Source organism: Lampetra fluviatilis, chromosome 47 (genome assembly GCF_964198595.1).
Source record: "Lampetra fluviatilis chromosome 47, kcLamFluv1.1, whole genome shotgun sequence".
NCBI lineage: Eukaryota > Metazoa > Chordata > Hyperoartia > Petromyzontiformes > Petromyzontidae > Lampetra > Lampetra fluviatilis.
Genome location: NC_136321.1, coordinates 5,385,522 through 5,529,700, shown reverse-complemented (window position 1 = coordinate 5,529,700; position 144,179 = coordinate 5,385,522). Strand labels below are relative to the sequence as shown.

The following is a 144,179-nucleotide window of genomic DNA, read 5'->3' as shown; positions in this document are numbered from 1 at the left end:
GATTTGCCCGTTGCGGTAATTTACTATGAAACAACTCAACATCGTTTCTGTGTAACTCCTGGGCAGTTCCACAACATCAGGAAACTTCACAGTAAGATATAAAAACAACTTCCTAATAATGCGTATTGAAGTCAGTTTAAAGTTAATATAACAATTATAACGATAATTACAGTCCTTTGTTGATCTACTGCTGGATGAAGGGCTCCCAAAGTTGCGTCATTCGTGGGGGCTGCTTCGACCATACTTCACCTTGCTGGTCAGTGCGTGGTGGGGAAATGGGTGTTGCAAATGTGTGAGCGGCTCAGCCGTGGCTTGGCTCAGGCTCAGCTCCACGGAAACCCCGAGCGTGGCTGGAACCGTGGTCAGAGGCGGCTCAGGTTAAGCGTGGCTTTGAGTCGGCCCGCTTGAGCCAGAGACAAAGGGCCGAGCCAAGCCGTGAGTGAGAATAACGGGTCCTTAAACTCACGTGTGTGTGCGCGCAGCGTGTGTGTGCGGGGAAAGTGCTCACAGCACTTGCCCCAATACCGGGGGATCTTTGTCTCTGTTTTTTTTGTTGGGGGGGTGGCGGAGTGGGCAGCGGGGTGGGTTCGGGATTGAATAAACTTGCAATAAAACGGCCTTGGTCCTCAGTACCTGCAGTCCCACCTGGCCCCCTTAGACGTATCGTCGTAGACATACCCCAGAGGTCGCAAACGGGTTTTGATTCCCTACCCGTACCCGTACCCGGCCGCACCAGGGTCGCAAATGGGTACCCGTACCCGGCCGGGTACGGGAAGCCGTTCCCTTTCCGTACCCGTACCCTACCCGAAATGAGTGACAAACGGCTACTCACCAGTGACTCACGGCCTACCCGTACCCGTACCTGGCCGCACCAAGGTCGCAAACGGCTACCCGTACCCGGCCGGGTACGGGTAGCCGGGTATCGGGTAGGGTACGGGTATCGGGTACCCGGTTGCGACCTCTAACATACCCTGCTCTCTCCAGGCCAGGCAGGCCCTGCTGCTAACACAAACCGAGACTTTGTGGTTCTACGCTGGGCCGGTAGTCGTAGGCCTTCTCGAGTGTGGCGCGTAAGGTGTGGAACTCTCTTCCGCTGGCCCTCAGGTTGGCTCCGAGCACCGAAGAGTTGAAGAAACTCCGCAAGACGAATGTTTTTCATTGAATATGTCCTCATCGGTGTAATTTAGTTTTATATGGGTCTTGATTTTATAGGTAGAACTACCCTTCGTTTAATTTATACCGTAAATTATTGCAATGCCCTCTTTAATGGGAGGCGAATTTTTACTCAAAAAGTGCCTTGAGTGGAATGAATGAACTGGCACGCCGGGTGGTGGAATCGAGACCAGGCTCCCCTCTGAGTTCAAGTCCCGGTTGCAGCGCATCACCACTCACTCAACAGCGCTGTGGTGGAAGCTATCCATCCCTCCCTCCCTCCCTGCCTCCCCTCCCTCCCTCCCCTCCCCTCCTTCCCTCCCTGCCCTCCCTCCCTGCCTCCCTCCCTGCCTCCCCTCCCCTCCCTCCCCTCCCTCCCTCACTTCCTCCCTACCTACCTGCCTGCCTGCCCTCCCTCCTTCCCTCCCTGCCCTTCTTCCCTCCCTCCCCTCCCTCCCTGCCTCCCCTCCCTTCCCCTTCCTCCCTCCCTGCCTCCCCCCTCCCTGCCCCTCCCTCCATCCCTCCCTGCCCTCCATCCCCCCCTGCCCCACCTTGTTAGAAACAACGAAAACAATCTGAGTAAATCCCAACACGTCCCGGACAACGCTCATTGCAGCTCTCTCGCCGCGAAAAAATAAAATAAATAAATAACGCCCCACTTACGGCGAGACGGAGCAGCACGGGGGGAGGGGGGAGGGGGCGCTGGCGAGTCTCGGTGCCGTTGCCGTCACTGCGGTGGTTGTCCGCCACTTTGGCGATAAAGTGGTGCGGGGGAAATCACTTCCGTTGATTCGCTTTCATCGCCCGCGTCGTCCTGGAGCGGGCGTTCTCCCGCGGAAGGGCGGCGCCCAGTGTGCAGCGAGAACTCCTCTCCGTGTCCCCGGGGTTAAATCTTCCGCGCCCACGGTGCTACAATTGGGGGGGGGGTTGCTGGACCATTTGGGGCTCAATTTAAACTTTTTATTGGTGACCCACTTTACCCCCCCCCCCCTCACCCCGACGTTTCAATTGCTAAGACCCTCGTTGGGATGAGAGAAGAGGCAGGCAAGATTTCGAGGTGAGATCAGAGTAACGGAGACTAACATGGTAGAACGGAGCGGGTGGGTGACGCGTGACTTCGCGGCCACCGCCATATCCAGAGGTATACAGGATGTGGTGTGCCGGTTAGGGAACTGTTTTCTGACCCGGCTGAAATGTAACCCAGCCCTGGCGCAAGGCGTTGACATGGGGCCACCTCGAACCGATTCCCTTCCTCCTCTTCATAGCCCCCAACCCCTGTGGCTCTCTGCAGCGCATGGGTCCTGGCGGTGCAGTTGCACACTCGATAGCTACCCCACTGCTTCAATCTGGAGCCTTGCTCACTATCCGATATCTACTGTGATGATGATTATTATGATGATGGACCGGTGTGCAGTCCCACCTATGAACGGGGTGACGTTGCAAACGGGTGACCCTTACTTGACCCTTGTCAGACATTCACCACTCCCTTGACCCCACCACGCACCGTATATGCACCGTAGTGGTGAGTGTGATCACACACACACACACAGCTATACCTATACATGAGAGATCAAAGACAAAGATCCCCTGTATAGATTTTACAGAATGTTGGGGCAAGTTCTATTTTTAAGTAGCACGTATGCAGGTCGGCATGGGACACGAGGAGGTGGGTGGCCAATAATACACCCGTCCGCCTTTGTCTCCCCATTGGCGTACTCATTTGAAGCTGAGTCGACCTAGTGGTTGGCCCAGGACCGGTTCAGATAATCGTCACTGGTGGTGGCCGTGAGCGGGAATCGAACTCAGGTTCGCCGGGGTTATTATGCGCAGCGCGCTAACCGCCGCACCACCGCTCTCACACATAGGGAGGATGCTCGCTTAATCACGTGCACTGTATCTCTCCTGGTTCACTGGTCACACTGAACATCTCACAAGCAGAAGGTTGCTGAGTTCAAACCTCGGGTGGCGCTCGCCTCAACCCAATCATCGCCCTTTACAGCGTTCGTAAAAACGAGTGCCGCTTTACAGACAAGGCGACAGCGATCGTCCTGCAGATGGACTCAGCCCCGCCGTAGCAATGTGGAATTTCCACTCCTGTCTCGGGGCCGTAAACTGGAGATGAGTGAGAAAGCATTTTGTCTTGACGTCCACGATACAAGGATACGGCGTTCGGACTGGAACGAGCTACGCTCTGCTTTACGTGAATATTCTATATTTGAAGCTTTCGTGACTGCAAGGATTCATATTCTTAGGTTTTTTCGGTAAAGTCACGTAGGTAAAACATTAAAATTAATAAAAGTAAAATCAAATAAAAATCACGACGTTTCGGAGGCAACACAAGCTTCCGTCTTCAGCTGTGACGGTTCCACCTGAAGACGGAAGCTTGTGTTGCCTCCGAAACGTCGTGATTTTTATTTTATTTTACTTTTATTAATTTTAATGTTTTACCTACGTGACTTTACCGAATTTACGTGAATATATTTCCCCTCTCTCTCACCACTAATCTGACGACTGTGACCTTGCGGATCTCCTTATCTAGAATTCCGAAGACATCAGCCATCCAACAGGGCCCCTTCTCTGTGAATTATTACGCTCAGTCGTGCCTGCTTTGATCTATTGCTTGCGCAGCGAGTGACGTGGGATGCTGATCGCTTCACTCGAAAACTCCCGCGAGCACGTGGCCCGTGAACGATGTCAGTCTGGGGTTTAGGAAGTTGTTTCAAGATTTGAAGCTTTCGTGACTGCAAGGATTCATACTTCTTAGTTTATTCGGTAAAGTCACGTAGGTAAAAAATGAAATGAAAATATTTTTTTATTTTAATTTTCTTTTTTACCTACGTGACTTTACCGAATAAACTAAGAGTATAGTAAGTTGTTGTTGTTGTTGTTGTTTGTTTTCTGGGCTTCTTTGGCCAAGTGTCCGGTCCACCTTCTGGTGCATCGTCTTCTAACGACGCACGCGGCTAATTCAATAAACGTCCTGAGCGGAGGAGACTGCGTAGCGATGGCCCCTTTCGCGTATATTACGCGCTCCATTAAACACCGCCGGTGCGTTTTAGGCACGCGCGGATACAGCCTCCCCTTTTATTGAAGTCGATACGCCGAAGTGGCAAGGCAAGTACATACGCGCGCACACACGCACACACACGCACACACACGTGCGCACGCGCACACACGCACACACACGTGCGCACGCGCGCGCCCCATGTACCTGAGAGCGTGATTCATTTTTGAGTTTCCGCGTGAGTGGCTCTGAGATGGCTTAAGGCTGTGCGGAGGCATCGTTGCTCGTTGCAAAGGGCCGCTTCTGGTGGGAGCCAAGGTGGACGTGGAATATGCTGAGCACAAGGGCGACCCGCCGAGACACGGGCGAGTTCCCGGGGTCGAATCCAAGCAAGCCGCTTGTGATTAAACCCGGGTGCTCCAGCATCGCGAGTTGGTTGGTGTCAGCGCGCGTGACTTGCATAGAAGACGCGCCGGCTCACACAGAGACACATGGGATTCACAGTGGGACCCCGTGGACTGATGAAAAGACGGATAAGCTTGCGTAGAGGTTTAACACGTAGGAGGCTTTCGCGGCCAATATCATCGATAATAGAAGTGTTTGTGTTTTTTAGGGTTAGATCGCGTAAATATATAAATGTGTCGTTAAACCCGCCACCACCCGACACAGCCTAACGAGTAAGGGTTGTCATGTAAACAGAACATGCCAATTCGTCACTAGTACAGCACATCGGTGTGGTGGTGGAGAGCCAAGCCACAACATTTACAATCTGAGTACGAAGGACAAGGTCAAAGGGCTCACATAATGCGCATGCAATGATGTACGTTCACTCATTAACCCACCCCCCACCCCCACTTTGCGCAAGAGCGCAGAAGGGTGATCACACATCTACGCCTCTATATAAGGAACGAAACAGGTGGACTTCTCCACAAATCTGGCTGTCGCCTGATGAAGCTAGTTGTAATTACTGGCGAAACATCGCACTCAGATTGTAAATATTGTGGCTTGGCTCTCCGACACACCGGTGTGCTGTACTAGTGACGAATTGGCCACGTTCTGTTTACGTGACAACCCTTACTAGTTGGCTGTGTCGGGTGGTGGCGGGTTTAACGACACATTTATATATTTACGCGATCTAACCCCACAAAAAAAACCTCTATTGTGTAGAGGTCTACAGACTCGCGCAGAGACGTGTGTAGATTTACGCAGATTGATCCGTGATTAAACCGGGGTTACTCAAGCGTAGTGAGTTTTATATTCTCAGCCAGGTCGCGAATCACTCCCACAGAGAGCCATAAATTCGCGCAGAGAACCACAGACTCGCATAGACTGAGTTGTGATTAACACCGGGGTTCTCAAGTGCAGTGAGTTGATGGTCTGAGTCCGGTAACCAATTTCTATCCGCGAATAATTCGGAAAAAAAATTCACCTCCAAATTAAATCGCCATGCGACGATCTTCACTGTCAGTGGCAGAGCAGGTGGGAAAGTGCCCGTAGCGAGAGTTCACGTGAAGGGATCTCAAGCGGTTACCTCTGCGATATCCGCTGCTGTGGACCCCGTTTTCTCACGCGATTTGTGGTCCTCTAAACGGACACTCCGTCTCGTGGCGTGGCAATCGATCGCACAATCGGACGAAAATTGCGTGGGGGAAATCACATAATCACGCGCTGGGGACCTGCCCATCGACTATTATAAACGCTCACCCCATCGTTTGAGCTGCCTCTGGGTTTGCAAGTTCGGTGCCCTTAGCATTGCACCTACCGGGCGCATCCCGTGGGCGAACGTGCCCGTGACATTGCGTTCGGCGACGATGCATGAGCCGGAACTTGCTTTATTTGTTCGCGGATGATGTCAGAAGACATCGTCGGCCCGTCCGTCTGCTCGCACTCATCGAATCGTGGAACCTCCTCCCCCCCCCCCGCCTTCACCCGCTCTCCGTGAATCCCATCAGGACCGGCGCTGCGGTTAGCTGAGAAACGGACACAACATTGCCCCTGTGCATGCAGAGCAGTGGGGCAGATTTTTGGGGTGCTTTTCATCTCGCGGTAAGGGGCCGACCATAAATGACGTCACGCAGCTAGGAGAGAGGGGGGGGGAGGTCAGACATTTGTGACGATGTGTGACAAGGGGGGGGGGTTGAGAAATGTGACGTCACATATGTGTTGTTCATATTTATTCAAAGTTGCGCATTTTGATAATATTTTATTATTATTCAAGAACCAATAATATGAATCCCTGCAGTCACGAAAGCTTTCAATCGAAATATAGAAAACACGTTCTACTTAATTAAATAGACTTTTTGATCAATATTTATTTCCTATAACATCAGAGTGCAGCGCACATTAAATGCGCACTACAATGACAATAGTTTTAAGCGATTTGGGGGGGGGGGCAAAGCTTTGTAACGTCATATTTGAGGGGGAGTATGACTTTTTGTGACGCCGTGTAACGAGGGGGGGGGGGTCAAAAATCGTCCAAAATCGCGTGACGTCATTAATGGACGGCCCCTAATCTTCATCGGTCAGACTGGAGGGGGAGGGAGGGGGGGAGTCTAGGATGAGACGTCTGGGATTTACAATCCAACCTCAAACCCAAGTTGCTGACGAAATGTGCAGCCGCGCGTTGCAGACCAAGAGCACGCACGGCTACGAGGATTTTGAAGGCAAAAGGCTCAGCCCGCGCAAGTACAAACCAGCCAAGAGTGAGCCCCCCTTGATGCGGCGTGGAGGCAGAAATATCACGGAAGCACTGCCCCCGTGTCCGCTGCGGTGGCTATGAGAAGTTAACTACATCGCCTGGTATGCAGGAGGAGCGTGGGTTCGATCCCGACTCTGACGCCTGCTGTGTATTTGGGGTTTGCGTGTCTCTGTGTGATGAGTATGTGGGTCTCTGTGTGATGAGTACTCCGTGTGAGTCTGTTAGTCTCTGTGTGAAGAGTCTGTGGGTCTCTGTGTGAATTTGTGGGTCTCTGTGTGAGGCTGTGGATCTCTGTGTAAGTGTGGGTTTCTGTGTGAGTCTGTGAGTCTTAGTGTGAGTCTGTGGGTCTTTTTGTAATGAGTCTTTGGGTCTCTGTGTGGGTATGTGGGTCTCTGTGTGATGAGTATGTGGGTCTCTGTGTGATGAGTACTCCGTGTGAGTATGTTGGTCTCTGTGTGATGAGTATGTGGGTCTCTGTGTGAGGCTGTGGATCTCTGTGTAAGTGTGGGTTTCTGTGTGAGTCTGTGAGTCTTAGTGTGAGTCTGTGGGTCTTTTTGTAATGAGTCTTTGGGTCTCTGTGTGGGTATGTGGGTCTCTGTGTGATGAGTATGTGGGTCTCTGTGTGATGAGTACTCCGTGTGAGTCTGTTGGTCTCTGTGTGATGAGTATGTGGGTCTCTGTGTGAGGCTGTGGATCTCTGTGTGAGTGTGGGTTTCTGTGTGAGTCTGTGGGTCTTTTTGTAATGAATCTTTGGGTCTCTGTGTGGGTATGTGGGTCTCTGTGTGATGAGTATGTGGGTCTCTGTGTGATGAGTACTCCGTGTGAGTCTGTTGGTCTCTGTGTGATGAGTCTGTGGGTCTCTGTGTGAGTCTGTGGGACTCTGTGTGATGAGTCTGTGGGCCTCTGTGTGAGTCTGTGGGTCTCTGTGTGATGAGTATGTGGGTCTCTGTGTGATGAGTACTCCGTGTGAGTCTGTTGGTCTCTGTGTGATGAGTATGTGGGTCTCTGTGTGAATTTGTGGGTCTCTGTGTGAGGCTGTGGATCTCTGTGTGAGTGTGGGTTTCTGTGTGATTCTGTGGGTCTTTGTGTGAGTCTGTGGGTCTTTTTGTAATGAGTCTGTGGGTCTCTGTGTGAGTCTGTGGGTCTCTGTGTCAGTCTGTGAGTATCTGTGTGAGTCTGTGGGCTTCTGCGTAAGTCTGTGGGTCTCTGTGCGAGTCTAAGCGCAGATGGTGGGAGATTGTCCGGGTGAATTTTGGAGGGCTGCGTTCGACTGTGCAGCAGCTGCTGGGATTTGGCAGACACTAAGGGGCATGGAGAGTGCTGCCCCTGTGTTGTGTGTGCACCAAAGGCCACTGTGACCCTAAGCGATCTCAGCGGTAGCTCTATGTTATCCGCTTCCGTGTGCCGTTCTCTGTAACACGAAGGCCGCCCCCCCCACCCCCAGCACTGCTCTGCGACAATTCCGATACGATGCTTCGTCACGACTCCGATAACTAAAACTAATTTTTTTCCCCCAACAAATCGGCGGTAAATGTTGTCTTGCAGTAAGTTCTTCGCCACAGCGGGCAGCACAAACAGCGCGCAGTGAGCCGTTCCAATGACCAGGCGATACGAACCGGTAACCAACTTAAGCGATATCGCAGACGCAGCGGTGGCAGCGGGCCCCTGAGGCTGCTCCTGCGACTGCGACGTTGAAATTTCTGCTGTGCCGCGAGGATTCGAACGAATCAATAAAAAAAATCGTCACGCGTCGCGCGCCTTCTTCACCGGCACGGGGACGTGGGGGGGGGTAAGAAGCAAGACCCCCCCCCCCTACCACGCCTTATCGCGCTCCCAGCGCACAGACGTCCGTCCACTGACCCCCCTCCCCCCCCGGTTCGTTCGTCTGTCGGGCGCGATCGCGACACCAGCTACAACACGCCCCCATGGAAGCGGTTCTGACACTCGCCCACGGTGGCAGCATCCCCCTCCTCTCCCTCCCCTCCCTCCCTCCCTCCCCTCCCTACCTCCCTCCCCCCATCCCTACCTCCCTCCCCCCATCCCTACCTCCCTCCCCTCCCTGCCTCCATCCCCTCCCTGCCTCCCCTCCCTCCCCTCCCTCCCTCCCATTCCCTCCCTCCCCGTCGCTCCGTTGAGACTCCCGTACCACTCCGCGACAATGCACCAAGAAACCTCCACTCGGTCGGATATAAATACACGCGGAGATCGAGAGGGGAGGTGTAAGGTGTGAAAGGGGGGGGTGTAAGGGTGGGGGGGGTACCGTGAGGTCAGCAGCGGAACAACCCTGACCCTCGCTGCTCTGCTGAACTCCGAGCGCGGGGTCAAACGACGAGAGAACTGCGCACGACGATGAGCTTAACGAGGATTGTGGAGGTGGGGGTGGTGGAGGAGGAGGAGGGGGGGGGCAGCTGTAGCGGAATATTTTCGTGTTTTTTTTCCACCTCCCCACCCCCCTCCAACTTCCACCACCTCTCAACCTCCACCCCCCGGTTTCCTTTTCAACTTCGGCTGCAGCAGCAGCAGCTGGTGGTGCGCTCTGAAGCAGCAAGCGAGATGGGCACCGTGTGGAGGCGGGGAGCGATTCTATTTGTCCGCCCGGAGAAGCGATTGATTCCAGCGCACTGCGTGAACGAAACGGCCGGTGGGGCTGGGGGGGAGGGGGGCTCCCTTGGGGTCGGCTCCGTGCGTGACCATCACAGCGGTTCTCGAAATACGGAGAAATACCCCCACTCCCCTCCTGTGCCTAACTCCTACAGCCAAACTCCCCCCCCCCATTCCCTCCCCTCTCCCGTGTCTATATAAAGCCGCAACAGCAGGTCATTTTTTCTCACCTGAAGACGGACGCTTGTGTTGCGACCGAAACGTCGTGTTTTATTTATTTTTTTATTTTTTACCGAAAGAACCGGGGAGTATGGATGTCCGTAGGAAAAAACACACAATTATTTAATTTTTTTAGATTTTTTTTATTTTTTTTACCAATGGCCGAGACAACATACCGCTTACACTGATCTGAGTCTTCTTCTTATTCTCTTTCCAAACTCGTGGGAGGTTCCCCACCGCACATTTGGCGCCCTGTTAGCTCCAATTACGCCCCGTCGCGGTACAGGTCGTGTTCATTCCGAGCGAAGGCTCCGGTGGAATTGGATGGAGCGGACAATGCTTGGGTGCGCGTGTAACGGGGAGACAGAGAAAATCCCTCCAATAAGACCACGGACGTCTTTGCCTTCTCTGCGCCCTGGTTCACCAGCTCCGTAGAATTCTTCATTGTCGCCGGTTACAGCGCTCCGATTTTAATGAAGTGCTACGATGGGTATTCATTTGCTCGTGGCGTGATTAGATTGTGGGTTTTTAAGAATAAAGTAATTCCCTAAAATAGAATTTCATTGCGAAACTGGCACGAAAGACGGATGTACAGGGGAAACAAGAAAATGTTTTGTGAACCCATGCGGGAATGATGCAGAGGATGAAACGTGTTGGGTTTTTTTGTTCCATTTTTCCCACAGCCATTTCAAATTGAGCCGTACTTTTCTACTCTCCTTCCACGGTCAGGCAAATCATGAGCAAAAACAAAGCCTCTGCCAAAGTGCTGCAGGCGGCTTTCATAATGGGTCCAAAAAAAATTAATAGCATGTGCAGCAGCATTGCTGTTTTTTTTGTTTGTTTGTTATTTTTGTTCCATCCCCAAGTCGTAATTACTTGCGGATTGATTAAACACAGTGGAAATAACAATTACCATCGCAGGAGCCGTAGTAATAATAATAATCTAGTTTGTGTATGTATGCGACAACAATGGCTGTTGATCCATCATCTGGAGCAGTGAGCTGCTTGCCTGGGGTGCAGGCAACCTCTGGGGGAGTGCGAGACACGGACAGATTATTTTAGAAGGTAAATCATCGAACACACAAATGAAGCACAAACAACGTGAGTTGCATCAAACCGATGCATTTATTAACATTGTAAAACATTTCGATGTAAAGCTTTCGTGACTGCAGGGATTCATCTTCTTGGTTCTTTCGGTAAAGTCACGTAGAAGGGAAATAATAAAATAATAATTAAACACTGTCTTTCCGACAGACCTGTTCTTCACCTGAGGACGGCTGCTTGCGTTGTGGCCGAAACGTCGTGAGAATTATTTTATTATGTTTTATTTTTATTATTTTATTATTTTCCTTCTACGTGACTTTACCGAAGGAACCAAGAAGATTGTAAAACATTTTGACGATTCAGAACCAAAGTGGCGCAGGGCTGCAGTAAAGGTTAAGAGCCACTGATCTATAGCCATGTAGACTCTCGTGGTGAGGGCTGTTAGCGAGCACCTATTTTTTAAACATCATTATTTTTGACAGCACGGCCGCGGGCACGAAAGGGGAGTTTGGCCAACATCATCTCCCGGATGCCCTTTGGCACTGTTGTTTGTTTGTATGTTTATACACTGCACCAGGTACTCGTTTAAGGCTGAGTCGACCTAGGGGAAGCCCGAGACAGACTCGGACATCGCTCACTACTGATGTGAGCCCTGGCCGGGAATTAAATTGCAGTGCAACGCGCAAGACATTGCACCCCTCTTCGCCAGACATCAACAACAATACAACAACAACAACAACAAACGCCTTTCGCCACTCAGTGGCTGTGACGTCACCACAGCGCTTGTGCCAGCCTAGGTGCACTTCGAGGTCACGTGAAGTGTTGAAGGCTCTGATTGATAGACGACTGAACAACAGTACATCCAGACTTATACTGTCAGTCATACAAAGACAAAGATAAAGATCCCCCGTAGAGCCTTAACAGACTGTAGGAGCAAGTGCTGTTAGCGAGCACCTATGAAGGCCGGCACGGCACACGAGGGGGTGGGTGGCCAACACCACGCCCGGCCGCCTTTGTCTCTACAGTGGCGATGTTTACACATCGCACCAGGTACTCATTTGAGGCTGAGTCGACCTAGCGGAGGTCGAGGACCGGTTCAGATAATCGTCACCGATGTTGGCCGTGAGCGGGAATAGAACCCGGGTCGCCAGGTTTGTAGCGCAACGCGCTAACCGCTACACTACCGCTCCCCATTCATACACACACACGCACGCAGACAGAGTATTCAACATGTTTTGAGCCTTTTGTAATTTTTTCCCAATTTTATTCGGAAGAGCAGCGCAAACCGTTCACGTTGGCGAACGACGAAACGGCGCCAACATCGGAGCTGTAGCCGTGTGATACCGGCGCAGTAGAGGACACACACATTGAGAGAGTAATGTTCATCTCATGAATGTCAAACCAATATTTAATTCGCAGCTGAAATTGGTCCACATGAAGCGCAGAACCACATTTAATGTGATGGGTTTGTTTTGTCCATAATATATATTTTTTGGGTTAGATCGCCTACATATAAATGCGTCGTTAAACCAGCCACCATCCGACACAGGCAATTAGTAAAGTTTGTCACTTAAACAGAAAATGCCAAATCGTTACTTGGAGAGCAAATCCACAACATTTACAATCTGAGTACGACGTTTCGCGATCTATCCCAAAGAAACCTATATTATGGATGTTTTATTTCGATGTAAAGCTTTCGTGACTACAGGGATTCATCTTCTTGGTTCTTTCGGTAAAGTCACGTAGAAGGGAAATAATAAAATAATAAAAATAAAACATAAGATACAATTCTCACGACGTTTCGGCCACAACGCCAGCAGCCGTCCTCAGGTGAAGAACAGCTCTGTAGGAAAGACAACTCATAAATATCTCAAATCGAATGCCTTAACTACTCGGCCACCATGACACCCTGATGCATGCGTTCCTCAAACGAATATCTAAGTTTATTAGTCCGGTCCAATAACCTCAAATTACTTATAAACATTGAAAAAAGAAAGTGAGAAAACTTTGAAACGTCATGGACAGGATTTTAATGTGTGTGGCCATACCCCATTGGAAATCAGGCGTAACGCCTTAACTGCTTGGCTGCCATGCCACCTTGATCCATGTGTTCCTCTAACGAATATCTAAGTTTATTAGTCCGGTCCATTAACCTCAAATTACTTATAAACATTGACAAAATAAGTGAGAAAACATCAAACCGTCATGGACAGAATTTGAACCTGTCCAGGGAGACCCCATTAGATTTCGAATTTCCAACGCCTTAACCACTCGGCCACCATGACACTGAAACCTATGTTCCTCTAACATATATCTGAGTTTCTTAGTCACGTGCAGGAGGGCAGCGTAGAAGGGTGGTTTGGAAGACGCGTCCCGGCGTTCGGCGTCGGCGGAGCTCGTTGGGAGGGCTCTCATCAGGACGACGACGACGCGGCCTGATGCACCCCCCTTCGGCGTAGTGAGGCAGAAACGTCGCATTGGTTTGAGAATGCGCAGCGTGAGGCTGTGAAGGGAGCCAGGCACACGCGCACGGAGGAGCCGTAACGAGCGAGCGCGTGCAGGAAGGGGCTACGGACCGACCTGGCGCGGCTTGCAGTCGGAGTGAGAGCGCCTGAGTTCAATTCCCGGTCACGGATCAAGTCAACACCTTTGTCCCTCCAACGTCGCGGCTTTTGCTTGACATCGGCAGTGTCCGTGCTTTGGATGTAACCCGTTCTCATCGACATCATCATCAGGCCGTGCCACATCCACTGCTGGATGATGGCGTCCCCAAGCCATTGGCATATCTCACGGTTCCTGCGATGTTGAATGTTCCACATACCCTGGAGCGCCTGCACGCGAGATGAATGTTCGATCCACGCGGGCGGTAAGCGTCGTCTGCCGTGTGCTCTCCCCGCCTTGACTGCCAGTCCGTATTTGGGGCCGTCCATAAATGACGTCACGCACCTGGGGGGGGGGGGGGGGCAGACATTTGTGACGATGTGTGACGAGGGGGGGACATCGTCTAGCCAGGCGCTCTGCCCCAAGCCCACTCGCTCACCTTGACGGGCAGTGCGACGCGTGCGCACGGTTATCCATGATAGCGGTTTTGGGGTGAGTTCGCGTGAACATAAAATGTGTCGTTAAACCCGCCACCACCCGACACAGCCTGTTAGTAAGGTTCGTCACGTAAACAGAACGTGCCAATTCGTGACCAGTTCAGCACACCGGCGTGTTGGAGCATAAACCCGCAACATTTACCACTCGACTGCCGTGACGTTTCGCCGGTGATTTCAACAACCAGCATCATCAGGCGACAGCCGGATTTGTGGAGAAATCCTCCTCCTGTGTCGGTCTCAAACAATGCACGGCTGGCTGCGTACACCGCGAGCGCATTTCAACATCGCAGTGCAGACATCCCTGCCTCGTCCTGCCACTCATCCCTGCCCCTCAGTGGAGATAGACGCACGCTGCCATGTGAATGTGGACTTTGCCACGACCACCACCACCACTGGCTTAATTCGAGTTTAACGCACGAGACGAACGCCCCTTCCGTCACGCGATGCTCGATTGGCTTTGGGACAACAACGACAAACGGAAAGCTATACAGGTCACGCGATATCGACGGAGGGCTGGCATTGAGTTTGAAAAGCGATCTTTGTGGGTGGGTGGGTGAGTGGGTGAGTGGAGGGTGGGTAGATGGGTGAGTAGCTGGGTGGGTGAGTGGGTGGGTGGATGGGTGAGTGGGTAGGTGAGTGGGTGGGTGGATGAGTGGGTGGGTGGGTGGGTCGGTGGGTGGGTGGGTGAGTGGAGGGTGGGTAGATGGGTGAGTAGCTGGGTGGGTGAGTGGGTGGGTGGATGGGTGAGTGGGTAGGTGAGTGGGTGGGTGGGTGAGTGGGTGGGTGGATGGGTGAGTGGGTAGGTGAGTGGATGGGTGGATGAGTGGGTGGGTGGGTGGGTCGGTGGGTGGGTGGGTGAGTGGGTGGGTGGGTGGGTGTGAGACGCGCGACGCGAGCGAGCCATGAGTCCCTCTGTTCGCCCCCTCTGCTGATGGGGAAATGATGCGGCCGCTGGAACGGGGTAATTTGTGACCGCGCCCACCTTCCCGATGGGAGCTGTCGGCGTGGGGGAGGATCCGTAGTGGGTCGTGGTGAGCGCACGCGGCACAACACCAGTGACGATATTATTCGAACCAGTCGTGGGCCTCCCCTAAGTCGACTCAGCCTCAAATGAGCACCTGGTGCGGTTGTGTAAACATCGCCACGGGGGGGGAGACAAAGGCGGCCGGGCGTCGTGTTGGCCAACCGCCCCATCTTGTGCCGTTCCGGTCTTCATAGGTGCTCGCTAACAGCACTTGCCCCAACAGTCTGTTACAGGCTAAACGGGGGATCTTTGTCTTTGGTGTGGAGGGGGGGGGGTCGCACACTGAGGGAGGTGGCTCTTGGGAGCATGGGGCAGCCTCACCCTCCCCACCTCCTTCATTGTTTTGAAATTAATCAATTGGACCCTCGCCAAATTCTCTATTCAGCCACGGGTTTGTTCGGGGGGGTAGAGGCGGTGGGGGTTAAACAAAATAATGCTAAATCTTATTGGTGTTTTATTTTTTTTAAAGGAGAAAATGTACAAGGGGCAATTGCTCTTCCACGCCACTGCTCGCGGTAGCTCCTCGCCACTCGAGGCCGTCTTGGCCTCCTGTCGCACGCTGGCTCACGACGTCTCCGTAGAGGTTTCAAGTTTAAAGTTTTATTTATTAGGTATAGCCCTGTGAGCCATTCGGTTCTTGAATCGGGTGCAACCGCAAACAAACAAAAAACAAAAACATGAACAAGAAAACATCTTAAAGTGACTATGTACAAAAGAAAATCCAAGAAAAGACAGCAAAATATTGCAGAAAAAGCACCGTACACCAACACTGTGTGCAAAAATCCCAGTGGGATGCAAGTCAAACAACAACAACCACAAGACAACTTAGATTAAGGCCATCAGTCTTACTCCGTACTACAACAAACAAACATGGCCAAACCAAAAAACTTTTCGAAAATCACCAAAATAAAGCCATAACAGCAATGAAACAGTGATCATAGGAACTGTGACCGAATTTTCACAATAAACGACGTAAACAACATGTACTACCAAACTCTGCAGCCATAGCTGGCTGCATGAGTCACTCCACAACAGCAGGAGCATCAGTCGGAGTATCAACATTTTTCAATGCACCTTTAAGATCAGCACACTAAATCAAAACACAGAGGTGCAAGTGCCCACGCTTGACGCACGCGACCTCCCGTGCAAAACTGCGACGCTCCCGTTTACACCGTTGGGTGGACAGGTAGGTTGGCGGGGGGGTGGATGGAGATTTAAGGAACCTGCATCATTGTTCAAACTGCCGCGCCTGGAGATCGAATCGAACCGGCGGCCCCGTTGGGTCCGCGGGCTTCCGGTGTGCTCATCACTGTTGCACGGCCGTGGCAAGCGACGTCCCATTGCTGCTTCTGCTGCTGCTGTGATTGTCGTTTAAGCGGCGAATCACCGCAGATTGTGGATTTGCATGCACAAGGCAGGGCAGCGTGACGCACTGCCTCACCACTCCTCACTTCACACAAAGCTCCCCCCCCCCCAACCTCTCACGCCCCCCCCACTCACCGGTCTCCTCCGCCCCTGGCTTTGTTTTTCTTGGAGCTGTTGGTTCATGTCGAGCGGCCAGCTGTGCTCCATCTGCTATGTAAATGGTCCTTCCTCCGATGACCCCCTCACACCGTGCCCCCCCCAATCCCCCCCCCTTCCTTCCTCACCCCCAGCCGTGGCTTCGGCCTGGAGTAGCTCTCCTCTGCCAATCGTCGACGTCGTGGCGATGTCGTCATGGGACTGCGACGCCGAGGTGGGGGTCGCAGTCGTGGAACTCTGCCGTGGTTGTGAGGGGAGAGGGGCCCTCTGAGACGTTTGGTCGTATTGGCGGTGCACCGGTGCAGCATAACACGCCGGGCCTCATTGCAAAAAATTATTAAACATGAGAATAGGTTGTGCCCTTTTTTCTGGCAACAAAACAGGTGTTGAGATGTTATAACACCAAACTGAAACCTTTTACCGTTGTTTTTGTTTGCATTCTGACCACAAGCGTTGTGGTTAATGCAGACATGATTCCTTGTAAAATGTTTCAGTTTGGTGTTTTAGCATCTTAACACCTTATATTCTTGGTTCTTTCGGTAAAGTCACGTAGAAGGGAAACAATAAAATTATAAAAATATAAAACAATAAAATTATTTCATGTTTCCCTTCGACGTGACTTTACTGAAAGAACCAATAATATGAATCCCTGCAGTCACGAAAGCTTTAAATCAAAACATCTTAACACCTGTTTTGTTGCCAGAAAAAGGGGAAACTCTATTCTCATATTTTGGTACTGGCAAAGGAGATCCCAAAAAAAAACTGTTAAAAAATTACAATTTAAATCGGCAAATATGTGTATTGGTCTTTGATTGACCCAGTCACCAAGTTTGACGCAAATCTAAGGTTTGTTTAGTCTGCTATTGAGACTTGTTGAAAAAAAAATCGATATTGCCCGTTGATTTGGGGTCCCATTGGATCTAGGAACCGTCCGACCAACTCTGGCGCACGGGGAGTGAAACCTCTGCCTTAGGAAGACGGAGCCAAGCCAGTCGTCTCCAGGGCTGCGTTGCAGCTACACCGCAACAGACTGCGGAGACTTCGTGTCCAGAACCGCTCGTATAAACATTCCGTCTTCCCACCGCTTCGGCATCACGAGGAACTGATTTTGACTCGCGCCGCCGCCCCGCAAGATCTTTCCTGACCGGGGCGTGCGAATCGTAGCGATGTATTTATTTGTTACGCACCGCGCAACCACCGATGCAGCACCGCCAATACGTTCACTTTGTCTATTCTGAGCTCAAGAAGAGGCCGCTCCCGTCGGCTGATGAACAACGAACTCAAAAACCCACACGCGGCCTTCTGCGTCGTAAATGAAAACGAATGAACGGCTTGTTACGGTAGAAGCTCCCTCGTCCCAACTACCGTGGTTGGTTCCACGAAACCGGTTGATTAGCGATTTGGTCGTTAAGCGAGTGAAGGAGATACACGTTTAAGGCTTAATTCCTTACAGTAGCATCGAAAGTAACCCTTTTTCACCCCTCAAAAAACGTACTTTTCTAATATTTCAACAATGGATGTTAACACGTAAAGATACTAACAACATTATAAAGACATAATAGTAAAAGTAACGTGGTTAATCAATGCATTAATTTATATTTACCGTACCTACAACAGTCCGTTGTTAACAGGGGAATGATCTGTAAGCGGACACATTGGGCTCTATGGAGGCACTACACTACTATACACTACACTATACACTACACTACTATACACTACACTACTATACACTACTTTAGACTACACTATACACTACACTATACACTACACTATAGAGTACACTATACACTACTATATACACTACACTATATATTACTATACACTACACTATACACTACTATATACTACACTATACACTGCACTATACACTACTATATACACTACTATATACACTACATTATACACTACTATACACTCCACTACTATACACTACACTATACACTACTATACACTACACTATAGACTACAATACATTACACTATATATTACTATATATTATACTATACATTACTATACACGACACTATACACCACATTACACTATACTATATAGATGTTTTATTTTACCAGGTAAGGCCCACTGAGCTATATAGCTCTTTTAGTCAGAAGCAACCTTGCCATCACCGATGATAACGTCTTTTAAAGCTGTTATAAGTGTTATTGTCGAGCACCTGTAAAAATCTAGCACGGTGCACGAGGGGGGTGATGTGGCCAAAATCCATGCCCAGGCCGCCTTTATCTCCCATCGCTGATATTTAACACTGGCACTCATTTAAGGCTGAGTCGACCTAGGGGAGCGCCCAGGAATCGAACTTCGGGGTCACAGGGTTTGCAGTGCAGTGCGCTAGCCACACACGCCACCGCTTGCCGAGAGAGGCATCACACAAGCACCCAGCCGAGCCTTCCCGTAAATCTCCTCTCTCACTTCTGTAACGTTTCATTACCATAATGCCGGGCATTGAACAGGTCAGATGGATATGAGGCTGGCTGTATGGGGTAGCGATGGAGGGGGGGAGGAGAGGGGGTTGAGGGGCGGGGGGTGGTGGTGATGGAGGGGAACCCGGTGCGGTGCGGTGGAGCAAGCGACAGCGGGGCATTGTGGGAATGGCCCTGCACGTTTCGGGCAGCCCGAGCGATTGATTTGTGAGCGACACGAGGCGAGGCGCTGTGGCTACTATCAGAGATGCGTGATGTTAACTACCTCGCCTGGTATACAGGAGGTCGTGGTTTCGATCCCAACCCTGAAGCCTGCTGTGTATTTGGAGTTTGCGTGTTCTCCCCATGGTCGCTTGGATTTTTCTCAGGATCCTCGTGTTTTTCCCTCCGCATTCATAATGAAAACTCGTTTGGAGTATTTGACTGCTATACATTTCTACGTAATGACACGCCGCTGCGTTGAGCTGTCATTTTGTGTCCAGGTCGCTTCCGAAAAAGAGCTACGTAGCTCAGTTGGGGCTTACCTGGTCAAATAAAACCAATCTGCCTGGGCCCCCTCTCACCACGAGTACCGCTAAACTTGTGTTGCGATGTGGAGAGCAGGGGGGGTCGGGGGGGGGAGAAGAACAAGAAGGAATAAGAAAAAGGAAGAAGAAGGAAAACGAGGAAGAATGAATAATAAGAAGGAATAATAAGAAGGGAAATGAAGGAATAAGAACGAATAAGAAGAAGGAATAATAAGAAGGGATAATAAGAAGGAAGATGAAGGAATAAGAACGATATATAAGAAGAAGAAATAATAATAAGAAGGGATAATAAGAAGGAAAATGAAGGAATAAGAACGAATAAGAAGAAGGAATAATAAGAAGAAGGAATAATAAGAAGGAAAATGAAGGAATAAGAACGAATAAGAAGAAGGAATAAGAAGAAGAAGGGATAATAGAGTATATTTGAATGGAGCTCAACGTGTGGCCATCCTTTATTTAGATGAAATTGACGGAGAAGAGGGCAGTAAATTCGCGAGAAATACTGCCAGCGCCACCACGCACTGCGACTCCAAGGGCATCTCGCAGCAGACGAGAAAACCGCCGCGATGCCATGCGTGGGTTTTGTTTTTGTTGTTGTTGTTAACATTCATCATCTTAGCCAACCGCTTTCGAACGCTTTCCAATCGACTAAGATTAACTGGAAAAATAAAAAATCGATCGAAAACCTCGAAACGTGCTCCAGGAGCGTGGGGGGGGGGGGAGATATGCATATTTGGGACCTTTTTTGCCAGTATCCAAAATGATAAAAAAAAATCAGAAATAGAGTTTACCCCTTTCTGATGCCGTTGCAAAAGGCACCTATTTTGTGTTTGAACATCCGAACACAGCAAACACCCGTTTAATCGCCAGAGAGATGCACGCGTTTGTGGAATTATCCAGCAGTGGATGAATCATGACTGATGACGCCGATGATGAACTAAGCATGAAATAATTTGTGCATTGCTTCTGTCCGTCTGTAACATGGTGCCATGACAACTCTCATTAAGATGCCGCGAAACGAATGAAGCCTCGGTATGAAGTGGTGTTGCTATTAACGGCATTGCAATATCGGAAACCAGGCCAAATTGATCAAAGGGTTGCCCAAAATCTGGACACAAAAAGCACAGCAAGAGAAAGAACAGGTTGCGGGAAAAAAAAACGCATTTCATCCAGACAGTTATCATTCGGCTTCCATCCTGACAATTAAATATTTTTGTCCCCCCGTCGAAAAGTGTTACAGAAATGTTACGCGTGAGCACGATTTTTTATTCTTCTTCTTCGTAACTTGATTAAAAAAAAATTAAATCTTAAACCAAGAAAAAAAAACACACAAAGTCTCACTTCGTAAGCCGTGGTGAAATGTTCTCAAGGTGAAACGAATGCGGAGGCGCTGTATGAATATTACATGGTCAGCAAGCCCATTGAGCTCGTTCGCAAACGAGATAATGTATGCATCGGAGGGCGGGGAGAGGGGCGGGGGGCTGACACAATTGCACGCCTGCCCATTATTTTCCCTCGCTCGAAAATCTGATCAAAACGGATCATTAAGCCCCAGAAATTAAAATCTCCCAACGTAAATTTATGAATGCGCCTAATGGGCTGACATTTCTTCCATCGCCGCCTCTTCCTTGCGTCGCCGCGTCGGGCAAGGTTACTCCTGCTGCATCTCCTGCTCCATCTCCTGCTCCATCTCCTGCTGCATCTCCTGCTGCATCTCCTGCTGCATCTCCTGCTGCATCTCCTGCTGCATCTCCTGCTGCATCTCCTGCTGCATTTCCTGCTCCATCTCCTGCTGCATCTCCTGCTGCATCTCCTGCTCCATCTCCTGCTGCATCTCCTGCTCCATCTCCTGCTGCATCTCCTGCTGCATTTCCTGCTGCATCTCCTGCTCCATCTCCTGCTCCATCTCCTGCTGCATTTCCCCTGCTCCATCTCCTGCTGCATCTCCTGCTGCATCTCCTGCTGCATCTCCTGCTGCATCTCCTGCTGCATCTCCTGCTCATCTCCTGCTGCATCTCCTGCTGCATCTCCTGCTGCATCTCCTGCTGCATCTCCTGCTGCATCTCCTGCTGCATCTCCTGCTGCATCTCCTGCTGCATCTCCTGCTGCATCTCCTGCTCCATCTCCTGCTGCATCTCCTGCTGCATCTCCTGCTGCATCTCCTGCTGCATCTCCTGCTCCATCTCCTGCTGCATCTCCTGCTGCATCTCCTGCTCCATCTCCTGCTGCATCTCCTGCTGCATCTCCTGCTGCATCTCCTGCTCCATCTCCTGCTGCATCTCCTGCTGCATCTCCTGCTCCATCTCCTGCTGCATCTCCTGCTGCATCTCCTGCTCCATCTCCTGCTGCATCTCCTGCTCCATCTCCTGCTGCATTTCCTGCTGCATCTCCTGCTGCATCTCCTGCTGCATCTCCTGCTCCATCTCCTGCTGCATCTCCTGCTGCATCTCCTGCTGCATTTCCTGCTGCATTTCCTGCTGCATCTCCTGCTCCATCTCCTGCTCCATCTCCTGCTGCATTTCCTGCTTCCCCTCCTGCTGCATTTCCTGCTTCATCTCCTGCTCTATCTCCTGCTCCATCTCCTGCTGCATCTCCTGCTGCATTTCCTGCTGCATTTCCTGCTTCATCTCCTGCTCCATCTCCTGCTGCATCTCCTGCTGCATCTCCTGCTCCATCTCCTGCTCCATTTCCTGCTGCATCTCCTGCTCCATCTCCTGATGCATCTCCTGCTCCATCTCCTGCTGCATCTCCTGCTGCATTTCCTGCTGCATTTCCTGCTTCATCTCCTGCTCCATCTCCTGCTGCATCTCCTGCTGCATCTCCTGCTCCATCTCCTGCTCCATTTCCTGCTGCATCTCCTGCTCCATCTCCTGCTGCATTTCCTGCTGCATCTCCTGCTGCATCTCCTGCTGCATCTCCTGCTCCATCTCCTGCTCCATCTCCTGCTGCATCTACTGCTGCATCTCCTGCTGCATTTCCTGCTGCATCTCCTGCTCCATCTCCTGCTGCATTTCCTGCTTCATCTCCTGCTCCATCTCCTGCTGCATCTCTTGCTGCATTTCCTGCTCCCCCTCCTGCTCCATTTCCTGCTTCATCTCCTGCTGCATCTCCTGCTGCATCTCCTGCTCTAGCTTCCACTCCAGCCCTTGCTGCATCTCCTGCTGCCTCTGCAGCTCCCTCTACTGCTCCCCTCACTGCTCCCTCCATTGCTCCATCTCCTGTTACCCCCCTTGCTCCATCTCCTGATCCCTTTCCTGCCCCATCTCCTGTCCCCTCTCCCGGGGAGCAGCCTCGCCGGGCTCCCCGCGTTATTGTTCGACTCTCGACTCGACTAGCAGCGCCGTCGAGACGCAGCACCCACCTTGCCCGAGACCAGCGCCCGTTCCGATTCGTTGTTTCTACTGCCCGGTTCCTGAGCCGCTCGTGAGGTTTTCCAGATTCTTGAAAGTCACGGCGCTCGCTCCATCGATGTCCTCGCTCGACAGTCGTCTGACATCATCTTTAGGAGGGGGGGCTGAGGGGGGCAGGGGTGCCAGGGAGGGAGTTGCACGCTGGCTGTGGTTTGAATCAAAGGTAGTTCTAAGCGTATTTTGTTAGCCAGAGAGCAGAATATATTTAAATTCTTTGGGGAAGTGGAGGGGTGGGGAGAGTGAGCTGCCTTTCAGATTACAATTTCCAGAGTGAGATGACATCGGGCAAGGCGGCTCAGTGGGAAAGAGACCTTTACCACTGTGCCGCAAAGATCCGAGTTCAAATCCCGGTTGGGGTCGGGGTTGCCTGGTTCCATCATCACCACCGTGGCCGATGAAGCGAGTTTCGCTTTGTGCGGAAGTCAACATTTTTCGGCTCCTCCGAGGAAGAAACGTGGAATTTCATCCAGTGCATCTCGCCCGTTACGGCGCGTTTTCCCACTTTCCCCTAACCGAGCTCCTGCATGCCCCGTAAAACAAAACAAACAAAAAATGTTTCACGCGCATCGCCAAGGGCTAATCAGCGGCGCGTGGCAATCATTGCCAGGCACGGCACAGGGCACGTGTGCTCGTAATCAATAGCTAGGCGGTGGCCAAAATGCGTGAGCGGTTTGGCCACACGAGCGCGATTGTTTTGCTGCCTCTCTGCATTTGCCAATGAGGTCTGCATCGGCAAGAGCAAGCGGCCAGGGGAGTGGACATAGAGACTCGGACCCAGAGAGAGAGAGAGACACAGAAACATCCACACGACCACGGGGAGAGAGAGACACGCAAACTCCAAATTATCAGCAGGCGTCAGTGTCGGGATCGAACCCACGATATCCTGTGTCCCGGGCGAGGTAGTTAACATATCTTAGCCACCGCGTAGGTGAGGGACTGAGCTGAGAGAAGAGAGATGCAGACAAGATAAAGATGAGAGATGAATCCATATTTTTTTTTTGCAATTCTCGTTAGGGTGTGCTTTCGAGATTACTATTGTATGCAAACATTTTTTTTTCTCATGAATCCGAAAACCCCGTGAGCTAATCGGCATTAAACAGCCAGATAATACGACAAATCGCTAACCTTAAACACTCAGTCGTTCAAAAAAAAGTTGAAGGCAGTATAGTACTATAGTAATAGAGCAAGTGCAGAATAACTAAACCGGAATTGAGAGCTTGAAAGCATTTAGCGCGGGGCCCTTGAAAGTGCGGGGCCCGTAGCTACATATGTAGCTACTTGTGCTACATATAACCCCCCCACCCCTTCGTCACACGGCGTCACAAAAAGTCAGACCCCCCCTCAAATATGACGTCACAAAGCTCTGCCCCCCCCCCTTCCCAAAAATATAAAACATGCTTCAAATCGCTTTAAACTATTGTCATCGTAGTGCGTATTTAATGTGGCGCTGCACTCTGATGTTGTAGGAGAAAACATTTACGAAAAAGTCTATTTAATTAATTAGAACGTGTTGCCTATATTTATTTAAAGCTGCGCATTTTGATGTGACGTCACATTTCTCAAACCCCCCACCCCGCTCGTCCCACATCGTCACAAATGTCTGACCCCCCCCCACCCCCCCCCTAGGTGCGTGACGTCATTTATGGACGGCCCTCTAGCAGCAGGACGACTCGCTTGAATCTCCGATCGCATTCATACCCCCTGGACGCCTCTCTCCCTGCGGCTTTCGACTCTGGGTGACTGCTCACGGCTTCGGCAGGCAATAGCCGCTTCGAGCGACCGCTCAGCCGAGCGCGGTGTTGCAGAGTGACGGAACGTCGCTGCTCCCTTCCCTCCCCGCGCGTGCGACACGCCAAGACAATTGGAAGACTTTTGTCAAGGCGCTCTTTTCCCCCCTTCCAACCCAGCTTATATATATGCCCCAAGCACGTGTGCTGTTTCATTCAGACGCTGTCGCTTCGACAGACCTGGTTTTCACCTGAGGATGGCTGCTTGCGTTGTGGCCAAAACGTCGTGAGAATTGTTTTATTATGTTTTATTTTTATTATTTTATTACTTCCCTTCTACGTGACTTTACCGAAAGAACCAAGAAGAATTGGAAGACTTCTCGACTTTAACGCTGAGCAAAAAAAAAACGAGTCAATTGTTCTGACGCCCGATCTGTTGGATTACGTATCACCGTCGTATTCAGGTTTACCGTCTGCACGAAGTCGGGCGATGGGATCATTTAATTGAATATGTAAACGGGGGGAATAAAACACATTTGACTGTCGAGAATACATTCTGTGATGGGATGCCCAGGTATTTTATTTCGTCTGCAATAGTTGCCGATTATTAAGTTTTTCTTTTACCCATCCTGTTGTGAGTCAGTGGATATCCCGGGATAACCGTGGCAATGTAGGACGCGTTCACAGTCACGAAGGCCTTCCCCTGTCGAAGAACTTCCCGCTGTGGGATGTCACCCGTCATTTTGCAATACATATTATCTCGCCATTGTATGCGAGTCTTTGTGGGTCTATGCGTCTCTATGTGAGTCTATTGGTCTCTGTATGAGTCTATGGGTCTCTATGTGGGTACTGTATGTGGGTCTCTATGCGAGTCTATGGGTCTGTAATGTGAGTCTTAGATCTCTCTAAGAGCATATGGATTACCACGTGGGTCTATGGGTGTCTCTGCGAGTCTATGAGTCTCTCTATCGATGTATGGGTCTGGTTCCCCACGTGATTGTATGGGTCTCTATGCGAGTCTATGGGTCTGTAATGTGAGTCTATTTCAACTGTCAACGTGACACCTTTTTACTGATTGGCCGTGTCGGGTGGTGGAGGGTTACGACACATTTATAAATAACGCGATCTAAACCCAAAAACGTTGATTATGAATAATATTGGTCGCGAAAGCCTACGTGTTAAACTGACTCCTGACCCAGCCCAGGCTCTAAACCGTTTCTCTCCTCCTCTGTCTATGACTCGCTCTTAATTTAAAAAAAAACATTTTTATTTTATATTTAAATGTATTATATATTTTGAACTTCTTTCGCACCGTACGTAGCCAGCTGTGCTAATCGCAGGTGCGGGGGGGGGGGGGGAAGGACAACAATCTAAACACAAAAAGCCGTTCTCAAGAAATGAATCTTCGATCTGCGTGATTTAAAATGGCCATGTCTCCCAGTGGGTTCTTAATATCGGAACGAGCGCGTTCCAGATGGCCGCAGAAGCGCATCTGGAAGCACGCGATACACATATACATATTTATACCATACATTTGTATCATAAATATGTATATGTATATCATAAATATGTATACCATGTTGAAATGTATACCATATTTATGGTATATAGGACGTGTTATATATTGCATATCAAACATATGCTTCATTTTGTAAGTGTGCTGTGCATGCCCCAGTGCTTTGTACAGCGCTTGGATTTGCGGTTCCACCGACTTGGCCAAGAGGTAAAGCCCCCACACAATGCTAATGTAAAAAACAACCCCAATCGCTATTGAATTCGTTAAAAATGAACAAATTAAACAAACGAGCAATTTCAGTTGAAAGTATTTCTTTTGTCGAGACCTCGCACAGGGACGCATCAATCACAGACCCTTTGAAGAAGTCGACAAAGCGCTGTGCCCCTTTTGATATACACTTCGCATCGCACGGCAGCGATTCTTTAATTCCACGCGGCCATCATCTTGCCGATTCTCCCGTCCAAGTTGTTCACTCTCCGCGCAGCTGCTCTGTTGCTGCGTGCAAGACATTTGGGCTACCGGCGTTGAGGCTATTGACGCGCTACGCGTGCGAACCTCGTTGAAATCACAGCTCAGTCTGTGCGAGTCTCTGGGTCTCTGCGTCGCGGTGGGTCTATGGGGCCATTGGTAACCGGGCCGAGACTCAAATTCGCTCACTTGAGAATGCGGTCGAGTCGACGAGCAGCCGTTGAGAGCCTGGATCCGAACCCGGGGGGTCTCGGCGGTTCTACCCTCCCGGGTCACGTGACAAACCCCTTCTCCGTGCGTTGCTATTATTTCTATCGAAAATGTAACGTTTGTGTAAATATTAAAGTGCGTAATAACAGCAAAATTGAGGGTACGCGCACAATTCCGTTACGACGCGTGCGGGGGGGGGGGGGTTCGGGGAGGGTGGAGATGGGGGGGGGGGTAGAAAAACCGCGAAAAGGGGGGGGCAGCAGGGAGAGCAGGGGCAGCAGGAGCAGGAGGAGCAGGGGGAGCAGAGGGAATAGGGGGAGCATGGGGAGCGCCTTCCACCTATTGGGCGACTCTAGGAGTGGGGAGGGCATTGCTCGGTGTGCCCGCCACATAGAGGGGGGTCCTTCGACAGGAGCGACGGGGGGCGGGGGGGGGAGTTTGTGCTTATGGGGGGGCGGGGGAAGAGGGGAGGGGCGACAGCAACCAACATCATTGGGGTAGATCGAGTGCGGGGAGCGCGGGTGACAAAGGGAGACACACGCGACAAATCACGTCACGTGCGCGCGGCTTTTATGAGATGGGGTTACGACCTCGCCTCCAACCCGGGCCCATCCACTCTCTACTGACGAAAGGAAGAAAATGAATAGGGGGGTGGGGGGGGGTGTAGAAGGTTACTCTGAACGCGCCGATGGGGGGGGGGGGGGAGAGGCGTTCGACTGTATTTCGGGTCGTAGTTTTAAAGCGTCAGCGCGAGCCTTCTTAATATTTATATTCATTGCGGATTTATTTTATCGGTGACAGCCAGCGGAATGCGTCGGTGACGGCCCGCGTGACCTTGCGCGGACGAATGTTTGCGTGAACGTCTCCAAACCTGCTCAGTCGCATCGCTGCGTCAAACGGATTTCAAAAAGTTGGGAACAACATCAAAAAAATACAAATAAACTCACAAAAGCCCCCTCCCCCCCAACCCATATATTACAATTGTCTCTTTTTGAACTGTGGGCGCCAGGCATTTGCTGGATAATGATCATTCCATTGCATCACGTGAACAGATATACGACGCTTTTCACAGTGGGGAATAATTGATGGGGTAGGGGAAATATATACATTCTGAAATCTCATTTCAACTTCCAAAACGCAAGACTCTGTCTGTTGTTTTTACGAGGTGAGCGTTTGCTGCTGCAGAAATCGCTGCATAGGAACTCACTCGTGAAACTTCTCCGATAAAGCACGGTTGGCTGCGTACGGTGAGAGAAAAGTTCAACAAACATACATACACAGTGCAGTATTCGCCTGGAGAACTCTGTCTTTGTGTGAGTTACGCTACTTTCTTAATTGTGTGTTTTTTTTGTTGCAATGGGCACCACAAAGTGCTGCAAACGCCAACACAGCATCAATATTGGAATCAGATATTTTTTCCTCCCCCCGGACTTTCAGCTACGGAATAATAACAACAATGGTCTCACTATTACATTTTAAGAAGCACTAAAACAAAATCTAAACTTACGCCCATTTCTGTTTCTCTCTCATCAGTTTGTCTGAGACTGCGATTAGACCTGCACAATGTCCATTGTTTAACAGACCTTCGTGTCTATTCACGAGATTGTGTCCTGTGCTCCCCTCCCCTCCCGACGCTACCATAACGGCGGTGGGATGTTTGTTGGCGCGCTGAACTTGCGACACCAAAGGTCGCCGGTTGCATCCGATTTCCTGCGCGGAAGCTGAAACAATTACCGCGGGGCATTTATATTTGTATCTATTGTTATCCCTCCACGTGCAGGACGTGAGAGTTGGGTACCAGCGTGTGTGTTGCTCCCACCTCTTTCAAGACGTCTTAAAAGAAGTGTTAACTGCCTCGACTGGTACACAGGAGGTCGTGAGTTCGATCCCGGCCCTGACGCCTGTCGTATATTTTGAGTGTCTCTCTCTCCATGGTCGCGTGCATTTTTCCCCGGGTCCTCCGGTTTTTCCCTCCACATTTATAATCAACGTACGTGTGTGGAGTATTTTGCTTGCTACACATTACCACGTGATAAGCCACTTCGTTGGGCTATCATTTGTGGTCGGGTCGCTTCAGAGAAAATAGCAGTTGAGCCTTAGCTGGTAACGTAATCGAACCCACGACCTCCTGTATACCAGGCGAGGTAGTTAACATCTCCTAGCCACCGTGATGATGAGAGACACAAATTCCAAATATACAGCAGCAGGCGTCATTGACGTGCGTCAATGATGTTAGCGACTGTAGGCACCCAGAACAGACCGTATACAATGCTCCGATCCACACACACAGACGAAGGAGACATCACAGCGATATACTTCGCTGCTCCTTCTGACGCGGTTATCTTGGGCCTGATCACCGCGAATGTGAAATTGTAGCCTTTGCTCCGCATCTGCATCATCGGCCGTTCGAGAGAAGACGCCTCCTGTTCAGCCGTGGCCGGGAAACAAAACCCACGTGGCAAATCCCACGATCCCGATAAGCCCCCCATTTATTTTTTTCTCCGTGCGGAATCATCCCTGCGCTGGATTTTTTTGGTGTTTGTTTGGGGGGGGGGGTCGAAGTGGGAGCGCTAATCCCCCCGCTGTCCAACCGAGGCCGCACGCCTCGCACCTCGTTAATTGGGCACTTCCGCTCGCACGAGGAGGGCTCCCTCTTAGCGCTTCTGACTCGGCCATTAATCACGTCACTTTGCCCCGTTGATCAGTGGCAAATGTAACACCCCCCCCCCCCACCATTTCGAATGCTAATGCACTCGCCGCTGGTGCTAATTCTGCCTTGCAAGAATTGTAAGCGGACGCGATAATGTCTCTAAAATGTAACCTTCATAAGCGATTTATACGTCAAACGCAGTTTGGCACGGCGGAGAATTATCCCGTCCGTTGGCAGTGATTGGCAAAAGTTCGGCATCACTTCTGAAACGGAGGAGGAGGATAATCCTGCCCTTAATCCTAAAGTGGTCATTTGCATGCTGACATTTTAATTAATCATTGCACACGCAGATCCTGGGGGCACTGAGGCTACAAGGACTTTGCATGTGACACATTCCACCCACCCCACCTCACCCACCTCACCTCCCCCGCCCCCCCCCCCCCAAAATATATATATAATGATAAGGGTAACTCACGTGTGTGGCTTGTTTGTGTCTGTTCATTTTTTATTCATGCAATTTTGGGAGCGTGGAGGGGCCGGGTTTGGGGATTAGGCGGGGGTTGAGGAAGGTGATGACGATTTATAATTAATGGGCCTTAACTTCCATTACCCTTTTAGGGCATTCTCCTCCTTGTCTTTGTGGACAATTCTCCGGGGAGGGAGGGAGGGGGGTGTTGGGGCTCCACGAAAGTGACATTTTCCGAAGCGAACAACAAAACTGAACTTTAATGCCGCGCGATATGAATGTCTGATTATAATCTGGCGACTGACATCCAGAGTCAACAACAACTACACGCGCCCGTGTTGGCGTTTATACCCGCGGTGACGGGAGAATCCTGCCTGGCACACGCGCACGTGCACAAAGACAAAGATCCCCCGTATAGCCTTAACAGACTGTTGGGGCAAGTCTTGTTAGTGAGCACCTATGAAGGCCGACACGGCACGCGATGGGGGTTGGGTGGCCGGCACCACGCCCGATGTTTACACACCGCACCGGGTACTCATTTGAGGCTGAATCGACCTAGAGGAGGCCCAGGACCGGTTCAGATAATCGTCGCCGGTGTTGGCCGTGAGCGGGAATAACGCCTCCGACTCGTGCCTCTGAAAGAGTATACGACACACGTGTAGTGACATAGAATTAGCCATGTAGCAGCATAGCGCTGGCCGCTGGCGGGGAAGGGGATCTGCAACTTACAGCAGCCCTGACGTCAGCAGGCCACGTGATAGACCAGAGGGGGATCGAGGGCTAAGGTCACGGAAGGGACGCATCGGGACACCCGCTGGGAGGTTCTAGAAAGGGGGCGTGGCCGGGGGCGGAGCCAGGCCACGCTGGCAGTATAAGAGGGTTCTAGATTTGAATTCTAGATTTGAAGCTTTCGTGACTGCAAGGATTCATACTCTTAGTTCTTTCGGTAAAGTCACGTAGGTAAAAAATGAAATTAAAATGAATAAAAATAAAATTATAAAATCACGACGTTTCGGAGGCAGCACAAGTCTCCGTCATCAGTTGTGACCGTCACAGCCAGATTTGCTGCATTAAGTGAGGCAGGGATTCCAAGATACAAGCTCTTAAATACAAGTTAAGGGGGAGGAGATGGGGGAGCTTATCAGAATGTGGTAGCCAATGAATGGAACGTATCGGCAGGGGGGGGCGGGGCTAAAAGAGGGCACCAGGTGCTCGTGGGCGTCGTCGACGTGGACGTGTTTGTGCGCAAGTCACTGTTGATGCACATGATAGAAAATAAACGAAAATGCCCATGTTTATACCAGTGTTGGCTGACAATAAAGAGAGTACTGTTAAACGCGGGGGATGTTAACACTCGGTAAAGTAGTATAAGAGGGGCCCCGGCGTTCTGCTGGAGTCTTCACCACCCTCTTTGTTTCGATTTAAAGCTTTCGTGACTGCAGGGATTCATCTTCTTGGTTCTTTCGGTAAAGTCACGTAGAAGGGAAATTATAAAATAATAAAAATAAAACATAATAAAATACAATTCTCACGACGTTTCGGCCACAACGCAAGCAGCCGTCCTCAGGTGAAGAACAGGTCTGTCGGGAAGACAGCGTCTGAATGTGTTCCCGACAGACCTGTTCTTCACCTGAGGACGGCTGCTTGCGTTGTGGCCGAAACGTCGTGAGAATTATTTTATTATGTTTTATTTTTATTAATTTATTATCACCCTCTTTGTCTTCGCCATCTCGGCGTCGTCAGTCAGGCAGTCTAGCAGCTGCCCTGACTAGGAACCGTAGTCGACTATAGACGAATTCTTTGGAAGTGTAAACCCGTTTGGTGCGTGTTAGTAAACAGGGTGCCTGCAACTCTTAGTGTCTCCCATTCAGTCACTGCACGGGTAAAGCGGTTGCGGAAACGAACTTACTCGGTCTACGCGGTCGGCAAAAATAAAGAGATAGAAAAGAATCCCCCTCCAATGGACAACCCATGAGCAGTTTACCACGCTTGATCACTGGCTGAACACGATAGCTGCGAGATATCTAGCATCAAACACCCAGAGGGGCCTGTTTCAGGGATGGCTAATGGTGTGCAAGGACGACTGGCTCTCTTGTCTTTGATATCGCTCCCGATCTGACCCTCCTCCTATTACGCGACACCCTTTTCTTTTCATTTTGCCTGCGTTCGGCTGTCTCTTATTCTTCAAAACACTTTCGCTCGCCTGCCTCTCTCTCTCTCTAAAGCAGTGGTTCTGAACCCCCTGTGTCGGCGACTGCACTGCCCATTGTTGAATTTTGCTTCAAGCGAGTAACCTCCCTGGCCTGACCCCAACATGTTCCTGAGAAATAAATGTAAGAATTGTGAACATCAATATTTTACCAATTGTCCATTTCGTGAGGTTATCCTAACTAGCTAAGTAACTGCAGGCGAATAATTTTGTTTTAAAAAGATGCTCTGCACGCATGACGTAATTAATTGGTTACTATTGGAAACCCGCATTGTTTATGATCAATTAGTTTAGAAAGGTATTTTATATCGTTCTCGGTAACCATATTGATTAAAATATTACCGTAGTCATTTTATATTGGCAGATCCATACATGCCTATTCACCAATGACTCACATGTACGATATAAGTTTAACACATTTAGAAATCACCTCGTGTATCCCCTGGGACATTGCCACGTACCCCAGAGGTCCACGTACCCCTGGTTGTAGTGTATAGTAGTGTATAGTGTAGTGTATAGTAGTGTATAGTGTAGTGTAGAGTAGTGTATAGTGTAGTGTAGAGTATTGTATAGTGTAGTGTATATTATTGTATAGTGTAGTGTATAGTGGAGTGTATAGTAGTGTACAGTAGAGTGTATAGTGGAGTGTATAGTGTAGTGTAGAGTATTGTAAAGTGTAGTGTATAGTGTAGTGTAGAGTATTGTAAAGTGTAGTGTATAGGATAGTGGAGAGTATTGTATAGTGTAGTGTATAGTGTAGTGTATAGTAGTGTATAGCGTAGTGTAGAGTATTGTATAGTGTAGTGGATAGTGTAGTGGATAGTACTGTATAGTGTAGAGTATTGTATAGTGTAGTGTATAGTGTAGTGTAAAGTATTGCAAAGTGTAGTGTATAGTGTAGTGTATTGTATAGTGTAGTGTCTAGTGTAGAATCTACGTAATGACTCTCATGCATGATATAATTTCACGCAATTAAACATTACCGCACGTACCCCCTGCCACGTACCCGCCAGGGGTCCGCGTAGCCCCGGGTTGAAATCCCACAGCTCTCGAGATCACAGCTTGGGAGGGGGGTGACTGCGACTCTGCGTGCAAGCATTAAGCCGCTCCGAGGATGTGTTCCCCGCCTTTTTGTTTCTCTGTGTAGCCGTTACCCGTTAAAAAAAAGTTCATGAAATGCCTCGCTGGGTGCAAACTCCTCGCCAGTGCCGTCCCGAGGGGTACACGGCGAATCGGGGAGACTGCCCCGGGCCCCGCGCTTTGGTGGCGGGGGGGGGGGGGTACGCTTCGAAGTCACCGTGTGATTTGCCCCGAGGCACCCTCACGCCCCTATGGACGGGCCCTGGTCCTTCGTCTGGGTGCCAGAGTTGGCACGAATTTAACGAGCGGCGGCGGTGCCCTCTCCACTTTCATGGGGGGTGGCAGGAGGAGGAGGAGGTGGGGGGGCAATCGTCGAGAAGTGAGAGAATGTGTCACGGCGTACGAAACCCGCACGAGCGATCGAGCGAAACCGCCTTAAAGTGTCCGCGACTTCTGCGTTGTTCTTCTGCGCGCGAGGACTTCGTGATCTGCGCGGCGAAACGCTGCCCCCCCCCCAGCACCATCCTCTACAACACCCCACACCAAAGATGCCCCGTGTAGCCGGAACAGACTGCTGGGACAAGTGCTGTTGCCGAGTAGCACCTATGAAGGCCGGCACGGCACACGCCTTGGCCGCCTTTGTCTCCCCAGTGGAGACGTTTACACACCGCACCAGGTACTCATTTGAGGCTGAGTCGACCTAGGGGAGGCCCAGGACCGGTTCAAATAATCGTCACCGGTGTGGTCCGTGAGCGGGAATCGAACTCGGCTCGACGGTTTTGTACCGCTCACCATCTTCTACAACCCACCCCAGCCCAACACACACTGCAGTCAGGGGCCATCCATTGAATAGGTACGCAAAAATCTGTCAAAACTTGACCCCTCCCCCCCTCCCTGTACTCACGCGGACTTTTTACACCCCCCCCCTCGCACCTGCGTACGTGCGCCTGACGCACCCCCCCCCCCCCCCCCCGAATCCTGTAGAACGGCCGATATTTAATCCACACAGAAACGATCAAGGATTAAATTTCGATTTAACGCTTTCGTGACTGCAGGGATTAATCTTATTGGTTCTTTCGGTAAAGTCACGTAGAAGGGAAATAATAAAATAAAATGTTATAATGTTTAATTTTTATTATTTTATTATTTCCCTTCTACGTGACTTTTACCGAAAGAACCAAGAAGATCAAGGATTAATACCATTAACGTGTTTAAGCAAACAGATAGTCTGCCGCCGGACTATCTAACTCAGTTGAAGGCCAATGTGGACAAATTATTATCGAGGCTTCACCCCCCCCCCCCCACGTTTCCTATGCGTACATTGTCAGTAGACCCCCCCATACGCAAGCGAACGCATTTGGGTCACCCCCCCTCTCTCCCCCCCTCCATGCGTACCTACTACGTGGATGGCCCCTAACTGCCCGTATCATCTGATCGGGGGTAACACAAAACGAATCCACAGTTGATGGACTCCCTTGGTTCCCAAGTTGTTCCCTTTTGCTCGAGCGGGACTCAGCTTTCATTTCGGCGATGGTTTTTTGGTACGAAAACAAAGACCCCACGTGTATATATATACACACACACGCGCAGAGAATACGATCCTGTGCAATGTGTTCATTGTTCGAAGTGCGCAGCGACAATGCTATCCGGTGTATTGTCATCACCCGGCGTTAGGGGCCGTCCATAAATGACGTCACGCACCTAGGTGGGGGAGGGGGGGTCAGACATTTGTGACGATGTGTGACGAGGGGGGGGAGGTGTTTGAGAAATGTGACGTCACATCAAAACGCGCAACTTTAAATAAATATAGACAACACGTTCTACTTAATTAAATAGACTTTTTCATACATGTTTTCTCCTACAACATCAGAGTGTAGCGCCTAATTAAATGCGCACTACAATGACAATAGTTTAAAGCGATTTGAAGCATGTTTTATTTTTTGGGGCGGGGGGGGGCAGAGCTTTGTGACGTCATATTTGAGGGGGGGGGTCTGACTTTTTGTGACGCCGTGTGACGAAGCCGGGGGTGGGGGTCAAAAATCGTCCAAAATCGCGTGACGTCATTTATGGACGGTCCCTTACCACAATGCGGTGGAGGCGTCACGGGACACGGAGAAGCCCCCCCCCTCCCCCCGCGGCTGGCTCCATGCCTGCCCCCGGCACCCGAACGGTAGCGCCTCAAGTGGCCGCAGAGGTGACCGGACCCAATTACATACGTGCGGTCGTTTCGTTGTTGTTGTTGTTGCTATTGTTGTTGCTATTGTTGTTGCTATTGTTGTTGCTATTGTTGTTGCAATTGTTGTTGCTATTGTTGTTGCTATTGTTGTTGCTATTGTTGTTGCTATTGTTGTTGCTATTGTTGTTGTTACAACCCCCTTTTGTTTGGCGGTTGGTGGGAATCCAATTCTTAAAGGTTGTTATAAAAGTGCAATTGCGTCTCAGACTGGATTTTAACATTCTAATCGCGTTCCTCCATTGTGCTCGCTCTGTACTGTAAATAATACCAGTATTATATATATGTTTTACTTTGAGTCCATTCGCTATGATGTGTACGTGTCTATGCTAACAGCACTTGTCCCAACAGTCTCTTAAGGCTATATTGGGGGGGGGGGGTCTTTTGTTTTGTTGAACTTCGTTCGCACCGTACATAGCCAACCGTGCTAATTGGATGTGCGGGGAAATTATAATAAAAGTTGCGCAACCCCGTTGTCAATCCACCGCTGGACTAAGGCCTCCCCCGTGGCGTGTCGGGCGTGCAGCTTGTTGAACCATACTTCACCACGCTGGTCAATGGCGGGTTGGTACAAACAAACAAACATGTTTGCAGGAGGTGCGTGACAAAGTTGTGAGATCACTCGGTAGTCACAGTCATGCGGTTTCATGGCGCAATGCATTCACCACTAATGCTGCCCTGTACGGCATCATCATCATCATCATCGCCCACGCTGGATCAAGGTTCCAAACCCCCCAAATACCATCGCCAACCCTCGTAGTAGTCCTGCGATCTCGTGCCAGCGCTTCAGCCGAACTCAACGCTCCATCTCTCAGAATATCTTGCGTCTTATCCCCTTTGACTGCCACGCATCACCAGTCTTGTCCATCAGCTGTCAGCCTTCTCGTACGAAAAGCCCTCTGTACCAGCGTGGACGGCACCCTCGTGTTCACCTTCTGAAGCGCTCGCTCGTCACCGTGGCGTGCGCGATGACCACCATAACCACGTGACTTTTCTTTCGTGTTGTGCGCGGTGCTTTTAGCGCCACAGCGTGTGGATTTTGTCGCGTTTATTTTAATTTGTTTGCTGGTGACTGTGTACAGTATTTCATATCGAAATCGCCTCCAGTGCTTTTGCTGCTGGCGGCAATAAAAGTTGTTTAAAAGTCAAAAGTCTCGTACGACGTAGTCCATGGGCCAGAGCACAAATCGGTAACCACCCAAGGTAGCGAACCTTCAAGTCGTGTCGATTTATTTCCATTTCCATGAAGAGCGAATTGTTTGATAACACCACTCATTTCAAGTGACGGTCACTGTTGTCGTTCACGTAAATCATTCGGAAGCGTAAAGTTACGCCACCCCGGTGGTAGTGACAAGTGAGATATTTGGCCTGGGGCTTCGTGGGACCAATTAGTGCAGCCCAATTCAACTTGACTATCCTAACCAATCCAATGCATCCTGCTGTCCGGCCCTCATTGCCATTCCCGCCGCGTACTTCTCCATTCTTCTTAACGCACGTTCCGGCTTTTATTCCATGTTGTTCGGTCCACAGCCCGTGTTTACCACCATCACCGTCGTGGCAGGTAACGCGCGCGTTGATCGAAAGCGTGATTCTTTCGGCACATATCGGCAGGCATTGTGTCGCCTTGCAATTATCACCACAACGGAGGAACACAAACCGCCGCATCACGTGTTCGTTGTCATACAATTCCGTCTTGGGAAATTTGCAAGAGCAAGGGTTTGGCCATCTCGATGACATTTTTTTTTGTGCACGCGAGCGAAAGACGCCGTCAATGTTTACTAAATGAGGCAGGCGCAGCTGCGAAGCATCGCGGTCACAAGCAGCCAAATCCGTTCCGTAATCGTTCTTCGGCGGCTAAAGTAACACATCGGCTAAAGTAACACATTGGCATCTGGTTTGTTGGATGGCACGGAGCGAGTGGGGCTCCGTTCCTCCACTGATGTATTTTTGCTTAAGCAACCTGCATTTCCTTTCTGTCTCGGATTCAAATAAACAATTATAAATAGATCTCCACCCACAAGCGGAGGAAGAAGACAACAAAAACAACCCCCAACTCTGTCGTCATAAAAGCCCCCCACCCCCTCCCCCACCTCTGCTCTTTCAATCCTAACCCCAGTCCTGAGTCACATTGCGGCGCTGACTTCTCGGCTGACCTTCTGACCCCGCGAGGGTCAACCCCGAGATCACCACGGCATTGCCAAGCGCGAGCTGGCGGTGGACACCACAGTTTATTCGCGGTCGCATTCTCAATGCGGTGGCATGCTGATGCAAACAGCGGCGCGAGGGTTGGTCAGAGCGCTGGGACTTGCGGTCCAGAGGTCGCCGGTACGATTCGATCTCCCTGGCGCGGCGGTTGACAAGGACCTTGGCAACTGTGCGCACAGTGTGCGCTGGTTTTAGCGGATCGGCATGTCGCGTTCGGTGGGGTAAAGTGTGGCTCACTCTCGCCTCTTCCGAGACGGTCTGTCACAGCGTGGAGGAGGAGGCCAAATGTTGTCCAGACGGGAGTGAGACTACTTACATGGGAATTATTTAGATTATTTCGCCGCTATAAAATGTCCACGTGACAAGCCACTTTATTGGGCTGTCATTTGCGGCCAGGTCGCTTCTAAAAAAATAAGTGAATATCTCAGTGGACTTTACCTGGTGAGATAACAACAATTTAGTTTTATTTGTATGTTAAGAAGCGATGTGTTTATCTTTCCTTTACTTTACACTTCTATCGTGTTTTTGTTGTTGTAACATTCTGACCCGCCCCTACTGGACATTTGTGCAAAAATAGCTTCATAGCTCATCGGATGCCTGCAGCGTCTTCAGATTCTGATACAATGCTACTCTATGCATATACGATTTCGCGGTTGTGCTGTACGTATGCGCGTTGAACTTTTTTCGCACCAACCGATTGTGCTGTACGGAGAGCCCCGCTGTGCTTTTGGGTTGTACCGCGTGCGTGCTCCGACACGATGTCCGAACAACACGCGCCGGCATTAACCCGGAAACACGCACACACACATCGGAGATACCCTCCAGAGTCCCAGAGGAGGCTATCTCGAGCTCCCTCTAATGGATGCCCCATCCGCCGGCAGTGGCGTGAGCCAAGCCGTTGCAGGGCTGCGCCTTAACCGTTATCCTCGGTGCGCTCCCGTGTCTCCTGCGGCGGCTCTGTCCGTGTGCGGCCGGCTATGACACGGCAGTTGCTTTTTTTGTGGCAAGAGATTGCCAGCTTGCAGCGGTCGAGATTGATCAAAGCGGTAGGGGGGAAATATTGCCTCTTCGGTCATGATGGCATTTCTCGATGCCGAGTCAGCTGCTACTGCCGCTGCAGCTGCTACTGCTGATGCGAATATATATAAATGTAAAAAAAATGTGCCGGGTAATTCAATTTGTTCTCGGCGATAGAAATATCGCCGAGGCTATTATTGTTAAATATAACGGTGCGTGTCCGCTTGAGCGCAATGGTGTACTCCTTACTTTAGAATGGTTCACATGTGAGATTCAGAGTGCCGCCGACGAGATAATGCTGAATAACTGTTCAGCGACCTTCCTTAAAAGAGACTATAATATCCAATAGAAATGTCCTATGCCACTCATAAACACCGTCGTATTTCCTTATTGAAAAAATTCACTTTTTAGGCTACCCGTGTGGGACGTTAACTTGTAAGCTGGGATGGGATAACGGATACTGGCTGTTGCCGAGGCTGCTGTGCTACGCTGTTTACATTTGACACTGGTGCATTGAGTTCACGTCCATTATCTTAATTGAAAAGATTGGCACGGAATTCTTTAACGACCGCATGCGGAGTCTGTTGACAGCCTCCGTTTAACAGCTCACCCTAGGAGCAGCAGTTTTTTTTTTTTCCCACAAGCCACCAATTTAGAGACGCATGTAAATGTGATGTCACCCCGCTCACAAAATTCGTTTAAAAAAATTGGTATTTGGACTGCGTGGAAATCTGTGGACATCTGTGGGGGAAAAAAAAAGCTTAATAGCTCATCGGATCCTTCCAATATAAATACATATTCTGATTTTGATGTAGATTTGTGAATATTGAAAATTAACTTAAGGCGCAGAGCTAGGACTGGATCTAACCCCATGTGTCCGATACTAAAGCTCAGCAGGATGACACAAGAGATTGTGACGACTTGGGGAGGCCTTCACCCAGCAGGAGATTGATCAAGGCTAATACTGCAGATGGAAGGCCAGCATGCACGAGGAGGTAGTTGATTGTATATGAAAAAATACATTTCAACCATTTTTTCCTCTGCCGCCATGAATGATGTAGCAGTATTCATGGAGCACATTCCGCATTTGCGTCATTCATATCGTGGCAAGGCTATCACGAAGCCATTGCGTTTCACGGACAGAATTTGCAGTAGTTTCACTGCGGGGGCGGGGGGGGATGTTTCTGTCTGCCATCCCAATTGAGGAACTTGCAGGCGATTTGTTTTTATTTGGCAAAGTTGATTTCGGCCCCTTCTCAGCAGTGGAGCATCTGAGCTGTAAGCTTCGACAAGGAAGAAGAATACAACACGTGCATGGGGTCCATTCCTAAACCCTAGACCAGTTTTAAATACATGAGCCCAGAACGGCAATGACCTGGCCAACCTCCCTCCACCCCTTCCCCAAAGAAAATTCCTTCCTGCCCCGTTCCGCCTGCTCTGATGAGTGTGGTGTGCCTGCTGATAACGTCGATGTCCCTGTCAGGATGTTGCAATGCAGGATGTGAGGGAGGATGTGGAATACAAATATTAGATTATTTTTTAGTTTTAGCAAAGTTCGATTATGATGCCGACACACAATGGCTTCCTTATTTTCGAGTGACGTCACGGGGCCTTTAACGTCCAATGTGAAGCAGACTTCGAGCGGTATATTTATGGTCAACACACCTGCCGTAAGGTTTGTCCGTAACCAGAACGTGCCAATTCGTTACTCGTGTCGTGTCGTGTGTCTCTTCTTTGTTCTCTTGCTCGAGGCGTGTGTGTGTGCGCGTGCGGGTGGCATGCGTCGCACACACACACTCAGTCGGAGACGAGGTGGTCGCAGGAGGCACCCTTTTATTGTTGTTGAGTTCACGCCACCACTCGGGCCCCCCCTCTCTCTCTCTCACGACCACGCTGCTGCACGACCCGTCCCAGACACGACCCTGTCCGGGTTGCACCGACGGCGTCAACCGGGACAGCCAACAGCTGTCCGGCCGTGCAATGATCGGGCGAAGGCGGCAGCGACGACGGCGACGACGAGACGAGTCCACTCCCAGAACCGGCAGCCCGGAGCTCTCACTCTCCGCTGCTTTTATTCCCCTCGGTGCGGCTTGGCTCCGCCCTAGCCGCGCCTCCCTTCTCGAACCTACGAAAGGGTTCCAAGGGCTTCCCCACGAGGTCTACCGTAACCCTTGCCCCAGTTCCTCCGCACTGCCGGCACACCCATGTATATGCCCAACGGCGTGTGCGCCAAGTGCCCACCTGTAGTTGCAGCTGCTGTATAACAGTCAGCGCTATGTTACTACACTAGTACAGCACACCGTGTGTTGAGAGCAAATCCACAATATTTACAATCTAAGTACGACATTTGGCCAGTAATTACAACTCGCATCATCAAGCGACAGCCAGATTTCAAATATGGCTGATTTCAAATGTGGCTGTCGCCTGATGAAGCTAGTTGTAATTACTGGCGAAACGTCGTACTCAGATTGTAAATGTTGTGGATTTGTTCTCCAACACACCTGCCATAATAACCGTTCGACTGCCAGGCTTAGACCATCAACTCCGCCGCACACGACAACATGGTTGTATTGCATTCGGCTTAAACCTGGAGTAGAATCAACGATGTTAATTGTGTTTTTGGCTCAGTGTTCTGGCCTCTGCGCCTCCCAGGGATCTCCTCTCTTTAAGATCGTTAACTGCCCCGGCCAACCGGGGTGTTGGGGGGGGATCAAATGCATTCTGGGATTCGGAAACTGTAGCCCTGTGAATGTCATACGGGGGGCCCCAAGGCACAGGGCTGAGCGGAGAGATAGAGACAAAGACTGACACAGAGAGGCATAGAAAGAGGCAGACACACGGGGTCGTACATTAACAGATGTAGGGATGGATAGAGTGGGACAGACAGGGAGACGCGCAGACAGACACACACAGAGATGAAGACTGATACAGAAAGATGCGGAAAGACAGACATGGGAAGAGACAAATACATGGACATGGAGACCGACAGCACGACGGAGACCAACAGAGAGACAGGGACAGAGCCAGACACGTAGGTATATAGACAGTGAGATGCAGACAGACACTGAGATACAAAGTAGTCGACACAAAAAACTGTGATATGGAAACAAATACACATTCCTGTGGAGAGAGCTGGTAGGAACGTTGGGTTGCTCGGTCAATGGCCAGGGTCAACGGCGGCGTGGTGTATTCCGCAAATATGGCCGACTGTGAGGGCGGGCACAAGCCGGCGTGAGTAGGTTAAACGTTGAGTTTAATAAGGGCACCACGGGGTGACCAGCCCTTCCCCACCCAGCCCCACTCCTTTCACCCCCCACCCAGCCCCACCCTCCCCACCCAGCCCCTCCCCACCATCCCCACCCCACCCAGCCCCCCCCTTCCCACCCAGCCCCTCCCTGCACGACGGACACAATAATCCCCTGTGGGCTGGTGTAACCAGGAGGTTCCTACCATAAATTTATACTGTATAGAAAAGGAAAGTGAGACAAAGAGACAAACTAAATGAGAGAAGCAAATACAAAGAGATACACTGAGACATGGCAAGAGACTGAGAGACACGGAACGACACAGCGAGCCATGTAGAGAGACAGGGCTCATATAGATGGACACATGTGGAGACACGGAACACTGAGATACAGACACAGAAAGAGACACAGAGAAGCTGAGACACATACATCAAAGTTATGGACAGATGTAAAGAGAGATAAGAAGACGCGGACATGCAGACACAGAATGAGACACATTGAGATGTCGTGACAGAGGCACAGATCGAGACGCGTACGAGTGGTGGTTCAGGGAGCGGAGGCGCAGTGGTTAGCAAACCAGGCGACCCGACATCCATTCCCGCTCACGGCCGCGACCGGTGACGATTATCTGAATCGGTGCTGGGAGTCCCCTAGGTCGACTCAGCCTCAAATGAGTACCTAGTGCGGTGTGTAAGAATATCGCAACGAGGATGGTGCTGGCCACCCAAACCCCCTCGTGTGCCGTGCCGGTCTTCACAGGTGCCGCTCGCTAACAGCACTTGCCCCAGCAGGCTACACGGGGGGTCTTTGTCTTTGTTTACACTACCCACTGGCATGTGGACCGACGAAACCAGATGGGCAAACCAGGACGCCACGAAGCCTCCCCCATCTGCCTTGGCAGTCGTCCAAACACGGAGCGCAAACAGCGACTCGTAACGTCACGGCAATCATGCCATTGAGTAATATGAAGATTGCGTTGTTTTAATCTCCCATTTTATAATCTTGCGTTTTCACCACATTCGCCTTTTGCGCATCCCATTAGATAGTTTTGCGTTTCATTTCGCGTTGTATTTGTTCGTGCCCTGGATAATTTTCGTGTTGATTTGAAGCTTCCGTGACTGCAGGAATCCATACTCTTTGTTTTTTTCGGTAAAGTCACGTAGGTAGGAAAAATAATAGATCACGACGTTTCGATCGCCACACAAGCAACCGTCTTCAGTTGGGAGAGAGAAAAGAAATGACGATTGCTTGTGTGGCGATCGAAACGTCGTGATCTATTATTCTTTCGACCTACGTGACTTTACCGCAGAGGTCGCAATCGGGTACCCGATACCCGTACTCTACCCGACACCCGGCTACCCGTACCCGGCCGGGTACGGGTACCCGTTTGCGACCCTGGTGCGGCCGGGTACGGGTAGGCTGTGAGTCACTGGTGAGTAACCGTTTGTCACTCATTTCCCAACGTCTTGTCTCTTCACACAATTCAAGTTCCTAGAATCAACCCACCCGCGCCTGCAACATGGCTTCATCCCAGAGGTCGCAACCGGGTACCCGATACCTGTACCGTACCCGTACCCGGCCAGGTACGGGTAGGGTAAGGGTACGGCCGGGTACGGGTACCCGTTTGCGACCCTGGTGCGGCCGGGTACGGGTACGGGTAAGGAATCAAAGCCCCTTTGCGACCTCTGCTTTACTTAATTTCTGATTATGACTTTTATATTCGGGCAAGTGCTCTGACTCCCCCCCACACTGGTGCAATCAACCAAACACCGACAGCAGCCCCGGCGGGCATTCATCTCCATTCGATGTTTTCATCTTCCTCTCTAACCCCTCCGCAAAAACGCACCGCTCGGCCTAAAAGGCCGCGCCAGCCTGGAACGAGAAACCTGAGATGGCATGGCCTAGCGGTGATATGGCCTAGCAATGATGTGGTCTAGCGGTGATGTGGCTTAGCGGTAGCGGTGATATGGCCCAGCGGTGACATGGCCTAGAGTTGATGTGGCTTAGTGGTGATATGGCCTAGCGGTGATGTGGCTAAGTGGTAGTGGTGATATGGCCTAGCAGTGATATGGCTTAGCGGTAGCGGTGAAATGGCCTAGCAGTGATGTGGCTTAGTGGTGATATGGCCTAGCGGTGATGTGGCTTAGTGGTAGTGGTGATGTGGCCTAGAGTTGATGTGGCTTAGCGGTAGTGGTGATATGGCCTAGCGGTGATATGGCCTAGTGGTGATGTGGCTTAGTGGTAGTAGTGATATGGCCTAGCGGTGATGTGGCTTAGTGGTGATGTGGCTTAGCGGTAGTGGTGATATGGCCTAGCGGTGATGTGGCTTAGTGGTAGTGGTGATGTGGCCTAGAGTTGATGTGGCTTAGCGGTAGTGGTGATATGGCCTAGCGGTGATGTGGCTTAGTGGTAGTGGTGATGTGGCCTAGCAGTGATATGACTTAGTGGTAGTGGTGATGTGGCCTAGCGGTGATGTGGCTTAGTGGTAGTGGTGATGTGGCCTAGCGGTGATGTGGCTTAGTGGTAGTGGTGATGTGGCCTAGCAGTGATATGGCTTAGTGGTAGTGGTGATATGGCCTAGCGGTGATATGGCTTAGTAGTAGTGGTGAAGTGGCTTAGTCGTAGTGGTGACATGGCCTAGCAGTGATATGGCTTAGTGGTAGTGGTGATGTGGCCTAGTGGTGATGTGGCTTAGTGGTAGTAGTGATATGGCCTAGCGGTGATGTGGCTTAGTGGTGATGTGGCTTAGCGGTAGTGGTGATATGGCCTAGCAGTGATATGGCTTAGTGGTAGTGGTGATGTGGCCTAGCGGTGATGTGGCTTAGTGGTAGTGGTGATATGGCCTAGCAGTGATATGGCTTAGTGGTAGTGGTGATGTGGCCTAGAGTTGATGTGGCTTAGCGGTAGTGGTGATATGGCCTAGCAGTGAATGGCCTAGTGGTGATGTGGCTTAGTGGTAGTAGTGATATGGCCTAGCGGTGATGTGGCTTAGTGGTGATGTGGCTTAGTGGTAGTAGTGATATGGCCTAGCGGTGATGTGGCTTAGTGGTAGTGGTGATATGGCCTAGCAGTGATATGGCTTAGTGGTAGTGGTGATGTGGCCTAGAGTTGATGTGGCTTAGCGATAGTGGTGATATGGCCTAGCGGTGAATGGCCTAGTGGTGATGTGGCTTAGTGGTAGTAGTGATATGGCCTAGCGGTGATGTGGCTTAGTGGTGATGTGGCTTAGTGGTAGTAGTGATATGGCCTAGCGGTGATGTGGCTTAGTGGTAGTAGTGATATGGCCTAGCGGTGATGTGGCTTAGTGGTAGCGGTGATATGGCCTAGCGGTGATGTGGCTTAGTGGTAGCTGTGATATGGCCTAGTGGTGATATGGCCTAGCGGTGATGTGGCTTAGTGGTAGCTGTGATATGGCCTAGCGGTGATGTGGCTTAGTAATAGCAGTGACATGGCCTAGCGGTGATGTGGCTTAGTGGAAGTGGTGACATGGCCTAGCGGTGACATGGCCTAACGGAGCGCATTCACCGCTTGTTGCAGAGGTTGACAGCTGGAATCCAGCAGCTGCCTTGGCTAATACTGCGAGTGTATTAACCATAATAATACTGCTCACCCATCTGCTTCACGGACCTTAAATATTATCTGACGTCATTCGCAAGAGTTGGCCATTGTGTGTCAGCGTCAGGGGTCCACATTTGCCAGATTTGAAAAATGACACCGCAGTAATTCAATTGGGATGACAGATAGCAATCATTGCCCCCTTTAATGGCAGACTAATTTCCCCAGGTCACTCTTGCAAATGAGACCACTCACCCTGGTCTCTTGAGTTCCCACCCGGTGAAACAAAATAAACTCGTGGCTCAAACGACCGCTGGTGACCAGGTGGCCGTGGGAGCAATTTGGTGGGACAGCCACCGCTGCCACCTCCCACGACTTTGCGATGTAACGATCCACCCAGCAAACCGATCTCATCACTCCGTCTCCTCCGTGGACTCTGTCTCAGGCACCACGGTGGCGAGATGTTAATTACCTGGCCTGGTATACAGGAGGTCGTGGGTTCCATCCCGACCCTAATGCCTGTTTTATATATCTGAAGTTTGCATGTTCTCCCCGTGGTCGCAAATATGCTGAACATGCATTCAGAGTATTCGGCCAATATAGGTTTCCACATTATAAGCTACTTCATTGGGCTATCACGTGTAATTTTTTTTTTATTAATGAAAGTAACATAAAAAATAATTTATTTTTATTTTATTTTAATTTTACTTTTATTAATTGTAATTTTTTACCTACGTGACTTTACCGAAAAAAAAATCTACGAATATGAATCCTTGCAGTTACGAAAGCTTCAAATCTAGAACTATCACGTGTAGCCAGGTTGCTTCTGAAAAATAACTTTACAGCTCAGTGGGCCTCACCGGGTAAAATAAAATAAAGTTGTATTAGACCTCGTAGTGATCCTCGAGTTCCAGAAAAATATACTCCCCACAACCAACGCTGGCAGTCCCCCCCTCACCCTCCTCCCACGACCACCAAGTAGAACGTTCCCATGCAGACTCCGACTTGGGAGCTTCGTGATCTGCCCTGCATTTAAAGCCACCATCGCTTGCTCAGCTGGGTGATGGACGGGCGGGCAAAACACTCTGTGCACCATTCCTGGCCCGTCGCCATCGCCTCTCCCTTCATCCATCACCCTCCTCTATCCCCCCCCGCTACCCACCACACCAACCACCCGCCACCCCCCACACCACCCCTCCCCCCATAAATTCCCCAATTCCCGAATCTCCCACCGCGTTTCAAAGAATCGTTGCGTTCAATTATTTCCCATATTTTTGCACTGCGTTCCACGTGTGTAATTTTTTTTTGTCTAATCGCCGCTGGCTGCCCCCATTTGTGCTGCTTGCACGATTAATTTGTGCTGTTCGTCTCGTTCGTACAATGCACCGTAATTTGAATTCGTACAGCGTCTAAACGCGATCGCATCTCAAGGCGTGGTGCAGAAACAGTGGGGGATATTTATTTTATGGAGGCAGTTAGTTATAGGTCGAAGAGAAAAATGAAGGTCACGAGCTTGGAATTGAACAGGGCCAGGGAGTCCAGAGCACAGTTAGCAGGGCGGAGGGAGTTTCAGACTTTGGGGGCAGCAGAGGAGAATGAGTGACCTCCCACTGAACTAAGGTTGGCTGGTGAGTTAGACAGAACGCCTTGGTAAGCTGGAGCGGAGAGTGCGTGGAGGGGAGTAGAGTGAGATGAGAGGGGAGAGGTAGGAGAGTGCGTGGAGGGGAGTAGAGTGAGATGAGAGGGGAGAGGTAGGAGAGTGCGTTGAGGGGAGTAGAGTGAGATGAGAGGGGAGAGGTAGGAGAGTGCGTGGAGGGGAGTAGAGTGAGATGAGAGGGGAGAGGTAGGAGAGTGCGTGGAGGGGAGTAGAGTGAGATGAGAGGGGAGAGGTAGGAGAGTGCGTGGAGGGGGAGTAGAGTGAGAGGGGAGAGGTAGGAGAGTGTGTGGAGGGGAGCAGAGTGAGATGAGAGGGGAGAGGTAGGAGAGTGCGTGGAGGGGAGTAGAGTGAGATGAGAGGGGAGAAGTAGGAGAGTGCGTGGAGGGGAGTAGAGTGAGATGAGAGGGGAGAGGTAGGAGAGTGCGTTGAGGGGAGTAGAGTGAGATGAGAGGGGAGAGGTAGGGGAGTGCGTGGAAGGGAGTAGAGTGAGATGAGAGGGGAGAGGTAGGATAGTGCGTGGAGGGGAGTCGAGTGAGATGAGAGGGGAAAGGTAGGAGAGTGCGTGGAGGGGAGTAGAGTGAGATGAGAGGGGAGAGGTAGGAGAGTGCGTTGAGGGGAGTAGAGTGAGATGAGAGGGGAGAGGTAGGAGAGTGCGTGGAGGGGAGCAGAGTGAGATGAGAGAGTTTCGGGGTGACGAGGTCTCTTTTACGGGTGCGGGTGAGGAGTCTGGCAGCAACATTTCGGATCATCTGGAATCTGAAGATGAGGAATTTGGAGGGCCTTGCAATAGTCACGCTGGCACGTGATGAAGGCATGGGAAGACGCAGTGGCGTAGTAACGACAATATCAGCTCAGGGGGTTTGGCAATCGGTGAATTGGGGCCCCAATATTGCATTTATCTCGCACGTTCGCACCAAGGCGAATATATATCGCGGCTCCTCTTGCCATAATCACATCGTTACGCTCACGGTCTCGAACATTTAACGCTGTAGGGGCGCTCCGTCTTCGCAAAGTAAGTTTTTTTCTTCTTGGTTCTTTCGGTAAAGTCACGTAGAAGGGAAGTAATAAAATAATAAAAATAAAACATAATAAAACAATTCTTACGACGTTTCGGCCACAACGTGACTGTACCGAAAGAACCAAGAAGATGAATCCCTGCAGTCACGAAAGCTTTAAATCGAAAAGTAAGTTTTTGTTCTTTGACACTCTTGCAAATTGTTCTCATGGTGGTTGTCAAGGGGGCCCAAGCTTGTAGCTTTGGCCAGGTGGGGGGTGCAAGGTGCCCTCTGGCCCCACGGTCGATGTGCGACTGGGATGAGCCTTTCAGCAGCAGCTGGGCTAAGCAATCGGTGGAAGCGGGAGGTGATGTTATGCAGATCAATTTGAGGTATGTCGGAACAAGTGCTCGGTATTAATGACACCTACAAGGTAAGGTCCACACTGCCAGTGTCAGATGTCAAGCGTTTACGAGGTGTGTGTTTGCACTTCTTTCAACATTCATAGGGGGCCACGGTGGCGAGATGTTAACTACCTCGCCGGGTATACACGAAGTCTTGGCTTCGATCGCGACCCTGACGACGGTATATTTGGGGTTTGCATCTTCTCTATCCCCATGGTTGCGTGGATTTTTCTCCGGGTCCTCCGGATTTTCCCTCCACATTTGGAAACATTCATGCATTTAAAAGTGTTTGTCTGCTAAAAATGCCCACGTGATGAGCCACTTCGTTGAGCTATCGCTTGCGGTCGGGTGGCTTCTGAAACACATTCCTGCGGAGGGAGCTGGTAGGAACGTTGGGTTGCTCGGTCAATGGTCAGGGTTAACGGCGGCGTGGTGTATTCCGCAAATATGGCCGACCGTGAGGGCGGGCACAAGCCGGCGTGAGTAGGTTAAACGTTGAGTTTTATAAGGGCACCACGGGGTGACCAGCCCCTCCCCACCCAGCCCCACCCCTCCCACCCCCCACCCAGCCCAAACCTCCCCACCCAGCCCCTCCCCACCCAGCCCCTCCCCACCCTCCCCTCCCCACCCTCCCCTCCCCACCCAGCCACTCCCCACCCTCCCCACCCAGCCCCTCCCCACCCTCCCCTCCCCACCCAGCCCCTCCCCACCCTCCCCACCCTGCCGACCCAGCCCCTCCCCACCCTCCCCTTTCCACCCAGCCCCACCCCTCCCATTTTTGGATGCACGACGGACGGACGGACACAATAATCCTCTGTGGGCTGGTGGAACCAGGTGGTTCCTACCAGTAAAAGAGCCGTATAGCTCATTGGGCCTTACCCGGTGGAAACAAATAAAACATTGCTTAGTTTTAGTTGAGCACCGTACGTTACCAACCACAAGATGGGCGCTGAGAGGTTGTTGGAGTCTTTGCCGAGGAGAGCTTTCCGGCTTGGCGACTGGAGGAGGCTCGAAGGCGAAACCAAGATAAGAGTCGGATCGAGGCGTGAACACTGAGACTGGGTTCGCGATGTCAGTGGTGCTGCATTGAGAGGCCGGTCGGTGTTCCCAGCGTATAATTCAAAGTTCATTTGTACCATCGGTCTTGGTCTTACTCTTAGGTTTTTTTCGGTAAAGTCACGTAGGCAAATAAGTAATAAAAAGAGAAATAATAAAAATAATAGAAGAAATAATAGAAATAAAATAATAAATCACAACGTTTTGACTGCAACACAAGCAATCATCATCAGGTGTGAAAACCACAGCAAGAAATTTGAAAAAGTGGCGGTTTTTTCTTAACGCCACATTAAATACGCACTACAATGACAATAGTTTAAAGCGATGTGAAAGCATGTTTTTTTTTTGGGGGGGGGGCAGAGCTTTGTGACGTCATATTTGAGGGGGGGGGGGGTCTGACTTTTTGTGACGCGTGTGACGAGGGGGGAGTCAAAAATCGTCCAAAATCGCGTGACGTCATTTATGGACGGCCCCTTTGTACTCAGTTATGCCGCCTCGTTTGTACCGTATCGCCTGTACTGCCTGTCTGATAACAATTTGGTTTAATTACAAAATTTGATTTTTAAGCTTGAATCGAAATAATTTGGTTTTAATTGTCAACACGACGATTCGATCCCAATGTTCACAGCGTCGTCGGCGTGAGAATCGATTTACATTGGTTTCAAATTATCGAATCATTACATTAGGAATCGATTCACCGTGTCTCGCCCCCGGAGGCTTTACACCGCCTATTTCTCGGCCACGTGCGTTTACCACTCGTGACGTCACAGGACGTTAGAAAGCGTAGAACGGATCGGCGCCGCAATCCATTTCGTTCTAAAAGCATAACATCGATAAGCGCGCAGGCTCGGCGGCACCGCCTCCACAGCTGGGCGTGTCCCTCTGGCCAATAGGCCCCTCCCTTATCAGAAAACGCCCGCTCGCTATTGGTTAACCCCAGAGCCCGCGGGGGGGGGGGTATTTATGGACCCCCCACCCTACCAAGCGCACCACGCGGTGGGCTCGCGAGCTCGTGCCCGCCCCCCCCCGTTTTCCCCACACCCCGCGGTGTAGCGCTCGACCAATGGGCGCCCACTTCCTCGTCGGCCTTGCCCCACTGACACGCCCCCTCTCCGCCCGTCGCCCCACTCCCCGCCTCCTGGCCCCGCCTCTTCCGCCGGTCACGTGACCGCGGTCGTCGAGGGCAGGGGGCAGCCGCCGTGCGGGCATTGTGGTGGGCAGTAGTCGGTGTCGTTCACGCTCTCTCTCTCTCACTCTTTCATTCTTTCATTCTCCCCCTCCTCGTAGAGAGAGAGAGACATATATAATTACAACGACAAACAAACTATCGTTGCTCTTCGTCAGTTCGTCAACGATAGACGGATTTTTTTATTTTGTTTTATTTTCAACGGGTCGGCGGCCCCCCGCTTCATGCGATATCGCGGCCCTCACAAGGGCAGCGCAGTGCAGCGGCAGCCGCGGCTGAGGCTGCTCAGGCGGCGGCTACGGCAGCAGCAGCAGCAGCGGCAGCAGCAGCAGGAGCAGCAGCAGCAGGAGCAGCGGTGGTGGCGGCGAAGGTGCCCGCAGCAGTTGGGGCGGAATGGGCGGGCGCCCCTGACGGATCTCGTACTCCCTATCATCATCCTCATCTCCGCCGCTGCTACCGCTGGTGTTGCTCCTCTCGCAGCAGCTGCAGCAGCAGCAGCAACAGCAGCAGCTGCTCCTGCTAGGGCTGCTGCGGCAGTAGTGGCAGCAGCAGCAACAGCAGCAGCAGCAAGATGACGTACGGCAGCAGGCCGACCCTGCGGTTGTCCGAGAAGTTCGTGCTGCTGCTCATCGTGAGCGCCTTCATCACGCTCTGCTTCGGCGCGATATTTTTCTTGCCCGACTCCAGGCAGCAGCAACAGTTGAAGCAACAGCAGCAGCAACAGCAGCGGCAACAGCAGCAGCTGCAGGGCACGTTCGTGCCAGGCGGGGAGGCTGCTGATGGTGGCGGCGGTGGGGTTGGTGGAGCAGGAGGAGATGGGAGAGGGCAGGACGCGTCGGCGGCCGCCTCGTCCCCTGTCCGAGCCGTGCGCCTCCAACACGAGCGGGCACTGGAGGAGGCCCGCAGTGTCCTTCGCCGGAGTAGGGAGGGCATCCTGAGCGACATCCAGACGCAGAAGAACAACATCCTGCGGGAGAACAAGGCCAAGACGAAGGCTGCTGCTGCTGCGGCTGCGGCGGCTGCGGCCGGAGCTGCCGTTGGAGTGAAAGTGCCCGACGTCAGGATGCCTCGCCTGGTGGGAGCCACGGGTGGAGAGCCGAAGGACTCCGCGACGAGGGAGAAGAGGGAAGCCATCAAGCAGGTGGGGGGGGGGCCGGGCGGTCTGGGACGGAACAGACGCGAATTGTGATTCACCCCGAAGCTGCTGTTCGTTTGGGGGGTGTCATTAAGACAGGAAAGCGGGCCATGAGAGAGAGAGAGATTGTGTGTGTGTGTATATGTGGGAGAGCAGTCAGACAGTAGGACAAGACAGGGCAGATGCTGGACAGAGGAGATATGGAAGCGCATTGGGATATCCAAACAAGGAGGCGAGGTGTAGGACACGAAGCCACGACGTGAGAGATAGGGAGGGGGGGGCCTTGGATTATTGAGAGAGACAGGATAGGGTAGATACATTGGGGGGTGAGGGGGGTGAGAGCGTTCAGAAGCACAGGCAGAATACAGGAGACAAGACGGGAAGACACGGGACATTAGAGAGATACGGGAAGATACGGGATGTCATTCCATCAGCGCTGGGTGGTGTTGTGGCTTGCTGATTGGCTGGCGAATGGATGGCCGATTAGTTACGGGCGAGACGGTGAAAATAAATACGGCACTGTAGGGAACGAGACGCTACCGACGGCGATGGGGAGGAGAAGGCACGGAAACTGACATGCAGAGAGTGTGGTATGAGAGAGAGAGGTTGTGAGTGGGAGAACGGGAGATATGCGAGATATGTCGAGGAGAGATGGGACTGGGTAGACCTGTTAGACTGGATGTTAGCCGGGGTATGCGGGACAGGAGACAGACGTCGGAGGAGGCAAGGGGCGGTGATACAATCCAGGCAGAGAGACGCTGAGACTCGAACCGTAAGAAGGAGGGAGAGTTCTAGCAATAGATAAGAAACCTGGAGAGGACAGAGAAAGAGACGCTTAAGAAACTGGCGGGGTAAGAGCCCCAGCGGACAGCACGCAAGAGTAGGGAAGGGAATTCGTGACATGAAGACACATGCCATGAGTGAAATATGGGTGACTTATGATGTCCATGGGAGGTGTCAAACCCTTCAACAGGGCAGGGAGATGAGAGATAGACCTGCAGATACCGGGCGGAAAGACGGGAGAGATGAGACGAGGAGAGGCGATATAGAATGGACATGGGAGACACGTGAAGTCCAGTTAGGGAGACGGCAGATAAGACAATGAGACGTGAAATTGAGGGACTCGAGATAAGAGACGGGGGGGGGGGGACAAGGCAGAGAGGAGAGATAATACGTGGAGAGAAAGGTCTGCGACACAGAGATTTAAAAGAAAAAAACTAGTCCATAACAACGAGCTACACGAAGAGAGCTCGGAGATCTAGACAACGGTGGAGAAGAAATTGTACGAGGTTAATGGAAAGACATTGAAGTGCGTGAAGCCGAGAAAGAAAGAGAGAGAGGCAGGACAGACCGGCTCCAGTCACCGAGGGGAGGGAGGGAGAGAGAGAGAGACGAAATATGAGACACGTGTGACAAGCGACACGTATGTGAAAAATGAGAGAGAGAGAGAGAGGCACGGGGAGACAGGATGAAGAGGGATGAACCCATGAATTGAGGTGGCCGAATGTTCAGCACCTTCTCGTCACTCAGTCAGTCTCATCCAGGTGTACAATTTCACAGCAGAGTAATTTTAGAATGGGATTTACCTTTGCACCATGACACCCACCCCCATTTACCGTAAAGGGGACGTTAAAGACTGTGTGATGTCACTCACAATCAGAGGTCGGCCAATGGGTGGCAGTCTCATTGCTGAAATACGACTACGCATGAGTTGTATTGTAGTGCGATAATTGCTGTTATATTGCATTTTAGGTAACAGATGTGTCTCCCTTTGTAGCTACAGTACTTATATTCTGGTCTGCCTTTGTACGGAGACGTATGGTCTGGTTGGACTGTCACATGGATATGAAGGTAATCTATATGTGGAATTATAAAAACTGAATCCACCTGACATCATTGGGTGTCAGAAACTATGTAGGGTTAAAGGTGAAAATGCTTGGATTGCTGAGCGCATAACAACGTAATGAGGGTCGTTATGGAGGATATAATATCTGTCCCTTCACGTGAGAACAAAAAATATTGTTTATTAGCTTTCCCCATCTAGCACAAGGCCAATTCAAGAATTGGGCTTGCGGGGCTATGCGGTGAACAGTAGAGGGCAGTGTGGTAAGATAAATTGTTGTACTCTACTCCAATGTCCTCTTCTATGGCTCCCTCGCGTTTGAGCAATTCGCACTGACCAGCGTGCGCAGGTGTGGGGAGGCCCTCATCCCGCAGTGGATTGACAAAAGGGCTTGTACATGTAGGTTTGTTGAACTTCTTTCGCGCCGTACGTAGCCAACCGTGCAAATGTTAGGTGGAGGAGAAAATCGCACGCTCGCGAAATACGTCCGATTGGCATCTTTGCAAACGAAAGATATTGAATGATGCGAGTCCAGTAACGAGTGGCATTGTCGTGCATGCCAAAGGCAACATTGCAAAGGGTGGAAGCGCCAACTTGTTTCCTTCCAGCCCACCAAGGGTGGCTTGGCTGCTCGCTCGCCAGTTTCTCTCCTTGCCCATTGTGTGGGACGTCCGCAGAGTTGTGGGAAGGGGATGGAGAAACACGCGGTACACAACGCACACGGGCACACGGAGGGGGGGGGGGGCACGTGTGTTAAATGCCCCCCGGCATCGTGGCCACACAAAGCCGGGCAGCAATGCCGTACAGGTTCGGCGGCTTGCCGGTTATCGTGCCCCCCATAATTGGGTTGTGTGGTGTGCCGTGTGGTTGAATTTCTCTCGCACCGGGGACGTAGCCGGCCACGCCCGCTTATTGGAATGGTGCGGTTACAGTGCCAGGCAATTGTTGAATTGGTGTCAGAGCACAACCTGTAAACCGGGTTGTGTGTGTCAGCGTGGTGGTTAAGCGCTGCGCGATCCGGGTTCCATTCCCGCTCACGGCCAACATCAGTGATGGTTATCTGAACCGGTCCTGGGGCCTCCGCTAGGTCGACTCAGCCTCAAATTAGTACCTTGTAGCGGTGTGTCAACATCGCCACTAGGGAGACAAAGGCGGCCCGGCGTGGTGTTGTGCCACCCACCCTGTCGTGCGGCTTGCCGGCCTTCGCTAGCAGCACTCGCCCCAATAGCCTGTTGAAGGCTACACGGGGGATCTTTGTCTTTGGTGTGGCGGGGTCTTGGCTTTGTGTTACTGATGTACAGCCCCAGATTGCAATAGCAGCTCGAATGGCAGCAGTTGGGGGGGGGGGCATCAAGACCAGGCGACGTTGGAAGGGTTGATTACTGATATAAGTACTTGCGTGGGTGGCCAAAGCTACAAATTGCCCCCCCCACCCACCCCTTGACAACCACCGTGAGATGTTTTAAACAACAGTGTAAAATAACAATACTTAAATTGTTGTTGTCATGAAAATAAATTCATTTGGGGTCGACGTTTTATTTTTATGTAACTAGAGCGGTAACGTTTGGGCTTTCCGCAAAAAAACTGCGCATCGCGTGTTGTGTTTCTGTGTTGTCTTCATCAGCTCATCATCAGTGTCACCAGGTAGACGGGCAGCACCTTTCTTCCGAGGTGCGGTGATTAGTGGCGTGAGCGTAAACGACGAGGATGTGATTAGGCAAAGAGGAGCCTCGATATATTATAGCCTGGGTGTGCGACAGTTCCAAGACAAATTCAATATTGCCCCCCCTCCCCCAAACCTGACCGATTGCCCCCTCCACCCCCCTGAGCTGATAATGTTGTGACTACGCCACTGCTGACAACAATCTAGGTGGTGGTGGTGTTGCTGCTGCTGCATGCGGCTGTTGTGGCACGTGACAAGCCCGGCGGCAGTTGGCGATGCGTTGTCCGCTTTGCGCAACCAGCGAGGAGGCATGGATGGATGGATGGTTCCATTGTTCCCAGAATTGGGGGCGAAATTGGCCACGGACGCGGCAGATTTTTCACGACAGTGGTGTACGTGGCGGCGTTCGAGGGTGTGAATGATGTTGGGGGAGGGGGGGGGGCACAGTTCAACTGTGGTGGAAGCCACCACTTCCACCACCTTCATTTCGGAATCAATATTTATACTGGAGAAAATCGGATGAGCTATGAAGCTATTTTTCACAGATGTTCAGTCGAGGCGGGTAAGAGCTTTACAATAACAAACCATGCAAAATACGATTTGAGTGCAAAGTACAAGAAAGGTAAACAAATCACCCAAACACACACAAATCCAACGAAAACATCCGCATCCTACCAGGCAAAGCCCACTGAGGTGTTAAATTGTTTTTAAACAGCGACCTGGCCACAAACGATAGCTCAACAAAGTGGCTTATCAGTTGGAAATTTATAGCAGCAAAATAATCTAAACAGTCTAAACGCATGTTTTTAAATGTGGAGGGGAAAACTAGAGGCCACGGAGAAAAAGCTGCACAAAACCATGGGGAGAGAGAGAGACACGCAATCTCCAAATATACAGCAGCAGGCGTCAGGGTCGGGATCGAACCCACGACCTCCTTGCATACCAGCCGAGGAAGATAACATCTCACCCACTAGTGGCACTCCTTAACTAAAATCAGTTGGGCTTCAACGTTTCCGTGGTCTTTGTTTCCTTCCTGTGTCGACACTTGTCGTCGTCAACACGGCTGCAGCAGCAGTGGCAGCAGCAGCAGCAGCAGGCCGCGCATTACATAGTCCGAGGGAATGTGTGCGTCGCCGAAACCGTGACACACTTTTGTGGCGCCGCGCTGCGTGTTGAAACCGCAATTCTTTTCGCCGGTATAATTAGTCGTGTTTTCAGAGAAGTGGGTAATTTCCGCGGGTACTTTCCGCGGGTAATGCTTGCCTCGGTCGAGTCCACGGTAACCATTTGTTGCCAGCCGCTTCAGATGACTTGCGTCAAACAAAAAAAAGCACGTGGTTTTTAAAATCTTTTTACACCGTCGCCAAAATTGGCAATGGCAAGCGCATTGTGGTTAGTTATTGAGTCGCGTAAGACGTAGCCCGGCCGATGCACTAAGTTCAACTTTGGCGAACGAGCAACGACGTTGCGCATGGGTTGAAGTTCATGCAACTGAGACATTTTGGTGCTATAAATGAGCAAATAATGGGCCACTTCGTTGAGCTGTCATTTGTGGCCAGATCGCTTCTATAAAATAAGTTAAGACCGAATTGCATTTGTGTGTGTTTGCGTGATTTGTTTACCTTTCTTGTACTTTGCACTGCCATGGTATTTTTGTAGTGTTTCGGGTTCCTCCAGTATGAATACATATTCTGATTCGTCGTTGCACGGTCCGTTTTTGGCCTCATGTGGCGTGGAGACGAGCGGCGAGGCAGAAAATGAAGGGTTAAAATTCTTGACAGATTGTGTCTCGTGAGCCGTCCCAACCACCTTCGGAACCCCCACCACAGGGCACGCTTGTTTTGCCTGATTGTGGGGGGGCTTTGATGATTCTGTCACCGTTGTGTCATGCTTCTGAACGCTGCGCTTGTTGACCCGTGCAACGTGTGCACCAGCAGAGTCCGTATCCTATGGACACATCCGAGGGATATTAAAATAGTGAATGTGGATAAAGCCACACACTTTGGCACTAAGCATTAAGTAAACTGCTTAACGTGATTGCTTCGTTTGTTTTAGTCCGATGGAGGGCATTCAAACTAAAGCAATCTTTACACTTGTTAAATCCCACATATCCCTGGGAACATTTTGTCAACCCTTTATGCCAAAAAGCGTTTAAGCATAATGCTATATTTGGACATCTGTTTGAGGGGTGGTGTGAGTTAATGTCATGTATTTAGAGGGGCTGCTTGGCAATCCTCTTGCTGTTGCTCTTGATAACTTAATTATGTATCTGCGTTTGTCAGGACGGAAGATCAGGTTCCTGTCTTACCTGTCTCGACCGGTCGGTGTCCAGTTTGTAGAATCCGTGCCCTGTAGCACAAATGGATTCATGAGCACGTGCTGAGTTTTACAGTTCTTTAAGCTACTGCGGTAGAGTAGTTGAGTAATCTAAGAGCAATTGAAGTGTCTTTGCGCTGGTAAGTTTATAGTCATGTCATTTATGCAGGAAAGTCTCACTGGTTCAAGAAGATCTCACTTAAGAATGTTTGGCTAATTCCTTTCTGAGGATTGTTTCGGTATTCCCTCGTTATTCACAAACTTGCTATCCGCGATTATGGCGATCCGCAATTTTGGCGATCCGCGTATCGCAACTGGAACTCTACACAACTGCATCGAGACAGAGTGAAAGTGATGACGAAGTGACGAAAGAGAATGGGATGCGAGAAAGTGATGAGATTAGAGTGATGAGATAGTGATGATGATGCTACTACGCATTATCATCATCATAATTTAAGGTATGTTATTTTATAAATGATTGTTGAATGCTTTAATATACATTTTTATTTACTTTATGTTTTTCTAACACATTTTTTGTGGTATGATAATTTTCACATTTAATAGTTTATTTACGTATTTATTCAAGGTTATTCATTTATCTTATGCCATTATCATCCGCGACAATTTGCCATTCTCGAGCATCTTCCGGAACTTATCCCTTGCGAATAACGAGGGTGTCCCGTATTAGCACCCCACAGCCAAGCATGGTTGGATTGTCGCTGTGGCGAGATGTTAAATACCTCGCCTGGTATGCATGAGGCCGTGGGTTTAATCCCTACAGTGACGCCTGTATATTTGGAGTTGGCGTGTCTTTCCCTGTGGTCGTGTGGCGTTTTCTCCGGGTCCTCCGGTTTCCCCCCCCCCCACCCCCCACATTGGGAAACACGCGTTTAGGCTATTTGGCTGCAATACATTTTCACATGATAGGCCACTTTGTTGAGCTATTATTTAAAGGCAAGTCTATTTTGAAAAGATCTGTGTAGCTTAGTGGGCCTTACCTGGTAAAATAAAAACAAATATTCGTTTAGTTTGGGAGTTTCCGCAAATTTTCACGATCCACCAATCCTTGCACACATCACCCCTGAGTGTTTCGAGTGTTTGTTGAGCTTGGGGTGACGGCACTGGTGTGGCTGGATGGTGCCGGGGTGTGAGGCTTTTCTCTGCCTGCAAGGGGAGGGGGGGAGACGTCGTGATTTCTCAGCTCGCTGAGGCAGGAGGAGGAGGAAGAGAGAGGGTGGTGGTGGACGTGGAATGGAATAATTAAAAATGGCACCTCACAGCGGAGTGAGATCTGAGTGGCGTTGTCTTGATTGGAAAAAAAACACGTTCAGCTTACAAAACTGGGCTTGTCCACAGCTGTCACCGTGGTATGAAATACCAAAAATGCAAATTGACTATTTACTTTTAGTTAATGAATTATTTCTTGGGAATATATGCACCTGGGGGTGCATCAATGCTGTCTATGCAGTGCATGCCAGATTGCTCGTGCATTTGAGGTTCCATAATCGTTGATGGATTTAATAAAGGTTCCATTTGACATCTTGCGAAGATCATAAATGGCAGTATATTTTTGGTTATCCAGATAGATAGCAGAAAACAAATGGATTTGTAGTCTGTCAATGCTTTGCCTGTTTGATTAACAGATTCTCGTGGCCAGATAGTGCGTCTCTGGATGAAATGCACGTTAATATTACGGAATACACCAAATTAGTTTTGCGCGTTGTGGTAATATTTAATTATGGTCCCTGACGCAATAATTTAGATATGATTATAAGAATGGAATTCCCCTTTCCAGCTACTGTTATTGGCATTAGACCTGTCTGCAGTCCTTAGTCGCAGAACACGAGGTGATATGGTGGTGGGAGGTCATCCATTTCTCATGGGTTGCCACAAATGCACATTTGTGCCATATTCCGAACTTGTGCATGCTATCGGCATAATAATGTTTCGTATTTGTCATGCGCACAGTTTTAGTTCTCTCTCAGAGAGACCGATTCATTCATATTTCAGCATTTTTTCTTGCTGTGGTTGTTCCACCTGATTAAGATTGCTTGTGTTGCGATCGAAACGCCGTGATTTGTTTTATTTTTATTTTATTTCTACCTACGTGACTTTACCGAAAGAACCGAAGAGTTTAGGTGTAAGGAACTACAGACCAGCGGGAAGTCAGCCGGAACCAGCGCCAACAGTTGCACAAGTTCTGTGGTGCTAAATATTGGGATGTTTGGCCAGCTCCATGCACGAGTCTGTGTCCATGTGGAAGGAAAACGGAGAGTACTGTGCCTGGAGAAAACCCACGTGTACTTGGGTGGTAACACTTGATCTCCATACAGATGGAGAATAGATGTAAAATAAGTCCACTTGCTGTACTGCCATATACTGGCAAGCCAGGGATGGCACTCAATGCCCAAGGGTAGCAAGGGCGTTTTCCAAATTGGTGTGATCAACCAACCCTCACCTCCACAGTGCTACCTTCCAAACATCCATCATAACCACCTGCACCAGCAATGCCTTTGTGTTTGCTTTTTATTTTTACTTTGTGGAGTCATTCATTAACTATATAAATTTACAGCCCTTTGTCAATCATCAGCTGGATGAAGGCCTCTCTCTCCATGCTGTGTCAGCTGTAGGGGTTGTTTGAACATTCTTCACTGAGCTGGTCAGTGTGGGGTTGGAAAAGATTGGAGCCCAGGACCAGTTAAGCCAAATCTCACTGCTGATGTCCGCCGTGCCTGGCAGTCGAACTCGGTTCGTGGGGTTCATGGCACAGTGCTCTATCCATAGAACCGCATCTCCACTCTCGTAAATAATAGCTTAACAACAAATACATTTGGAAGTAATTTTTTCACCGTGAGAATGATTAAATTAGTTTAAAGCAAATTCAAGAGACTATGCATTTCCTGTGTTCGAATATGTCAGTGAACTGAAACAAAAAAGGGACAGTTTATTGTGCTTAAGTGTTCAATATTAATGCATTGTAGTGGCGGCTTTAGTACAAAGGCTTAATAAGCACAACCACTTTGTTGACGGCGGGCAAAATTGATCTGGCTTTTACTGCAAAATATTCATGCTGTGGTCCTGTGGTCTTTTCTGCATGTATACAAATGTCACCGAGCCCCTACCAGTGTCAGGTGCACTGCTATTTGCTGTCACTTGTATACAGTATTGTGTCTATAGAGAAAGGAAGGTTTATCTTTGTGTGTGTGTACAATACAGCCTCATGATAATATTTGCGGTCTAAAGGTGAAGCCATTTGACCTTTGGGGATAGACACTCTGGGTCTTAGTTGTTTGTCTTTTTAATTGGAAAAATAATCTTCTGCCGATGCCATTTTTACATTTTAAACAAAGGGGCAGTTTGTTTGAGTGTTACCTTCTCGACAAAAAAACAGCCCCGCAAACACAGCAGTAAAATGGGTACATTATAGTGAGTTTGTTGGCAGATGCACGCGACTGGTGAAATGTAGGCTGAGCACCAACAATCCTTTCATACATGTCGGTATGTGCTGAAGGGTTTGCCATATTTCTCTTGAGAGAAGACCTCGACCTGAAACAATATAAACTACGTTGCCAAGTGAGACCTTACTCGTGCTACTTTTAAAGCCAAATAAATGCCCATCTGTACTCTTTGTTTTTTTCGGTAAAGTCACGTAAAAAAAACCCAAAGAGTATGGACCCTTGCAGTCACGAAAACTTCAAATCTAGAATAAATGCCCATCTGATTAAGTAGGGGTAAACGTATGTTTTATTTACGAGCTAGCTGCTTGCGATATTTCTGAGGGAAATGACACGCCACTCTGCTATATTTTCCAGCACTGGGCCACAACTTTTTCATTTTAAGTGCCACTGTTGGCATAAATCACACATGTGGCTTTCATTTTGGACCTGGGCACATATAAAATAAGGCGGTGGCCATTTTTGCACATGCTTTGTAAAATTACCGACCCTTCTTTTTGGAATCCTCCCCAAAAAAAACAATTTGGTTGACATTTAGCAGTGCCGTTTTCGCCGCACATTGTGTGGAGATGTTCTGAGCAGCTCACGCTCGTGGCAGGCTTTGGGATGCCGGCGATCGATTACGAATGCTAAAGTTCAATTCCCAAGCAAATAATATTGCTTAACTTGCAGATTGTTCCAATTCGTAGCGTGTAGGCATTAAAGTCGACGATTGCTTTTTGCACATGCAACAATGGTCGCGTTTGAGTTTCCCTTTAATCACGTTGAAGCTGACAGCGGTTCAAGACATGGGTTAAGTTCTTCCCCATCTTTTACATTTTTCTCTGCCAGAGAAAAAATCTCTTGGCAAGCCACAGGTGCCGACTGCAGAGTTCTAATTTTGTAGACGCATCGCCTCGTGAATGCGTTGCTTCTCGTCGTCGGCATGCCGCCACCTGGGTGCCTATTCCCCTCCCGTGGGCACACACTGGACCAAGTTGCGCTCTAACTGGAGGCCTCCGGTGGCAATTGGAAAGTTTTGAAAGCGTTTTGTATTGCATGCTTTCTGTATAAGAAAGTCCCATGATAGTCAAAATGCATACATAACAGAGGTCGCAACCCGATACCCGGCTACCCGTACCCGGCCGGGTACGGGTACCTGTTTGCGACCCTGGTGCGGCCGGGTACGGGTAGGCCGTGAGTCACTGGTGAGTAACTGTTTGTCACTCATTTCCCAACGTCTCGTCTTTTCTCACAATTCAAGTTCCTAGAATCAACCCACCCGCGCCTGCAACATGGCTTTCATCCCAGGTACCCGATACCCGTACCCTACCCGTACCCAGGGTACGGGTACGGCCGGGTACGGGTACCCGTTTGCGACCCTGGTGCGGCCGGGTACTGGTAAGGAATCAAAACCCGTTTGCGACCTCTGATACATAACGCAAACAGATATAATTGACTAAACATTTTCCCGGTCAGTTATTCTATCCCTCTGTAATCCAGATATAAATGTGCAGGGAAAGTGATGCCTGTAGAAGCCGGTATAATAAGTAACTTTCTTCCCAATACAAGTACTGTTCCATCGTAAAGTTTCGAGATTTTGGTATGCCTTCGAGGTTAATGATATGCCTGTCACATGTGTGGCCTACCCACGTTTGGGGCCACTGACGGTGTAAAGTAGGGCTCGCCAGCTACAGACAAGCCCAACCCAAGTCGAGGAAGCTAATACACTGGGCAAGTCTCTCTGTCCTTCGATGCAGGCATTCTTTTTGGCACACTGCTTGGGGGGGGGGGGTGGTAAAGTGTTGGTAGAGCAGCGGATGAAACTAATGGCATAATTGATGCAAGTCGCATGTGGTGGCTATTTGTCATATGGGTTAAAGGCAGTTGTATTGACTCCGCATGATGCAAGCACTCTATCAAAACCTCGCAGGCCCATTGGTTGAGACCGGATGTTTCGAGTCCATGTGCACTAATGGGTTGCACATGGTGCATGTGCTTACGTCATTGCGTACTGTACAGCAGTGAAAACAGGCCGCATGTAAACTTGGTGGAAGAGGATATCTGCAGGCGCGCGTTTGTCGTGCGGAAAATTGCACGCGGGATGCAAGTGCTGATAGTTCTTAGTGTACATAGGCACGTACGGGAACCGCTTATTTTAATCCAGCTCTCCGTCGTGTTGTCGCGTTGTGCCCGCGTGTTGTTTGCCAAGACGTGCGGAGTGAAACGTCGGACACCGTGCGACCCGAAAAACATGCGGCACGACTCGACAAAAAAATAAAAAGCACGTCGGGAGGTCTACGCAGCGCAAACCGCGAAAACCCACGCGGTTATGTTTCGTCCAAAAAAAGGGTTTGCACTCCTAATGAGCACTCGTTTCATGGCCTCATGCACCACGAAGGCAGTTGGCAGTGCCACGCCTGGCTGCTTCTTCTCCCTCAAACGTCGCGGCAAACACCTGGTACTCATTTCAGGCTGTCAGCCACAAGGAGGGAGGAGGCCCCCCTCTGGGTGCATGGGATGATGATGGCAACGTTTAGGAATTCGGTCCTTGGGAGGAGGCTGGAATAGAACCTCATTTCAGCAGTATTAGGGGTTATGTACGTTGAACTTCTTTCGCACCGTGCGTAACCAACCACGCTCATCAGAGGTGCTGGGGAAGGACGACATGCCAAACACGACAAGTCGTTTTGATTCGAAGCTTTCGTGACTGCAGGAATCCATATTTTTTGGTTCTTTTATTTTATACCTACGTGACTTTACCGAAAGAATCAAAGAGTTCGACAAATAGTTCTAAAGAAATTTGTTTTAATTCGAGACTTAAAAGTGCATAGCTCCAGCGGCTTCCTAATATCAGAAGGGCACAGTACCATAATAATTTATTTTAGTCCACAGTACTAACCGATCCCATTGGACTTGCCCTATGTAACTGCTGGAAGTATCTGTTTAGTTATTTTGTTTTCATTACGTTCTGCTTCACTTGAACCTATAGCGGCTACCCTAAAAAATAACTGAAGTCTCGTAATCAAATTGGGGTAACCTCTGTGAGAGAAGGGGCATAAATAGCAATTGTTTTGTAAAGGTGAGGTCGTTACGGGTTTATTTATCACTCGTGTTGCTGCTCTATACTCCCTGTGTACCGATTTCGTTTTGCTTGTAATGTGCACCGATGCCTACTTTATTGAGGTGATATTGGCACGTACAATAAAGATCGACTGATTTATTGAAGGCCGCATTGCTCAAGCCATCAGGCTAAGATCAGCTCTTAAAAAGTAGTTGAAGAAGCTTTGCATTTTTTGTAGAGTAAACCGATTGAGATCATTGGCATTCTCTATCAATTGGGAAAATGTGAGCGTTGGAATGCAAAATGTATTTTGGCTTTGATGGCTGACTCATATAAAGCAGCGTTAATCATATATGCATTTCCCAGTCCCTTAGGTGTCATATAGGGTGCGTGTTATAGCGCCCCTAAGGTTCATTATTATTCTTTTTTTGGCAGAGACTGCTCTTCTGAAATTTAAATAAGTCTAAAAAAATCCACAAAGAACCAGCATAGTTATTTAATCCCTGAAAAAGTGATTTTCAGATTTAAATGTTAAAGCACCCACATGGTTCATACTGCGACTCACTTACAGGGATGGCATAAAACCGATCGCATTTTGGGAAGATGTACAGTGAGGGAAAAAAGTATTTGATCCCCTGCTGATTTTGTATGTTTGCCCACTGACAATGAAATGATCAGTCTATAATTTTAATGGTAGGTGTATTTGAACAGTGAGAGACAGAATAACAACAAAAAAATCCAGAAAATCGCATGTCAATAATGTTATAAATTGATTTGCATTTTAATGAGGGAAATAAGTATTTGACCCCTCTGCAAAACATGACTTAGTACTTGGTGGCAAAACCCTTGTTGGCAATCACAGAGGTCAGACGTTTCCTGTAGTTGGCCACCAGGTTTGCACACATCTCAGGAGGGATTTTGTCCCACTCCTCTTTGCAGATTTTCTCCAAGTAATTAAGGTTTCGAGGCTGACGTTTGGCAACTCGAACCTTCAGCTCCCTCCACAGATTTTCTATGGGATTAAGGTCTAGAGACTGGCTAGGCCACTCCAGGACCTTAATGTGCTTCTTCTTGAGCCACTCCTTTGTTGCCTTGGCCGAGTGTTTTGTGTCATTGTCATGCTGGAATACCCATCCACGACCCATTTTCAATGCCCTGGCTGAGGGAAGTAGGTTCTCACCCAAGATTTGACGGTACATGGCCCCGTCCATCGTTCTTTTGATGCGGTGAAGTTGTCCTGTCCCCTTAGCAGAAAAACACCCCCAAAGCATAATGTTTCCACCTCCATATTTGACGGTGGGGATGGTGTTCTTGGGGTCATAGGCAGCATTCCTCCTCCTCCAAACACGGTGAGTTGAGTTCATGCCAAAGAGCTCCATTTTGGTCTCATCTGACCACAACACTTTCACCCAGTTGTCCTCTGAATCATTCAGATGTTCATTGGCAAACTTCAGACGGGCATGTATATGTGCTTTCTTGAGCAGGGGGACCTTGCGGGCGCTGCAGGATTTCAGACCTTTATGGCGTAGTGTGTTACCAACTGTTTTCTTGGTGACTATGGTCCCAGCTGCCTTGAGATCATTGACAAGATCCTCCCGTGTAGTTCTGGGCTGATTCCTCACCGTTCTCATGATCATTGCAACTCCACGAGGTGAGATCTTGCATGGAGCCCCAGGCCGAGGGAGATTGACAGTTATTTTGTTTTTCTGACATTTGCGAATAATCGCACCAACTGTTGTCACCTTCTCACCAAGCTGCTTGGCGATGGTCTTGTAGCCCATTCCAGCCTTGTGTAGGTCTACAATCTTGTCCCTGACATCCTTGGAGAGCTCTTTGGTCTTGGCCATGGTGGAGAGTTTCGAATCTGTTTGATTAATTGTTTCTGTGAACAGGTGTCTTTTATACAGGTAACAAGCTGAGATTAGGAGCACTCCCTTTAAGAGTGTGCTGCTAATCTCAGCTCGTTACCTGTATAAAAGACACCTGGGAGCCAGAAATCTTTCTGATTGAGAGCCGGTCAAATACTTATTTCCCTCATTAAAATGCAAATAAATTTATAACATTTTTGACATGCGCTTTTCTGGATTTTGTTGTTGTTATTCTGTCTCTCACTGTTCAAATAAACCTACCATTAAAATTATAGACTGATCATTTCTTTGTCAGTGGGAAAACGTACAAAATCAGCAGGGGATCAAATACTTTTTCCCTCACTCTAGGCCAAATAAGGAATAATTATTCATGTGTGTACAATGTGTGTTTTTCATCTGGTGAGCCGTGCTTAAATTGGTCTTTGCGCTCATTTTTTATTCTCTTATTTCACCGCCGTACACGTTTGATGATGGAGAATGTTTCTCAAGGTTTTTTTCTTCTCTCCCTCCGCTGTACAGATGATGAAGCATGCGTGGAACAACTACAAGCAGTACGCCTGGGGTGCCAATGAGCTGAAGCCCATTGCCAAGAAGAGCCACACCACCAACATATTCGGTGAGCCTTGCAAATATGTTAATGGCCAACAACAACAAAAACCGCCGTGCGGCAGTTTTGCAGCAATCTCTTTAATCAGTTGGAGCAAACAGACAAGGACGACGACTCCTCGCTGCTTTAAACATTAACGCGCATGTCTGGTAAACAGCCACGCGTTGACTATGGTCACTCTGGCCCTTGCCCAATGGCTTCGCTTGAAATGGACGAAACAAAGTCCTGTGGGTGGCAACGTGCCCTGCTGGACTTTGTGTTTGTCCGATGATTGAGATAATTGAGCGCTGGGGAAATTCAGCGCAAGGTCATTAACGAGACCTGTTAAGCAGAGCCAGTTGACCATTCCATTTAGCCTGAACGTATTTTGAAATAAAGTACCAAAAGCAATGCATCTATGTATATTTTTTTGCCGATGGTGTGTATTGCATACCAAAGCAGCGTGAAGCATTGTTTCACACTCGTACCATACTTTATTCATTTATTTTATTACTTTTGTTGATTACTTTTTCAGGAGGGCTCTGCCAAGTATTTTTGACGGTAGGCAGCAATGATTGCTCTGTATATATTCCAACTGAGTAATTTCTGAGTATATTTTTTCTTTCAAATTTGGCCCATGACTCCGGTGCGAATGACATCACGGGATCTTTAACGTAAACTGGGAAAGAGGCAGCGTGCGCTGATATTACGGCGAATGCACCCTCGGTGTTAACCAGAGTGGCCTCTCGACTCAAACCTCGTGAACCCCTGCAGCAAATGTCGAACATGCTATACCGCTCGGCAATATCACCGCGTCGAATCTTTCAGCCGAAAATCTGCTGCCAGCTTCACTCCTCTTATTCTGATTTATTGAATTGCTGGCAGGTGACCTGCGCGCCACATCACTGTATGGCATTGTGTTACGTTGGCCCCGTAAGGTATGACTGCTCTTAGCAAAATGATCATTCTCTGCTCGGTGAAATTTACAACCTCTGGATGTATCTAGCCGCAGGATGCTGGATGATTACCTCGCTGGGAATGTGGATAGTCGGTTACCATGGTTGACTTTTGCTTTAATGTTTGACTTCTCCTGCGTGTCTATGTTACTTGGAAACTGTTGCTCTGTCGGTGTGTTCGTGGGCCAGTGCACTGCCACAGGCTTGGTTCTCCTGTGGCTCATTCATTTGGTCACGAAATACAATTTATCGTCCTTGCAAAATACTCGTGAAGTTTTTGCTGCTTCACTCGGTCATCGTGCTTCTCCCGAGACTCCACCGCGTCAGTGATGAGCAATTTCCCATTTCTTTTGGTCTCGTGTCATTATTTCCATTTCTGCTTGCAGCTGCAGCTACTTGGATAAATTAAGGCAATATTTCTACTCGTGTATTTGCTGAATAATGAGGCGGCGTGCATCTTGATGCTTCTGCTGGCCTGGGAAGGTGCAGGCATCTATAAGAGAGACTCACAATGGAAGTTAATGATAGGGCACCACCGTGGCGAGATGTTAACTACCTCGCCTGGTATGCAGAGGTTGTGGGTTCCATCCCGACTGACTCCTGCATATTTAGAGTTTGCATGTCTCTCTCCGTTATTGCGTGGATTTTTATCTGGGTTCTCTGGTTTTCCCCTCCACATTCATAAACATATATTTGGGGTATTTAACACGTAGGCTTTCGCGACCAATGTCATCAACAATGTAGATTTTTTGGGTAGATCGCGTAAATATAAATGTGTTGTTTAGGTCACCACCGTCGACACTGCCAATTAGAAAGGTTTGTCACGTAAACAGAACATGCTAATTCGTTACTCGGATAGCACACCGGTGTTTTGGAGAGCAAATCCACAATATTTATAATCTGAGTACGATGTTTCGCCAGTCATTATACAACTAGCTTCATCAGGCGACAGCCAGATTTGCTATCCAACACAGCGGTGCGCTGTCCTAGTAACGAATTGGCATGTTCTGTTTACTTGACAAACCTCACTAATTGGCTATGTCGGGTGGTGGCGGGTTTAACAACACATTTATATTTACGCGATCTTACCCAAAAAAACCAACATTATTTTAGAGTTTTTTTGCTGCTATAAATTTCCACACGGATAAGCCACTTCATTGGGCTATTATTTGTGGCCAGGTCGCCTCTGAAAAAGAGCTATACATCTCAGTGGGCCTTTCCTGGTAAAATAATAGTTGCGTTTGCCATTTCTGGCTGTCACCTGATGAGGCTGGTTGTAATTACCGACAAAACGTCGTACTGTCATTGTAAATTGTGGGTTTACTCTCCAACACACCGGTGTGCTGAACTAGTAACGAATTGGCACTTTTGTTGACGTGACATACATTACTAATTGGCTGTGTTGGGTGGTGGTGGGTTTAATGACACGCGTTTACTCGATCTAACCCAAAAAAAACCTCAATTGGTCATGAAAGCCTACTACGTGTTAAACTGGTTTAGTTGCTTAAGTTCACGGTCTCGTGCGAGCTCGTTAGCGCGAGGGCTCTGAGGCGAAATGGGCCCGGTGCCCGTCGTCCGTGTTGTGTTGTGTGAAACATCTCGGATGTCCGGGTGGAAACGTGCTAAATGCTGGTTGTTGTTTTTTTGAAAGCCCGGCAACTATGTCTCCCGACATCTCGATCTTAAGACAGCTGACACCGCCAGCGCCTGGTGGATTCGCATAGACAGTTTGAGCAGATGCTGACATTTTGACACGGCAACAGTCGACAGAGTGGGTCTGGGATATTTCGGAAATGCCCTTTTTACCACTTGTTATTTTTCACCGCCCGTTCATGCATTTTTTGTGTGGTCATGCATGGCTTGGATATAATTTACCGGAGGCTGCGCGTTTTTTGCCTTTCGCACAAGTGTACCGCGGAAGCTGACGAAACCTTTCAGGGATGCAAGCCAGGGAGAGATTTCGAAATAACTATTTTCTCGTGGCATTTGTATAAGTTGGCCATCTTGCATAGGCTTCCGCCCCCCTCCCTACCCCTCCCCACGCAAGCCAATTGTGGTTGTTTTTACAACGCTGCTCTTTCAAGTTTATTTATATAACCAAGTTGGGAACTCTATAGAGAGACCGGGGAATAAGTCTCATTTGCAACAGCGACCTGGGTCACAATGTGCCCGTGCGAAAAACTACCTGTGCAAATTATTCTCCCAACACCGTCTTTGTGCCCTGTAGCGCGGAAAGATCATGGGCAAATTCACAATTTGGTCTCAGCGGCCATCCACTAAGTATAGCTCCGCCCGTCACTGTGCCGGTGCAGAAAGGTGGCCTCGTTGAATGGACCGTGTCTTGCACAGAGACTCCTCTATTTACTGATATTCGACTTGCGAACTTTCAGAGATACGAACGAACCTGTCCGTATGTCCAGTTGCCTGTTCGGACCGTGAGTTGTAAGTTCAACTGCCGTGCAAAAGATGGCGATTGTGGCATCTACATGTTCATAACATGAAGAACCAGTGGCATTTTTCGATTTAAAGCTTTCGTGACTGCAGGGATTCATCTTCTTGGTTCTTTCGGTAAAGTCATGTAGAAGGGAAATAATAGTGGCATCTACATCTACAGGAGATTATACAACTTTTAAAGCCATTCCCCATGTTTAGTGTACATGCCTTACAACATGTTTAGAATCGACAGGAGTAAAGTTTGGACTTGTGAACAAATCGACTTATGAATAGACCTCTGGAACCTAACTCGCTCGTACGTAGAGGATTCTTTGTATTTGTAAAGGAAGCCTTTTTGATGCCTGAGCGTGCGTTGAGAGTGCTCGATCTCCGTGCGTTTCATCTCTCCTCGGCCAAAAGCTGCACAAACAAAGGGATAAAAATGATAAATAAACCGAGCCCCTTCAACGCAATTACAAAGGCACATGTTGGATCTCTTCATTAAAACACGGATGTTTATTACAAAAGAAGATATAGGAATTGCCTGCTTTGTTGGTGTCATAAGGTAGGACATTTTATTTATTGGGAATAACAGAAATATAGAGCAGTATTTTCCTGGCTTTTGTTTGTTTTACTATTACATTAACAGTGCACAGAGATGTCACTGAAGGAAGCTTGTGGTTAGGCCTCAGCCAAATCTTTTGCCATTTTAAGCATTTCACATGTACTTTCACCTTCCGTCCTGCGCATTGTAACCTTTTTTAAAATGGTAAATTTAAATACATTGGCAAGCATAACAAATGCACCTCATGTTCATATCATTAAGTTTTAACGGGATTGTGTTCCCCGCGTGGTTATGTAATACAGGAGAATGATTGTGCAGGGTGAGTGTTTGTGTTTGTTTCCCGTTGAAGGGCTCGAATACTGACCATTTTTCAATCGGGCGTAAGAATTCGTGTTATTTTTTCCATATATGCTTTGAAATAAAGGCCATCTGGAATATTAAATGGTTGCAAAATGTTCGGTGTCCCTGCTATGCAAGGGGGAGGTCCTTTCAGTGTGCATTCTCCAAGAAACTCGCAGCGTGCGTGCATCTGAAAATTAAAGCGTATCACCAGTGTGTTGTTGTAAACGTTCTCGCCAGAAATGGACGGTTATTAAACGCGTGGTGCCTCTCGAGCATTGAGAAGGTTGTGGGGCTGAAAGCAATACAACATCTGTTGACATGGGGGAGGGGGGGAGCGTGGCGGGGGGGGGGATTGAGAAAGTCCAGTGATTTTGCTGTGGTGTGTTCCACCTGAAGACGGAGGCTTGTGTTGCCTCCGAAACGTCGTGATTTAATTTATTTCATTAAATTTTTTACCTACGTGACTTTACCGAAAAAACCAAAGAGTATGAATCCTTGCAGTCACGAAAGCTTCAAATCTATAATTAAAGTCCATGGTGTTTTGGAACTCGGAGGGGGGGGGGGGTGTGGAGGGTTGGATGGATATCACAGCTGACTGGCACAATAAGAAAATAAAACTAGCAGATTTTTACACTAATTACACCATGCTGTAATCGGTAAGGTTGGATAGCTCGAAAACCTCCATGCCAGGCCAAAGATAAGATGCACCATGCCCAGAATAACCAGCACAATGATTTATTGTGTACATCACAGCTTGCCCGAGATCGCGGCCCGCAAAAGCTCGTTCCATTTATCACTCGCAACACTGCAGCCTGAACGGCAATCGAGTGGCCATACAAACGGAAGCCCAAGGAGGCTTCATGAAACCCTTGCAAGTGCCCCCTTATGTGTCACCGTAATGAACGAGTTTTCAAATGCGCAGCAACTTTGCTCTCGCGGTGAAGTCACGGCCGGTGTGGGGGGGGGGGTCTTGCGGTAATGTGTGGTAGTGACGTTTGGGGCCAGTGGTAAATGATCGCAAATGACCCTCGAGCCTGGCATTGCCGTGTCGCACTGTACGCCGGGAAGGATCGTTCATCTTGAGCGGGTCACCGGCCCGAGTTGGGTGCCCGCCGGAAAGATGCATTAGGACGTTTTCTTATCTTGCGGAAACAGTTGGAACAGGATGAAGCATTTACGGATTGTCTCTCGCTACTTCGTATTTTAGGTCACCGCGCCTTAGACCTTCAGAGACACCCTCAAGCGTTAATCGTGATTAATATTTCCCGTCCGCCATGCTTTCGTTAAGTCATGCCTATGTATGACAAGACCTTTCAACAGTGCGTCACCTTGTAATTCTTGATTTTACCTGGCAAGAATTTTTACGAGAATTTATTTTGAACCCTTGCGTGGCTTAGAGAACACAAGTTGGTTTGAGGGCATGATTCAAACTGCCAATAAAAGTAGGGCAGGAGACGTCGCGAGATGGAAATGACGGCAGATGGTCTGGAATAATAATGACAGAACGGTAGTCAAGAAACACAGAGCTTAAGGGAACAGCAGCTTGTGTGCAGGTGCTAGGTGGATCATCATATGCAAGGTGGATCATTATTATGATTGCATGATCCACCTAGCACGAGGAGGAGGCTCTTGAAGGACGCTACTGGTCAGTTGGAGGCAGCCGTCCTCCAGCAACAACGGATGGCAGAGGAGCGACGCTCACGACAATGAGCGGAATGCCGGGCGGCTAAAATGCTGTGAGTTTGCGCGCTAGTGGGCACAGCTGGTGCATCTGCCGGTCATCCAAGTCAGTCGATCCATGGGCACCTGGGTCTGTCCCGTGACCTGTCAGCCAGCCTTCAACACTTCATGTGGCCTCAAAGTTCACCTAGCCTGGAACAGGCACTGTGGTGACACTTAGTGGTGAATGGCAGGTATTGGTATTATATCACTGTTGTGAAAGATGTCACCGTATAAATAATATATATGGGAGGTCTTCATTTCAGCAGTGGATTTAGCATGCCTGAGGATATTGTATTCATTGAATCTGTACATCTGGAGAGAAGGAAGACCTTTAGAGATACACAATCCAGTCCTGTGCTTTGTAAGACTAAACAACTCTTACATCAGCAGCTGATGAAGTGGGAGCACTGGTACATGTTGTTTGTAGCATGTGCTTGCGGAACAAAGAGGATTTGATTTCCAACAGCTGAAGTGGCACTGTTAGTCACCCGATGGTGCATATCTTAATTTGGACTATTTTTCTTAGAAATAAAATGAACACAAAAGCATATTATGCCTTACTTACATTACAATTAATCATTAATGGCATTATCCTGGTTATCAAGGTCACGATGATAATTACTATCACGAATTCATTTCTGTAAACAAGTGTCATTTAAAGGTAGTACATTTATGAGATATCACGCACAAGTTAATACGCTGTTTACATTTCATTAACAAAAATGCAAGTTAGTAATATATGTTCAGCGTAGTGTGTTGCTTGTTTCGGGATACATTTTCTACGTTCTTAAAAAAAATAGAAAGCGTTTTAAAGTCTAACTTTATTGTACTTCCATAACTGACGAGTGCAGATTGAAAGGGCTTTTTCGTTAATTAAGTCTTGTGCCGCTCGCTTTCTGAGTGCAGATTTCTTGCTTCGCCTGCATTTTAAGTCTTGCGATTCATACCACGGACTTGCGTTCCACTGCTCGTGTTTTGGATGGAGCGAGCGAGCGAGCGTGCGCGCCGTCTTACTTTGGTATTGTGGCCACGTCGCACACACGTCCAATGGCGTTAATTGAATGATTGATCATTTCCCGGGCGGCACAGGTCGATGGCGGTGGACACCGCCGACGTGGCCGTTTAGAAAATTTGAGCGCTCGCATTTTTGCTGCTCCGTCGTTATTGTCGTCATCTCCGTCACAGTCGTGCAAAGTATTTCCTTTGGGCAGATTGTACTCGGCTGTCTATCCCCCCCCCCCGCGCCGCTGCCCGTTGTTTAAAAAAATTTAATCCCTCCGCCCCTGTCCACCCATCAGAATATGTCACAGTTAGTCTATTGGCATGGTCACGTGTGGTTTTGGTGTAAAGTGTGGGCATTTCCACCTCTTCCAAGACGCCTGGCCAGCAGCATGGCAGAGTAGACCAGAATATACGCCCTCTAGACCAGTGGTTCTTAACCGGGATACCTGGATCCCTCGGGGTACGTGGCAATGTCTCAGGGGGTATGTGAGGTGATTTATAAGTGTGAAATTATATCATACATGTGAGTCATTGGTAAATAATCACGTATGGATCTGCCAATATAAAATAACTACGGTAATATTTAAATCGATATGGTAGCCGAGAACGAAATAAAATACCATTATAAACTCATTTATCGTAAACAATGCGGGTTTCCAAGAGTATCCAGCGAGCGCGAACAAATTCCGTCAGGCATGCACGGCGTCCGGTGACATTTTTTTTTTCCCATTCGGCAGCGGTTACCAGTTCGTTAGGATGCCTCACGAAATGGCCAGTTGGTTAAAATATTGGCTAATTGTCCATACATTTACAGGTAGTCCTGTATTTACGATGGAGATGCGTTATGACGACCCCATCGTAAGTCGAAAATATTGTAAGTCTAAGATGGCCTAGCCTACCCAGGAGTCTTAGAGAATGGTGATAATTTAGCAAAACAGAACAATTTACAGTACCGTACTGCATAAACTATATACTGTATTTATTAATTACAATACTGTATTGCACAGTAAAATGTAAAGTAAAAAAACAAGGTAAATTCTTAGCCTACCTATATGAACTGCAATTTAATAGACAGTTTTTTTCAGGAAACAATCCTATCTGCTATAAAAAAAACTTTTAACATGCATTGAACGTATCGTATCATGGTAATCTTAAAATGAAATCGCTAAAGCTACGTATCATACATGCATTGAACGTATCGTAACGTATCATATTGTACTGTACTCGCCAAAATTCTGTCCGTCGTCTGCATACTTGAACGATGTTAGGTTGTTGATGGCAATTTTGTCATCGCCATCGTAAGATCGAAATATCGTAAGCCGGACCATCGTAACTCGGGGACTACCTGTATTTCTCAGAACCACGTTGAGTCAGGCAAGCGGGGGGGGAGGGGGGGGGGAGGGGGGGGGAATGGGGGGCGGGGTTGCTTTACTCAGTTGAAACAAAATTCAACAAGGGATGTTACACAGTAGCCGCCAACGAGGTTGAGAACCAACTGGTGGAGAGGGCCTCCGTAGCGTTCTCTCCGCACGAGGGCCTTCTGCCAGTCATGGCGCGAGTAAGCGGTTGGAGGGGTCTGTGCTTTTACCTTCCCAACTTGTATCTCTCTGCTGAGGATGAAAGCTGCCCGCCTGGAGCAGAGGAATTGAAAAACGTAACATTTTTATTAGCGAGTGACCGTTTGGAAAACGTCAGGTACCTCTTTCACGGTAAAATGACGACCCGTTCTTTTGGGCAGCGTCACGAGAGATTTCAAAGGTCCCCTGGCACGTCGGCAGATAGCACGCTTCTTCTTGGTTCTTTCTACTTGTGGTAGTATTAATCCCATATCTGCATTTCCCATAAATATGCTAAATTCCTCTTGATATGCAAATTATTTTGTCAAGGCGCTCTTCCCTCTCCAACCCAGCTTAAATATACGCTCCAAGCCTGGGGTGTTTCATTCAGACGCTGTCTTCTCGACAGACCTGTTCTTCACTTGAGGACGGCTGCTTGCGTTGTGGCCGAAACATCGTGAGAATGATTTTATTATGTTTTCTTTTTATTATTTTATTAATTCCCTTCTACGTGACTTTACCGAAAGAACCAAGAAGATGAATCCCTGCAGTCACGAAAGCTTTAAATCTAAAAGATAGCACGCTTTTATACATTTTTACTGTATCCTTAATCAGCAACATGGGCAACACACAGGCACCTGAACTTGAGTTCGAACTCTAATGTTACCTCGGGTTTAGCGCCGTGTGCATTTCCCACTCGGGGGGCTTTCGGCAGTATATGTCACACCCCGGCTTTGCTACCAAGGCTGATAAAAAATAATATTTCCTTGCGTACATGTATATTTTTGCGTATGCCGTATTGAATCAAGCCCGTTCATCACTGGAATGCTCCTGTGCCGCCGGTGCCTTTTTTTAGGCCTCTTTCGAGTGGCAGTGCGTGTGGCAGTGGTGTTGGTGTACGGTGCTTTTTCTGCAATATTTTGCTGTCTTTTCTTGGATTTTCTGTTTGCACATAGTCACTTTAAGATGTTTTCTTGTTCATGTTTTTGTTTTTTTATTTGTTGCGGTTGCACCCGATTCAAGAGCCGAATGGCTCACAGGTCTATACCTAATAAATGAAACTTGAAACTTGAGACATTGCCGGGAAAGTGCCTCTAAACACGCTGAACTCGCCGGCGCGTTTGACGACGAGCCAGCACGCACCGTCTTCATGAAGTCTCGCCTCTCGAGCACAGATGCCTTGATGCTCTGCCTGCTTGTGCTTTTGTCAAGAATGTAAACGGCTTGTTCAGGTGCTTGCTTTACGCTACCCGACGCACCGCGTGCGAGCGATCGCCTTTGAAAGCGCTCTCTGCTGCTCTTAAATGTGCGCGGATAAGTCGTCGTAGTCCTTGTGAAGCAGCTCCCGGGATTCGGTGAGGGTGTTTCTGTGTTTTGTTTACAAATCTCATCTTGTGTCATCTTGGTTGAGAACTGTTGGTGTGCTGATAACGGTGCCCCACCCCCCACCCCCCCCCCCCCAAAAAGTCTGCAAACCACAAGCCACGTGTGTTTGCAACAAGGTGTTCACCTCTGCCAGAAGACGCTACCCCTTATGACATTGGCAAATAGCATCGCCCTCTCTCCTTGGCTGCACACAGTAAGAATATTAAGGGAAAGAAAATGGACCGAACAGCGCCGTTTAAAATGGTGGGGTTTGTATCATTAGGCAGGGATTTAGTTTTCTAGATTTGAAGTTTTTCGTGACTGCAAGGATCCATACTCTTTGGTTTTTTCATGTAGGTAAAAAATATATAAAAATTAAAACAAATAAATAAAATCACGACGTTTCGGCCCCCCTCCCTCCATGCCCCGCGACTATATAATCCCTCGTCAAAGCCATCTCTGAGACACACTTAAGCGTTTGTGCTTTCGCTACGTCGTCCCCACCTGAAGAAGGACGCTTGTGTTGCGCCTGAAACGTCGTGATTTAATTTAGTTGTTTTCATTTTTAATTTATTTTATATATTTTTACCTACGTGACTTTAACGAAAAAATCAAAGAGTAGGGATTTAGTTGCGAACTCATTGGCTTGATGTGCAAGTGGCGCATTGCCCTTACAAACAATCGTGGTTGGTCACTTTTAGGGTAAGATTAGCTCATGTTGGTATAAGAAAAACGTTATTAGCCTTTAGACCGAAGTTTTCAGAATACCGAGTCTTTTTTGGTAATATAAATGTGCCAAATACCAAAATCTGCCGCATTAATTTTGCACGCTTGCGCGACAGTAACCACTGAATTGCACTCGAACACCGTTGATTCGTATCGTTGAGATTGCGAGATCGGACCGAGGTAATCGCAGAGAGTCGGGTGGCTTTGCGCCAAACCAAACCGACAGTTAAACGTTTGGTCTATTTCATTATCCTGTAGGCTCACAATGCACGATTTTATACACATTAATTTTGCACGACGTGACGAATTTTTTTCTTTCTTCACGACCGCCGTCGTCCGTGTAATGCCTGCGCGATACAGCTTCATACCTTTTCTGTTTCTTCCCCCTCCCCCCTTTAATAGCATCGCGTCCTCACCCGGCGGTAACGGTCAGGCCAAGCAGGGCGGCATCTTGCTTTCTTTAATTTTGTTTTCAGCAGCTTTTGGGATGTTGTACCTCCACTCCACAATGTATGCTGCCAGAGTCCCAGATTATTTTCCTTTTTTTGTTGATAAATCTCTCATGGTAGTTTTGTTTCGGGTTTTTTTCCCGCCTGGGCCTCACTGTTTTAACAACACTGGATACTTTATGCCGGCAGACTGCAATTATTCCCACAGCCTCCAACGCATACCCATTAGTGCTGTAGACATCCGCACTGCGTACTGCATATGTGGCATCTACATGCGCGGTGTGCTGTTAACGGCTTGCTGCTGCACGCCAACAATTCCGTGACGCATTTGAATTGTGAACATTTGCGGATGAATCGGCGTTGTTTGAGATTTTTATCGTGTTTTTTTGGCGCGGTCTGTTGCGCACGACAGATACACCTTCCCCGTGCAAAAAAAATACATCACAATTGCTGTTAACGCATTGACTTTGGATTTCAAATGATCCACGTGCAAGTAACCGCCACCACACATCGTGGCCCTCTTCCTTACTCGGTGCGTCCGAATAAAATCACCAAATTCGGCGTCTCATGTTTTGCCGCGCCGCATAAAAAAACACGTCGATATTTCTTAACATTTGGCAGCTTAGTTCTCGGCAATGCATTATGTACGGTTTTAATCGGCGGGTTGTGTTCCCTGAGCCTCATTACCCTCGCGCACTGCTATCAGATGCCATCCTATCAACTTTCAACCGATCAACCGGGCGATGCACACTTGGGCTCACTGTACGTGAGGTATTCTGATCTCTGCGCTCTGTTAACACCCTAGCCGCAGTGTGCATGGGTACAGTCGCGCCGGCCCGCCCGCCTGCTCTCGAGGACCTTAATAAACATTCTGATGTGGCAAGTGGGCCTCAAAGCGTGCAGTCGGAAAAGGCCCCCCCCTCACCCCGTCCCTTGTCGCCCATGATTATCTCTCGTCAATAGGGAACGACGCTCTCGTGGTCACGGGTGTGGGGAAAAGGGAGGTGGGGGGGGGGAAACAGAAGAGGTGATTTTAAAAGGTCTTTGAGACCATTGGTCTCGTGTACGGCCCCGTGAACCTAATTCATCGCCTCTGGTTTTTCCTGCTGATTTACACGTAGATGAGCGGCGTGACCGAGTTGATTTCGTTTGTACCGCGCCGCAGCGCTCGCCGTGAATAATGTGAAATGTATGCAGCACGTGTCCCCCCGGTGTGGTAATTTGAGTCGGGTCTCTTGCGTTGTTCATAAATTTAATGTTTTGAATTGGCGGGGAGGTTGTGCAGTCAACAAAACATTTCTCAGGCTGGGGATTTCCCCCTGTGCCTCCGGCTTTCATTGATCTGGCAGTGTGTTCACAGGTTTGGAAATGATAAGCGCTCCCCATAAACACATCTGCAAGTAATTTGGGCTGATGAGATGCGTGCTATGCATTGGCAGTGCCGGGAAAGACGCAATTAACATGCGCAGCCTTGCGCACCAAACGACTGCAACGGCTTAAAAGCCTTGCATCTGATTTCGCATTTATTCTTCTACTCTGCTTTAGATGTGAAGCTTTTTGGCCAGCTACTTAGTCGCTGAAAATGTTTCTTGACCTTCGGCGTGTGTGTGTATGAATCAATAGGGAAGAGGACGCGTCGTGGTTAGCACACTGTACTCCGAACCTGGCGACCTGAGTTCAATTCCCGCTCGTAGCCAGCACCAGTGGCGATTATCGGAACCGGTCCTGGGCCTCCCCTCGGTCGACTCGGCCTCAAATGAGTAGCTGGTGTGGTATTTAAACACCACCACTGGGGAGATAAAGGTAGCCCGGCGTGGTGCTGGCCACCCCACCCCCTCGTGTGCCGTGCCTGCCTTCATAGGTGCTCGCTAAGAGCACTTGCCTCAACAGTCTGTTTAGGATTTTTTCTGTTTAGTTTGTTGTCCTTCCCCGCACCTCCGATTAGCACGGTTGGCTACATACAGTGCGAAAGAAACTCAACATACACACAAGGCTACACGGGGCGGAGGGCTGCGGGGGATCTTTGTATTTGTGTGAATTTGTAAAGTGTATACCTTTTATGTTACCTCCCGTTTCATACACACGGATTCTTCTGCCTCGTGTGACCACAGCCCATGGTGACAGTCTATTACCCCTGCCGCCTTCACGTAGTCAGTCACCCCTCCGTATTGAGATTATAGCTATGCGGTGGTGGGCGGAAGAGCAGGATTATCTCTCTGAATATGCCTCGGCACCTATTGCTGTAAATTGCTTAACCCACGCACCGGCGATCGCCTGCGCTCAGGTATCGAAAGTCAACCGTGCACAAGGCAGCGTCCGCGCGGATTTGTCTTTGTAGCTGCCCACCCAAGGCTATTTGTCGTTGGGCTTTCGTAGGCCCCCAGACGCGTTAGGTTGCATTCGTGAAGCTCGTGCCTGACGGTGGCCTCTAAATCTAATGTCGAGATTTGTGGGGAGCACGGGGGGGAGGGGATGCACTGTTGTCCTTCATTGGGACAAACGGAGAGAGCGAAATGATGAACAGGTTAAAAACGGCTTACTGGGCCATGTGGCCGTAAGAATTACACATCCTATTGGGCCCCCTTGCAGAGCGGTTGCTAAGCCTACATGAAATGAAATGAGCAGCCGACATGCTTGACTTATAAGGAGCCAAGGTGAAATGCAATGCATTTCTTTTTTCCAGTGATAACATACATTCATATAGGGCTTATATTTAAGTTAATTTCATAACGTTATATGTAAATTATTATCCTTATATATGTCTCTCTGCACGGCTTAACATTATATATATACGAATACACATCCATTCTCAATTCACCAGTGGACGAAGGCCTGCCCGTGGCATGGTGGTCATGATGTTTTTTTGACCATACTTCACCCCTGCTGGTCAGTGCTGGTTGGTGAAAGCGAGTGAGTGGGCGAGGGAAGCCATGACCAGTCCTGATATTACTCGCTAAGAATATTGTCCATGGTCTGTGATCGAACTCGGGGTCGCCGGGTTCACAGCAAAGTGCGTGAGCCACCGCAACTACCGCTCAACTCGACCTTAAACAACAGTGCTTCACGACCCAAAAAATATACGTGTGACAAAGTATAATTCAAATTGCAACTTGTAAGAATGCTCAACGTTACTGGTTGCAATTCACATTTTTGCTTTATTTGCTGCCGGTGTCTGTTGATCTTGAAGTGCTTTTGATCAACTTTTTTGACCGAGCGTATTGGTAAATCGAGTTCTTGAAGTGGTTTCGGGTCCCCTACGCATGAAGCCATCGCTCGACCTTGACATTGGCTGTCATCAGTGCCGAGTGTCTGTCTGGCCAAGCATTCACTGTTTTGACTCGAGAGCCGGCCCTTCACACGAGGGGCCACCTCACAGTCAAGGAGTCCCTTAAAGGTGCTATATATAAACCATAAACATTAATTTAGTTTTCCCTCACTTAAAAACAATCTTAATTGAATTCTACTCTAAAGGCAATTAGTGGTGCTTAGCCTGAAGATGGGTTTCATTTCACTGGTTTGGACAAACTTGCCCGAGTGCATTTACTTATCTCATTAGTAACGATGGCGATTGTGTGTGCGTGGGGTGGGGGGGTTAAATAAATATATAATTGCATATATCTCTCTCTTGCCCTGCTACTCCACGTACATTCACTCGGCCAAGATTTTAGTATCTCTCATCCAGGTGAAATTGCTGCTTTAAAAGCATGCGCGCACTACGGCAAACCACTGAGAAGACAATAATGGCTTGCTTATATCTGGGGCAGCCGAGCGAGCAGAGTGGATATTTTATCGATCCGGCCTCAGCTCTCGGACGTCTGAGCCGCAGATTTACGTCTGGCCTGCCGCGCACCGGACCTGCGCCGCCGCCGGCCGCTTCCCCCACACTCTGCCTGGGGATTTATCGCATGCCGAGCGACTCTGCCGGATTAGCCCCCCCACCACCCCCCTTTTGCTCTCTGGGTGTGTGCACGGAGAGCTCCTTTCAAGAGTGTGCCGCTGTTCGGACCGGAAGGGGCAACACGGTGGCGATGTGTTAACTCCCTCGCCTGGTATACAGGATGTCATGGGTTTGATCCCGACCCTGGCGCCTGCTGCTGTATATTTGGAGATTGCGTGTCTCCCTCTCCCCGTGGTCGCGTGGCTTTTTCTCCAGGTCCTCTGGTTTTTCCCCTCCACATTTATAAACAAGCATTGAGAGAGCATTTGGCTGCGTTACATTTCCGCATGATAAGCCACTTTGTTGAACTGTCATGTTTGGCCAGGTCGCTTCTGAAAAGAGCTATACAGCTTAGTGGGCCTTGCCTCGTAAAATAAAAAAAAACGATTTATAAATAGTTGAAAGGAAGGCCCTGCCGTTGTTTACCGTTGTCCATTAGCACACACCTGTCAACCCATACGGCTTGCCCGTATTCTTGTACAGCCTTATTGCTCATTTAGCACCTTTCGCTCAAAGTCACGGTCAAGTTTAGATTATTTCGATATTTTTTTTTCCCTTTGTGCAACTTTCATGTCCATACGGCCGTACAGCCGTTTCAATACGGGCAGCATTTTTTAAATGTATTTGTTTGAGTTTCTCCCTTGTGAGGGGACTTTGCAGGATGAATGTTGAGATATACAAGGGGCCCGGGGTGACCAAGACGGTCTGAATTGGTCTGTAATAAGGTAGGGCACTGATAAGGGGTTGACAGGCATGTTTAGCACGTGTTTTTTTCACTTGCTCCGTCGTATTTAACAGCGTTTGAAAAATACAAATGAGTTGACGTCGGCAAACAAACAACAACAAGCGCCTTCTGTATTGCAGAGCCCGTGATTTGGTCCTAAATTCAATAACGAGCTGTTTATGTTTATGCAAGGCCGCATGTGCTTTTTTTTGTTTTTATCAGCCCGGCAGAAGTGGCCTTTTCTCGAGCTCGCAATGGGCAAAAATGCCTCGTGCTTGTCTCGCATTTCATAATGCTAGGCTTGTGCTTTCAAATGATTTTCTTTCGCCTTCGCTATTGATGCAGCCCCGCTGATGTCACCATTTCAGGTCACCCACCCACCCTTAGGAGGCACGGGTGGATGTCTCGGGCCGCACACACACATTTCCTAGGCTTTTAAATTGTTTGTTCTAGCAAAGAAGGAAAAAGTGGTTTGGACAGCGCGCGATGGAACCGCGCCCCGTGTTTAGCTCAAAGTGTCGCCAAGTGCATTTCACGCTGCTCTTATTAAGTGCACACATGTGCAAAGTGTGCCTCTGCATAAGAAGTCGTACTTGGGGAATGGCACTAAATTTGAAGTGCTTTCTCACAGCGTGGTTTATTGAAAGCTATTGGTTTTCTTGTGCAATCTCGTTTCTTTTTTGTTGCTTTGTTCAAGTTCTTGTGGAATTATGCTGTTGAGTAAAACTAATAAACAGCACCTGTAAAAAAGGACATGACCGTTGTTTGTTGCTGCCACTTCAGAGAGGAGAAATGCACTTCATTTTGAAAGGTTGTTTTTTTCCACATCGCAACTGCGTTAACTTTGCACAGTGTTTGCTTTTTATACATTAAGTTTTTAATTTTACAATAATTTAAATGGTTTTATACATATTGCTAAAATGTTACCCTAATTCTGCGATTGGCATCCTATCAGTGGGTTGTGTAACACGGTAGTTTGGCCGAAAAGTCTAAAAGTTTCCTTAAACTCCTTGATTGTTCTGAATGGCCGACCACTCAAAAGAAGGATGTTCGATGGGGCTTTTCTGAAAGGCTTAAGAAGCGTGTGGAAGATGTGAAGGAGTTTAAGAAGCCTTATTGCTCATTTAGCACCTTTCGCTCAAAGTCACGGTCAAGTTTTGATTATTTCGATTCTTGCCTGCGTATAACTTTCCACGCGATAAGCCGCTTTGTTCAGCTATCATTTGTGGCCATGTCACTTCTGAAAAAAGCGAATAGTTCAGTGGGCTTTACCTGGGAAGATAAACATAGCTTAGTTTTATTTGTATATTTTTTATTTGTTTTACCTTTTTCCATACTTTGCACTGCTATCGTGTTTTTTTGCTGTTTGTTGCTGTAACGTTCTGACCCGCTCCTCCTGGACATCTGTGAAGAAGAGCTTTATAGCTCATCGGATTCCTCCGGTGTAAATAAATATTCAGATTTCGAAGTCGCTGGCATAACCAGCAGTCCACAACATACCGAGTGTTTTTTTCGCGAGCCTGGTCTCACGCTTGAGGGCCAAGACCCACGCTCGCTGGCCTTCCAGACAGACTTCTGCAGTTGTTGCCTTTCGACGATAAGCAGCCGCAGCGGCAGCTGTCGTTGTTGCCCTTCGACTTTATGCACCAACGTCCTTGTTTTGGGGGAGGTGGCGGTGGGTGGGGGAGGGGAGCGTGCCTCATTCCCTCACAGCCCAGGTGTAGACCAACCGTCCACTACAGGTGGGCGCTTGGGCATCATGGGTCAGGGCTTACAGGCTCACGTTTCAACACGGCGCCTTAGAGCCAGGCTCGCGGAGTCAACAAGACTGCCTCGAGGACCAGGCTCGCGGAGTCAACAAGACTGCCTTGATCCAGCGGGGGAGTTTGTTTTGGACCGAGGACGCACGTGCCCGGCGAAATTCGCCTGCGTTCTCGGGGAAGACGCCTTTTTACTCGGGTTGGCTGCGTTTATCTCCCAGGCACAGTGGAGTATTCAGAGCAGTGCGAATCTTCAGCTCTTTCCTAAAAAAAGGACCTCTTGAACGTGGAGTCACCGCGGAGCCATTCTGCCAAGGGTGCAACCTGGGAACTGGGTCACGTCGGCGGACCTTCAAGACGTATTATCCGGCTATTCTGGTTTATCCGCAGCATTGACGCTCCCTCGGATATATATCAGGAAGCGTCAGAGGGGGACACTCTTTCCTGTTCTCGGCCCCGCGAGTGTTCACTAAGGTCCCTGCCGTGCTAAGAGTGGCCAGCACATATATTCCCTCCTGGATGACCATGAACTGAATTGGGCATCGTCCAGGGCAAAGTGGTCAAGGCCACGTGGCAAAGACTTTTCATTTTCTAGAAGGGCATTGCTGAGTGGTCAAATAACAGACGTTATGCCCCCCCCTCCCGCAACAATTACATCCCATTTAGCGCCGTCAATCGCACAGATCTCAGTCTCACGTTCCTCGTAGAGTAAACGTCAGCAATGCACCGTGCCATCGCTCGGGCTCTTTCCTAACACGAGAGCTGATTTTGCCGGTCCACCTCGGCGGTGGAAGTTTTGTCAGGTGCGCTTTCATCCTCCCTTGGCCGGCCACTCCGTCGTCGGCCAGTTGACGTGGTTGCAGTTGACTGCCGTGAAGAGAACCGTCGTACGCTTCCATCCGAGCTTTTTCTTTGTGCAGGGGTGTTTGTTGAGCAGGATGCGTCCCGTGGCCTTCGACACTCGCCCGCCAGTTCATCGTCCTGCTCCTGCGAAGGGAAATGCGTCGTTTTGTGGATGTCGTCGTCGTTACTGAGCGATGGGAGCAGGAAGGTCACATGACAGGGCTGCCCTATACCGGCCGGCCTGGCGTTTACCGCGTTTCCTCCGTGCAGTCGGCTGCTACCGCCGTGGGACAGGGCTAACCGCCTGGAATGTCAATGGCCTGTGTAGGCCCTGACACCGACTCTCGGGAAAACAAACTAGCTTCAGAGTCTTCTTGGTTCTTTTGTTAAAGTCACGTAGAAGGGAAATAGTAAAATAATAAAAATAAAACATAATAAAATACAATTCTCACGACGTTTCGGCCACAACGCAAGCAGCCGTCCTCAGGTGAAGAACAGGTCTGCTTGCGTTGTGGCGGAAACGTCGTGAGAATTGTATTTTATTATGTTTTATTTTTGTCATTTTATTATTTCCCTTCTACGTGACTTTACCGAAAGAACCAAGAAGATGAATCCCTGCAGTCACGAAAGCTTAAAATCGAAATTTAGCTTGAGAGTATCGTTAATTGGAAGGTGATTAATTAGATAGATCCGACGTGGGTGTGGTGGGAGAAAGAATGTTGTTGTTCACGTGGCTCGTGTCTTGTGACTCACATGCCCGGGAGCAGAACTGTCACACTGTACTGTGAAGCCGGAACGCGATTTCTTTTTTATCTCGTGTCTCGTCATATTCCCAGTGTGAGCTTATTGTCCCGTTCAATCTGCATACCACCACCACTTCCTCAGGCGGCAATTCAATTGTGCTGTTCTTGGTATCGGCCTGTGACTTGCGCTGTTGGATGCTGTGCGTGGAACCGCATCGAGAGCTTGCGGTTTCGTTTGACGTATGTTGGCCATTCCATTCTCGATACAGCGTTGGCTCTCTTTGACGACACTGAAACAGGGCCTCATAAAACTAAAAACCCACTGAGCATGAACTGGGGAAAAGCATGATAAAAAAAAGATGGTGCAGTTAAAGTGTTGACAAAGCCATCTGTTTTTTTTAGTTAAACAATGGCATGAACTGGGGAAAAGCATGATAAAAAAAAAGATGGTGCAGTTAAAGTGTTGACAAAGCCATCTGTTTTTTTTAGTTAAACAATGGCATACAACGAACGTTTTTGCCAGTCGAGAAATGCGAAAAGCGTGTGTTTTCACGTCTTGGAGGCAGGAAGTGCACCTGTGCTCTTGGGCCCACGTGTTACCTGGCTCCTCCGGGCTGAGGTGACCTTGACTAGAATGACCGCAGCTCGAGTGCCCCACGCATCTCGTGAAGAGACCCAGCGCATCGCCGTGACACTGCTGCGGCCAGTATAAGTAATATTTAAAAAAACTTTTTAAAAAACACGCTTTAATGAAATGTACCGTACTAGTAATGGAAGAACTCTACGACTCCAGGAAGTGGCCCCGAAGCTTGCCATAACGTAAGGGGCCGTGGTCATTTGCAGCCAACGTCAGTTTACCGTGGACAATTAGACATGTAAAACATAATGTTTTAAAATATATGTTTAAAATTTTTTATGATAGAATTTAGTATTGTCATCAGTATGACATAAGTATACCAAGTTTGCAATCGATACCACATTGGGAAGTGGGTTAAATTTGAGTTACAAGATTTGAGGATACGACAACGACAACAACAACGACAACAACAACAGACAGAGTGAGTTAAATAAAAGCATGTAAAAAAGTGAGCGATTGCCTTTTGTTAGTTAACTCGCACAAGCATTACCTTTCTTTTGGTACGTTACTATTCCTCTACCTGCCATTCCTCCTAGCACCTTCCGACAGAATAACTATTGTGAAACCAGTTTAAAAATTCTAGCATTTTTGTTTGAGACTGGCTATATATTTTTTATTGCACTCAAGAGCCGAAACGCCACATTGACAAGAAATAAAAGTCCCACTTTCATTTCACATGCGTTTAAGATTTGCACTGTAACAACACATAGCCAGGCGCAGAAATTAGATTTTCCACGCGTAAGCACCAGACGGAGACGCTTCTCCTACCTTTGTAACGGTGCAGACCGCGAAAGCGCCACCCGCTTTAGACGGAGTGTTTTATTGTACAGCAGCAAAATGTTTTATTGATTCCGAATGCAACACTCGAGCAATCTTGCGGCCATCTGGTTCAGCAACTCAAAAGGCTTTGACTCACCCTAATTGACCGAAGCGTTTCTTCAGAGCAACTGCGATGGTGTACATCCTGTCGGGTCGCGACAGTTTCGCGAAACTGCCCGCGTTCGTTTTTTTTTGGGGGGGGGGGGTGCACATTCGACACTGTGTGCATCTCGTCTTCCATTGGCTAACGTGTGAAGCCGGAAGAAGTTCCAACGTACACATATTTCAGGCGCTTCCGCCAGAGGTCGCAGCCGGGTACCCGATACCCGTACCCTACCCGATACCCGGCTACCCGTACCCAGCCGGGTACGGGTACGGGTACCCGTTTGCGACCCTGGTGCGGTCGGGTACGGGTACGGGTAGACCGTGAGTCACTGGTGAGTAACCGTTTGTCACTCATTTCCCAACGTCTTGTCTCTTCTCACAATTCAAGTTCCTAGAATCAACCCACTCGCGCCTGCAACATGGCTTCATCCCAGAGATCGCAATCAGGTACCCGATACCCGTACCCTACCCGATACCCTGGTGCGGCCGGGTATGGGTACGGGTAAGGAATCAAAACCCGTTTGCGACCTCTGGCTTCCGCTGAGAAGCCTCTGCGGCTACGCGTTTCAATTTCAGGGCAAATTTTGCGCAAACCAGCTGCCGCGTCGTATCGAAGGCCCGCACGCGACGCCTGCTGCTCCCGCGTCGAGCGGCGTCAGAAGCCCGAGTGTCCATGTATCGGCGTGTCACGCAAATTGCTCTTGACAATGAGGGCTGACACCGCTGTTAAAGGTGTCCCGTGGTGGTGTCTGATGGCGGCTGGCACTGGAAGAAAGGTTGCGTAACAGGAGCGACCAGTGGCTCACGGTTCAAAAATTCTAATGGTGTTCGCCCTGCATGTCATTAGGAACCTCTCAAATATTAATGTGCGCATCGGTATTCACAAAAGAAATCTTTTTTTGAAAGAGATACATTTTTTGCCCCCCCCCCACTTCCCACACTTCCCCAAACACTCCTTCCTCATGGTTAGTAAGTAAGGGCTGGAGACTCATTAAAGGGATATGAGCAGAGGTTGGTGGCTGATGTGACGCTCTTTTTTTAGCAGCGTGCCAACGTGTGATTGTATTGGGAATGGTAGTGTAGCGGTTAGCGCGCTGCGCTACAAACCTGGCAATTGCCGCTCACGGATAACAACACCAGTGATGATTATTTGAACCAGTCCAGGGCCTCCCTGAGGGTGACTGCATCAAATGAATACTTGGTGCTGTGTGCAAACATCACCACTGTGGAGCCAAAGGCGGCCGGGGCATGGTGCTGGCCACCCCACCCCCTTGGTATACAGCGCCGGCCTTCGTAGGTGTTCGCTAACAGCACTTGCCCCAACATTCTGCTTATAAAGGGGATGTTTGTCTTGTTTGCGCATTAATTTGCAGGCAACACGCAAATGGGAGCCACGATCGTCGATGCCCTGGACACGTTGTACATCATGGAGCTGCACGACGAGTTCCAGGAGGCCAAGGAATGGGTGGAGAAGAACCTCAACTTTAATGTGGTATGACCATCCCTACCACCACCACCACCCCCCCCCCGCCCAACATTTTCTGTCACGATGGTTGATGCCTTTTAGTCACACCAGTACCACGTGCCGTGGTGATTCCCGCCACAGGCTTGTGTCCATGTGTGCGTTTTTCTTGCTTGTCTTGCGTGTGCGATGTCATGGAATGGATTTAATGGCGGGTCGGACCTTAAACGACATGTTGCCCTAGTCAGTTAAGCCGACATACAGAGAGTTGGTGTATGTATTTTTAGAGTATTATTTGAAGGTTAAAGACCAAAGGTGTAAAAAAAGTAAAAGTGCTAACTCTGAAATTGCTTGCTCATGACACTGCTGGTAGAAGGGCCTCCGTTGGCGGATGCCTCCGGAGGGTATTTGGCCTACTCTTCAATGCTGCCCAGATGTCTTGGAAGCGGTGTGGGGGGGGGAGTACCCATTCATCCTGCTAGGCGGACAGAATCAGGGACGGGGGGGGGGATTGAAGAAATCACGTCCATCATTTCATATGGCAACATCTGGATTGCAAGTCCTTTTTGCAGACAATTGCACCGTGGCAGTATTTCAACGACGAAGGTGTTCTAGGATTTAGACAGGCAACACCTCCTGTTTCTCTGCTTGCACCAGAACTGAGGATTTGTAGCCGTTAATCGGTGCCAGTGTGGGGGCAATTTGCGATGTTTATCGTAACGTGGTGCTCATTTAATACTCGTGGCACGTCTAACCCCACTAAACCTGTTGTTGGAAGTGTGTGTTCGGGGATTGGGCTATGCCACCATGTGTTTTGGAACGGTCACACGCATGGGTGATTTCTTTTTTTTTACGCTGCAAATTAAATGCAATAAAGCCTTGTCTACGGTGGGTGTTTGGAGGATTGAGTACAGGTGAAAGGGTCGTGCGTTCTTGGGTATACCGTTTAACCCTGTTTGTAAGTGTCGCGCTAAAACTCATTAAAACCAAGTCGCTGCTGATTAATTAATGTGTTGTGCTGCAAAACAACTTGATGAATGGGTTTTAAGCGGGGGCTAAAAAAATATAATTGACGAAGAAATACGGTGTAAACTCATTGCTCAGATCACCGTAAATCATATTAACAAAGTAAACATTCTCTGTCCATAATATGAACAGATAAACAAAACATGTACACACGTTATTTTCGCGAATGCATTAATGCACAAGTATCAAAGAAAAATCTGGATTTGGTTTGTGTTAGCCAAAGTACACACAGGGTACATTTAGAAGCATAATATTATTCGGTCTGGTTTATCGTTGTTCACAAGGGAGAGAGAAATCTATAACATTTGTAAGAGATGAAAGAAAGTGTTTTAATATTTGTTTTATGGTAGCATGCGTGCGAGTGTGTTTGTGTGTGCGCTTGTTGTTAGCCAACAAGTCTTGTAAATAATGCATAATTCATATAAAGCAGTGCGTGACACTTTGCAGCATTTATTCCTGCAAACAAACGTGGGACAAGCCATCAAGTGAAAACTGCAGCATTGCGTATCTTCGAATAGCTTGTAATAGCATACCATGTATATCACTTGTTTATACTTGTTATAACATTGATTTTATTTTCTTTGGTTCTTTCGGTAAAGTCGCGTAGATAGAGAGTGAAAATCAAAACACTCACGACGTTTTTTTTTCCCGCCTGATGACGATCGTTTGTGTTGCGATCGAAACGTCATTTTTCATTTATTTAATTTTATTATTTTCTATCTACGTGACTTTACCGAAAGAACCAAAGAATATGAATTCCTGCAGTCACGAAAGTTTAAAGTCAAATTGATTTCATTATTTGTTGTTGTTTTTTTCTCTCTCGCCCCTTCTCTCTCTCTCTTTCTCCAAATCCTCAGAATGCAGAGGTGTCCGTGTTTGAAGTGAACATCAGGTTTGTGGGAGGACTGCTTGCTGCATATTACCTGTCCGGGGAAGAGGTGGGTACCGTACGAGCATGACAATTGCATGCCTGTCAACCGCTGTCTAGCGCTCTGCAATAATTGTGTGGGATGGACCGAATTGGACAAGTGGATTTATGTCTACCCCCCCCCCCCCAGTGCTTCATATTTTACTAGAATCACATGGGGAAACCTGTTCATGAAAACCGTCTCCGTGCCCTTTTCTCGAAGACTTTACCACTGAAAGGTTTAAAGAAGTTAACGGGCATAATCATACGTCTGCCCATCTGTTCTCGCCATCCATCTGCAACGTGGGCTCACGATAACCTTGTCAGGATGGTGCAATGCAACTCAAATGTATAATTTACTGCTGTGTTGCTTATTGGGGACTTGTCATGTTGATCAGATGGTTGCCCAAAACTATTTAAGGCGCTAACCAGCTACCCATCACCTTTCGTACCAATAATAATAATAATAAAACATACCCTCCGGGTCAAACATGCAAAATTTTTGCTGGAGCAGTCAACAGCTGATGACGGTTGCTTGTGTTGCTTTCGAAACGTCGTGATTTAATTTGATTTGTTTTCATTTTTATATTTTTTACCTACGTGACTTAACCGAAAAAACCAAAGAGTATTACAGATCCGTGGATATGCACGCTTCTTATCCTTTTCTTATGCACACCGAACAATGTAACGACGGAGCTTAATGATGACTAAACACATCTTTTAATTTCATTAATTGTCTCTGTCCACGTTAACCATTTGTGGGCGCCCTTAAAATATAAACACAACATCCGACGTTACAGGTCGCACGCGTCCTAACTACACAGCCCACCGTGGGATTTCAGAGGATCGGCCGTTATTTTAATAAACCCGCGGGGTGGTGTGTGTGTGTGTGGGGGTACGAGTGGCTAACAAAGGGGAGAGTAGAGTGCTGTTCACGTTGGTGGAGGGGGGCGGGGGTCTCATCCCGTTAACGAGGCGCGTGTCCCCGTCGGAGCCAATGTTTGTTGTACGTCGCCGAGTCGTAAACCTCCGTGGGGCCTTCGCGCCTCCGTCGAGTTGCGCAACCGCAACACGTGCGTGTTGCACGTTTCTCGCAACCCGCGTGTGGGTTGCATATTTTTTGCACCGGTGCACCCCCTGTTTTTATACACGCCGGTTTCTCGTAGTTGCGTTGAAAGCGAGCGTCGGGAACGCAAAGGTGTACGGCGTTTTGCATCTCCTCGCCTGCAGGTTTAATGTAGGCTAACAGCCTCCCCTCCCCCGCGGCGCTTCAACGCGCAAACCCAGGGGTTTGCCCATTTACGTCGCTTTTAGGAACAGACGGATAGCACGTTGTCGTGGAGGGGGGCGGAGCCGCGTTTAAAAATGCCTGGTGTAGCGAACAAGTGCGTGGAGGTTTTTTTTCCCCCTCCTTTGAACGAGTCGTTGTTTTTCACAACGGCTGCTCGTACATTCTCAATGCTGCCAGATCGCAATAATTGCGTGTTTTTGCAAAAGGTGCCCAAATGAGCCAATTTTGAGTCGGGCAGATGTAAACCGTTACATTGTTACAGCAATCAAATACTGAGATAGCAATTATCACAATTACACTTGGTATCAGCCCTGTTCTTGAATACCTTTGCGTTGTCGTCCGTGCTATTTTCTCCCACCAGCGTCGAAACTAACAGGCCGTGTCCTCATGCTCTCCTTGTCGATACCCACAAAGCGTTGGGAAGCGGACACTTCCAGGGGCAATGAGGAGAGAGCGTGGCGGTAACCCTTCCCCCACATCGTGCGGCGGCGGTTGTGTCGTCGATCCATCCTCAGTGACGTTAGCCTCAACCTCTGGGAGGCCCAGGACTGGTTCAGATAATTGTCACCGGTATTGGCCACGAACAGGAATCGAACTCGGGTTGCTGGGTTCGCTGCGTGGCGCGCTAACCGCTACGTTACCGCTCCCCCTTTCCAACCAAAAACCAAGCACATGTAGCATCAGTTTGCTCTTTATTTATATTTTAATGAGCACCAACGAACGTGCAGGTTTTTAGCAGTCGCGTTTTTAATAATGCCCCGCGCCGATTATTTCTGCGCATCTCTTTGCGACGCCGAGTGGAAGCGTGGGCGATATCAATATTTGTCCCTCTTTGTTATTTTTGTGGAGACCTCGCACGCGCCTCGTTTTTCTTTTCCTATGCACCATTTTATTTGATGGTGCCGGCTTCGAATTATTTTTATTTTTTCGTGTTTTTTTTCCTCCCCATGGGCCGTCCATTAATCATTTACGGAACCGGCTGCACATTTTGTGTACACGTGCGATCTTAATGAGATGCCCGCCCGTGCAAGGCGAGAGCCGGTGTGCATCCCCCCCCCCCTCCTCTTTGCCTGCCTGTCATCTCGCGTGAACAGCGTGGGTGTAAGTGTCCATTCAAATCCCTCCGGCTCTTCTCCAGCCCGTCTCGATTCCTTTTCTAAATTTGCGCCCGTGATTTACCTTCAGTGGGCGTCCGCTGTGGGTTATACGGCGGCGGCGGGCGGCTGAGTCTCTTGTTTGCACGCGCGCACGTATTTGCGAATGGGGTTTGTTTTGTTAAACGCCTCTCTCGTTTTAAAAAAACGGCCTTGTCCCCGCCACCTGCCGATGCGTATATATATCAGTTGGCCGCCGTTTTTTTCTGTAGATGCGGACGAAGAGATTTTCCTGAAATGTGTTTTGTTGACGAAGTTTTTCATTCATTTAGTTCATCAGCAGCTTTGGTCCGTCCACTGCTGGATGATGAAGGCCTCCCGAAGCCATCCTCCTGGACGCGTTCCACTCCATGGCTGCCACTTTTGTTATTTTTCTTGACCATCGGCAGTTAGCGTGCTCGCCCGAATCCCCACTACGTGACCACATTTCTCCGCTTCTCTTACCATTAAACTGGCTCCCAGTCTTGAAGCGAGTAGAGGAGTTTAATAACCTTCTACGAGTTTTTAAAGCCTTACATGGGCTGTCACCACCATAAATGCACGAGTTAAGTCATCCGTACACCCCCTCAAGGTCGGTAAGATCTGCAAACGCCGCCCTTCTGTGCGTACCTCGATCTCGGCTGCGTTCCTGGGGCAAGCAGCCACTTGCTGTGTCTGCGCCACCGGTTGTAGAATTATCTACCATTTGTAGAATTATCTACCATTTGAAATTCGTTTATTCGATAATTTGAATGCTTTTAAGTCTCGTCTTAAAACCACATCTTCTTACGTCAGTTAATTCTATTGAGCTTCTGTCTCTCTTGGCCTTTCCTTATTCTTACAAGGCGCCTTGAGACATTAGTGGAAGGCGCCTTGCAAATAAATGTAAATTTTTATTTTTATTGACGTATACTGCCCAAACTTTGGATGGTATATATATAAAATATTTAATGCGTGTTCCTCTTTCTGCCCCTCAATGTAATGCCACAAGCGTGCTCTTCTCCACGCTCGGTGATTGTAATTTAAGTACGGGACTGCTTGTGACAATTTAATCGTGACGGCAATCGCACTATTTGGCACTGCGCTTTAGGATACGTGGCATGTCGGTCGCGTAGCTTGATAGAAAAATACCGACGTGTCAAATCGTTTTTCCGCCCAATTTTACCGCGTTACATTTTAGAATCAATACGTTATTATATTCCAGTGTTCACACTCGTGACACGACAGAAACTTCTCATCGTGCCACATTTGTGCACGTGCGGCAATTAAAATTTCTCTGGCACCTGCTGATGTGGCCATATGCTGTGATGTACATACATCGAATATAATTCATAGGCTTAACTTATGGCCAGATGGCCAATGACAGGTCACCTAAAGAAAATCTATTGTTGTGGTTAACGTGCTTACATATGGCTCAGTTTTTTTTATTTTAAACTTGCAGTATGTACCTGTGCTTTGGAAGCCGTGGATTGACTGATTCATCTGCTATTGCAAGAATTGCAAGAGCAATTGGGCCAGTCTAATGGAAATATTCGGCCTCCCCTTAAGGGAATTGACAGCTCGATAGAATTTGAATGAACATTCCGAGCCCGACGTCTTAAAAAGCACATCTCCCCTTCTTCGCTTTCCCTGCAATTTGAATCATAACTGGGCGGTGGATGTTTATTGTTTAATAACAGAACAGCCGGAGAAATCAGACGGGCGGCTCATTTATATGTGTTCCTCGTCCGGCAGGGTTTTGCAAAGTGCTTTTAAGTCGCCACGGATTAGAGTTCACGTCATTATTTTGTCTTTTCATTACGTTGCAAGAAACTGTTACCAGGCAGCCTTTACCTCCACCCCCTCCTTTAATTGCATTATTTTGTTGTCTGCATAATAGTTCCATTAAGTTAGCACGTGGCTGTTCTGAGAGGTGGCTTTGTCTTCGCACGTTCTCGCCTGCTCGGAGCCATGCAGACAACGCTGCCGCGCGCTTTCACGTGCGTCGGATCGCGCGCGGATGTTTCTGAGTGCCCTAGACCCGCCGCGTTCTGACGTATCGCCCTAAACAATTCCAACTTGACAAGGTCACTGCGCATTGCTTTCTTTAACATACTTACGGGGTTCTTCCGCGAAGAGGCGCAGGTGTTAGGAATCCACTGTTTGTTTCTTCGTCTCCTAAATGGGAGCTGGAGCAACGGAATGAGTGCATGCGTGGGTGTGAGATGGATGGTAGGAGCACTGTAAAGTGAGGGATGGTGGGCTGATGATCATGTAAAATTATATATACCATCTACTTGCGCTTGACACGTGGATTGCACCAGTTCCTTACTGCCAAATCACATTGTGACGGTATCGTCAGTTTTTTATCGTGGCCGTCTGTTTTTGCAAGCGGACGCTTGGGGCGTTTGTGAATGGCCGTGGTAATGAATGGCGTTTGAGCGAGAGGGTGATGTTCTCTGTGTGCGGCTCGTGAATCTTGTCCGAGAGCCGGACGCGTTAATTCGAAGGGCAATTCCCCTCCAGTCATTTTGTATCATTTGAAACCACTTTTACATTTTTTTCCCCCGATATACAAAAATTGTCTCCTATATCATCATTAAATATCCCTCCGCTGATCTGCAATACTGCTGTCAGTAACCCCACCCGTCCCCCGCACCCCTACCTGCTGTTCTGTGTTCGTCATTAGGTACCATGTGGTCCCTACATTGGTGTGTGCAGGGGAAAGCCTAGCATAGCCAAGAAGAAAACGAAATCACCATGCTCCGGCGCTATAATTTATAAATACTTTGGAACGTAAGCATCCTAAACGAGCGGCGGCGTGTCTGCAGCAGGGGTACCCATGAGTTCTGATGTGTGTATACAGTAAACCCTTGTTCATTCGACACATATGGGGCTCTGGCCTTGCCGAATTATCCTGCCCCAATAATAATAATACAAAAACATGAATATTTTATTTCCAAAAATTATTTTCCAACAACGTAACACTTACCATCAGTAACCAGCACTGCCGGCGAAGGAGGAGGATGTAGTAGGTTCCATGCTTTGGACAAGGTAAAGTGCAAAGCAACAGGGTCTGCGCTAAAGCTGAACAATGCGCACCGCCACTAGACTGAGCCATTGTTTTGGCCGTGGCGCGCGGCGTCCTTCCACGTGTATGCCGAAATTGGGCCATTCTGTTCGTCAATTCGGCTTGTGGAGAATTACTAATTTACAGTATATGCCGAAAGTGCAGCCGTGCCGAATTATCCCCAATTAGGAATTATCATATTCCGAAATAATGAAGTTTTACTGCGTATAATATAATATCGTGCAACTTATTGTCCAACTTTAATTCATTATTCTCTGCAACTGTGATATGTTATGTCCCCTTCGATAGACCCGTTTGGCCACTGCTTGCCTGACTAAGGCAGGGGACAGCCTTGTTTTTGTTTCTTTCTCTTGAGTCACGGGAAACAGCCCGGCCATCACCTACCTTCGGCACAGACTTTTTGTTGTTGTTGTGCGATGCGGCAACCGTCTTTGTTCGACGGTGAGCCTAAAGCCGCTGCTGTGAGGATGACCAGAGTTTGGGTGATGTTTTATGCTCCTTGTATGCGTGTGATGCGTTTACCGGCCCCTGTGTCTGGGAAGGCGTGATGGATGTTCAGTTATTGGTGTCGATTTTTTCTGCTGCCCTCCTTGAATGGAAACGGGGTAACAAAGCCTTTGCTAAAGTTTTGTAACAACCTTGTTTTTTCCCTGAACATAAGCATCCTAAAATGTATATATATATCCGCAAGCAGAAGTTTAGTGCTGGATACAACTACATTTGCCAACGTGATTTGTAACTTTTATCCTTAACCGTGTATCGATAGTTCAATTTGTATGCGCAATTTTATTGAAGGACTGTGTGCTGTTGTCTTGTTGTGGTCTGAGACTTGCTGTTATTGTTTTTCTGCCTTGCACAAGCTTGCACTTAATGTAAAAAAATCGGTAGGAATTGATCTACTTTTGCATTGTGTGCTTTTCCACTTAATTTAATTTCATCTGTTTATTTTTAACTCGCTTCACGTTTCCTATACTTTGCGCTCCTATCGTGGTTTTTTTTGTATTATTTGTTGTAACGTTCTTACTCCGTGCCCCTTACTGGCCAACGGCGAACAAGAGCTTCGCAGCTCTTCGGATTCCTCCTGCAGTCTCAATACGGATTCTGATTCTGTTTGGTTGTTGCGAAGCCTGAAACATTCGCACGAGTCGTCGAACGATGGTAGAAAAGAAAAGTCGAGATCTTGGCGTCCAGACCTCCAGAAGCAAGCCTGCGTAATCGATGGCAATGATGTCGAAGCAGCGGAGGAATTTGTCTACCCGGGTTCTGCGCAGACCACTGATGGACGATGTAGACCTGACGTCATGTGCTGGATCGGCCTGGCGTCAGGGATGATGAATTGTCCGAACCGCATTCGGTCCCAGAAATGGTTACGTCTGGGCACCAAATTGAGAGTGCCAGTGCTGTGTTTTGTCAGTTTTGTTGTTGTACGGTGATGTGGCAGCCTGGACATTGCTTCAAGCTGATTTTAATCGCCTGCAGTCCTTCCACACGTGATGCCAAAGGCGCCTTCTTGGCATCCGTTGGTTCCACTTTGTCAGAAATGTCACCGTTGCATCTGCGACCGGTCTCCTAACGATCGAGAGCTTAGTTCGAGGTAGATGGCTGTGTCACTTTGTGTACACGTCGCCTCTGTCGTCTGGATGCGTCAACTCCAGAAAATTGCGCAACTTCAGTTGACGGTCAACGTTCCAAGTGGACTGTGACTCTCTAAGTAACAGCGCCACCCCCCGTGGTTGCCGCCTTCCTCTCCCCCCCACCGTGATCCATGGATCAAACAAATTACTCGAGACGCCAGTGTATGGCAGCAAGGGCAGTTAATGCGAATGCTGTCGCAAGAGTTCGCACGTTGGGCGCAACGGGCACTCCGCTGGCTATGCGGTGATGGGTGAATGAATTCTAATTCGACGGAGCTCGTTCGCAAGTTCCATCCGGAGATGGGAGCGCCGCAGCGTAGGCACGGAATCCTGAGCAGCGTGTCCGCCTGCCTCTTGGCTGGCTCTTGCCCGAAGCAAGAGCCTTGCTACTACTACAGCTTGGAGTCCCGCGGCTGCTGTTTGCCACCGTTACTGTAAAAAAAAAACGCGGCCGCGACGTGGTCAAGGCGGAATGGTTAAGGCGGAATGACGGCAGCGAAGTGTGAAGTGTCAGGCCCGTGGGTAGCGAGTCTGCCTGGCGGGGTTGTAAATGCAGGCAGGCGTGCGCGTGACCACGTCATCGAAGCAGAGGTGAAAAATGGCCAGGGTGTAAGCCAGTGTCCTCGAAAATGACACGTACATCTGTTCTCGGCGTGGTGTCGCTGCTGCTTTGTAACACAACAGATCACAAAGCATTTCGGGCAGACTTTGCTGTAACTGCGCTTACGCTCTGGGTTTGCAATGGTTACCTCAAATATGCATAGCATAATGACGAACTCGATTAAAGGAATCTTTACCTCGGCTGCTTTAAAAGCGATGAAATTACTGGGCTGATTTGTATTTTTTGAGTTGTGTTGCAGAGAATTGACTTTTTTAGATATTGATACGAAAGCAGTTGATCCAACAAAAGGCAGCATGACATTCCCGTCGAGAACTTTTAAAAAGATATACCAATGTGTATGGCCTACGTATCTTAGTGAGGGTCGGCATGCGCTCGATGTCATCGGATCTCAGAAACTCGAGCAGGCTTTGAGCCTGGATGACGCTTCGCTGGGACAACCACTGTGCATAGCACAGGTGCTATAGGCTGCTGCAGTGGTCGTACGGTGTTGGCAGCTATCCTTGCCACCTTCAATAACACTGGTCAACAAAAAAAAATTCTGGCCTGGACTTTTGCAGCTGTATTAGACTAATTTCAGGGTGCTGATTCCACATCTGATCTCAGATTTGCTCTATCACATCTCATTTTTATGCTATCGGCATACCCCATTTTCATTGATTTTACCCGAAATTAACTCTGTCACTTATGAATGCAAGTTGTTGCGAGTCAGTGACTGCTTTAGTGTTAAAATATGGTGCTGTAGTTTTAGGATAGTGTGTTTATAATATAATTTTATGTAGATATCCACATTTATTTAATATTTTTCTTCCGCAGTTTTTATTGAAAATGCAATAGTTGATATCTCAAAAACCTGATGTGATAGACAAAAACTGATGCCAGATTTGGAATCGGCACCCCAAAATTACCTTAAATACCCGTTGGAATATCTACACTATGGGAACCTCATTTGCCAGTAAAAATATGATAATTGGTTTTTTACCCTTCTATCTGGCAACAAAACTGGCGTCATCTGGTCCAACCCATGTGAGACTAGGCTCTAAGGAAAGCTGTCTCGGGTGTGGACCAATCAACTTCAAGGACAGTGCACATTGTCAGAGTTATGTCTTTTGTTTTTATTATGACTGCAGGTATTGCGGTCTATGCAAACATGACTCCTTGTAAAAAGGTGTCAGTTTTGTTGCCAGATAGAAGGGTAAAAACCCAATTATCAAACCGTTGGAATACCTTATGCCAGAAAAAGTGTGTTGACCAGTGTAACCAGCACTGATCAGAATGATGATGAGGAAGGCTGTCAACCAGCAGTGGGCTGACCACAGGTCCCGCGCACGTACTTACACGCAAAACGTAGACGTTGGCACCGAACAGCGTTGGTCAACGATCACAGCTGTGTTTGGGCAACGTTACTTTATTGGCCCAAGTCCAAAGGGTGTATAAATGGCACTAACGTAAAAAGAATTTCTCGGTCGTCACCCTCGCGTGCATTCACTTTTGAGAAAGTGGCGGCTGGGGATGTAAAACGTTTCCCTCACCTTGAGGTTGCATCTTCACCTGCCCCCTTGTTCCCGTTGAGGCAAGGTGCACTATCTTCAAGATGCGTTGCAAATTCGTTTTATTTTACTTTTGGATTATACAGGGTGCGTCAAAATCTTTTTAACACTTATATGGGACTTTTGTTTTTCATGGACATAGAACGGATAATACACTGCAGCATGGTAACAAAATGTAATGTTAATAGCTTGAAAAAGTCACAGTCTCCACTTGTTCGCCGTCATTGTCAACACACGCCTGGAATCTTCTCCAGGTGGTCTCCAGAGCCAGGAGGCACATTAATTGTGGTATTGTTGCAAATTCTTAGAAGTGTTAACATTTTTTTACAGCACCCTCTATTGTCGCCCATCAATGCCTATTGGTTTTTCAATTATTAGGATGCACGCAAAAGGAAAATAATGTAATGTAGATTTTAAACAACTGTTTTACATCTGGCTCTCGACTTTCAGATCCTACAGCCCTTGATTATGTGGCCAGCTGTAGGGAGGGTTTGAAACCTGTGCCCTGCCAATCCCTTCCCATTTGGATGGACTTCAAAGTGGGGGGAGCAAAAGAATAGCTGCTTTGATAACATCGTTATTAACCAATGTCACACTTTTGGACGCGGTGAAAGCTAGCGATGAGTGGAGTCCCTGTGTCCCGAGGAGGAAACAATGCTTTAACTGTGTTAGATTTTAATTCGGTGCTGTGCTAAGGGATGATATTGATTCGGCCACATTATGTTTCGTCCAATCATTGCATTAATTAAATGCAGCCCTCTGAGATTTTTTGCCTTGGCTGCACATTTTGAACTGTGGGGGTGGCGGGGGGGGGACCTCTGTCTACGTGCTGCCCAATCCTCGATGGTTATCCCTCACAGGCCTGTAAACTAATTAAAAGCTAATAAAGGATGATCACTACTCATCACTCCCCCTGATTAGTTTGATTTACTGCCATTTCTTTTCGCCCCTAAGGTAGAGGGGTTTAATGCGAAACTGTCAACAGAATTTGTGATAGGTGAGCCACCATCCGTTCACAATTTTGCTGCCCAAAGCGTTGCCAAAGTTCTTATGTCGAGTGTGTGGCGGGCATGCGTGGCCCGCTGAGATGCCATGCGTGCAGATGGCGGCGTGGAACGAGGGAGAAGCCGCCCGGGTCCCAAACCGTTGAATTAATTCTGCTTGACCTGCGAGTGTTTGTTGCTCCACACAACGTAGAGTTGTTGGCGTTGTTTCTACAAGACTCCTACCCCCCCCCCGCTTGCCTGAGAGGTTATTACAATTTTTGTAAACAGGCTGCAGTCATGGCTGGAGCAGGAGTGTGTAATGAATAATAGGCTTAATTTGAGGATTTTAGATGCAATTTTCCCTGGATTGCGGTTGTGTAGGGGCTCTTTTGGATGTAATTCGTCACAACATGGACAAATTGGACACTTTGAAATTAAGTTTTTTTTCCCGGTATGAACATTTCTTACGTAATTTTGCGGAGGGTTTAACACGTAGGCTTTTGTGACCAATATCCATGATGGAGTTTTTTTGGGGTTAGATTGCGTAAACATAAATGTGTTGTCAAACCCGCCACCATCCAACACAGGCAATTTAGTAAGGTTTGTCACGTAAACATAACATGCCAATTCGGATATCCATTGTGATTTATATGCATTCATTAACCCCCCCCCCCCCCCGGCCTTCGCGCCTGATTTACTTACATGTGACGCAAGTTCAAGTTCATTTATTAGGTATAGCCCTGTGAGCCATTCGGCTCTTGAATCGGGTGCAACCGCAACAAACAGAAAACAAAAACATGAACAAGAAAACATCTTAAAGTGACTATGTGCCAACAGAAAATCCAAGAAAAGACAGCAAAATATTGCAGAAAAAGCACTGTACCACAACACTGTGTGGAACAATCCCAGTGGGATGCAAGTCAAACAACAACAACCACAAGACAACTTAGATTAAGGCCATCAGTCTAACTCTGTACTACAACAAACAAGCATGGCCAAACCAAAAAACTTTTCAAAACTCACCAAAATGAAGCCATGAAAGCAATGAAACAGTGATCATAGGAAGTGTGACCGAATTTTCACAATAAACGAAGTAAACAACATGTACTACCAAACTCTGCAGCCATAGCTGGCTGCATGAGTCACTCCACAACAGCAGGAGCATCAGTCGGAGTATCAACATTTTTCAATGCACCTTTAAGATCAGCGCACTAAATCAAAACACAGATCATACTTTGCAGCGATCATCCGGAGCGAAACATTGTATTTTAGGCTACTAAATTGCAGTGGCAGTTAGGGGTGTACAACTCCTCTAGAGCAGTTTTGAGTGAAGATCTCATAGGTAGTGATTCAAGTTGCAGTTTATTGGCAATAGCATTCCAGACCCTGGGGGCATCAATAGCAAAGGCCCCTTCCTCCAGTATTTGTACGGCAATAGGGAATGTGAAGCTGGTAAATGAGCGAACTTCCACGCAAAAGGTGGACATTGGCACCGAACGGCTTTGGTCAACTTCACAAGTGACGACATCACATTTATCCCTCTATTTAAGAAATAAACAGAAGGATTTCTCCTCAAATCTGGATGTCGCCTGATGATGCTAGTTGTAATAACTGGCGAAACGTACTCGAATTGCAAACGTTGTGGGTTTAGTCTCCCAACACAACGGGTGTGCTGTACTCGTAACGAATTGGCACGTTTTGTTTGTGATAAACCTTACTAAGTGTCTGTGTCGGGTGGTGGCGGGTTTAATGACACATTTGCATATATATATGCGAGCCAACCCCCCCCCCAAAAAAAAAAACCTCTTACGAATTCTGTGGAGGATATGATGTTTTCGGGCCGTTAGTTTAATTATTTTTAGAATCATACTTGCAAGGACCAGCGTCGTCGTCGGCAGGCTTGTCCAAACTATTAGGCCAGCATGATGGAGTAGGGCCAATGCCGTCTGGCCTGCAGGCAAAGAGTAGCCCAAAGCCATTTCAGCACAGCTGAATGGCAAGCCACACGAGAGAATGGAGTAACGGTTTATATGAAGCTGATTATAAGCGCGTGGCTCTGCTTGGAGATTAGTTTTCGCGCTCTTAATACTTTCTCCCCAGCAGCAGCAGCTGTTAATGTTTGACAAATTACTCATAGGACTTGTAAATCTTATAACCAGGCACAGTTCAGGAATGTATCTGTCTTGCTGTCATCAGTTAACATGTTAAGAATGTCTTTTCTTCTCACATGCCATTATTCTATCCTCTATGGATAGCAACACCTCTTAAGCCACACCATCCAGCTATTGAATAAAGCCACAATAACGGCTACATGGGACACATTTTGTACTGCTGCCTTATCCGATTACATACAGGCTAAAATTGCTAAAAGGACAACCTTTATCGAGATAGGATGTCAAAAATCAAATTGATTTGGTGGATGAGCCTTGTGTATCAATGAAGAAAAATCGACTGGCTTTATTGTTGACTTTTCCGAACAAAGATCACGTTCAAGAGGTCATCGCAGTCATCGTCACTTCCCGTTGCTCTAATCCTCTGTTGTTCAGCAGTCAAAACATGATCTCCAAAGGCAAACTCTTACAATGTCTTTCTCAGTGGCAGGCAGTTGCTGGAGCACCCCGCTCATAATATCAACATACATTTATCCAACGAAATGCAGGCAACCCAACCACCTGGACAGAGGTGTGGCGTTTCTATAATTGTTGTACAATTGCAATGCAATTGGCATAGAATTTGATCAATTAGAACGTGGCCAACTATTGGCGCTGTCCGTGAGCACCTGGCATGTGTGAGTATGGCACAATTGGCCTTCGGTTTTGTAGAACAGCTGTCTGCAATGGGCACGAGGTTGTGCCGGTCAGTGGAGCTCCGCGAGAGCAATCCAGATCACTTAAGCAACACTCAATTGGCATACAGCCATCCAGGATCGGTGGTGTTTTGCATCAGTCCGGCTCCTGTAATTAGCATACAGTAAGTTGCACAGTTTTGTGGGCCGGTGGGGTTTTGCCCGGGCATACAGCTCACATGATGATAATAATTTTTAATGTGTGCAATTGACGTTGCACAATTTGTAAGCGATCCGCGTACAAACAGCACGTGGGCCATCCGGGCCAGCGACACTTTTATTTTATGGAGAGTATGCGGCTCACACAATTAAGCGTTCTGTCAGCGCGCGGCCATCTGGGCCAGTGACGCTGCGATTAGGCATTCGATTCCAGTAATCGGCACACAAATCCCCCTATGAAGTTGCAAGCCCTACAATTGCTTGTTCAGGGCATTGCTGCCAGATGGGACTCCATTAGAGGCGGAGTTCTAGAGAGCCCCTCCAAGAGAGTGTTGGTCGAGAGGGTACTTTGGTCCACTATTCCACGCTGGCCAGACGTCTTGGAAGAGGTGGGCGTACCCACGCTTTACCCTGATCAACTTACTTGTGAGGTACCCGTTGATACTGCTGCTGGGTGGACAGAGGTGGCTGTATTACTGGTAGGAACCACCTGGTTTCACCAGCCCACAGGGGATTATTGTGTCCGTCCGTCGTGCATCCAAAAATGGGAGGGGTGGGGCTGGGTGGAGAGGGGAGGGTGGGGAGGGGCTGGGTGGGGAGGGTGGGGAGGGGCTGGGTGGGGAGGGGAGGGTGGAGAGGGGCTGGGTGGGGAGGGTGGGGCTGGGTGGGGGGGTGGGAGGGGTGGGGCTGGGTGGGGGGTGGGAGGGGTGGGGCTGGGTGGGGAGGGGCTGGTCACCCCGTGGTGCCCTTATAAAACTCAACGTTTAACCTACTCACGTCGGCTTGTGCCCGCCCTCACAGTTGGGCATATTTGCGGAATACACCACGCCGCCGTTGACCCTGGCCATTGACCGAGCAACCCAACGTTCCTACCAGCTCCCTCCGCAGGAATGTGTTTAAGAGACTTGTGGATTGATTGCAAGTCCAATGCGCTAACCATAACACATCTTGGCAGCATCCCAGATTCTCTCTAATGTTCAACAAAACCATTATAATTTTTTTAAACCATCCTGTACGTCATGACCACTGTTCTTTGTTTGGGTGCTGCGCTTTTTGAAATATCTAAGCGTGGAGAGAACGCATTCAAGCATGCATTGCACACTGAAAGCATACATGGCAATTGCAGCCTCTGCAGCAAGTCTGATAACAATGTGATGGTCCAAATAATAAGTCCAGTGTGTGAGTATTCCATTCCAAATGTATGAGTGGATAATGTGACAATACACACTTTCCTCAATCGGTGAGCTTTCATGTGGTTTCCCCTGTGACTTTCACAGTGTAAAATTCATGTTGATGACACTCCAGTACTGACAGACTCAGCTTCTAATTTGAAGCTTATGCATATTTACAGCGATTGTCAAAGCATGTAACTATACCTTAGCAATATACACAGTCGAGTCATATAGGGGCACCGGGGTGGCGGCGTTATGTTCCTCGCCTGGTATGCATGTGGTCATGGGCTTGATACCGACCCTGATGCCTGTATATTTGGAGTTTGCATGTTTCTCTCCCCGTTGTCTCGTGGTTTTTTGTCCGGGTCCTCCAGTTTTTCCCTCCAAATTTAGAAACGTGCGTTATTAACATTTTGGCTGCTATAAATGTCCACGCTATAAGCCACTTCGTTGAGCTATAATTTCATGGCCAGGTCGCTTCCGAAAAAAAGCTACATAGCTCAGTGGGCCCTACCTGATCAAATATATTTATCTACGTAACCTTTGGAGAGACAGGACTTCTCCGTAGAATGTGAATTTTATTTCGGCAGCTGTCGAGATTTTCCGAAGGACTTGAATACCAACTCCATTTCCAAACGCGTAGAATTCTCCAACTTCATCATCGGCCATGGTCAATACACTGCTGGATGAAGGCCCTCCCCCTCAGCTGCCGGCATCTCTTAACCACCCTGCGACAGGATAATCCACTAAGCACCCGCACGCGAGTTGGTTTCATCGCTTCGGTGGATGTCCTCTTGGCCGCGTTACATTCATTGCCTGCCAAGGAATGTGTCCGACACAGATATTTAACTATAACATGCCCTTGGGCCCACCGACACATGTTACTTCTGCGGTGCCACGTCACAACCGACGGTGGGACGCCTGCAATGGAAACCCCCGAAGTTTTCGTGATTCCCAGGTGCCTTGCACCGAGAATTTGGCGAGGTTGTTAACACAGAGCCACGGTGGTGGCGCCCCTCCGCCCACCATTCCTCACTTTCTTTGGTTCTTTCGGTAGAGTCACGTAGGTGAAAATAAAAACGATAATAAAATTTAAAATGACGGACGCTTGTGTTGTGCCCGAAACGTCGTGATTTAATTTAGTTATTTTAATGTTAAATGTTATTATAGTTTTTATTTTCACCTACGTGACTTTGCCGAAAGAACCAAAGAGTATGGATCCTTGCAGTCACGACAACTTAAAATCTAGAATCATCATTCCTCAGTTTAATCTCTCGCACCGCTAGCGTGTGCGGCGTGGGCCCTGCCGGGAGTGTCGCTCGGTGCGCACGCACGCACGACAGCTCTCGCGTACCCACGTCAGCTCCCTCCCCCACCCCCCGCAGAAATGAGGAAGCAAGCCAATGTTCTTTGAGTCTTTCGTGACTTTACCAAAAGACCCAAAGAATATGAATTCCTGCAGTGACGAAAGCTTGAAGTCAAGATTCAAGCCAATGTTCCTGGCTTTACAGGGCAGGGTCATGTGTAGACAGATGCTGCAAGCGAGAAGGCTTGCTACGCTGACCTCATCGTGACGAACGTTGTCAACCTTTGTGTAGTTTGGCCTCTCTCTCTCTCTTTGCGTGGCCTCCTGAACGGTGTGGATCGTGAAGTGGGAAAGTCTCCGCGATTGTGAGCACTCCAGTCTTGCCTTTGAGTAGGAAAATGTCACTCGCATTTCAATGTGGCCGGTAGCCACGAGTCCGATCGCTTAAAAATGGCCATTTAGTTGCTCCTGCACACATCTTAACAGCACTAATCAGTAGAGGGGGCTATTTTGATCTGGTGAGTCTTTAGCGAGCCTATATTATTAATAAAAATACATTTTCACCTTGTTACGAATAATGCAAAGGTATGTACGTTGAACTTCTTTTGCATCGTACGTAGGCAAACAGTGCTGAATATTTTTTTATGTGTGTTAATGTGTGGCCAACTAAAGGTATCCCAAAGTCCTATCTGTCTCTAGGTTAAGAAAAGGTTACCCCCCCCCCCAACAACAGCTCCTGGGTTAAAGGATTAAGCGTTGGAAAAAAACATGTGGGCACATTTTACGTAACTTTGCGATTGTCACAGAAGGGCTTCTTGTGTGGTGGGTCACGTGATAGGTTGTGACGAAGGTCCCCCATAAGTAACCGATGTTGATTGACTCCAGGGCACGTTCCGTTTAGCAAAAAAAAAAATTGCACACGCAGACTTCTGTGCACGGGAGTTGGCTCGGAGTGACGAGCAGGCAAGCGCAGAGCCCCTACCGTCGCCCGAGAAACACGACGCCGCTCGGATTTCTCTTTTCGGCAACAAGAACACCAAAGGTGAAAAAGGCGACGTTGTTGACGTTGGCGACGTGTTATATTGTTAGTTGTCGATTTGAAAGCGGGCCAGCGAGTGTCGTCGGGGGAAACTCATAAGAGAAGAAATACATTTCGCTTGCAATCCACTTAAGTTGCATCCCGTGTAAATGCACGGTGGTGAAAGCACGGTAATATGATTAAGAGGGTACATGCCGGGACACACTTCACTGTAATCCCCGTTCGTGATTTATGGACATTGGAGTCGAGCTATGGAACTAGGTAAACCGAGGGGGGGGGCGCGGGGTGACGATGGGAAAGGGAGAACAGATGACAACAACGGGGTACAAGGAGATGGAAGAAGAGAGCCATGGCGTGTCGACTGCATTGTAAAGAGAGGGGTCGTGTCACAAGCTGGTTGACAGAGGAGGCCCTGTAGCCTTGTACAACATCGCCAAAGATCCCTGCGACATGCAGACTTGGGCCTCCCGCAGGCTCTGCCAATGTTGAAATCAGAATCAGGATTTTTCTTTATATTCTTGGTTCTTTCAGGAAAGTCATGTAGAAAGGAAATAATAAAATAATAAAAATAAAACATAATAAAATTCTCACGACGTTTCGGCCACAACGCAAGCAACTGTCCTCAGGTGAAGAACAGGTCTGTCGGGGAGACAGCGTCCGGAAGGGTTGGGAATTGGGGGGGTAGGTGTGCTCGCGTCACGCGTGCGCCCGTCGCGGACCGCCTGACCCCCAGTGTTGATTTACGGAGGCCGATGGGAGGAGCGGTGGCGCTCTCTCTGTGGCCACCTCTTCGTGCTCGCACGGGCGATCGTAATGAAGCAATTTACATGCAGACTGGATGGGGGGTTCACTCCCCCCCCCTCCCCCCGTATTGTCGTCGCGTGCCGCCCAGCGCCACCCCAGTGCCCATCACGCTGGCAGTGGATCGCGCCAACGTGGTGGTGGGGGGCGAAGGCTGCCCGAGTGTGACGGCACCAGTCGCTTTGTGTTTGCTGGGTTGTTGTTTTTTGTCGTTTCGTTAATGTTTTTAAAGCGTAGCGGTTCGGAACGCGGATTCTGCTGTTAGAAATTGATGGAGTTGTTTCATGCGCCTTTTTTCTATGGCTTAATTATTTGGCGAAGCTTTTTTTTTTTAATACATGCGTATCATTTGTCGTATTGTTCATTCATTTTAATTGAGTTTTTTTATCCCACTAAATTCAAAAGGCCGTAATTAAAGAAAAATCCAACCAAAGTTAGCAAATTTTATAATGCTGTTAGAACCATTTAATGGCATCACAGTGACATTTTCTTTTATGATGTCGTGACTCATTGTGTGGTTAACACAATAATAACAGCAATTAATGTAATACGCAGCTTTCAACATTGGTCATAATTGCGGTCCCACACTCCTCGTTTCAGTCAGAACAAAGGGATATATTCAGCAAAGGCGAGATTAGCTCATGTGGACAAGTGAGATTTAAATGTTCCATGAAATACCACGACAAATAGGGGTCCGCCTTTAAAATATTGCTACGAAAATGCAGTCGCTGTAATGTGACAATTAGAGCACTGATTTGTATAGAAAATAGGCCTGTTTTGTCACCATGTCTGTTTGGTACGTGATCGTCGTACATTTGTTTGACTTTTTTTGCGTCAAACAGATCAGGGAATGCATTATTTGCCATTGGTTTGTGTTTGGTGCAGTGCCTTTCCATTCCTAAGGGGGCACGGTTATTTTTGTTTATGATTTCTGTTTTCTTTGTTTCGGTGTACTTTAGTGTTTTTGGCCTTTTGTTGTTTCGATGACCCTGTTCACCCTCGCCAATGAGCCTCATCGTGGTCTCTTGAATCATCACCTGGTGAAAGAAAATAAACCGGAAACCCGTTTGCATTCTCCACACAATCTACGTTTTCACAGCACGGCGTCGTATATATATTTGACTCGTTGGGGATTGAGGTCTAGAGAGAGAGATGTTTTTTTTATTTCATCAGGACAGGCCCATAAACCTGTTAGGCTCAATTATTTCATGGGCATCCTGCGACCGCACAGATGTTACTATGCAGTACAGATCCTACACTCGTAGTTACGTACGTCGCGATGAAAGCGGCGAGTATCTTTACAATGCGTTACACGTGCTGAGGCTGGTTATGTGGACATCTATAGAAAATGACAGTTACAACACTGTCAACAAATAGGTTACTCGACGTTAACAAAGCGCGTGACGCTTCTCTGCACACGGGGAAATGCTTGACTGTGCTTGAGAAGTGAGCGAATGTACGCGAGATTAAGGGACACATCACTGTTTGCGAAAAGGTCAGATTCGTGAACATCTGTAGGAAACGACACGACCGTGAAAGTATTGCACTGGGTGTGGGCGGTTCTTTGGTTGGGAGGGATACGTAGCGGTCAGATTTGCGACGTACTGGACGCGACAGTCCGAATGTTAAATATTTTCCGCGCGCTCTGCTTTTGTGATGATTTTTTAAGCGAGCACCGTAACTTGTGGTGGGTTTCAGTTATATTCTTAGTTTGAAGAGGAACCAGCAATGTGTGTTCCATAAAAACTTTAAAATTAATTCTGCAGCCAGTCGCATAATGTAATATTCCGGATAATTTCAAATGGTGTCGGTGTTTTTTTTTTTTTACCAGGTAAAGCCCACAGCGAAATATCTCTTTTTCAGAAGCGACCTGGCTATCACCACAAATGATAGCTCAACGAAGTGGCTTATCACGTGAAAATTTATATCAGCCAAATGTTTCTAAATGTGGGGGGAAAAACCGGAGGACCCGAAGAAAAATCCACACGACCACGGGGAGAGAGACACGCAAACCCCAAATATACAACACGCGTCAGGGTCGTGATGAAACCCATGACCTCCTGTGTACCAGGCAAGGGAGTTAACATCTCGCCACCACGATGCCCCTTGTGTCAACTATCACATTGGTGTGATGGATGAAGGGCAATGTTCTGTAATTAAAGAGATATATTCGAGCGAAGCACGGACACTTACTGTTAGTAAGCATGTAGCAATAATTAACTTGCCCTTCCCCCCCGTACGTCGATTGGTTGTAGTTTTATCCAAGAATGCAATTTTGTTGTTTTACAGTCGCAATCTAAATTGTTTCTCATTTTTATTTGCTGAGCTTGTACATGTTTACTCGCTCGTTTGGCCCAAATACACAATTGACACACGTCAAAGTTCGAATAATTTTGCAGCGATCAACATTTTCCCCGCGCGTTAGCGGTAAATGATCAATCCTCAGGTGCGCGGCTCCATCGGTGCGCCCGTTCGCGCGCAAGTCGGGTTCTGTCGGAATAAATGCGTGCGCTTTTTGGTTCGCATGCTCCCGCTTTTCAGGATTGCCTTCGCCCCGAATTCCACCGTGACGAATGACCCAGTGGCCCCTTTCGTGTGAACGCTCCAGGTGTTCAAGATCCGTGCCGTGGAGCTGGCCGAAAAGCTTCTGCCCGCCTTCAGGACCCCAACGGGCATCCCGTGGGCCCTCCTCAACCTCAAGAGGTATGACCCCCTCCTCCCCCCCCCCTTCCAAGTGTGACACGTTTTCAGTATCGGAGATCGGTGGTTCTCAACCGGGGGGGGGAGGAGGGGGTGGGGGGGTACGCGGACCCCTGGAGGTACGTGAGGTGATTGAAAAATGTGTGAAATTATATCATACATGAGTCATTACATACATGCAACACTATACAATACACTGCCAAACACTCCACTATACACGAATAGACACGACACTGCTATACGCTATACTACGCACATCTTGGAATAGGTTGGAGTACCCACGCTATACCCTATCACATGCGACAAGCCGATCAACTAACTGTGATGTACCCGTTGATGATTCAAGCTGGGTGGACAGAGGTGGCAGAATTTAAGAAACCATACTCTTTGGTTCTTTCGGTAAAGTCGCGTAGGTGAAAAAATTATAAAATAAAAATTATAAAATGAAAATAAATAAATTAAATCACGACGTTTCGATTGCAACACAAGCACTCATCATCAGGTGTGACAAGCACAGCATTTTTTTTTTAAAAGAACGAAAGAGTATGGATCCTTGCAGTCACTAAAACTTCAAATCTAGAAAGAATTTAAGAAACTCGCACCCTTGTTTCCACTGCCGCCACGGGAGAATGAATCCGATACCTGTGGATTGATCGCTTGTCCAAGACGTTAACCGAGGAACGTCGAGAAGCACTGTTATGCCCGGTGTCGTGCCGGCTTGTATTGCACTGCCATCGCATGTGACTTATCCATCGTATATATGTTGCCGTGTTTTCATGCAATCATGACGTTTCCTCTATGCCCGTCGTGCGCAATTTTACGCGTTCAATTGTCGCGCCTCTGCTGGGTGCCTGATTTTGATAAACTTGTTTGTGTCGGGTGTGCGTGCAAGTGAAAAATACATTTGGCGCGTTGCCGTCACAGATGGGGGTTTGCGGGGGGGGGTGATATTGGAGTGTTTGTCACGTGGTTGTTCCACGTGTGTGTGTGAAAATGGCAAAACAGGCTCTCAAGCAATCGGTCACGCTACCTCCGTTTTCCCCGTTGCTAATAACGGCAGCTCAGTGTGCTTTGATCCAAGATCCTTTAATTTTTAATTTGCCCTGTTAATCCCACTTTTCTGCCGGTGGTACTGTCCAATATGTCCTCCTAATGTTCTTCATGACTCTGCCGGAGCCATCCATTTTCGACGGAAAATGTGCTCGGGAAAGTGTCTCGCTGGTCCCTAGCGCTTGCTGAAAGACGGACGTGATGAATTGGCCTCTTTATGCCCTGAAACGCGCACTTAATCATCCGCTGCAGCAGAAATTAGCATGGCCTGATGCAAACTGTGTGGGAGTGTTGCTGGATGCTTCTGCGATCTCGGGATAGATGGGGAGTGGTCGGGACCGCCTCTGGGTTGTGCCCATAGAGCATCGTGTGTGTGTGTGCGCGAACATTATATTTTGCCCACGGGCTCGCTCGAAATTGCGTGGGCTAGCACGTCACCACCCAGAGGTATCTGTTGGCATTACTGGCTGTGTCCAAGCGTGGGTATCGTGTGGACCTGGCAACAGGCACAGTCATCCATCCTCCCTTCCAGCTCATCATCATCATCGGTCGTAAGCCGTAATTATTCTGGTTAACACCTGCACACGAGCTGATTACTGCGTATCACGTGTGCTTGGCAACAGTTGCAGTCATTGCACCTCCTACATCTACCCATTTTCATATTCCCACTGGCCGGGTGGCTGGGCAGTGGGTGGGGAGGATTGGATTGATGCTACCTAGCAGTGCTGTGAGCTGCTGCCTGGCTCACATCACGGTGTGGCGATCCCATGGTGGAGAACAGCTGTCGGGGGCCATTGGGGAGATGCTCGTCGCTCACACCGCGTGTGCCGTGGTTGTTGTGCCGTGCTTGTGCCGTGTCGGTGCCGTGCCGTGTCTCCCAGCGGGGTGGGGCGCAACTGGAACTGGGCGTCGTCAGGATGCAGCATCTTGGCCGAGTTCGGCACCTTGCACCTGGAGTTTGCTCACCTGAGCTACCTGACCGGGGACTCCTCTTACATTGACCTGGTGAGTGCCCCGATCGCTATCGCAACAACACCGCGTCAGCTGGGAACACATCTGAAGGTGACATCGGCTTACTCCTTGGACCAGGGAGGCTAAAACGCCTTCCTGATGCACCCTGCGTCACTCTAGTTAAACTTTGAAAATCTGTCTTTCGTCTGTTAAGTTATTCATGGCTTCATTGCTTTCTTGTGTTTTTTTCCCATAAGCTGTGCCAATAATTTCATTCGTTGCTGCTGTTGCACGGTTAGGTTGGATTTAACAGTTTTGGCATTGGCCTCGGAACACACAGTTCTTAAATTTTAGACTCACTAAAGGATGTGTATAGTCGCATATTGATGACAATACTACATCAACAGCCTCAAAATAGGCACTCTAAATCAATTGTATTGTATTCAGGACTCGTATTATAAACCGCAATATTTCCTGCGAAGGGCTGTTTCATTCTTGACTCGGTTGCCTTTCTACATCGAGTTGTTAATGTCCTCTGCCTGCTCTGTATGGGTTTCCTCTTGGTTTTCTGGTATTCTCCCTTGGATGATTTTTATTTGAGTATCATTCTACGCAAAAAACTAACTGGTATTGGCAAAACATCCCAATGCTTCAGAATTGTTTAGAATGCTGGAGGAATCCGATGAGCTTTTGAAGCTCTTAATTCTAGATTTGAAGTTTTCGTGACTGCAATGATCCATACTCTTTGGTTCGTTCGGTAAAGTCACGTACGTGAAAAAAAAAAATTTGGTTACATTTATTATTTTATTTCATTATTTTTACCTACGTGACTTTACCGAAAGAACCAAAGAGTTTGAAGCTCTTGTTCACGATGTCCAGTATTATAAGGGGTCAGCAAGTTACAACAGCAAACAATACAAACAACACGACGGGAGTGCAAAATAGAGAAATTGTTAAGCAAGTAACTAAATATGTAAATATATTAATTATATAAGTCCGATTTATCAGGCTTGGGCAAGGCAGCAAAGACACCAGCAAAACAGTCCCAGACCACAGCAGTAGTCCCTCAACACAATGGCACCTTCACATTGAACTATCGATACACAGCAGGTAAGAATCAAAGTTAATACATCACATTTTCAGAATGTGACTGGCTGTATCCAGCACCATTCTGCTTTAAAATGAGCTGCATAATTTACTCAATAGGGATGAAACGTAGCTCCATCACCACCTGCCTACTGCGAAAACTTGTCAGGACCCTCCCTGGAAGAGTCCTGAGACTCGGTTTGAGGCTTCTCTGGGTAAACAATCATTATAGTAATCATATAATAATCCATTTAACTCACAATTAATCATATTATTTCACGAATTCAGAAACTCCGTCACACATCGTTTATCGGTATGCAGTGACATTAGCCTGATGTTAGCGTATGCATTTATCTCAATACAATGTACGTACGTATGTACGTTGAACTTATTTCACACCGTACGTAGCCAACCGTGTGTGCGCTGTGTATGGGTGAAATATGCACAGCTCCTCATAAGTAATTAATTCAGCATTTATTGACCCCGTATCTAAAAAATGTATGCGCACTGAACGTCAATCTTTAGTCACACTAGCCTGATGGTGGGCGCCCTTTGCCCCAAAACTAAATGACATTTTAAATTCCATTTCAGTGCGCGTGGAGTTTATACTTTTCTTCAGTTTTTGTTGTTGCCTCAAGAGGCTATTTCCTTGAATGTACTTCACCCTCCGCTGTAAGTGGTTAAAAAACGAGGATCTTTAATCTTCCAGTGACAGAGCTGTATGGCCTTGACCCTGAACCAAAGCTGTTCGTGTGCAAAAGTCTGTAATTACCATTGCAGTGCCCTTTAGGGAGAGAACAGAATTTTATTGACAGTCGTGCACAATTGGTATTATCGGCCATTTTAATAGTGGTTCATTATGTTTAATAATACTCGCAGTCCGTGCCCAGAAGTGGTGTGATATTCGGCCTTTTGCCCATCCAAGGCCGGGTGTATTTCTGTAAATCCGAAACTTGCAAGCGAAAAGCCGACCGCGGCGTGATATTCATTGCATCAATTCGTGTGCAATTTGTAAGGCTGCGGTGACACAGACCTATTTCATTTTAAGGTTATAATCCCTTGTTCATCACGACGTCCTTTTTACTTCGATATCTCAACAGCGTCACGGAGGTCGCGTGACGTGAGGGTTCTGCCTTTGTAGTGAGGGTTGTGAGTTGACGCCGAGGAGGCGCCTCGCCCCCCCCCCCATGTGGAGTGACGTCACCCGCTAATTATTATTAATGTGGGGGGGGGGGTGTCCATTTGGAAGACGTCACCTCTTCATGATTATTAATGAGGGAGGCTGGCCGATATGGAGTGACGTCACGTGCGGGACACACAGACATTCTTGGCTCATTATCGTAGTAAATACCTTGCTGAACCACAATACCTTGCTGGTCTCGTCAGGGAGCATAAACCATGACGCAAACTTTGGTCATCCTCGCAGCAGCGGCTTTTGGCTAATCATTGATCTGCGGCCGTCTGGAACGCTCTTCCTTTCTATATTAAGAAGCCACTGGAGCCATGCACTTGTAAATCCAGATTGAAAACGCTTTTGTTTAGAACTGCTTTTTGTGTTCAGTTTGTTGTCCTTCCCCCTCACCACCGAACAGCACGGTTTGCTACGTACGGCGCGAGAGAAGTTGAGCACGCGTACGTACGATGGCTCACTTTGAACCGCGCGCGAGGCAATTTCCTCCGGCGACATCACTGCTCCACGAACGTTTTTTTCCCCTGTTGACCGAAGCCTGCGTTTTTCCCACCCGTTCTACGCCGTCGTGGTTTTTGTGCAATCTCGGGAGCGAGCGAGCAGAGAGAGCGACGAGCAGAGGCCCCTCGGTCCACTCCCATTTCCTTGATCCTGCTCCGAGCGCCTCGCTGCTGTCCCAGCTCGTGTCGCCGGGCCGCCAATTTGTTTCCCCGCGCTCCCTTTTGTGCCGAGGGCGGGTGCCGCCGCCGCTTTTGGGTCGAATGTTTTTCGCCCCCCCCCCCCCCCCCCCGAGCTCTGTTGAAGCCGTCGGATGGGAGAGTAACCAAATGAGATTGCGTAAGAAAATAAATCGTGCGTGTTCAAATGGAAAACCGGTGCGTTTTATTATTCCGATTTTGCTCATTCTTTTTTTTCTTCCCGTAAATTAACTTCCGAATGTCCTCCTCATCATCCTAACATCTCCCCCGTTTTGTAGCCCGCAGGAAGAAAAAAAATCACTCTTATGCAGTGCCACAGAGAGGTCTGGCTTATATTCATTATTTTAGTCCAAGTGTGACCTTTTCATTAATATCTCCCACTTCAAGAAAGTGTGGGGCTTTTTTTTTAACTGGTAAGATATAAGTCTTCAAAACGTGTCATAAATTTGCGATTGTATCGCACGGCAAAAAAAAAAATCGCTGTATTATAAATTGATTGCCCTGTGCTCTTTTCAGTAAAAATCTCATCTACGTTCTCTGTGACATTATTACACCAGAGTTCAATAAATGGAAAGGGTTTGGCAAAGCGTAGATGTCGGTCATCTGTTCCTCTTGGTAACTAGCTTGCCCGTCCAAGGACGGGTGTAGATTGCAGTAAATCTCAAATATTAAATAGAAAAATTGTTCAGCTCATGATTATTAATGAGGGGGGGGGGGGTTGCCCCATGTGGAGTGACGTCACCCGCTAATTGGTCTTGGGGAGGGGTGTGGCATGTGGAATGACGTCACCCCCTCATGGTTAATGCGGAAGGGTGCAGCATGTGGAGTGACGTCACGCGCTAATTGGTCTTGGGGAGGGGGTGACATGTGGAGTGACGTCACCCCCTCATGGTTAATGGGGAAGGGTGCAGCATGTGGAGTGACGTCACCCGCTAATTGGTCTTGGGGAGGGGTGTGGCATGTGGAGTGACGTCACCCCCTCATGGTTAATGGGGAAGGGTGCAGCATGTGGAGTGACGTCACGCGCTAATTGGTCTTGGGGAGGGGGTGACATGTGGAGTGACGTCACCCCCTCATGGTTAATGGGGAAGGGTGCAGCATGTGGAGTGACGTCACGCGCAGTACACACACATTCTTGGCTTATTTTGTATCTTCGTAATAAATCCGAGGGAAGGTGCTTTCTGTGTGGAGGTGGCATTTGTTCTAGTTTAGCACATTTGGTCATTTGAGAAAAAAATGGAGCGCGTAATAAGGTGGCGTGCACCCACAAACGCTCCGTTAGCTTCCGTTAGGCAGATCGCTGGTCATCCTCGCAGCAGCGGCCTTTGGCTAACCATCGAATAAAGACTTCTGCGGCCGTCTGGAACGCTCTTCCTTCCGATATTAAGATGCCACTTGGAGCTCTGCACTTTTGAATCTAGATTGAAAACTAATTTATTTATAACTGCTCTTTGTGTTTAGTGTCTTGTCCTTTCCCCGCACCTCCGATTAGCACCGTGGGCTACGTTTAGTGCAAAAGAAGTTCAACATTCATACACCACAGGCAGAAAAAGCAATTTTAACATTACATGGACATTTGAGTAAAATATGTGACCAGCTTATTGATCTGATAAGATCTCACTCATGCACAGGTGTGATGAGTCCATTCTGCTGGAGTTCTGAGAAATCCTATTCCGTTGGTGAATGCGCGTGAGCACGGCGCTCACAATCATTTTTTATTTTTCATTTTTCAATCTCAAATGTCTGCATCTGCAGCCTGGTCGTGCCGTGTACTTTCCCTTCGGGGCGTCGCGGCGGCCTGGTAAGTAGATGCTCGTGGGTTCGATACCCGTGGTCACATGGATTTTTCTCCGGGTCCTCCGGTTTCAGTCCACATTTCGAATCAGTGTCACGCGTTTCGATTATTTGGCTGCTATAAATTTCCACGTCATAAGCCACTTCGTTGAGCTATCATTTATGGCCAGGTCACTTCTGGAAAAGAGCTAAATAGCTCAGTGGGCTTTACCTGGTAAGATAAATATTGTTTTGTTTTATTCGTATATTTTTTAAAAGTGATTTGTTTACCTTTCCTGTACTTTGCATTCCTGTTGTATGTTTTCTATTGTTTGTTGTAACATTCTGGCTTGCACTTTGAGGACACCTGTGAAAAAGATTTTCACAGCTCATCGGATTCCTCGGGTATAAGTCAATACTCTGATTCTCATTCTGCGTCGCCCAGGTGATGAAGATCCGTGGGATCCTGCAGAAGATGGACCGTCCCAATGGGCTCTACCCCAACTACCTCCACCCACGCACAGGACGCTGGGGCCAATGTGAGTTTGAGAAGTGGATTCACCCTGACGTGATTATCCCAGCGGCGTTGGCGTGCTCCCTCCCGTGCTTTGCGCTGTTACCAACTGGAGGTTATCCCCAAGACCCCGATCTCTCTCGCACACTTTTATGGCTAATCGTTGCTCGTAACCGTCACCGGCAAACCCATTAACCATGAGCGCGGCTACCTTCAACTTAGCGGGCAACGGAATCAGAGTGACGGTATCGTTTATGCGGCGGTTATTTCCAGTCAGTCAGTCACTCACTCAGTAGAACCCATTACAATATGAGCTTTGCTTAGCGGGAAAAGAAATCGATCACGAGGCTTTCCCCTCTCATCCGTCCACACCTCACCGATGCACCGACCTGAAGCTGGCTATTCTCATATGACGAGGCAGCTTGACGTCGGACAGTCACGTGATCCTCCACCAGCGATCTGATTGGAAGCGGCCGTCCCAGTCGCCCGCCATGAGGAGCTGCGATCAGATCAGTCCGTATTTTTGGCAACTACATTTCTACAACAGGAAATGCGGTGGTAACGATCGCTGGTGCCGATCGCCCTAAAATTATCCCGGGGGGGGTAAGCGTAAGTGCTTAAGCCTGCTATATGGCGATTTCAACGCACGCTTTTTGTGTCTTATGAAAAACCATTTGATCATAACTGAGAGACAAACCCACCCCCGCTCCCTTTGCCAGCTTTCAGCAGTGAACGTTATCCAGTGCTTTGACCGGTTCACTTTGAGGCGGTGTGATAAGATTAATGTGCATCTCTTCCCCGGATTCTTTGGTGGCCGCACTGACGGCCAGGAGCTGCCGTTGAAGCTCATGGCACTGCGAGCGTGCGAGAGAGGCTTTGCATTTCGAGCTACCGCGGTTAGCCTTGGCCGGTGGTAGTCGCTAAAATATTCGGGGTGGAATCCAAATGAGCCGGCGGAATAAAAACGCGAGCGCTTTGAGATGAAAGCCTTCGCCGTGAATCCGGTACATCCCTGTCAGAGAACACAGCGTTTGAAACTCTGACCTACGCAGATTTCAACCAGAGTCGTGCGTTGATCAGAGGAAATGTTTCCTACGCTGCTGCGCGTGCGTGTGTGTGTATGTGGCTCTCGCGCTGTGTTCACCGATGGGAAATGATTATTACGCGATGGGTGCCATGCAGGGTGTGTCGTCTGCACTGTTTGTGTAAATGACATGTTTTTCACAAGCTCCCTTCGCGCGCTTCAGTCGTTGCACGCCTTCGGAATTGCTTCGGCGTTGGGCGGGTTGTTCCCTCTGCGGAAAAAAACCCCCGTTAAATTAACTTGACACATAAGGGCTGGCAGAGCGCAACAAATAATGGCCAGGCCTCGCTCCCAGTTGAGTCATAATTTTATTTCTGGAGATAATTGGAAGCCGTTTAACACGAAACGTGGTGTCACGTGTACAGTGTGCACAATCCCCATTGTTCTGTGCAGTGTTGGCCAGTCGGAGGAGCTTGCGCGAGCGTGCCTGTGTGTGTGTGTCTGCATAGCGACGTCTGTCTGTGTGTGCGCATGTGCGAAGTGGTAGTGCAGCGGTTAGCGCGCTGCACTGCGAACCTGGCGACCCAAGTTCGATTCCCGCTCACGGCCGACACCAGTGACAATTATCTGAAGCGGTCGTGGGCCTCCCCTAGGTCGACTCGGCTTCAAATGGGTTCCTGGTGCGGTGTGTAGTAAACATCGTCACTAGGGGAGGCAAAGGCGGTCGGGCGTGGGTGCTGGCCACCCACCCCTTCGTGCGCTGTGTCGGCCTTCATATGTGCTCGTTAACAGCACTTTGCCCAACAGTCTTTTCAGGCTATATGGGGGATCTTTGTCTTTGTTTTTTGTGTGCTCGTGTGGGGAGTAGTGGTGCAGCAGTTAGCGCACTGCGATACGAACCCGGCGATCCGAGCTGTACTAGGAACCCGGCGACCCGAGTTCGATTCCCGCTCACGGTAAACACCGGTGACGATTATCTGAAATGGTCCTGGGCCTTCCCCAGGTCGACTCAGCCTCAGATGAGTAGCTGGTGTGTAAACATCACCACTGGAGAGACAAAGGCGGCCGGGCGTGGTGCTGGCCACGTGTGGCGTGCCGGCCTTCATAGGTGCTCGCTAACAGCACTTGCCCCAATAGTCTGTTGAAAGCTATACGGGGATATTTGTCTTTGTGTCTACTTAGCGATGTGCGCGTGTGTGCGCGTGTGTGCGCGTGTGTGTGTGAGTGCTCTGTGTGTGCGAGCGACCCAGCTGGAAAACTAGTATCTTTCCCCTGGAGGAGGGATGCAGCCAAGGTCCTATTTGACTTGCATAATCAATGCAAATTGTTTTCTTAGTGTTCTGTGACTGGCAGGTAATGAGATTCTGGCCCCAGCAAGATGTGTGCTTTTATTAGATCTGCGTAACGAGACAAATCCCCCCCCTCCCCTCCCTGCACCGTCCACCCCAGCTCTCCCCCCCACCCCCCCCCTTCAACACCAGGGCACGTGTACAGTTATAGGTTTTATTCCATCCCGTGTTGTCTGTGTGGAGAGATGGATGCTGATGTTTGCTCCTGTTTTTTTCGCCTTCATGTGTTCTTTCTCAGTGTGTGTTTTGTCTAATCGTTTCGTCTTTCTGCGGAAGGTTTTTCCACGTTCCGACGTGAAACGTATTTTTGTTGCTGTCAGCAGGAAAGGCTATTGGATTATCGCAAGTTGACCCTTCATCTTAACGTTGTTGGTTCCCCCCCCAACCCCCATTAATGTTACTTTCTGCCTTCACGTGCAAGTTTGTCTAAAGGCTTAATTGTGCTCATGCATTATTTAGCGCTGTCCTGTATCCCCCCCTTGCGCACATCTCTGCCCGTCTTCGCCCGTCCTGCCGCGCGTTCGTTCCGCGCAATTGCGTTCGTTTGACTTGCCGAGGGGGCATTTTCTTTTTTTCTTCCTCTCGCTCTGCACCGTTGTCCGACACAGCCGGCCAGCCGGGGAAAACGGGATGTAAGTGACCGGAGGCGTAGCGTCGGCATGCAAGGTGCCAGCCAGCGCCACCCGCAGTTCGCCGCAGCTCCCGTCTATTCACCCGGCGGGTTTGACTCGTGCTGACGAGCAGACCGTAGCTGATGCCAGCGATTTTAGATCCCCCCCCACCCACCCCTGTCCCCCCGCCTCTCCCCCCTCTGCCCCCACCCGCTCTCCTCCCCCTGCTTCTCCCCCCCCTCTCTTCCTCCGCCTCTCTCTCCCTGCCCCCCCCTCCTGCGCCCGCAACCTCTCCCCACTTCTCCTGTACCAGTTGTGACATAACAGGCTGTCACCAATTTATAAATGTCATCGTTTCCGTGGTGAGCCTTCACCACGGTATTTTAAACGACGCGCGTGCAGAGTCGTGCGCTCTGTGCACCGTGTCCGCTATAAAAGGACTTGACGTAAAATAAATAAGCAAATAGATGCACAGTTTCAAAATTCCTGCACGGCCACATGTGTGTTACGCTCAATCGATAAGCCAATGGCCTGCGGGAGGTAAAATACCTTTCCTGGCCCAGATCGTCCCAGACCTGGCGACATTTCCCCTTGAATTTGCAGCGCCGTAGCCTGTGCTGGGAATCGCCGGGGCTCACCAGGGGATCGGTGGTCCTCTGAGTGGCCTGCTAGGTAGGGCGGCGTGCGGTGTGCCTGGCTGGCTGGCCGCTTGCATCCGTGCAGTAGATGCAGTCTCCCCTCCCCATGTCTCCTAGTGAAGACCATCCCCCCCCTCCTTGTGTCCGTGCCTCCGAGCTTGGCGTTTAAGCCCACTGAATTGGCGGTGGGCAGAGCGCTGAAGTCAACGTGGCGATCAGCGGTTAAAGGTCACGCGTTTTACGTGATACAGGATTGATGACAGTATTTTTGCCGATGTTCTTTAACCTTTGATCCGCCGTTGACTGGCTTTATTACAAGCTAAGTCGTGCTGACGAATTGACAGAATCAACAAGTTATTCGAGCTCTTGATGTCTTTGTGTGTGTGTGCGCGGTGCGCGTGCCCGTTTGCGTGTTCAATAACATGCACGCCTGTGGCATGTTACTTAAAGGGGGCGAGTGCGCATTTGCAGGGATGTTGCCGAGTCAGGACAGCATTAACATTTTAGGCTTAACTGAAAATCAATCGCCGTTTCATATTCCGAGCCCGTTTTAGAACCGACGCTTGCGTCGAGACAGCGCCCACGACAGAACCCAACTCGCCCGCTGGCGCGTCACGGGAGACGCGCCAGCAGAGAGCACGTTTACGTCGAGCTCCTAACCGTTCCGCCGCTGCCATAATTGAGAGCGAGGGTCGGCACCTGCTGAGCGGACGCCCGGCTGACAATCCGCGAACACGGCGGAATCATTTATTTGTTTTACCCGCCTACCTTGGAGCGTGGGGGGGGGGTCTGGGGGCGATGGGGGGCTGAGAGGCTCAAGTAACCCCCATCCGGCGCTTCTGCGCCGCGACTGCCCCCTCCCTCCCCCGCCCCAGAAAGGGCAGCCAGCCGCTGTGGCGGTCCCCGCTCTTTTGAACGTTTGGAATCCGAAGCGGCGCAAAAACGCGCGCGGAAGCGTGCGCGCGTTTTGCCCATCGGTGTGACGCTGTTTTTTTTTGTGGTACTGTTTGTGTTGATCAATGCGAATTAGCGGTGGCCCTCTTTGCACAAAACTGCAATCGACGCCACATTGAGTCATTTTTATTTTGTTTTCGATACGTAAAAAAAGACCATGGCACGCTCCAACACGAACACAGTCGCGCGAATCGCAAGCGGACAGGTGAATGAAAGGGCAATGCCCTCGCTCGGAGCTTTCATCTGCAGCGCTCCGCATAGCAGTTCAGAAGAGGCCGTGCAGCATATCTCTTGGCATAATTTGCGGACTATAGAACAGTGCCGAGGGGGGCGGTTCATTGGTTTTGAACGCCCGTTCGTCAGGCTCGGCTTTGCGGGTGCACGTTTAAATGCATCGCGTTTCATCGCCGCTCCTGCGAAGCCGGAGGCTCAGATGGAATGTTTTTTCCCCGGACCAAAATGATTTTGTCGAGACGCGTGTGTGCGCGCTTGGGGGAGCAACAGCGGAGGAACGGCATTTCAATATGCGGTGCTGCAGATGTCGGGCGATGATTATTCGAGATTAAAACAGCTTGTCGCGCGACGAAATCGGGACCGTCGTCATTGCTGCGCGTCGTGCTGAAAGCACGCACGCACCGCGACGTGCGGATGCGGGGGATGTTCCTCTCCGTGCCGCAGGAAGAATTGAATCCCAGCCAGCGGATGCCCAAACGGCTTTGTCCGGAGATGAGCGTTTTTGTAGCTTTGCCATGTGATCGATGCACTGGGTGTTTTTTCTTCTTTTTTTTTCCTGCTGACGGGGAAATTGCCCCACAGCCCATTGCCTGAAGTTCTGACCGACGCATTGCTTGTTTGTGCGTCTGGACGGCACTTAAAATGCAATTTGCTTTCAATGTGCGAGACTGCGCCTAGAACATTTTGCGTGGGACAAAAACGTGTTGTTTATCGTACGGTGAAAATAAAACCCCGTCATGTCACGTTTAGTTTCGAAATGCGGTAGCACACGAAGCCAATTGCCTCATCCTTACACATACCGCATTTTCAATACGGTTGTGGCTGTATCTTTCAGTAATGTGCAGTTTACAAAAAAATGAATTGACAGTTTATCGCAAACATCCATCCAATGCAGCAGTCAAACCACACGAGCTTAAACGGCAACTAGAAAGATGTGTATGTGCGGTGTGTGCATGTTTACGTGGACCTAACCTTGACCCCGGCATGACAAGGAACTGAACATCTGTGTGCTCAGTGCCCAACATTTGTTGAAGGGTAGAAGGGTCAGTGAATCTAGCACACACGCCCAAGGGCCTAGCAAATCACATGTGCTGGCAAGCTTCCTTACAGTACTCGTCGGTTTGGTGGTGGAAAAAAATCTCACAATGCCCTGTGAAGCTTGTGAACTTTTAATAACACAAGAAACTCTTAAAACTCTCAACTAAACTTTATTTTTATTTTACCAGGTAAGGCCCACTGAGCTATACAGCTCTTTTTCAGAAGCAAACTTGGCCACAAATGATAGCCCAATGAAGTGGCTTATCACGTGGGAATGTATAGCAGCTAAATACTCTAAGCGCGTGTTTATAAATTTGGAGGGAAAAACCAGAGGACCCGGAGAAAAATCCACATGACCACGGGGAGAGAAAACATGCAAATTCCAAATATACAGGCATCAGGGTCGGGATCGAACGCGCGACCTCCTGTATACCTGGCGAGGTAGTTAACATCTCGCCACCGCGTCTTACATGAACTCACAGGGCAGGCAAACTCGTCGTAGCCCTGAAGCCTGTTCTCGGAGCGAATGACACAATGTCAAGGGACGTGGGTGACCTTGTAAGTATTCGCCTCGACAGACGAATGTTGCTAGGGCCAAGACCCGTGTGCTCGCTGTGTGCATGCGTGCGTGCAGTCCACTCGTCCGTGGGCGGCCTGGGCGACAGCTTCTACGAATACTTGCTCAAGGCCTGGATCATGTCTGACAAGAAGGACACGGAGGCGCGCAAGATGTACGACGACGCCATCGAGGTGACGCACCCCCCGACAGGCGAACTGTGACACTCCGTAACCCCCTCCCCGCCCGCCACCCGCGCCCCCCCCCACACCCACCCCCCACCTCCCTTTCCCCGCCGGCTTCAATAATGACTTGGGAGCGTGTGCGGTGCGTGCCAATGTTTCAAAGTTACGCCGCTGAATGAATAAACAAAGATAAAGGAACCACCTGGAGCCCCGCCAGATGGAAAATTACTGCAACGGTCAACTTGGTGGCGATACGCTTTTCCGCGCTGTTGTGGATTGATCCTCGCCGATGTTACTCTCCTTTGACAAATGTTACTCGCCGGGCATGCCACCGGGTGCCGCGAGTTAATTGTGGAAGTCGTCGGCCTGTCGTTCGTCTCCGCCGTTTGCCCTCCCGTGTTAATCTGTTGCCCCTAGGAGCCCGCGTAGACTTCGCCGCTCGGAGATTTAAGGTTGGCGCAGGTACGCGTCCCCAATTACAGGCGCTAATACAGTGCCGCCGTTGGCCGGTCCCCGGCATAATTTAAATGCTTATGGTCCCTTGGAGGCTCTCCGAGTGTTAGTTGAGCCGTGCAGGAGCGAGCCAAAGCACAGCGGCCACATGAGAGCGAGCGACGAGGCTGGGGTTCGACGTAGCCGTGGGCGGGCATGGATGTCTGCCGTGGGCACGAGAGCAGATGCTTCACGCACATGCTTGGTTTTTAACATTCTCCAACTGAGGTTGAGCACACGAATGCTTGTTTGCCTGTTCGTCGGTCTGTAACGTGGAGTGACGATAACACTTGCGGTATAAAGTTGTGTTGCTGTGTAAGGCATTTACTCTGCAGGAATCCGATCACGTTTGCTCAAAACTTACCGATTTTAAAAACCAGCATTTCAAGGTTCAGCCTTGTCGGCGAAGGCGACGAAGTCACGCCTCATTCGTTCTCCTCTCACCTCCCGACGATGTCACGATGCGCGATGCCGCCTTGTTGCGCTCCTCTGTAGGCGGCATTGTTTTCTCTGAGAACGAACGGTGTGGTGTTGGAGTGCGTTGCACGCGCACAATCGACATTCCTAAATTTTTCTTTTCTTTCCTCACGTTTACGATCGACGGGGCGGGGGGGTGTGCGGGGTGCATACAGGGCATTGAGCGGCACCTGGTGCGCAAGTCTGAGGGCGGCCTCACCTACATTGGCGAGTGGAAGAACGGCCACCTGGAGAAGAAGATGGGCCACCTGACGTGCTTTGCGGGCGGCATGTTCGCGCTGGGCGCCGACGGCTCGCCGGGCGACAAGGCAGGCCACTTCCTGGAGCTGGGCGCCAAGATAGCGCACACGTGCCACGAGTCGTACGCTCGCACGGGTGAGTCGTCGTCGCTACCGCCGTCGTAGAGCGAGACTGGATGTGAAAAGAGCTTGTCTGGCTTCGTAGCTCGGTGGGCCTTACCTGGTAAAAAATTAATAACAGATTGGGTGTAACGTACGGATGCGTCAGCCTCTGGGTGTTTGATGGTAACCAGGCCTTCTACTACTCTCTCAACAACACATCAGAATCCGAATATTTATACTGCAGGAATTCGATGAGCTATGAAGCCCTTTTGTCCAGTAAGGGCAGGTCAGGACGTTACAACAACAACAAAAAGGTATTCATACTCTTTGGTTTTTTCGGTAAAGTCACGTAGAATTATAGGAAAGGTAAGCAAATTGTGAAGGAAACATATTTTATTTTACCAGGTAAGGTCCACTGAACTGTATAGCTCTTTTTCATAAGCGACCTGGCCACAAACGTGGAAATTTATAGCAGCCAAATACTCTCTAAATTTCGAGGCTTATTTTATTTTTCATTGCTTCCCCTTGGGCCTACAAGAAAGAAGTGGTTTGGTGGCTGCCCCCTGCTTAGCCACATCCCTCTCACTTGTCTCACTGCACCTGCTCCTATGTGCAGTGTGAGTGTTTGCACCGCAATAAAAATAAATCTATAAAAACTACATCGGTGAACTTGAACGTTCCCAGTATTGATCTCCGAGCCACCCGTTCAACTCTTATGAATTGACTTTTCATTTTAATTGCATCCACATTATGAACAACAAATCGGCAGTCCTGAATTGCGTGATGTCTCTGTGTCCTTTTCTACTTTTTAAGGGGCAAAAGGTTCGGGGAGGTCACTCGGAATAGTTTGGAGGCGAGCAATAGCTCTTCCTGTCTTTCTCTCTCGAGAGAGAGAATCCACGGCCTTTACGGGGTGGCTCGGTGGCATTTTTACTGCCACTTTCAGATCATGTGTGGGGGGCTTTGGGGGTGGGGGGGGTCTCCAATGAAGGGGGGTGGGGGCCCTGTGTTTATCGATTATCTTTTATTTTGTTTCTGGTTTTGAAGCCGTGGTGTTGCAGCAGTGCGGAGGCTCCTGTTGGCTCTCGTTTAAATCTGCGCCCGCGTCGTTATTTTGTGACTCACTTGCCGAGCCGTGGTGGCGAGATGTTAACTCCCTCGCCTGGTATACAGGAGGTCAGGGTTTTAATCCTGACCCTCACCGCCTGCTATACTTTTGGAGTTTGTGTGTTGTCTCCCCCCCCCCCCCCCCCCCCCCCCCCCCGTGGTGTCGTGGATCTTTCTCCAGGTACCTTCGGTTTATCCCCTCCACATTTTAGAATAAACGTCGAGCGTTGAGAGTATTTGGCCGCTATAAATTTCCACACGATGGCAAGCCCACTTCGTTGGCGCTATCATTTGCTATAGCCAGGTCGTTCCTGAAAAAGAGCTACGCAGCTCGGTGTGGCCCTTACCTGGTAAAATAAAACACGGTTCGTGGTTTTCGTTTTGACTCGTATTTATTTGCCGTTTGCTCTCCGCCACCTCCAGCTCTGAAGCTCGGACCGGAGGCGTTCAAATTCGACGGCGGTGCAGAGGCGGTGGCTGTGCGCCAGAACGAGAAGTACTACATCCTGCGGCCCGAGGTTCTGGAGACGTACTGGTACATGTGGAGGTTCACGCACGACCCCAAGTACCGCCAGTGGGGCTGGGAGGCAGCGCAGGTATGTGGTCCGAATCGCCGCATCGTATTGTTATTGTTGTTTGTCGTTTCTTTACAGCTGATTTTTGTGTTTAGTTGTCGTCCTCCCCCCGCCCCCCCCACCGTCCTTCCGGTTAGCGTTTTTGGCTACGGAGAAACATCAGCAACAGATGGGATATGATGATTTCCAACAGTGAAAGACTGCTGTCGGAAGTTCGTGGGTGGGAGAAAGAGAGAGAGAGAGCGAGAGCCCTGATTTAGCGAGCGGGCGATCGGCGTCTTCTCGAGGTGTGTGTGCGCGAAGTGCCCAGAAGTGCTTTAAGAGACAAACCTTACTGATTGGCTGTGTCGGGTGGTGGCGGAGTTTGACGACACATTTATATATTTACGCCATCTAACCCAAAAAACCTCTTATGGATGATATCGGTCGCGAAAGCCTACGTGTTCAACTACTTTAAGAGCTTGCGCAACTTTTCAGCGGTCTTATCAAACCTCCCCTTTTCCCGCTTGCTTGCCCCATTCCGAAGCGTGCGCGTGTCAAGATCGAGCGCGCTTCCCTTTGCATGCAGTGCGCACACCCTGTAACGCTGAGAGGGTACCAGTGGGGTTATTTTTTCATTTTTAACTGTTTATGTTACGTTGCCAATCATCGCACAGGTCCTTAATTATCATCGAGTCTGATGGGTTTTAATCAGGATGCACGCATCATCTAGAGCAGCGCGCGCATGCACACGTGCGCGTACCCGGTTACGTCTCCTGGCGGAGCCTCCTTACGCGTGCGTATGTGGTATGTGCGCGTGTACGTGCACGAAACGGCAAATGGGGAGCGTAATATGTAATTTTTGCGCAATTTAGCTCTCTTGATGAGCTTCCTCCATCCCGATGCGTCCATTCGAGTGGGCCAAACGTAAATTGCATTCGGCATTTAGCATCTGCTGTTGATTACGTCCGGGCATAACGTCGGTTCCCGCCGAGTCCGGGTTTGCTTCGTGGTCGCGGGAAATGCGGCCACGGGTGTGACGGAGGCATGCGACACCGCATTTTCACGAAGATAGAGGCCGCCCAGAGCTGCACAAATGCACTGGTCGCAACCGCTGTCGCCGAAGAATTACGAACAACGTGAAAATGAGGTCACGCTCATTACACACTAAGTGCTCGCCACAAATAAACCACAGCTGCTCTCTGAGCTCGTCAAAGAGCATAAACCGTCACGCGAACTCCGGTAATCCTCGCAGCAGCAGCAGCGGATTTTGTCTGGCCGTCGAACAAAGACGGTCGCCGTGGCGCACCGCTTTCAGGTGCACTTCCACGGCCGTCTGGAACGCGCTCTTCCTTCCGATATTAGGAAGCCACTGCAGCTATGGACTTTAAAATTATCTAGATTGACCACTCATTTCTTGAGAACTGCTTTCTGTGTTTAGTTTGTCCTCCTTCCTCCGCACCTCCGATTAGCACGGTTGGCTACCTATTGTGGCGAAAGAAGTTCAAATTATATACATCCGTACAACATTCTGCCCGTTCGCGAGGCTCTAAATGATTCACAGCGTGCCCGGTCCCGTATGCAATCGTATAATCCCACTTCGGCAGCTGTGCGTCGTGGGCGTTGCGGTGTTGGTGGGGGGCGGTGCTGGCGGTGCTGGCGGTGATTCAATCTTTGTAAATTTTATTTTTGGACCCGTGCCACCAAGCCCCCACCACAGTTGGCGTCGTTTTTTAAAATCATCTCGCGATGCATTAACGGCGTGCGTGCATACGTACAGCTCTCCCCTTTTCCACGTGCCAGGCAGATGGTATTGCCAGGGTGATTGATTGGAGGGTTAATAAGCATTGGCAGTCTAGTAAAGACACGATGAAGCCAATGAGCTGTAAGAATTCGGGAGTGATAAACCGAGCCAGTAAAAGTCTCCGCAGGCACCAACTTTTTTTTTTTACAAGATGTAAATCTTGTTTTTAACAATAACTGTTGACAACGCGGACATATTTACTCTTTCTGTTGTTCCATGACTTATTTTTTATTCTTGTTGATTCCTGTCCACTGATAACATGCACTATATCGCTACTATTATTATTGTTAAGGACACGTCAGCAGCCCCAGATTCCTAACGGCCGTGGTGAAGTATAGGTTTCACTGCGCAGGTTTACAAGCCGGTCCTCCACGATGTATCACAGACTGGTGCGCTATTGCCCGTGGGCATATGTATGGTACGCGGTTTTCTCTGCATACTTTCAATCTCTTGCCATTCGTAAATAGTTTCGTTCCACCCTTCGCAGAACAAAGAATCGTCCGGAAGGATAAAACAGATTTAATATTGTCGCGATACACGAAATATCGTGTCACCACGCACGCACGCGACACCATTCCACTGGCAGCCCAGCGCGTTATTTTCCACGCTGTGATCGCAACAACTCTGAACGTTGCAATGGAAGGATAGCCCCGGCGTGAGTCTCGCTGGAGGCTGTGTCTGCGCTCCACCCGCGATGGAGCGGGGCGGGGGGCCACCGATGGCCGGGTAGCGCACCGCAGCCGCCCGCCAGACCGAGACGGTGGCGTTGGGGGGGAGGGGACGTGGGCGTTGAGCCAAACCGACCACTGCCGTTTTTTTCCCCCTCCTTGGCGTGGCTCCTACGCGGCCAGCTGGGCACAGCCGACATGCCCGCGCGGCTCCGTTTCACCCGCAGAGTTCCACTTGTGATTGTGAACTGCGAGCTTGTACAAGAGGGACGCGCACAGGCATCGCGGACAGATTGTGGGACAGTTGAACCGTGTTTTCCAGAAACGTTCGGGATGAGAAGGGAACTCGTGCGAACCCGTACCAGAGATTTTTGGAATAGGTCATAATACAATGATGTGCACACTTGGACAGCGATCACGGGAAAGACCAATGATACGGTGGGCATTAATTATAATTGACGGGTGAGTGGGTCACCAACGCAACGAGCGCTGGCAGAAGACAGGGAAATGGAAAGAGAACCTGCACCGCTGCCAGTCCACTGGCAGGATGATGGGCACAAGACGAGCCCATTGTTGACACAGATGCTAAATTGCTCGTTGTATCTTTAAAGCCAGCTTTGGCAGTGCCCTGGCTCACCACGTAACTAAACTATTTTTACTTCACCAGGTAAGGCCCACTGAGCTATATAGCTCAAGGAACCTGGCCACAAATTAAAGCTCAAGGAAGTGACTCACCAAGTGGAAATTTATAGCCGCCAAATAATCTAAACGCACATTGATTCTGTGGAGGGAAAAATCGGAGAACCCAGAGAAAAATCTACGCGACCACAGTACAAGGACATGCAAACTCCAAATATACAACAGGCGTCAGGGTCGGGATTAAACCCACGACCTCCTGCATACCAGGCGAGGTAGTTAACATCTCGCCACCGCGGTGCCCACATGGCCACCACGACCGTGCGCACAGAGGCTGGTCCTCGGAATGATGGACAAACATCACATTCGTGTCCGCGGTAGTAGTAGTAAAATGATGATGGTGATCATTTTCAGGCCTTTGTCAATTCACTGCTAGATGAAGGTCGTGGGAGTTGTTTGACCACACTTCACCGTACTGGTTAGTGCGGATTGGTGAAAGGGGAGGGGTGTGCCAAGGAGCGGTTTAGCGATCGCTCACCACTTGTTACGCGTGCCGGGGAATTCTAATTTGGGTCTCCTTGCTCTACCCACGGTGTCATAAAAAATAATAATTCAGCTATTTGTCCGCACGTGTCTCCAGTGAGCATTCGTGGTCAATCTGTTGGCCCCTCAAGAGTTTTTGTTTGCTGGGGTCACGTCCTCTCTAAAACAAAGCTGCATTTTTGTTTATTTGCCGATTTTAAGTACCATGATAAAGGTTTTTTGGGGGGTTAGATTGCGTGAATATGAATGTGTCGTTAAACCCGCCACCACCCGACGCAGCCAATTAGTAAGGTTTGTCACGTAAACAAAACGTGCCAATTAAGTTATTACTTTAGAATAGCCGGTGTGTTGGGAGAGGAAGCTTCATCAGGCGATAGCAGGAATTGTGAAGAAGTCCTCCTGTTTCGGTCTTAACGACACATTAATATATACGCGATCTAACCCAAAAATAAAACCCTTTATAACGGATAATATTGGTCGCGAAAGCCTACTGCTACTTCGTGTTAAACTGATTTAGAGTACATTGCTTATCCATGTATTCCCGTGTGTGTCCGTTGAGTCGTGAACAGAAAAACATCGGTAGAGAACAAGTGAGCAGTCGTAGTACGATTGTCGCCCTGGTGGGTTATATTTTCTTATTCTGTGTGCGCAAGAGAGTGTGTGAGCAACCTCCCCCCGCCCATGCTCTTACTTTTGCTACGCTCGTTTACCCCGTGGGAATGCCTCGCCCGGGTCTCGTGTACTCTCTTTCAAGGAGGGTGCTAGAGGAGGGGGAGGGGTTGGCGATGATTGCTGTGTGCTTTAATCCCAGTCTTTAGAAGGAAACAAAAAAAATATCAATCATAGAGTCACTTCTATCACCTCGTGTCTTCGTAAGTTCTGGTCTCCGCTGGGCCCCTCTTTAGAGTCGCTGCGTGCGTAGCCTCTGCTGATGCTCCGCTTCCTCGTGTCCCCCACCCCACGGCAGGCCATCGAGCAGCACTGCAAGGTGTCGGGAGGCTACTCGGGGGTCAAGGACGTGTACTCGGGGTCGCCCATGCACGACGACGTCCAGCAGAGCTTCTTCCTGGCCGAGACCCTCAAGTGAGTTGCGAGCGCGGCCACTGGCGCCTGCCTGCGGTGGCGAGATGTTAACCCTTTCCCGGTCCGATGACGTAAGGAGGTAGTGTACGTCATCGGTTTTTCTTCAGATTCCGTTACGATGATGTACGTGCGTGTGTACGTCATCGGAACGGAACTGAAAGAAAAACTTTAATAAAATAACTTTATCAATGCCGCGGCTATCGAGTTCAGTGGGCCTTACCTGGTAAAAAATTAAGTTTAGATGAGTACGATCTGATATGTGGGTGCTCGCACCTCTTCCACGACGTCTGGTCAGCGTGATCAATGTGGATCCCAAACACCCGCTGCAGAGCTTCCTCTGGTGGAAAGGCACCTTCCACCTGCGGGGGGTGTGTGCGGGCAGTTGCAGGGCTGCGCCTTTGTACGTGTGTATGCACGATGAATTTCTTTCACACCGTACGTAGCCAACCGCGCTAATCGGAGGCACGGTGGGGGGGGCAAGAAACTCGACACAAAAAGCAGTTCCAAAGGAATTAATTTTCAGTATACATTTTGTCGCTTCCTAATATCGGAAGGAAGGGCGTTCCAGACGGCCGCAGAAGCGCATCTGCAAGCGCGCGATGCGAGTGACCGTCTTTGTTCGATTAAATAGTTAATCACAGTCTCCACTGGTACAGACACACCGCTGACTTTGCCGCCAGGGGTGGCACCGCTATGTGACGTCGGCGGGTTGGTGGGGGGCAGCGTCGTAGCGTGGTTGGAATGGGCCCTGGTGTGGGGGGTGAAAGCCACCCCCCACAACCGCCCCCGTCCAATTTAACCCCTCTAGATAGCCCCAGCATCCCAGCCCCTTCAGCCTGTTGCAGGCCCCGCTTCGATCGCCGTCGCCCGCGCGGTCCCGGTGACGGTGGCGTCGTGTTCGGCAGGTACCTCTACCTGCTGTTCTCCGAGGATGACCTGCTGCCGCTGGATCACTGGGTGCTGAACACCGAGGCTCACCCGCTCCCCGTGCTGCACCCCCCCAACGCCACGGCGGGCGCCACTGCCCCGCACCGCGCCGCAGCGCCCGTGCTGTGAGCGCCGTGCCGTGAACCGCCGCTACCCCCCCCCCACCTTCGACCCGTGCGGCGGCCAGCTCTCCGAGGATTGGACAGGAACACGAGGGCCTGGTTCTCGCCGGCCTGGGCCTCCCAACCCTATCCCCCCCCCACCACCGACCCCTCCCACCCCCCCCCCCCACCACCACCACGACGAGTCGACGCGACTCCCCAAGCGACGAGGAGAGAGCGAGAGACAATGAGAGGAACGCGCCGGACCGCGACGTCGTGTGGATTTAAACGGCGGGCCAAGCGGCACGCAAAGCGAATTACGATGTTTTGTGTTTCCTTCCCCCCCCCCCTCTTTAGAGTTTGCGTTAGATTTTGGGGATGGTGGTGGTGGGCTTGGGGGGGGGGTGGTGATGGTTATTTCCTGTCTCATGTCTGTCCGGCGATTGTGGGTTAACGAGAAGGGTGGGGGGCGGGGGGCACGTTTTTCGTGGCGTTTACTGCAGCGGGCAGTGCGTGCCGCTGCTGCCTGCCATCGTACACACACACACAGGCAGATTGACCTCCATGCCACATACACACACACACCCCTTTCGTTTTTCTCTCCCCGTGTACAGTTTATTAGGGATTATGGTATTAATGCACTCAACATTGCACACACACGGACCGTAGAGGTCTTAATCTTTCAAAGGATAAATAACCTCTTTGTCAGTTATTAATGAAATTAAAATGTAGAGTGACATTGTCGAAAACATTGGAAGTTCGTTAAGCTCTGTGTACAGTACTTGAGCGGAGTATTACAGTGTAGTGGTGTACTTAACGCTTGAGTATATTAAGCATTTTGGATTCGTGTGGAATGGACTGGTTGTGTGTCTGTGTGTGCGTGGTGAGGCCTGCGCACATGTCTGCAGGTTCAAATGCCTCAATATTGGCATCAAGCAAAACCCACGTTGAAAATATATCGAAGTCAACTTTGTCCTTGATATTTTTTTGTTGATGATGATGATTATTATCATTGATGATGAGCGGGACCAGCACGAGAACCTCACTTGTGATTCTAAACACCCGTCCACTTACCTCCCGTAATGAAACGGTGACACGGCGGGAGACACGTTCACAACCACGGCCCCTTGGAATTTCTGCTACTTCCGTGCAAAAAATCGACGGGCCAAAAACAAACGGCGAGTAATTCACTTAAACGTCTGTGGCCTGGTTATTACGGTGACTTTTTTGTTTGCCTGGCCTCTCGCCCGCGAGCGAGTGAGCGAGCGCCGTGCTCGGCTCGCACGCCGAAATCCACACCAGGATGGAACGTCGTCATCGTCGTCGTCGTCAGGAAGTCAAGCCAACAGCGCGGCCACTGCGCAACGCGTTTCCCTTAGTAACGGGACATCGTTGAGATTTTTTTTTTTTACACCGTTACTGTAAAAGACTAAATGTCGATGCCCGTCATACCGGTTGCAAAGTGTCAAACGTATCGGGACGTTACTTCTTTATACTTTTCTTCTGCTCCGCGTTGACGACATTCCTCGCGAAGAAAAATAAATCCCCGTCGAAATCAAAAACGGCATGGGAACAAATGCCGGGCGTTCGTGATCCCTCGCAGCGGCATAATAATCCAAGGACACGATTAAAAAAACGTCGCTTCGTTTTTTTTCCTTTTCCTCCTTTTCGTTCTTAACCTCAGTGGAGGGGTGTGGTGGGGACTTTGGGCCAACGCTCAGACAAGCGGGACATGTCGTGGGAGAAGAGTTGTGACTTACCTTGCCGTTCAGCCCCGGCTTGCTCCAGCCCGGCTAATCGTTGCCTGCCAAGCGATACGAGAAAGGGTCGAACGGTTGCTGCTTTGTAAACGTGAAAACGTGCCTCTCTTAACCTGGCGTATCGTCAAGCGGAGGGAGGTGGGGGGGGGCGTGGACCCTCTGTATTGTTGCAATGCGGTGCAACGCTCGCGGTTGTGTGCTCTACGGCAGAATAGGGCGTCGTCGTAAGTTGAAGGCTTGTGTGTGCGGAAATTGACGACGTTTGGCGGGGAACGGGGTGAGCGTACAAAGCGAAACCCTTGTGCCGGTGCAGTGGCCCACATTCGGTTCGGTTTCAGCAGCAGCAGCAGCAGCTGCCCAGCGGAGCCAAAACGGCAGGCAAGGAGCTTGCAGATCGCACAACCCTCTCCGTGTAAGAAGATTTTTTTAGTTTTACTACTACTACATTACACACACGATAACTTCACATTCTCTTATGGTGCCAGCCGCTCAAGCCCCGGATATTGACGGCGTCAATCTCCTCATTTCCCTTTTATCGCTGCGTACACGTGCAAGACAATGTGAACTTTAATAACGTCGATTGCAAGAGATTGGACTCTGGTTGACGGGTATCAGCCGTCGGTGTTCTTTCCAATCAAATGTTGTTTTAACGCGGACGCTGTTGCGGGATAAGAGACGCGTCTTGTCGTCGCCGCCGCCGCCGCCGCTGCTGCTCGTTAGTTTCGTGAGTTGGGAAGTCTTCCCGTTCAGCACGCAGTTGTTGGGAGGTCGTCGTTTTGCCTTTTTAGTCACGCGGTTGGTTCAAGCGCCAATCGCGTGGGTTTTGTTGTTTCTACTTGGCGGGCTCGAAGGCAGATTGAGGGGACTGTGTGCGTCTCAAGTTCTGTCTTTCATACGACACGTGTTGTGGCCTCTCCTCCCTTTCCCCGTCACCCCGCCAAGCTATTCTTGCTGTACACTGCGTTGTTTTCCCACGTGTGCGATAATCACCTTCGGGAGTCGCTGCTCCTGGTGGGTTCTGGCCTCGTGCCATGTTGTGCTCCTAAAACAAATTTGTTTTCTATTAAAAATCCCAGGAGAATGTTAAATCTCCGATATTTCCGTAATATTATTTGCAGATATTTTCGCTTCAAATAATGGGGGTGGGGGGGAATTTAAAACATATTTCTAATGTAATTGGGGCATTTTTACACAATCCGTACGTTACGTTCTAGCCTTTTCTCAACGTGGAATTCCATATTTTTACTTTTCGAAATGTGCGTTTAAAAAAAAAAAGAGTGAATTGCGTGTACACTTGAGCAATGGGAAAGGGCCTCGCGTTCTGCCAGCAAAAACACATTTCAAAACCCATTTGCTGTAGTTATTTGCCGCAAACAGCAGAGCCGCCACCGCCTCGTGTGATTGGGTGACGCCACAGGGTCCAAATCTGACCCCGGTGGTAAAGCCAGTCCCTCTATTCTCTAAATGCTTTCCGCCAAAGTGACAGCGTTGGTCCGGTGATGAGAATTGAGCTCCCAGCCTCTCGCTCAGCCGCGCCCGTTGCGTGTTCCCTGGCGCTGATGAGAATTGTTTCTGTGCAGGGGTTACCAACACCGATGTGTTGTCCCTAACGTGCACGGGATTTTTTTTTCTTTTTTTTTACCTCGTGGAGTGCAAAGACGGCTGGGATGGCGGACGGAGGGAGCGACATTTGGAAGGAACACCACTCCCGGTCCTCTGGCGCGTTACGCTGTGAAAATAAATAAATAAACATAACCCCGCGGTGCCACGTGCTGACCCCTTTCAATGATGGCGAGCCCAGATTTTGCGGAGCGTGTTTGATGGTCTGGGGGGGGGGGACAGTGTGGAATCACGTGACGCAACCGCGGGGGGTGTGGGGGGGGTCAGCTTACGCGCGTGCGCGTGCATTGGGACCGCTTGCGATTTTGATCCATTTACAGGAGCAAAAATGAAATATCAAATAAAAGACACGCTGCGATGAAACACGTCGCCCACGTTAAAGCATAATAATTAAGAAACATTACATGAACGCTCACGTCTTTTTTTTTATCACCACCAATTAATGAACTGTCCGCATCAAAGAGGGTTGGGGGGGGGTAGTGACGGCATTGCCTGACCGCTCAGCGCCCCGGGATGTCGTGCACGAGCGGAGCGATGACACTGGAGGTTGGGGGGGGGGGTCTTTTAATGATCAGCGCGAAATCCAATTTGGGGTGCAATGGGTGCTGCTTTTAAATCGGCACCATTTCGTTAGCGGGCGTGGGGTGGTGGTGGTGACTCCACGTGTTTTTTGCGGTAGTCTGTAGCACAAATGCTGTTTACTTTTCACTCTGTTGTGTTGTCATGCTGACCATCATCTCCCCCCCCCCAACCCACTCCCCAAGAAAGAATAACGGGATCGATGGAACGAATGACGGAGGGAAAAATCCTGACTGGGATTCGAACTTATAACCTGATCATCGGGAAACCTTTGTTGGTTTACAGCCTAAACTATCATGACCATCGTGTATAAATGTACGCAATGTACTGCAAGCACTGCATATTTAACAGATACGCAATGATTGTCCGTATGCTGTGGATAGTAGTGAATCTCGCGAGGCTACAGTGGTAATTGTGTGTCTGTATATGATGCGTGGTGGAGCCAGTTCTTGCAATATCAGTTCTCTCATTTTGTGCCCTTTAAAAAAAAAATAACAATCACCGACCCCTTTAATTTATCATATTGTTAGCTGGAGCTGTACAAGATGAACATTGCAATTTGTATAAACACGTTGGTGTCGGCGATTTCGTTAGCTTGTTTATTGATTATGTTTATGGTTTTTCTCAATGTAGGAAATTGTAGTCTCGATTATAATTAGTTTTTTTTTTGTTCTCTTTTGATGCTCGTAATTGTTTTTTTTCACCCCACTCGTGTCTTGGGGTGATTTACAAAGATGTGTTTCGTCTAAAAAAAAAACATGCTGTGTATGAGATTGTCTTTTTTTTGTAACGACACCGTCGTCCAAACAGTACAGGCCGTCGATGATGTTTATTTTGTTGTTTGTCGTCGTTTAACGTTTCATTGACCCCCCCGCCCTCCACTTCATTGCAGCAATGAAGTAAAATGAAGGGGGGTCGGTGGGAGCATTGACTTAGCAAAAAAAAACAACACAAAACGCCCTATGCCCCGGTTGTTTCATTGTGATTTTTGTTGTTTTACAAATCTGATCTTCGTTAAATCTTAACTTCGTTGTTTGACCCCCCCCCCCTCCCTCCCCCGCTTGTGAAATTCGTGGTGGGGTCTCTGTACAAGATTCCCAGATGGTCGGGGTGGGAGGGGCGGCGGCGAGGGGGGGGGGGGTTAGTGAATTAATTTCTATGTGCAACACGTGTGGTACGAAGTCGTGTTTTATGAAATTCAAATCCATTCGCTGCTGTTCCTCGCACAGGCTTATTTCTCATTTCCCGTGGACGTGACATTGAGTGGAGCCCCCGTTTTGTATTTTTTCCTGCGCGCTGTGTCATTTCGTTTCCAATGCTTTGAACGATTGGCTCCCGCCTTCCATATAAATATTCTCAATGCGCCCGTTGGGGCGGGGGTGGGAGGGAGATCGCTTAAGAAGGACGCGGCGGCAACTGCAGGCATCCGCGCGGATGGTTACACGCGGCGGCGGAAACCTGTGACCGTGAGCTCACCTGGTAGATCCACCAACTCTCAGTCCTTGCAGCCTCTCAACTCACCTCCCCCCTTGCCCACCCCCCCCCCAAAAAAAAAACCCCATTTCCCACAGCAGCCAATCTTCTCAATTCTCCGGTACAAATCGATCCTTCGATACGCACGCCATCAATTGACGTATGAATTTGGGTGAAACGCATCATTCGCGGGGCGCCGATTGATCGGCGCGCGTGGGTAAAGCTCGCCTCTGGGGAACACGAGGAAGGTGGAGTTTTGAGAACGGCTGTTGTGCGATTTTTTTTGCGTGAAATTCATTTCCCCGAGCCTGCAGCAGCCACCGCTGGGTTAGCCCAGATAGAGATTGCAAGCTTACAATGAGCACTTTTATTTTGTGTAAATTGCGTCAAACCAGGCATTAACGGTGAGCCGGCATACGCTCTTTTCAGTTTGAAACCTGCAATTAGATTTCTGGGCTCTGCTGCAAAATGCAAAAAGTGAACATGCTGGCTTGTAGCGTTGACAGGGCCTTCGTTCTTGGAATGCGGTCCCCTCCTCCTCCTCGTGTTCCTTACCACGCTTGTTGTGACCCAAGTCCTGGTAGTCCTCTACTTACGATGGAGATGCGTTACAACGACCCCCATCGTAAGTCAAAAATATCGTAAGTCGGACCATCGTAACTGGGGGACTGTCTGCACTGTAGTTTCAATTTCAAGGATGTCAAAGCGTGTGCACACCTGACCTGGGTAAAAATACCTCCGCGGACAGCATCGTTACCCCACAACAGGACTCATCCCACACCTCTGGCTGCCTTCATAGCAGGCTCTCGGCCAATCTCGATGCGTTTTGCGGTTTGTACCGCGTGATGTTCGGCATGACGTCAGACGTTTCGTACCACGTTTTGAGAGCTTGTTAAGGAGCTGGATTGAGCAGCGTCATTATCGGGCATTGGTGGTGGCTGCTGTTGGTGTCTTTTTTTCTTCCCTGGGGTTTGAAACCGATTGCCATATCAAGTAGCGCGCGGTACGGACCCGAAAACACATCGGGACAGCTGGTTACAGGCACAACTGCGAAAACCCTACGCCCTACCGAGTGCTACTTCAGCCATCGTGTCCACAACGTGTCACCGGCTCTCGGCACACTCGGCATCCCGGACACGCCGTCGGTGGTCTAAACTTGGAAGTAAATGAGGTGCCCTATCGGAACACATCTCACTTCAAAGAGGGGCCCGGCCCGGCCGTGGTGCTGCCGTGTGGACGCGAAAGCCGCGGCGAGTCTTCGGTGGGAATAATTGGCCACGCAGACCAAATTCCCTGCGCACGTGTTTGATCATGTTTGATGAACAATGTATTTGTGCCCCCCCCCCCAACCTCCCCTCCTCCCACCTCCTCCAGTATCGCACGGAAGATGACCGAGGGCGCCTTGCCCCGCTCGGCATTATTGTGGCGGAGGAGGGGGGGGAGTTGGTTAACCACCGCGGGCCCGTCCATGCGTAATGCCGCAACATTTGCATTCGAGATGGCGTGGGTGGGTGGGGGGGGTATAAATGCTTGTCGGACGGCTGTGCGAGGCAGGGGAGCTCACCTAGGTAATCTCCAGGGGTTGTGCAAGTGAAGAAGGCTCGCTCGGGCAGGACGGCTTGACAAGAACCCATATTCTTAGGTTTTTTCGGTAAAGTCACGTAGGTAAAACATCAAAATTAATAAAATAAAAATCACGACGTTTCGGAGGCAACACAAGTCTCCGTCATCAGGTGGGACCGTCACAGCCAGATTAGCTGCAGCTCCGAAACGTCGTGATTTTTATTTTATTTTTATTAATTTTGATGTTTTACCTACGTGACTTTACCGAAAAAACCTAAGAATATGAATCCTTGCAGTCACGAAAGCTTCAAATCTAGAATTGACAAGAACCGTTCGCGTTCGAGCCCCCCCCCCCTTCAACGTCACGGCGGCGTGCATGCAGCATTCCCATTGAAAGCCCTTCTTTGAATGCGCATTGGGGACAGCGCGCACGGGGAGTGCACGTGGGTCTACGTGGCGACCACGTGCTCGTCCCCCGGGGGGGTTGGCGGCGGTTGTAGTGGTTGTGATAGTGGCAGTGGTGCCGGGTTGTCCCTAGGGGTCCCGTGGGCCATCGAGCTCTGCGTGACCTTTCCGCTCGGTCACGCGTGTCGCTCCGCTCTCTGTAGCTGTGAATTTTGCCTAACGGAGCGACACGCAAGACGAATGGAAACATGGGACACGAGTGGCTGTGCGTGTCTCTATATCTCCTGGTGTGTGTGTTCTTGTATGTGTGGTTCTATGTCTCTATCCAAGTTGTGTTTGGGTCTCATATATCTGTGTGTGGGTATGTTCCTCTGTCTCCTGGTGTGTGTGTGTGTCTCCTTATGTGTGCGCGTGTGTGTTTTGAAATGTCTATCTCCTGGTCTCTGTCTCATATCTGTGTGTGGACATTATCTCTCTCCTGGGATGCGCTTGTGTGTGTGTCTGTGCGGAGCGGTTTGCGCGGTGTGGCGCGCTGCGCTACGAACCCGGCGGCCCGAGTTCGCATCCCGCTCACGCAAAGATCAGTGACGATTATCTGAACCGGTCATGGGCCTTCCCTAGGTCGACTCGGCCTCAAATTAGTACCTAGTGTGTAAACATCGCCACTTGGGGGGGTGAGTGGGGACAAAAGGCGGCCGGGCGTGGTGCTGTGCCACCCACCCCCTCGTGTGCCGTGTCAGCCTTCATAGGTGCTCGCTCACAGCACTTGCCCCAACAGTATGTTAAGGCTATACGGGGGATCGTTGTCTTTGTTGTCTCTCAACACCGCAACTACCACCAATCCAACCCTATGTTAGCGCTATCACAGAGTCCATTTTGCCACGGTGCACTTTCTGTGTTGTTCGTGCCGTTAAGGAGCACGTCTTAGGAGAAGTTGAGAAAGAAAAAGAGGAAAAATCTTTTAACGAAATGTCACGCTATTGCGTCCAGCCCGGTGGAACCCCCCGCTATGAGATTAAGTATAAATAATATATATGGCAGCAGTAGTCGCGGCCTCATTTTATTTTAGCCACGTGTTCGTTTCGATACGCAGACAAAATTCCGATCGCCCGCCCGCCCGCCTCGACGTATTATTGGGCTTGCACTAAATTCCGTGGAACGAATGGTGGGGAGAGGTTTCGCTTGTCTTTGTCATTAATTTTAATTGCCGTGCGTTCTGCTTGAGTCATTCGCCATACTACGTCCGTGATATGTGATGTGTATGAGGGTTTGGAAGAAGAAAAACAACCTGATCACGTTTTGAAATAGTTTTTTTTTGTGACAAGGTATGTGTCATGTACATAACTGTATATCATGTGAATAATAAATTTCTTTGTATAAAGGGATTGCAGTTACCGGTGTAGATTTGGCACGTGTGTGTGTATTGCGCAATGTTTTTTCTCTTGATTACTTTTGTGTCCATTTCCGTAATATCATAAGTCCACGCGTGTCCTCAATATCCTCTTCCGTTGGACAGATGTTCCACGAACAAGCTCACGTCAACGGAAGCTAACCAAACATATCCTGACTTTTTTGTTATGGCCGGGACAGTCCCTGGTGATTTCGGAACGACTTGTCCCAGCCTCTCCAAATCATTTGTGAAAAATCAGGAATGTGTCGCTCGCTTTGAATTGTCCGACTTCTGCGTTCGACTCGCGGGCAATACTAATTTAAATTCTTGGTTCTTTCGGTAAAGTCACGTAAATGGACAACCAAAAATCTAAAATAAAAGCAAAAAACCCACGACGTTTCGATCGCAACACTCCGCCTGATGAAGACCGCTTGTGTTGCGATCAAAACGTCGTGGGTTTTTTGCTTTTATTTTTTTTTTACGTGACTTTACCGAAATAACTAAGAATAGTAATTCCTGCAGTCACGAAAGTTTGAAGTCAAAATTTTATAATAATTGAAATTCATGAATCGTTCTCAGGGCGCTATGCATTGAAAAAGTTAACCAAGTCGTGGGTGCAATTCTTTGTCGATGGGTACGTGTGGTCTATGGGCAGTTGGTGGGGCTAGCGGCCGAGTGAGTGGGTGGGGGCTAGCGGCCGAGTGGGCGGGGCTTGCGGCCGAGTGGGTGGGGCTAGCTGCTGGGTGGGCGGGGCTATCAGCCAAGTGGGCGGGGCTAGATGCTGAGTAGGATAAGGCTGTTGGAAGTGGGCGGGGCTGAACGCTCTTCGTGTCCCGGTGTGAACATCCCAGGAATTGGTCGGCATTAACTGAAACGCACTGAGTGGTATGCCTACGATAATCACCCAGGGATGTCCTTAACGCTCGTGACGTCACTCCACATCGACCAGCCCCCCCTCATTAATATTCATGAGTGGGTGACGTCCTCCAAATGGACACCCCCCCCGGCCCTCATTAATAATCATGAGCGCGTGACGTCGCTCAACATCGAACAGCCTACCTCATTAATAATCATGAGCAGGTGACGTCCTACAAATGGACACCCCACCCCCCCCCATTAGCTACTATAATGAGCCAAAAATGTCTGTGTGCAACGCTCGTGACGTCACACCACGTCGACCAGCCCCCCTCATTAATAATCATGAGCACGTGACATCCTCCAATTGGACACCCCCCCCCCCCTCATTAATAATCATCAGCAGGTGACGTCACTCCACATGGAGCACCCTCCCCCTCATTGACGTCACTCCACATCGAACAACCGCCCTCATTAATAATCATGACCGTGACTTTACCGTAAGAACCAAAGAGTATGAATCGCTGCAGTCACGAAAGCTTTAAGTCAAGATTTATTCATGAGCAGGTTACGTCCTCCATATGGACACCCCCCCCCCTCCATTAATAATAATTAGCGGGTGACGTCACTCCACATGGGGGGCTGAGGCGCCTCCTCCCCCCTCCTCAACATCAACTGATAACCCTCGCTACAAAGGAACAGAGGTGGGACGAAGTCATTGTTATGCAAGTCCAAGTCGAGTCGCAAGTCATCAAATTCATGACTCGAGTCTGACTCGAGTCCAAGTCACATGACTCGAGTCCACATCTCAGAGGTGGGACAAAGTCATTGTTATGCAAGTCGAGTCGCAAGTCATCAAATTCATGACTCGAGTCTGACTCGAGTCCAAGTCACATGACTCGAGTCCACATCTCAGAGGTGGGACGAAGTCATTGTTATGCAAGTCCAAGTCGAGTCGCAAGTCATCAAATTCATGACTCGAGTCTGACTCGAGTCCAAGTCACATGACTCGAGTCCACATCTCATAGGTGGGACAAAGTCATTGT

The 144,179-nt window shown here is 49.1% G+C and overlaps 1 protein-coding gene across 1 annotated transcript; it reads left to right on the top strand.

The window, feature by feature from the left end:
• Window positions 1-50,595: 50,595 nt before the first annotated feature.
• LOC144947897 (mannosyl-oligosaccharide 1,2-alpha-mannosidase IA-like) lies at window positions 50,596-137,105 on the top strand. The gene is made up of 12 exons (XM_078877278.1): window positions 50,596-51,753; window positions 66,455-66,551; window positions 88,579-88,697; window positions 90,551-90,631; window positions 110,814-110,908; window positions 112,837-112,960; window positions 118,098-118,191; window positions 124,649-124,764; window positions 125,880-126,099; window positions 127,596-127,768; window positions 132,345-132,460; window positions 133,366-137,105. The coding sequence occupies exons 1-12, from the start codon at window positions 51,184-51,186 to the stop codon at window positions 133,514-133,516; spliced, it is 1,956 nt and encodes a 651-aa protein (XP_078733404.1). The 5' UTR covers window positions 50,596-51,183; the 3' UTR covers window positions 133,517-137,105.
• The last annotated feature ends 7,074 nt before the right edge of the window (window positions 137,106-144,179 follow it).

Bases quoted from the DNA above. Each gene is read 5' to 3' on its own strand.
- LOC144947897 (XM_078877278.1), top strand. From the start codon at position 51,184: ATGACGTACGGCAGCAGGCCGACCCTGCGGTTGTCCGAGAAGTTCGTG. The intron at 112,961-118,097 runs GTGAGTGCCCCG...TGCGTCGCCCAG, and splicing joins ACTCCTCTTACATTGACCTG to GTGATGAAGATCCGTGGGAT. The intron at 124,765-125,879 runs GTGACGCACCCC...GGGTGCATACAG, and splicing joins TGTACGACGACGCCATCGAG to GGCATTGAGCGGCACCTGGT.